General features: G+C 36.9%; 4 protein-coding genes across 6 annotated transcripts; 1 reads left to right on the plus strand and 3 right to left on the minus strand.

Annotated features, from left to right (window-relative positions):
- Positions 1-229: 229 nt before the first annotated feature.
- Positions 230-48336, minus strand: LOC129744985 (ankyrin repeat domain-containing protein 13C). 3 transcript variants are annotated; one of them, XM_055737805.1, is made up of 6 exons: positions 47836-48330; positions 47238-47279; positions 30906-31010; positions 23285-24081; positions 22969-23216; positions 231-2022 (listed from the first exon to the last, which is right to left on the minus strand). In XM_055737805.1, the coding sequence occupies exons 1-6, from the start codon at positions 47948-47950 to the stop codon at positions 1965-1967; spliced, it is 1365 nt and encodes a 454-aa protein (XP_055593780.1). In that variant the 5' UTR covers positions 47951-48330; the 3' UTR covers positions 231-1964. The 3 variants fall into 3 exon arrangements, with proteins under 3 accessions (XP_055593782.1, XP_055593780.1, XP_055593781.1); XM_055737806.1 differs by having other exon boundaries at positions 231-2002; positions 47836-48324; XM_055737807.1 differs by lacking the exon at positions 47238-47279 and having other exon boundaries at positions 230-2022; positions 47836-48336.
- A 17722-nt stretch (positions 48337-66058) lies between these two features.
- Positions 66059-67623, plus strand: LOC129749600 (phenoloxidase-activating factor 1-like). The gene is made up of 3 exons (XM_055744620.1): positions 66059-66547; positions 66867-66945; positions 67012-67623. Exons 1-3 carry the CDS (start codon positions 66115-66117, stop codon positions 67619-67621), a joined length of 1122 nt encoding a protein of 373 aa, XP_055600595.1. The 5' UTR covers positions 66059-66114; the 3' UTR covers positions 67622-67623.
- A 5637-nt stretch (positions 67624-73260) lies between these two features.
- LOC129742201 (uncharacterized protein K02A2.6-like) lies at positions 73261-78587 on the minus strand. Its single transcript, XM_055734063.1, has 4 exons — positions 78092-78587; positions 77855-77997; positions 75711-76484; positions 73261-73875 (listed from the first exon to the last, which is right to left on the minus strand). Exons 1-4 carry the CDS (start codon positions 78585-78587, stop codon positions 73261-73263), a joined length of 2028 nt encoding a protein of 675 aa, XP_055590038.1.
- Positions 78588-79256: 669 nt separating this feature from the next.
- LOC129746899 (phenoloxidase-activating factor 3-like) lies at positions 79257-80641 on the minus strand. The gene is made up of 3 exons (XM_055740827.1): positions 80146-80641; positions 79987-80071; positions 79257-79905 (listed from the first exon to the last, which is right to left on the minus strand). Exons 1-3 carry the CDS (start codon positions 80582-80584, stop codon positions 79296-79298), a joined length of 1134 nt encoding a protein of 377 aa, XP_055596802.1. The 5' UTR covers positions 80585-80641; the 3' UTR covers positions 79257-79295.
- Positions 80642-144179: the final 63538 nt, after the last annotated feature.

Here is a 144179-nt window from a genome sequence, read left to right on the forward strand (position 1 = left end):
AAAGTTTTTGCAGTTTTCAAGCTTGCATGATATTTTGCATTTTCCAAACTTTCATTATAGACGTCTTGAATAAGTTCAGAGGAAATTTGATGACCACCAACAACGAAAAGCATAAGGGAAGCAGTAGGATATTCACTAATTCAGTAGATACAATTTAATGGTTCGTATATCCAAGGCTGTGATACATCAATCTAGAATTCAAAAATCCACTCCGGATACGATACGTAAAACTAGACAAATTTTATTTTCGTTATTCATTTTCACAAATAGAACGGCTTCGGTTTTGTTTGCTTATTTTGTGGTGGTAGGTAGGTATGCTTCGTGTTTCCAATGTGTTTCATTCAATTTCTTAACGCTTACAATACAAGGGGAAAAACAATCGGAAAAGCAAAACTACAGCTAGATCAAATAGCAGCATTATTTGGAGGAATAGAAGAACAAACGGCACGAATTTTTCAATTTCGATATGTTTCAGATGGGACTTAGGGATTTGGATAGGAGAAGCTGTCTCTGAGGGTTTAAAATTATCCGTCAAAGTCTATTTTGTGGGAAAAACTGTCCTAATAGAAGATGAACACATAAAGAATTTTATAACAAAAACATAGTTCGTAGTGAAAAATGTTTCTGAAACTTGGATGATCTATTGAATAAACCAGGTTCGTTGGAATAAAAATAGAGGGAATCGTTGATTGCGCTTGAGCAATATTATGAATCGGTTTCGAAGCCTAGCATCAACCAAACGACTGGGAAAGAACGATTAACCAAATTTAACAAACAGCCACGCATTAAAGCATATTTCTAAATATCACTAACATTTCGCGCGTATGGTTTTGTATCATCATTTTTAGCGGTAATTATTGTTTGCTTTTGTTTTTTCTTATTTATCAAAGTGGGGTGGTGCGTTTTAGCAGCTCTACTTCTATTTCTATTTCCAGCTTTTCGCGTGGAATCCTAGCCTTGCACAAGCAAAAATTTGATTGCCTTTTAGAGTAGGGGTTCTAACTTTGGATAATCTTTGTTTGGAGAATTTAGATGATATTTCCTGTTCACTTTTGGTATCATAAAATTTTATTTCTGCTCACGGCCAATCGAGTACAATATTTTGTGTTGGATCCAAATCGCTTAAGATTTTTTTGAAAAACAATTTTTTGTTTTTCTTTCTTCCTAAAAATTGAATTGATAATGGTTGATTGTTTTTTTTTTAGTTTCTTGTTCAAGCTGCGCCGATTTGGGCGCATGATATTTCTGTATTTAGTTCGTCGTGTTCAAGATAACCTTACAGTGGAATGGAATAATTTACCTGTATAGTGGGATGGTTAGCTTTTACAATAGAATATCGTAAAAAAAAGAATAGAAAGATTGTTGCTTACAATTCGACTTACACTTTCTGCTTTTCTATTTTGACTTAGTTACGTTGTTATGCATGTATGTTGTATGGTTTCTTAAGACCTAGATAGCCTTCGGTATTTTCCATGTTTCACGAGTTCAGTCCTGTAGATCTGGTACCTGGTTGAGAGCCTTCTAAAAACACAAATCTTCTTTTTTTGTTAACTTATGGGAAAACATTGCTCTTAAGACATGTTTATAAGAGTCGCCAAAATATGTTTATGCCAAGATGAAAAATTAAAGTGAAACCTTCAAAGTTAAACCTCTTTTCTCCAACTCCGACCAGTTTCCAAAAGCTGACAACACTGTCCGTAAAAGAGCCGCCCTAAAACGGCTGAAGATGAGGAGTAGAATGAATGTGATGATATGGAGATCGATGGCTATTCTGATTTCGATAATGATGGCGCAGTAATTGAACAAATCCAAACAGTGCGGAGACATGCCAAAGGGTCCGTTTCGATTCCGGGCTGCCAGCGGAACATTTTCAACTGACGATGCTGATGGAGGTGGTGCTACAATAACAACTGCCAGGGAAATTTCCCACAATTTTGCTACGACCGTCGACGGGGCGTAGCCGATCAAGTGTCCGAAATCGAAAGGTCATAAATCAGGAAATCTATAAAATAGATGAGAAATCTGAAGACGTTAGTGATGAAAAGGTTGAGAAAATCAATTAGCATTTGAAAAAAACTGTCCGGGAACAACGAAAACTTAGAAGCTATAACATAAAAGAGGGATATTTCAAATGTATGCGAGGGATATTTGAAATGTATGAAAATGATAATGACACGTATTATTAAACTTATATAAAAATGTCAGCTTACGATGAAACGAAAAGATTGAATAATTTCAGAACGAAAAAAAGTTCAGATTCAGAAAAACATGGATACCAAGCCAGATTACTATTTGTTATTCGAATTATATGACTACGAACATGGATGAGGATACTTGTTCCTTAAGGATACTTAATTCCTCCGCTATTTCTCGATACCGGAATGTCTTACCAATATCAAATGTTCTAGAAAAATGTGTCATATGGAACAAAACAACATTTATGTTGTCTCAATAAAATAAAGAAAAAAAATCGAGATATTGAACTTTGTTTGAAAAATTTAACAAAATTTGACTGAAGATCTTTTTTATCACTTTATAATGTTTCCCACATGAAAACGTTAAAATCAAAATATTTATTTCAAAATGTCAATCGTTAGAGTGTAATATGAATTTCATAATACCATATTTCAAAAGCAAAATAATCTCTCAATTTAAATTTTAAAATAAAACCAAAATGTATGTTATGGGTTTAATCGATCCCTAGAGTCCAAAAAGTATTTTCCTTCTGAATGGATCGTGATCATTAGCTATCACGAAATTTCTGATACTTGTCCAATAGTTAATGTTCATCAAATAATTGTTTGTTAAAAAGAACTCAAAATATTTCATTTATCTAAAAACTCGAAATTGCGCCTGAAAGTATGCAATGACTCTTGGGTTTTAGACAAACTTTTAAAATTATCTTTTACTGTATTTGTTTTCTCCACTCGTGGAGTGTTCCACCGTACCCGTTAAAAACAAACAGAAATCGTCGCCAGTGTATTGCTACCTCGCTCACTCACACGCTCTCTCGCAACACTGACAAAATTTTTGGGGCAACACCGCCCGATGGCAGTGCAACACCAGGTCAAAACCAGTGCAACACCGTCCGAATAAACAAACAGTTTGACAGCACCTAGTGGTGCACCGATGCAACACTAGTGCAACACTCGGCATTAACAAATACGGTATTTGTCTGATACTCACAAACTGTGAAATGAGAACTGAAGCTTGCTTCAGATTGAATTGGAACAAAAACAATTGCCTTTATTTTAGTTGTTTATTATTGAATTCAAGATTATTTTTAAACAAATAAAGCCTTTTTTCATACTTTTAAGAAAAAACACGGAAACAATTATTTGTCAAAGTTTTGTCCATCGTTTAAGCTATCTTTTTCCGCCAGGTCTTCATCTCTTTTACAACCGTTCCCTTTGCCTTAAGTCTCCTCTTCATGATTGGCCAGTATTTTAAATAGGGCGGAACTGGGGGCAGTTGGGTGGGTTAATGTTTTCGGAACAAACTGGACTCATTTCTCTGCGTACCATTCTTGAACGACTTCGCTGTAATGACAGCTTGCCAAATCTGGCCAAAACATTACAGGATGGTCGTGGGATTGAATGAACGGTAAAATTCGTTTTGGGAGACACTCTTTTTAGTATAGTTTCGAAGTCATTGTCTCATTTGTTTCGAAAACTTTCGTTTTTTTGCCACAGCTGCAAATGCCCTAAAAAATCATAAATTTTCGTGCAAATTTGCCGGCAAAAACAAATTTAAATTTGGCTGGAACATCCTCCCGAGCCGTTGCCAGGTAAAAACTTTGACCTGAGATTTGCCCGAAGTCGGCCTAGACATAGGTTTCATCGTCCATCAGAAGACGCTCCTCGAACTTGGTCAGCACCTGGTCGTATAGCTTCCGAAATATTCTGTTATATGGTCCGATTTGGCTGATTGCTAGCTCGATACGACTTGATTCCTTCCCGGAGTCAAATTTTCCCCACGGCACTATGATCAGCACCGGATTTTCTGGTCAAATCACGGACCGACAGATTGGAATTACTCTTGATCGTCTTCAAAATCTTACCACGCAGTTTCCGGTCGACAGTTCCAATCCGACGATTGGCTTGAGGCTTCCGAATCGTCATCAATGTTTTTTCAATATACCGTTTGATAGTGCGCCATACGGTATTTCTGGGCAATTTCAGCTGTTTGCTAGCCTATATGCAGACTACAATAGATTTTCCAAATAACTTTGCACAATTTGTTCCCTTCTTTCGATTTCCATGTTGATTGTTTGCAAAGTACAGTCGATTTGCGGAATGTCAAAAATACATACGTGAAACTGACGAAATTGTCGTCAAGTTGTTGCCAAGAACTTCCAAAAGTGTTCACCATGGATTGATTGGTTTTTTAGACACCTATTGTTTGCAAATTCACGACTCGGTCGAAACAAGTAAATATTACAAATCATGGATTTATAAGTCAACACATAAAGAGAAAAATATCACAAAAACATTGAATGTGTTTTATGGGCGACCCTTTATCAAATTGGAAAACATTTTTCAACATTCTTAATCATGCGTGATAATTTCAGCAAATAATAAAAAAATTAATCCGATGTTGTTTTGATGAAATTTCGTACTTTTCGTCGAGAACCACTCATCTGTAACCAACGGTTCCCCAGACTGCTCAGCCGAGCAAGAACCCCCCTCTAAGCCTCAGGGTCGGCACACTCGATAAGTTTTCGGAACAAGGAAACACCTTAAATGCGCATTAAGAAATCCCACCTTTATTTCCCTATCTTGGGGTACACACAAAAGTCACCGGACCTCTCCCTAGATTAAGCTGGGTTGTCCTACCTTAGGGTGGCGTCTTACAGGTGGCGAGCTGGTACAGCCGAAGCACGTGGGCCAAGGAAGGGCTTCTCCCCGGAACGGATGCCGGAAGGACCCCTGGAACGTGGGTCACCGGTAGGTAAACGGGTCACTGCTGATACTGCATGCACGGCTTGCCCACCTCTGACGTCCTGGCCGTCGGTTGTTGATGGCTGCCTGATTGCACTACACAAATTCCGAACACCTCGGGGGGGAATTCCGGTGCAAATGGTCGACACACGCGGTCAGTGTACGGGCGGTCGAAGAGCCAGGCCAGGTGCGGCACGGGCCTAATGACGTACCGCAACGTTGACTGAGGCCGGTAATCCGACCAATGGGTTCAAGCCCTACAATGGCCAGCACGGGTAAACTGATGCTGCCAAGGTGGCGCGAAGGAATGAACCCTAAACGGCCAGCACTGGTTGACGGACGCTGGCACGGCGAGATGGTTTTCCAAAGCCAAATATCGGGGTCCTGTAGGAACATGATGGGAGAAAGGATTGCACCAGCGTTATATTCTTGCCTTTTCGGGGTTGAATCGGATTGCTACCTGGATGTTCGAACGCTCTTCGCAGCTGGTTGATGGCGTTCACAGGATTGTGTGGCTTCGTCGAGATCTTCCATCCAAATGAAGCGGATCTTGCATGCGGTCTTTGACCCCGATCCAGGTCAAAGGCTTTGTGGTGCATCCATGGATTCCTCCCATCATGCCCTCTTGTCATTTTTAGTAATGGTGCTACCAAGGCGTACAGCACCATCTATCCGCCAAATACGCTCCCGTTGACCTAATCGCGCTGGTTGGTGGTGCGCTAGGGAATGTCAGGTGGTCCTCCTCGTTGCTCACTAAGGCACTTCCTTGCATGGTACGCGCTTTTATCAAAGATCCCTACTGAACTAGGCAGTACAGGTTATGCTGGTTACACTCTCCTCCGGCTCGGGTTGAAAAAATATTAGCACGCTAATATTTTTTCATATTACCACTTTTCTGAGACGCCGATCTAAAGTGTACCTCTGAACCAGACACTTGACAGACCGAAATTGACACCGCACAAGGTTTTTTTTAACGATAAGTTGTTCTCAAAGTTATCCAAGTTTTATAAGAGGTCCCGAGATATTGACGCGAGAAGAAAACCAATTCTTTAGTGTATACATGGGTCGGGGTCATAAGGCATCATCATTGACTAAGTCAACTCCACGCTGTTTAAAGGCCTCGGCCTGTTACTGACCATCAACGTCTTCGACTCCGGTCTCCAGCGACCTATTTCAACTACTTACTGACCAAAGTTCGTGGACTCATAAAAAATACGTTTATAATATCACTCTTACCCAATCTAAATTTACAACATTCATTTTATTTAAGAATAATCATGCACGCAATAAATTAAACAGTGATATAAACCCCTAAACCTAACGCAAGCAAAAAAAAAACAAATTAAAAGAATTAAAAATAAATAAATAAATAATAATTAAAACAAGCCACACTAATAAACGGTGGATTCAAATAACTGATTCAAAACGCTTTGAAATATTTCCTCATTTGCTGAAATGTATCTGTTCTGAGAACTCATTTGATTGCATTTGTGGGAACGGGAAAGAACAGTGATTGAAAACGGAAAAATGAATTGGTTTTTTTTTCTTTGATCGAAAAAGGCTATACCCAGCCAAAAGCACTTTGGTCTTTGATTCGTGCGCACATGGATAGGCATCTAGGAGGAGCAGCCGAAAAAAACCCGGAAAGTGGTCCGATTTCTTATTTCTGAATGGACCTGTCATATCACCACCTATGGCGGCATTCACGAAACCGGACTTTGAAGCGATTATTGATCAGGTGAGTCCTATGGAGAAAGTGAAAAGTGTCGGTTTCATTTTGCTAGTGACGCAGTTTTTCTTTGACGAATTTGGTTAGGTTTCAAGGTCACGGTCGAATTCCTTTCCGTCCACGCACACCAATTCACTAATACCGTATTCGTTTTCACCACCCGAAAGTGTTGCACCATCCACGCTGAAAACGAGCATGAATCGAGTTTTGCACTCACCTTTGTTGGTGTGCGTGAAATCGGTAGTGTCAACAGAAAACATCAAGCTGTCAAAATACAGCTGGTATCTGTTTTCGTTTGACTTCGAAAATTGAAATGAAATTGACTTTAGTTGATCTTTGTCTTTTAAATAATATGAAACTTTTAGCATGAATTTATATATTATGTTGAATTGTGAAGATTTCAGATTTATTTTGCTTGGTAGATTCGCCTCTGGCTCTGATGATAACTGCAATACCGGATGATTCTGGGCGGTCTATGCTTGCTGCTGCTGCTAGACTGCAGTTACCCCAGCTTGAAAGTTCCGGTATTTTGAACGTTTATTCCTCGCAAATCTCATCTTCGTTCGAGTACCTATTTCCGTTTTCAGATTACAAAAAAATTCTTGGAAGTCAAAATGGCGAACTCGGATCGCGGAAGTCTGGGGAGAAAGTTTTGCTAACAGACCGAAACGAACGAAATTCAAGCTCCCAATGCGGGTGTAGTCTCGAACTACCGTTTTTGAAGGGCAACGGGTGGGAATCCGGGACTTGGCGCAACCGAGCATCGTCGCCCAAAGGCACAGCTCGAAGCTGGCTTGTAGCAGAGTAGCTTCGATGCAGCTGAACGCTGTGGAGACCAACTTATAGGACCCTCCCGAACAAGAAAACTTTTCGGTTTGGACGATTCTACCAAATCTTTGGGTTGGCCTTTTTGCACTCGGATTTGCTGCTCTTTTCCGGCATCGCCTGGAACCGATTGCAGCAAGCCTTCTGGGCACATTTCTTTTTGGGAGCGTTGTTTGCTTTGGAACGTGCCATCTAGGTGAAATTCTCCGCCTCTGTTGGAAACGGCACTGGTATTGAATCCGGAACAAGTTTCCGTTCTTCGGGATAATAAAGAGAAAAAAACAACTCGAACGCAATTTTGCGGTATAGAAATAAACCAACCAGCTGATATTTGTTTACATCGGGAAGCACGTGCTGTCGAAATTCATGATAGTATTGGTGAGAGCGCAAGCAACACCGAATATTTTCAGAGTGTTCCACCGTCCACTTTATGGTGCACTACCAGTGGACTACTCTTCGTGAAAACGAGCATGAAAACAGCAAAAAGTGCACTACCGGTAGTGCCCCGGTGCACCACCACTTGAAAACGAATTCTCTATAAGTGTTCTTATAGTCTTCGTGGTTTATTGAACCAATTAGCTCTGTGCGGTAGCGTAGCAGCATAATCCTTGTTTTTTTTTCCAAGAAATATTGAAAAGTAGATACTTAGTTTTTTTTTTTAAATTTTTGCATAACACAGTTCCAAAACGCTTTAATAATATTATTTTGTTTTTTTTTTTTGCGGACCGTTGACAGATGAGATCGAACTGAGTTGGTTCACCTGGCTAAGTTTACTTGTATTATTTTGATTGTTTCCTTTATTTCTTTCTAGGCATCCCGGTTTGTTTCATTTCGAAGAAGTGACTGCTCTTCGGTGCTTCTTCTTAGGTAAGACATTCTCAAAACGACTCGCACTATTTTCTCAACTTTGCCTTTACATTGCAGGCTCCTCACTAACCGTTTTAATTGTGATTTTGTTTGGCCCGCCAAAGTGGAAATTCTCACCCGGAAGATTTTAAAGGAAGTCACGGATTCACCTGCAACCTACTGCAGGCAGCTAACCCCGATGCTGCTCAATTGCTGCCCTCAAGGAAGGACTTTCAATAGGAGGCTTTGGCCCAGAAATGACTGGCATGAATATCCAAGAGGAGTCACTGAAGCCAAAACATAAACCCACCTAGTGTTCCATGTAGACCTTTGGTTGAGCATATCTGGCAGGGATGCCATCCGTCCTGTTTGATCCAATATGTTGCCTATGCGGATGGAATCGGCAAGATTCGCTGCTAAATCATATTCGCAGCCCGAGACGAAAGCACAAGTGGGGCATATGGCCGACAAATGTGGCACTGAGATCCATGCTATCCAGCAGATGTAATCCGACGAACCTGGTGTTCTATAGCAGTTGTTTGCAGGTAAACTTCTTTTTTAATTAACTATAGCTTTTCCTCGAAAAAATCTTATTTTGCTTGTATTGTTAGATAAACCATAAACGACTGGAATGTTTCTGCAAATATTTTAGTAGACCGTTAAGCCTTTAACGATAAAGGGTGACTGTGTGGTTCTCATAGAGCATTGGGCAACCTAGCATAGGCTCCTGCAGAATTTCTGCGGGCTATTTGAAATTATTGTTGAATCAAATAGTTCATTAATTCGTCAATAGCGAGATACATTCTCATAATGGTTTCAGATCGATATATTGTCGATCTGGATTTGATTGATAACGACCTTTTATTGTGATTTCTCGTGGCTAGAAGTGATTATGTTCATGGTTTTAAATCGGCAGCGGAAAAAATACCCAACGATTTTCCCATTAGATCAGACACCCCATATGAACTGGTTCCATGTTTTGACGTAATCACACATGGGACGTATTGTGGTCCTAGCTTAGCATTGAAGTTTTTACTTGCCGCTGATTGTCGAAATGCTCTTTTGAAGACCCTTTGCCCAATAGTAAAAGTCGGCGAAGGCCGTTTATGTCGCAAATCGTACCGGGTTTTCGTACTGTCATAACATTTTCTAAGGTTTTGCGTAACCAATTCGTAGGTACGACTGCATATGGCCTTTAGCTTTTCCATGCGTTCTGTTTCGTCTATCTGATTCTCTGGATCAAATCGATAATCGGAGCCACGAGTGTTTATTTCGTGACCAAAAATCACTTTGTGCGGGGTAAACTTCGTGGAACTATGCACTGTATTATTTAACACGAATGCTATTTCAGATATCCTCGTATCCCACTGGCGCTGATCCAACCTAACGTAGGACCGAATCATAGCGTTTATGGTTCTGTTTAAACGCTCGGCCGGATTAGCTTGGCTTCTATGCCTAGCATTAGCCCAGTGTTGCACTTCATACTTACTAAGCAGATCCTGAAAATCTTTCGATTGGAAAGTAGAAGCATTGTCGGAAATTATAAACTGGGGAACAGCTAATTTACGGAACCACTGCTCTTCCAGAATATTGCATAGACTAGAACTAGAAATCTTCTTCACCGGTACAAGCATGGAATATTTAGAAAATAAGTCCATGACTACTAACAAATGAGCATTTCCATGCTTGCTCCGGGGAAGTGACTGGATATAGTCCATGCATATAATCTGGAAGGGCTTGGTGGCCACGCGCTGCTTCCCCATCTCCGGAGCAGTCGCCACCGTTGAATGTTTAATTTCCTTACAGGTACTGCAGTTATTAATGTATCGTTTAACATCGGCATTCATTTTCGGCCAGTAGAATCTCCGCTTTATTTTTTCTAGGCATTTTTCGTAACCAATATGGAAGTTGTCGTCATGCTCCTCTCGAATAATACGTGGGCGAGAAGACCTTGGTACACATTCTTTCCACTCAAATCGGTAGTCGAGAACATCCGATCGAGCGGAGACAAATTTGTACAATTTTGCAGAGTGGATTTTAAAGTCCATGTACTTTTCGGGATCCGACTCAACGACTTTGTACAGATTTGCATACCATTTGTCTTCCTCCACATCAACAGCTTCTACGGACCTGGATAAAGCATCCGGAACGACATTGTCTTTGCCTTTCCGGTGCTTGATCTCCATGTCGTATTGCTGCAATGTGATGCTCCACCTACTGAGCCTTGACGACGACTTCCACTTGGCTTTCAAGATGAAAGTGAGTGCGGACGAATCCGTCACCAGAGTAAATCGCCTTCCTTCTATGTAGCCGCGGAATTTTTCTATGCAGCGGAGGGCGGCGAGGCCTTCCTTTTCCGCTGCATGGTAATTTAGTTCAGCGCCTTTTAACTTCTCAGAATGGTAGGCTATCACCCTCTCCTCACCATTCTGAACTTGGGTTAGGATCCCAGCTACAGCGACGTCGCTTGCGTCAGTCTGGACGCTAAAAGGGAGAGTAAAATCTGGGTTGGCCATCACAGGAGCTGTGATGAGCATCTCCTTGATGGCCTGAAATGAATTCTCTGCTGCATTGTTCCACTGGACTCTCTTCGGTTTGCCTTTGAGCAAATCTGTCAGAGGTCCCGTTAGCTGGCTGAATTTGTCGATGAACCTACGGTAATAGTTCACCATACCGAGGAATCGACGCAGTGACCTCACCGACTTCGGGACCTCATACCCCAGGATCGCTTGAATGCGATCCGGGTTAGGTCGCAATCCTTCGCGGGAAAGAATATAGCCCAAGTAGGGCAGTTCACTGCAGCAGAAATTCGATTTCCCCAGATTTATGCTTAGGTTGGCGGATCTCAACCTTTGCGCCAGCTCGGTAAGGCGCTGGATATGTTCCTCGAATGTGTTGCTCGCCACCACAATATCATCTAAGTATACAAAGATAAAGGGTTCGAGGGCACCGTATCCGAGAACCATATCCATCACTTTACTGAGTGTACTGGGGCTATTGACTAGGCCGAATGGAAGGGAAGAAAACTGGAATAAGCCTTTTCCAGGAATCGAAAATGCTGTGTATTTCCGACTATCGTGTTGCAAGGGAACTTGTAAAAATGCTTGCGTTAAGTCGATAGTAGACAAGTATTTAAATTGCCCTAGGTGGCTCAAAATGCGATTCTGATGCGGGAGAGGGTAAGCATCACGCTTAGTGCGCTCATTTAATAGTCGAGCGTCGAGGCATAGCCTCACCTCTTCTGTGTTCCTCTTTTTGACTGGTACTACCGGTAGAGCCCAGTCTGAGGTCGATTTCTCTATGACCCCCTCATCGAGCATTTTGTCCACCGCACGGTAAATTTTGGCCTGAATTGCTGGACTCCAAGGATATGGGTTCTTCCGAATAGGACCCGCGTTTAAAAATTCTTCCTTAAGTTCAATCTTATGTTCCAGTAAGTGTGTTTTACCTAAAGGGCCATTACCTGCTACCAGGAACATGCTTTTGACTTTTTCTAGCTCTAATTGTTGTTCGTTACTAAATTTCTCTTCTACTTTTAGGATATCCTGAACTTGGTCCTCAACGGCATCTATTGAACTTTCGATGGTTGGCTTGATATTGAATTTCTGCCAGAAATCAATTCCCAGGATGCACTTTCTGTTCAGATCTGGAGCTATAACTACAGGTAAGATTCTTGTTTTTCCGTTAAATGTAATTGGGATTATGCATTCACCTGCGACCTTCAAATTTTCTCCCGAAGCTGTTTTCAAATTCAGCTTAGAGGGCTCTAATTTTAATTTTAACAAAGATATTATTTTTAACCCTCCTATGCCCAATATGGTTTTAGCAGCGCCACTATCTAGGAGCCCGATTACCGAAATTCCCATAATATCGATTTTCGCGAATGGTCTGGGGTCATCGCTTAATGTGATGAGCACCGTAGCAATCTCCTCACCTTCAGCTATGCTTCCACTCACTCGCGAATAGCCGAGATTATGTAGAATTTCTGGTACATCGGCTTCTTGAGGTCTTGTTGAGTTTTGGATAAGACTGGCTCGCCTCAATGAGCAGCCTTTTTCCCGTTTTTTACTTGGCAATAGGGACATTCGGGAGATGGGAAGCCCGGAAAACCGCACGTTTTGCAAAACAGTATAAGCTGCTCCCGGCAGGTCTCAAAAGAATGCCCTACAACATGGCAGTTGAAACATACATTCCGCTTCAGTGGAATGTATGCATTCACTACACGTTGCAGGGCATTGTTTCCGCTTGGCCCAGCTACAGGTTCTGAACTGTTTTGCGAAACGTAGTGGTCACGATCTTGGTTTCCTTCATCCCTCGGTTTGTAGGCATTTTGATTTTTGTTAGCCCTTTCGTCTTTCCAAAAATCTTTTCTATTCTCATTATAATTTTTTTGTTCTGACCTGAAATTTCTATCTTTTCTTCTATTCATATTCTGGTTTCGATTTATGAACTGGTTCCTATATTCTACTCTATTTCTATTTTCATAATCATTGATGGTTTCTGTGTACTGATCTTGATTTTCGTATTCAATTTCTTCTATGTTTGAATTTCTGTATTCTCGCCTGCCGTCACGATTTTTGTACATTTGCCAGTTTATGGCATCAAACTTTTTTCCAAAGTCCTTCATCTTGGGGATGCTATCCACATTGGCGGCGAGCATCGCAATTCGAAAGTCTTCTCGAGTATTTCGAAAAAGGCAATCAAATTTTCGACGCTCGTCCCACGGGTTAGACATTCCTCGAAAAATTCTGACCATGTCGAGGTAATAATCATGGAACTTTTCTTTAACCCCTTGTCTTCTACTGGTGGCTTGTCTTTCATAGACAAAGTCCGCATCGTACGGAACAAATTCCGATTTCAACTCCGCTACTAGATTGTCCCACGAAACCAATTCTCCTAGACTATTCGCATCCATGAGCCACGACCTTGCCTTATGAGTGAATAAATAATGGGCGTTGTGGAACAGTTCATCCCTGGAACAGTTTTCTGAACGAGCCATGAATTCGACCTCGCTCAGAAACTCATTCAACCTGCGGCCATTATCCATTCCATCATAGGTTATCTTCCACTTATGGATGGGAAGTCGCATGGCATTCCCTATGAACCTCTCAGGAGCTATGTTTTCCTTAAGGTTTGCTTCTGGTATTTTTATCGGTTCTTTTCTAGGGTCATCCCTTATGGAACTAAAGGAATTTTGAACAGAACTGTTCCTCTGCTTCAACCAATCCAAAAAATCTTCCGGTTTATTTTGATTTTTTTCCTTCGTTGAGGCAGGTGGTTCCTCCAAATTGTGGGTGTTTTGAACTGTGTTATACTGTGTTTCATTATCTTGGCTTGTTTGATTAGCTTCTAAAACTTGTATACGCTGTAGCAATTGGTTTACCGTTTGCATTAATTTTTTATTTTCATCTACCAGCCGTTCAACATCTTTATTTGCCACGACACTTTGCGTAGCGTGATTTACGTTTTTCGTTCTAGGTGCAATTTCTTCCTCTACTATCTCTTCATGTGTATCGTTCTGATTCTCCATGTTTGAATCAATTTCCGGGCTTAAATTATTATTATTCGTACGTAATTGACCTAAACTGGCGTTAATAATATCCAATTCGGCCTGTCTTACTTCTGGCAGAGGCGAGGAAAGTGAAAAGTAAACCCCAAGTAACTTCAAGCATTCTGATGCAATATCAGCCAGATTGTTCACATCTTTTTCGGCGTTGGTTTCGTTTCTGAGACGTTCCAAGCGGAAAACTATGTGAATCAATCTGGTTTTGAACAGTTGACTTGGTGCACTTTTCCTTCCTCGCTTCTCCAGGTGGAGTTTCATATGTGCTACCTTGTCTCCACACACCTCTAATTCATCATCTATTGATGTACCGGTAGATATTAATTTTTTTTTAATATTTGGATCTTCTTTTTCTCTTTTCAGGTGTATACGAAGCGCACGTTCACTAAGCTGTCTTTTCTCCAACCTGTCGATGTTGCGAATGGCCAGTTCGTATTCCAATTCATCGATTGTAAGGTGCGAACAGTTCATGCCATAGTACAACACATGTAGATGGGACATATCCATGTTGATAAATTTAAGGTAAACTTAAGATAAAATATTTACGAATATAAAAACCAATATATAGAGAAAAACCAACCAACTTAATACAGCGAAATGAATAAATTTAGAATCTAATACAATTTAAAATAAATACTATTAAATTGCACAATTCAATGAAAAACTATATAATTAATTAAATTCTAAATTAAAATACAAATGCTTGAAACTAATTCTAAATTGGAATAAATAACGGAATGTGTAACGGAAATACAAACACTAATATTTGAACTAATTTAGAATCTAATGCACAAACACAGTATGAATACTTTAGATAAGATAATTTAAACTTTTTTGTTTTTGCTTAATAAATCGTTTTAGTTTCTGGTGTTTTTATTTCTCACACAAACAGTTCCCACAGCAATCAAACGTTTAAACAACTTTTAAATTAATGAGACAAAATAATATTTAGATAAAAATTTTGGTTTCTGTTCGCTGTTAACTTGCTATTTTTTTTTTCAAAGCGTACTATTTCAAATTGGATTGGAAGATCAACATTTATATCACAGATTTAAAGTATTATTCAAACATTATACTGATTTAAAAAACGAATATTGAACGATACAAAATCAATCATATGGCTCAAGACAATTAGCTTGAAGAGTGATATTATACAATCAAATTACATGTGAGTGTAAGTTGATATTTAAAATTTTTGTTGAAACTCACGAAATGGCTGGTTTCAACCTTTGTGAACAACCAAGACCCCTATAAATCTGTTCAAACTTTTGTGTGGGTGGTAACTTCTCCACTCGCTCTCGTTGGCTTTTTTTTTGTGCTAATGCCAACCGATCTGCCAAGGTCTCGGGCGTTTTCCCAGAGACTTCCAAATCAGTAGAAATTGCGCTCAAAGAGTGTTCCCTTGCACTACCGAAAATATACAAGTATATTTTGAGTTGGGCGCCAGAGTGTAACCAACGGTTCCCCAGACTGCTCAGCCGAGCAAGAACCCCCCTCTAAGCCTCAGGGTCGGCACACTCGATAAGTTTTCGGAACAAGGAAACACCTTAAATGCGCATTAAGAAATCCCACCTTTATTTCCCTATCTTGGGGTACACACAAAAGTCACCGGACCTCTCCCTAGATTAAGCTGGGTTGTCCTACCTTAGGGTGGCGTCTTACAGGTGGCGAGCTGGTACAGCCGAAGCACGTGGGCCAAGGAAGGGCTTCTCCCCGGAACGGATGCCGGAAGGACCCCTGGAACGTGGGTCACCGGTAGGTAAACGGGTCACTGCTGATACTGCATGCACGGCTTGCCCACCTCTGACGTCCTGGCCGTCGGTTGTTGATGGCTGCCTGATTGCACTACACAAATTCCGAACACCTCGGGGGGGAATTCCGGTGCAAATGGTCGACACACGCGGTCAGTGTACGGGCGGTCGAAGAGCCAGGCCAGGTGCGGCACGGGCCTAATGACGTACCGCAACGTTGACTGAGGCCGGTAATCCGACCAATGGGTTCAAGCCCTACAATGGCCAGCACGGGTAAACTGATGCTGCCAAGGTGGCGCGAAGGAATGAACCCTAAACGGCCAGCACTGGTTGACGGACGCTGGCACGGCGAGATGGTTTTCCAAAGCCAAATATCGGGGTCCTGTAGGAACATGATGGGAGAAAGGATTGCACCAGCGTTATATTCTTGCCTTTTCGGGGTTGAATCGGATTGCTACCTGGATGTTCGAACGCTCTTCGCAGCTGGTTGATGGCGTTCACAGGATTGTGTGGCTTCGTCGAGATCTTCCATCCAAATGAAGCGGATCTTGCATGCGGTCTTTGACCCCGATCCAGGTCAAAGGCTTTGTGGTGCATCCATGGATTCCTCCCATCATGCCCTCTTGTCATTTTTAGTAATGGTGCTACCAAGGCGTACAGCACCATCTATCCGCCAAATACGCTCCCGTTGACCTAATCGCGCTGGTTGGTGGTGCGCTAGGGAATGTCAGGTGGTCCTCCTCGTTGCTCACTAAGGCACTTCCTTGCATGGTACGCGCTTTTATCAAAGATCCCTACTGAACTAGGCAGTACAGGTTATGCTGGTTATACATCTTAGTTTGGACACCCTATTCACTGCCCTCAGCGGCCATTTTGTTCCAAAATCTCTTCATCTCTGTTGCATCCCGAGTTGTCCTACCATTCTTCTTCATCTTCTGATTAACAATTGCTCAAAATTTTTCGATAGGGCGGAATTGAGGGCAGTTGGGTGGGTTGACGTCCTTTTCGACAAAATCCACTAGTTGGCCCGATACCACTGTAGTACCTCTTCGCTGTAGTGGCAGCTAGCTAAATCTAGCTAAAACTTTACTGGTTCTTTGTGAGATCTAACAAAAGGAAAACAAAACATTTTTCAGGCACTCCTCCTTGTACATTTCGGAGTCCATGGTCTTGTTTTTCACAAAAAACCGGGGTTTTTCGGCCGCAGCTCCAAATATCTTGCCAGATCAAACACTTTTCTGCAAAGTTATTGGCAAAAACGAATTTGAACTTGATGGGGACATCACTCCGACCAGTGGCTTTGTAAAGTTTTTGGTCAGGAAGCCTCCTCAAATCAGATTTCGCGATTTTGGAACCAGACCACATCGGGTTTTTGAACGTGGGTGTCCAAAATTAATTTTCGTCTCGCGGCTTCTATCACGTGTAACTTTTTTGGAACAACTCGAATCGTAATGAAATTTTCAGCACTGATAGAGGAAACATTTCCGAACAAAGAAATGAAAAAAAATTCTAGATCCGACAACTAGGAGCGCTACGGTATAATAAACAGTGCGTCCAGATTTCTGATGATCCATGCTTTAGGTACATTAGCACACATATTCTTGATTTGAATTGTATTGAATTACGATTTGCATGATTTGTCATACGAATCATTTACGACTACCCTGATTCTGTTTGGAATATACTATGACAATTTACATCATCATATAGATGATTGAGGTTGTAATCTTTTTTCGGCGAAGCTTTACTGCATCCCGAACTTCTGGGTTCCACCAGGGGACCGATGGTTTTCCCGCGGTACCGCTTGTTCTAGGGATATGCTTTTTGGCTGTGTCAAACAGTAGTTTGGAGAAGGATTCGATGTTGTGGTTAGGTTCATTGTGTAAATTTCTCTCAATATCAATTTGATACCCAACCCAATCGTCTTCATCGTATTTCCACCTAGGTCTCGTTGTGGCTTGGGGGGTGGATGCCTCTAGAAAGATTGAGATGGGAAAGTGGTCGCTTCCGTAGGTGTCATCCAGCACTTTCCACCTAATTTTTGAGCTTAAATTCCATGAAACAATAGTGAGGTCTAGGGCTGACGTATTTCCGGTTGAGGGACAGACTCGGGTGGGCAGTGAGTCATTATAGATAATGAAGTTTTTGTTATCAACGAGACTTTCAATGAAAGATCCTTTTCTGTCGGTTTGGAATGCGCATTGAAGTCACCCATAATTAAAACCGGTTCTGGGAGTTGGGTTATAATATTCTCTAATTCCTCGCAAAACTCTGCGAATGGCTGTTTTGGGGAAATGTAGACCGAGACTGCGGTGATTTCGACGGGAGATCTTAGACGGATTGCCACTATATTAAGGTTAGAACTAACCGCTAGAGGAGTATAAGGGAATCCAATTTTTACTGCTAGCCCGGTGCCTTGCAGGCCCGGAAGATGATGGAGATGTAGATGGTAGCCTTTAATTAAATCTTTTGGGATAAGATGTGGTTGAGCCAAAGTTTCTTGGAGGGCAATAACAATCGGAGAGTAATGGGTGGAAAGGATTTGTAGTTCGGAGGTACGTGCTCGTAGGCCGAGAAGATTCCATTGGATAGCTAAACATTGTTTGTTTTTTCTGGTGGGGCAGTTAATTGGCCTATTGTTGTTGGAAGAGCTATTGCTGTCAGGCGTGATTATGTTGTGGGTGTGGGAGTTCATATTGTACATGTATGGAGCCATTAGGAGTAATTTATTGGAACGGACTTACCGTTCTGTTGTTGGTTGTAGGGACGAGTATTCTGGGGGTTGGAAGGGCCTGATTTGGGGTCTGGTTCGAAGCACTGTTTCTTGAGGGTTGAGTTGGATTTGGTAGATTGGTCATCATTGGACTTAGGGCTGCGTCGGCCGCGCTTTGATGGTTTTGAGTTGGCTTGGCTGCTGACTGTGATAGTGGTGGTTTCCGATTGATCCGAGTTTTCCGTTTCAGATGAAGATTCTAATTCCGGGCTCGCTAGAAGTAGCTGAAGTTGTGTGGTGAGTTGGGCCACTCGCTGTTCCAGTTCTTGAATCCGACGGTCTTTGGCGTTTTCCTGATTTGATGATGTGGTAAGGCGTTGCTGAATTTGGCTGATGTTTTGAGCTGCTTTTTGGCGGTTTCGGTACTCTCTTACTGCTGCACCCTGGGAAATCCCGGAATCAACTCGGATTTTGACGATTTCTTGTTCCTCCAGCTGGACGGGACAAGAGCGGCTCATGGCCGAATGAGACCCATCACAGTTAAGGCAATGTGGATCCTTGGAGCAATCAGTATGTGCGGGAGATTCTCCACAAATAAGGCATTTTTCTTGTTGTTGACATCTGATCTTCGAGTGCCCGAATTTGCCGCAGTTCCTGCAGAAGAGAGGCCTCGGGTAGTATGGTCGGGTAGGTATACGGATGAAACCGAAGCAAATATAATCCGGAGCAACAGTTCCACTAATCGTCAGGACCATAGAATTCGTTGGCACTGATTTTCCATCCACCTTCTTGATGAAACGGTACACCTTGGTAACGCCTTGATCCGCCAGATTTTCCTGGATCTCCTCGTCAGACAGTCCATGAACTTCTCTGCAGGATACCACTCGCTGGCAGGTGTTAAGTGATGGGTGTGGCGCGATGTTGATTTTTGTTCCATCTATCAGTTCCGAAAGTTGTTGCAGTTGGTTGAATTGGTCGATGCTTCGAATTTTCAATAGATAGGCCTCTCCGTTGTTGATAGGGTTTGCCCCATCAATTCTACCAACGATGGATTTAGCAAGAACAAATGGATTGTTTGGAAGCTTGTTGTTCTCTCCAGCTCGCAGTACAAGAAATTGAATATCGCCATGAAGTCCTTTTGGGTCCATCCATGACGGAAGCGTCCGTCTGTAATTTAGCTTGGGATTCTGGGTCCGGTTGGCCCAAGGTGGATTAGGATCCACCATCCTTTGGGAAAGATATCCTAGAGTTGCCTCTATTTGAAGTCACTTATAATTTTCACTTTGTGGGAACTATCACCAGAAACGAGATGTTATTTGGATGTCCGTGATAGTGACACCAGGCAAGAAAAACACGTGTGCGGAGAGGAGCAAAATTAAAACCGTCCGAACCCGATGACTATCGCCGAGTGAAGGTTGCCATTTGTTGTTGTTGTTTTTCATCGGTAATCGCGTATGAGTTCAAATCTTTTGATTATCAGAAATCGTTCAAGTTTCCGTGGTTATCTCCTGCTAATAGAAAATTTGCTTCGATTCAATGTCTCAACTTTATCGAATCGGTAGGTGTGTGCACCTTTAACCTGTTTCATATGAACTTGGCTAAGCAAAATATGAAACAGAACTTGAGAAATTCTAACTTCCGGGAATCAAAACAATGCGAGTGGAAGAGGCACATATCAATCCGTATCCCATTCAACGATTTAGGTAAGATTGGCTTGACCGATAATTTCCTAAAATAGTTCTCACGTTCTTCTTTTTATTCTTAAAATTACAGTTTCTGCAACCCGTCTAATTTCGATGCAGGTGCAAAATTCCTCCGTCCACTGTTCGGAAGGTTTGTTGTAGAATCTTAATATTTCCTCTAGGTCAAAACTGATGTTTCATACTGAATTACCATGTCAATCGAAGCATACCATACTTGGTTTATTCCATAGTTATTCTGACAAATTATCTATTTTGAATTTAAAAGGATTTCACTCCAAGTTAGCGTATCAAAAATATTGCGAAAAGTTCTAGCTGATTTTAAGATTTGTTTATATTCAGACTTTCCCCTTTCCGACGGTTTTTGTAACTTACCACAGCGATCGACAGCGCAAGCTTTATTTTTGCTTTTAAAACATAAACGGAGAAAATTTAATTTTTTTCGGTAATAATTTTTAGGTACTTAGCTCAGGGAAACTGTATTAACTGGGGATGCTTTTCATCTCAGAATTGTTAAAAAGCTTAGAACCATCCTAGTTAACATATTTTGAAGTTTTTTTTTTCTAAATATACAAATAATTTAGAACTGTTTTTAGCAAAGAAACAAATGCTATTCATTTTTTTTAAACTGGTCGTGAATGTATATTCAACTGAAGAAGTATAAAAGGTCCGAGAAAATATTATTATATCATTAAAACTGCCGCTATTCGCAAGACTGTCCCATATGCATTTTTTGTCATTTTTCAGTTTATCTCAAAAATCGTTCAAATACAGTTAGTTCTTCAATTTAGACTAAAAACTTTCATAACTTTGTTCTCAACGTATATGAAAAAATACCAAGTCATGTCTGTCCCATATGAAATATACCCGCAAAGCTGTCCCATATGTATATTTATACAGAATGCTTCAAAATTGCTCCTCTAATTGACGTTAATTTTACAAATATTCATACAATGTGTGCGACATAATAAATATTCATTGAAATTGCAAAAGTTAGACTAGATAAAACAGTACAGTAAAGTTAAAAATAATAATTTTTACAAGCTAAGTTTAGCCTAATGGGTAAATTCCATCAAACTATTTTTTTTTAAATTTCGCATGAAGCTTATTGGATTGTTCTTTGTAAAACATGGAAAATATTCAGCTACAAAGCCATATTTTTTAGGTTTTTGTCATGCTATTACTTGCTGCTTGGACTTTCATAAACCTAAGAACAAAAATACGCGTACCTGGTAGTACACGCTTAAGTCATATTGAATTGATTTTTCTCATCAAATATTTGCAGCCAAGATACTTTGCTGTTTCTGATTCAGCATTAATTAAATTTGAAGGTATTTATAGTCTTTCAAAAAAGATAATCGACCGAAAAACTTTCCAAAAATCATGGAACGTTGTTATTTATTTTATTTTAGACCCACTCAATTCTTACGCTAAACTTTCTTTATCTTTGACTTTCTAAACATGTCATGAACATCATTTCAAACTTATTACTATCAGTAAACAATCAGTAAAGTGAATAATACAGCGCGGATAGAGAGAATCAAATGGTCAACTGACAAAAGAAAAGCCAAATATGGGACAGCTTTGCGGGTATATTTAATACGCATGCGAAATATAATCGCAAGGCTGTCCCGTCATTATTTTCTCTTCCGCATCAAGAACTTCCAAATCAAAAACACATTGGACGAAATTCTACAAAAACTATCTTAATATCTGTGAAGAAAGAAGTAGAAAAGGCAAAGTTTCAACCGAGAAATCCACGAAAGTTTATAAAAATCTTTAAAGCCGTTTTTCTCGGTTCGTTGTTTTTGCATATGAGACAGACTTGCCGGCAGCGGCAGAAAACATACCTTAAGAATTCGAAGTCAGATTTAAATTTTTTTTGGCCTTCTTCAAATATTTTTTTTTATTTTCTGTCAATCTTACCTTTGCTGATGGACTCATTAAAAAAAAACGAGGACTTAAGCTTAGATTCAACAGAAAATTTTTAGATTTTGCAAGAAAAAAAATTGATTTGCGAAGATGAATTCGTTTTTTAAGCTCGATCAAATTTATAATTCTGATTTTTAAAACTAGCAGGTCAAATTTAGTTCACAATCCCATATAGATTAGTGCAAAGGCAACTTGTATGTTCGATAGGTGCAATGCAGTCCACTTAAACGATTTTGTGAATTTGATCGGTTCAAGCATAGAAGTTTAACCTTGGGCGATTTCATGCTAAAAAGTGTCTGCTACAGAAATACTATTTTTAAATGTACATCGTTCTGCTCATTGAAACATACAATTTTCTATGAAAATAGAAAAAAATCAGACAAAATCAGGCTCGTTAACAAAAACAGGAAAAATGAAGGCTTATCAGGTTATCGGGATAAGCCTCCGGAAATCAGGCAAATCCTGAAAAATCGAGCACATTGGCAACCCTGATTGTAAGCAAAGATACACTTCCAGTGAATCCGTTTGTTTCCCGTACTTCCTCTCTTTGCAAACTTAAAGGAATTGGGATGTATCGATTTTATTATAATATTATTATACATTTTCCGATTTTCTACAGCCAAACTGAATTCGACGGAATTACAACGGAAATGGTCCGAAAACTGACTATTTGGCAGTATAGTGAATATTATATAATTTCATTTAAATTGAGATTATAAAATAAATTAATGATTTTCGTATTCGAACATATTGTTTCAGTTCCAAATTCTTATATTTATTAAAAATTTTAATCTGAATGTGAAATAAATTTGTATTTCTCATAGGTTTGAGTTATTGTACAATATGAATTCTGAATCTGAATTTTAAATCCATGTTTTGAAACAAAAATCTGAATCTGAATTTTTTGTGAAGTAATATAAAAAAATGTTGCGTAAAATGTCAAACCCGATTCGTGAAACCACCACTCACCTCATACTATCCTCCTTGTAGCTGTCCGGGATCACGAACAGATCCGGCGAAATGTCGTCCCGGAACTCGAACTTCTGGAACGTCACCTTGGCCGACACCGTCGGCAGAATCGGGATGTCGATCTTGACCGGGAACCCACTGGGTAGCTTGAGCGTCACGAACTCCCGCAGCTTGCTGAAGTGCTTGAACGGCGCAATCACCTCAAGCACGTTGAGGAGCATGTCCACACTCAGTGGGAAATCTTTACTCTAAAATTAAGTAGTGTTAATAAGATTATAGAGGTTGTTTTTTTCTAGTGATCAAAATAAGGACTCACCATAGCAACAGTGGCTCTGAAATTTTTGCTTGATTCCTTATAAACTAGTTCTCGACCCAAGTTGGGATATTGACCCGGCTCAGCCGCGATGTATTCCTCCCAAGTGATGCTGTTATTTGCGGGTGGTTGAAGTGAAGCCCTCCGAATGATTTCTCCATTCTGATCGATTCCCTGCGCTTGGCCTCCCTTGGTGAATGACTCCATCAGCGCCTTGTTCTTCTGCAGATCATCCCGGGACAGGTGCTCCCGCCGCTTTCGCTGCTCCAACGTAAGCCCGTTGATGGTGTAGAGATCACTATCGTACTGACCGGCCACCGTTTCCTTCTTGTCCTCCCGAAAGATCCAGCCGGATTGTGCTTTCGTAAAACTAATACTTTTGGTTGACATCTGCGCTGCAAGGATGTCGCTGGACATCAGGATGTCCACTTCGTCTTCGATCTCCATCTCGGTTTCCTCGTGCCGCACGTGCTGATAGCAACGGCATTCGTTGTCCAGGGCAGTCAGCGAGTCCTTCGGCGGGTTGTCCCCTTTGAAGATGAACGAGATGTCACCCCGTTCCCAGCGCATGTCCGAGAAGTCCACCAGGGTCGTGTCCAACCGGATGGAGCAACCCGATTTGTGGATTTTGCACACGTCCGACGGGAGGATGCGGGAAATCAGCGGGACCCAGGAGTGGAAGTCCCACTTTAGCTCCATGTAGAAATCACCCATCTGCTTGAGGGCTTTGATCAGATTCGGACGGCGCTGGTCCATCTGCTCCCGGGCCTGCTGTTTCAGCTTTTTCAGTAAGGAACATACTGTGGAAGGAAAATTAGTTTTAATTATTTAAAGATGTGTTTTGTAGGTATTACCTGTTTAAATGGGTTTACTCAAACTTTAAAGTTTAAGAAATATATCAAGATTTTCTTTATACCTATATGACAGAAAATTTTTTATTTCGTTTGGTTATCTGTTTTTTTTTTTCAATTGTAAGAAGTGAAATACAAATGGAATTTTTTAAAGAAGCTTGTGCGCATGTCCTCTTTTGCTTATCCTCTAACGACTCGAAATTCAACATCTGCTCATAATGACTCCTTTTCCGTAGTGTGGAGCCAATTGAACACAATTTCGGGATTTTGTGTAACAACGAAGACATCATCCTGTTTTATCTTGTTAGCTTCAACCGTTGAGTCTTACGGACTCTACTAGGTCCCAGTCGATGGGATCAATCTACTTCGACCCATTTGATAGCCATTGTACGGCGTCGAGAGACTCTCTACTCCTAACTTAAAGGTGGTTTACCCTCTTCCAAAAAGAGCTAATATGCTTATGAAGGGAAGAGGGCTTCGTTTTTGCACGGTTGTCACTCTGGACGTGAAGAACGACTTCAACAGCGTCAGTTGGACAGCGATTGTGTCGGCGCTCATTCAAATGAGGGTTCCAGCATATCTGTACAGGCTTGTGGAAAGTTGTTTCCACAATCGCCAACAACAGTATATGACCGGTGAGGACATACGGACACAAGAGGTTTAGGCGGGTGTGCCACAGGGCTCAATGCTTGGTCCAGTCCTGTGGAACATCACGTACGACGAGCTCCTACGAATGAGCCTCTCACGGGGAGCTGAACTCGTAGGATTTGCAGATCATGTAGTCCTCTTGGCGAGAGGCTCCTCGACAGCCGAGGTACAGCTACTTGCCACAGTAGCTATCCAGGCAGTGGAAAACTGGATGCACTCCAAGTGCCTGCGTCCAGCCCACCACAAAACCAAAATGGTGCTGATCATCATCCTGATCTCACCCTCAACAGGTACCATTGCAGTTGGACCGTGTGATATCGTGTCCAAACGCGCCTAGGGGTGATGATCAACGACGGACTTAGCTTCACGAGTCATGTCGATTACGTGTGTAAGAGAGCGGTAATGGTCACTTCCGCACTCACACAGATGATGTCGAACTCCTCGGCAATCCAAAGTAACAAAGGAGGATACTGTGAAGCGTAACCACGCCAATCTTGCGGTACGGAGCGGCGTACGAGATCTCGCCAATGAAGACTTGATGTCCAACTGGCAGCTGACAGCTCAGCGAGAGGAATGTGGATCCATCATCTGATCACGCACCTCGAGAGCTGGATTGGAAGAAGACACGATGAAGTGGACTGAACGCATTTCCTGACTGGCCATGGGCTTCATGAAGTACCACTATCGGTTCGGACTTTCCGAGGTTTGCGGTGGCACGTACCAACATACTTGCCGTCGGATACGGATTCCAAAACTTGGCAAGCGATCAGCGAAGGATTCACCCGGATCATGACTGTCCTGCAGAGGAGCTGGAGCCAACGGTAGTCCGCAAACGGTGTAAAACTCCATCGCCGGGGAGCATCGAAGTAACGTCTTCGTCGGGAATCATCCGAGCAGTAGCGTTAAGTCAGGCGCGAGTGCTATGACAGGCACGAATCCAGGATAAGCTGTTCTTGATCAGCGCACGACGGTCATAAGGATGACAAACCTCGAATCTTGTGGGTAAGAGGTCGGGCTTCGAGTCGTTAGAGGAGAGTTCAGGCCTCGAGTCATTAGGGGGAGAGATTTGTGTCGTCAACCCCGAGTCTTTACGATAAGAGGTCGGATCTCAAATCGCAAGAGGAGAGATCAGGCCTTTAATCAACAAGAGAAGGGGTATAAGTGTTTACCTCTAGTCATTTCGAGAAGAAGGTAGGATCTTGAGTTGCTAGAGAAGAGATCGGGCCTTGAGTCGTCCAGAGGAGAGGTATATGTACGTCAATTTCGAGTCGATGTGAGGAGGGGTCGAATCTCAAGTTGTTTTTTTTTAATTCGTTGAAGGAATTTTACGAATCGGTCCCAATGCACGTTGAGTGCCGTGTCTCCGTGGAACTTTTTTGTTTTGTACGGAATTTTTATCCTCTGGGATGAGTCTCTATGGAACCAGCGGGTCGACTTGTTATATACTCATCCGTATATACATACGCTCTAAGCCCCACCTGGGGCCTTAGACCGTTTCCCAAATCGGTACCTGCCCTAAGGCAATAGGGGTCTAATTCACGCATACGCGCTACTCATGCAACACTCGCTTAGAAGTTCATATTTAATTTAAATATCATCGATCGGCTGTACTGATTGTTTAGCGTAGTTCATTTGATAGCTTCGGACTCATTAAGCTTAGTAAAGTTAAGTTACGTTATCCACCGCTGACTGTCTGCCATGTGTTGATGTCATCACAAATCTTCTGCAACGTGTTGTCCGCTGTCGTGTCTGGTCCACAGGCGGCAGCAGAACCAGCTTCTGCCGTTTCAAAACATCTGGAAACATCCTTTCCTCAATACAAATTTGCAGCGAAGATCGGAATATTTCGGGAAATTCTATAATCGCGGCCTTAACTGTAATGTTTGGGATACCATCTGGACCCGGAGCTTTTTTCAGCTGAAGACTGAAGGTATTTTGAGATATCAGGCAATTCTTCCAACGAAATTAACTCCTCCTCGCTCGTATCGTACGGAACTTGCGGCCAGCTATTGATATTATGTTGAGAGAACAGCTCTCTCGTTATTTCCCTCAGTTTGTTGGGGCACATTTCAGGTCGTGCGCTACCGCTTTTGTTTTTTGCCATGATCATCCTGTAGGCATCACCCCATGGTCGGTCATTGCCATCAAGACAAAGTTTCCTTAAACATGCATTTTAATCTTTAATTTGCTTGCCGAGGTTTCTTTTAGTATTTTTGAAAAGCGGCCTACGCTCGTCTCTCTTCGTTTGAGTTCGCGTGCTCTCTGCATGTTTCGTCTAGCGCAAAGGCAGCCGGCACGCAAGTTCGCTATTTCCTCAGTCCACCAATAAACTGGTGGGTGTGGGTTTCTACGATTAGCTCTCCTCGTCATTGCTGCGTCACAAGTACGTGTGAGTACTTTCGTCAGGTTTTCCGCCGACAAGTTTGACAGGTTTTGCTCCCACTTCAAAACCTCGACAAAGACATTCCGGTCAAATTGTTTTGTCCTCTAGCGTCGTTCATCTGTCATTACCTCTCCTCTGACTGACTGTGCACTTTTACCCACACGATAACGGATCGCCAAGTGGTCGCTATGAGTGTAGTCCTCGCTCACCCTCCAATTACTTGTCCATCTAGGACTAGCAAATGTGATATCTAAGTCCCTCTCTATGGTAGGTCCTAGTATTACCTACGTTCGCCAGGTCCATATTCAGCCTTGCCGTACAACGGGACTTTGACCTGTGAGCACCTCGACTATCCATCCATTAGTCGGTTCTGCGACGTAGTTCCACCTCCCCGTGGTGCAGAGTGGAAACGTGTCTGCAAGTCCGGCGTATTGCAGATGTACGGCCAAGAGAACTACACCAAACCCACTAGAGGCTGTCGACGGGTCTGCCAAACCCGCGCGGAAGAAGTGGTGCAGCCGGGTACCTAGGTACCAGTACTTGGGTATGTGCGTGATGGTCCAACAAGCTTTCGGGGGGTCATGGCCCCGATATGCGGACGTGACCGGAGGGAGAGCGATCGACAACTCGTTTTGCGCTTCGGTGGGTATAGACCCGATTCGCAAAATGAGTAGATGCGCAAAGTGGTGGCCAATGGTGGGCCGTGCAAATATGTAAGACACATCGCCGGCTTACTGCAGCTAACCGCTACATGACCGGATTCTCCGCACCCCCAGCATAATCCTCGTCTGTTAACTCCCTTGCAGCCAAACGATTTGTGGCCGTACTCCATGCATCGAAGGCATACCTCTGGTTGCTGGGAGATAGTTATCTGCTACCACTGCACTGGAAGCCTCACAATTGCAACCTGTGTTCCGGATTTGGGAGGACCCTGTCTCAATCAGATGGAGATCTGATCTTCGCTGATCTTACACTGGTCGACTAGCGACTTTTTGATACGGATGGTTACTTCGTGACATAGCGCACGCACCGCCGTCTTTTCGCCTAGAACTTTCTCCTTGAACCTTGAACCTTGAAGGATGCACTCTTTGTTGCTGAACTTCGTTTCAACTCGAGGATCACCGAAACGAGTACGACGTCTCACGTTTTCATCTAGTCCAGCAAACTTGTTGTCGGTCCGCATCTGACGAAGCACGTCCGCGTACGTACCCTCTGGCGCCTTAACTACGATAGCTTCACCTTTTTCCCTTACGCGACTTCGCTGCTTCATGGGGTTGGGATTTGTTTTCGTAGCTCTCTCCTTACGGTGTTTACGCGTCACTGTCTGCCATTCCGAGGGCGCTCCCTCGTTGAGTCTGTCGCCCATGCCTTTCAATATGCCAGGGTCTTGTCGAACCAATCGGGTCTCGGGCCCTCTTCTTTAGGGTGCCAGGTAATTGGATCATTTAGTGACCCTCGTTTCCTCTTTACACTTCTCGGAGTAATGTGCTCATTCCCCACTGTTTGAACGAAGGCATCGATCCGTTTCGGGCGACTGACATTCGCCTGAGGGGTTTTCCGCCCGAGAAATTGGAGAACGGTTGCCATGGACCGAGTGAATTAAAGGAATTATGTTCGTCAAGCTATGTCGTGAGACGGTATACTATGTAAATAAAGGGTTTTCCGCCTCTGTTCCTCTACTAGTAGCGCTGAAATTTAGCGCTCTTACCATCTCTAGGACTGCTTTGTTTGTCTCTGTAAATTGAGCCTTAGCCTTTACGAGCTTGTCCTTGACCTCCTTATGAATGTTTTGATTGCTCAAAACCAAGCAAGTCAAAGCCTTCATTTCTGCCATCGCTTCCTTCATTGCCTTTGGCACAGGAACTTTCTCCTTTTCTGGAGAGCTGGCAGGCTCACTTCCTTCTTCCGCTATGGAGCCTTCTGGAGATTCTACCAGTTGGACAGCAAGCTGCCAAGATGGAGATCGCCGTAGACTCCTGCCACCGCACGGATTAGGGCTTGGACCCTTCTCCGCACTCTCCTCCTTCTTCCTCTTATTATTATTGGTTTTAGATTTTTTGATCATTTGTGAATCCTACGAGTAGCTAGGGAAATATTCAGTCGACTGCGCCAGTACCCTGTTTTAGCGCAGCTAGAACTGCAATACTGTGAGGGTTTTCCCGGTGCCCCACAGGCTACCTTTATCGGCAGACACATTTACAACCTGCCAGCCTTCAACCTCATAAGCACGGTCTTATGCATGGGACCGTTTTAGCGCTACCATGACCAGCACGCATGGGTACCTTGGGTTGTTTCTTTCCAATAGGTTCGGTAGAGTATTCCAGTTCCGTTTGCCTCCGTCGTAATCGAGAGGAGGGTTGTTAGATTGAGTCGCCTCTTACGACATGGGCTAGTGACTCAGGGGTAGTATTCTTGACCCGCTACCCCACGAGATCTCTTGTCGTAAGAGGAGGTTTATGTGTGAAACTCGAGTCATTGCGAGGAGATATCGGTTCTTAAGGCGTTAGAGGAGAGTTCAGACTTCGAGTCGTAATGATGAGAGGTGTTGCTGAAAGTCGTCTCATCTATGAGTATTGCCTTGGAGCGCACTAGCGCAAATAGACCTCCCACTATTGAAGGATAATTTATTAAACAGTTCGAGGTGGGAACTAAGGCTGCAGCCCCAGGTGGAGTTTAGGAAATAGGAGGTTTACACAGAGTATACCCCGAGTCATCCCATTGTACCCATGGACTCAGAGTTGATTCCGATCTGCGTAAGAGGGCAACACCCAGCAACCACACTGCACTTACAGAATATGTTTTGGGTGACCAAGTACAGATTCACTCAGTGAAGAAGCTGGCGTCCTCAAATGTCAAATTTCCGGAAAAGGTAACACAGGAGATAGAGCAGTCTTTTGCGGTAGTCTCTTAATGAGTTATCCGCTTTGAGTCGGTTCGCATAATAGCCGAACACAAGTGGCCAAGGGATTGCAGTGGACAGAGAATTCTTTGCATTTGGAATGGTAATGATCAAAATTCCACAACTGCTTTACAAATAGCAACAATTTGCAACAATAAGCACATTTTGACTCTCTCTGAGCACCGGTTTCTCTCATTTTAACTTAAACCTTCTAATTCTCTCTAACAAATTGCCACAAATTACCACAAATTCAATCATTGGCAGCAAAATTTGTTTGATCATTGACAATGATTCTCCGTTTATCTCAGTCCCCTGCAAGTGGCACTTGTACATCTGGCAGTGAGCGCAGTCCATAAAGTGCTTAAAGTTTGGAGACTAAAAGTGGGATGGTCGATGAGCCAATTAACCTCCTACTTACAACTTACTAGGCGCTATCGATGCCTGGGGTTTGACCATAGGGCCTTCGAGTGTCGGTGCCGCTGCACGGAGCCAGCGAAGTGCCTGAGAAACCGATCAAGTAGTCAGGTGTGGCACGTGACGATGATGTGGCATCCAGAGCTTACCTCTGAAGTGAGATCCATTATATGCAGAACAAGCGCTCAAAATTGATTGTAGCAATCGCTAGCTCAACTAGTTCCCACAATATGAGGGCAGTTCAATGGCAGACATGTTCTGTGACCCTTCACAGGAGATTTTTATTTCGAGAAAATGTGATGTAAAATTAACGACGTATGTATTTTATCATTTTCTTTTTTATGAAAACCTTAATTCTAATGAATTTTAACTATGTATTTCTGATTTGGGACAAGTAATTCATAACTTTAAAAAAAAATCAATACTCACTTATTTGGCGGTCTCCGTAGGAGATCGCTTCGGCCAGTGGAGACCATCCCTGTATATTTTTCACCTTCACGGGTGCACCGTGGGCCAACAGCAGGTATGTACATTCTGAAATAAAAAGAAAACAAATCGTTAACATAATCTCAATAAACAACATCGATTAAAATGGTACAAAATAAAATTCGATTCTTTTTCTTCAAAATCTACCGAAGTTTAGGACGACCTCGACATCACTAAGTTTTCTTTCCTAGACGATGCTAACCAATATTTCGGGAAGTCGGAAAAGCATTTCGTTCCGAAACGTGTTAAAAGCGTTATTTGCTCACACACATTCAGACGAGTTTCGGGAGGGTTGGTTGGCTGGCATGGAAAGGATGTATTGAACCATCAAATATCGAGCGCAAATCTTTCAGAGGCTCTAATTTTAACCGTCGTAGGTGGTGATGGTAACCTCCTTCCCCCGAAAAAAAAAACGAGGAATGGTGATTGCTCACGGAAATTGGCTATAAACCAGCGGCAAAGTAGCAAAAGAGCAGCTCCAGGGAAAAATTCCGAACGGAACGGATATGGAAGAACGACGCCAATAATGATGGCGATTTTTTTTTTTGGCGTCCGTATTCAACGACGATTAGGATGGGGAATTGAAGAGACGACTTGATAAAGTGTTTTCATATTGTAAATTTTTCTTTTGCAGATAGGCAAATAGAGTTGGTATCAAAATACAGGGAAGGTTATTGGCGTTCGAAGGATTTAAACTCTGGCAAAATAAATATTGGGAGCTTAACGCAGAGCTTATTTTGTGTTTTTTTTTTCCAACACACATTGGAAAATCTCTTACAACAAAAAATTTAACTAGGCAGTGATTATGCGGCAGAAGAAATCAGAAAAAAAACCAAACCTCAAACGTTGGGCACGAACAGGATGTTAATGAATGTTGGAACGATTTGTTTTACTTTTATGAAGCCCAAAAACGAGGAGGGATGACGATTGAAGAGTGCTTTCAACGAGATCCTTCCCGTCGAGGCTTTCGGCGAAAGTTTATTATTTATTCATAAAAGATCGATACTGGGGGGCGTTAATGCACTCGAATCTGTTGGTGGAGCTTTTAAGGAAAATTTTTGCTTCACATTCAACTTCCGATTCCGATTTTAAAAAAATCCACAGACAAGCGGACGTTACTACATATTTCTTCAACATCAAAATAAGTGGATATTAGACAGTGTTGAGGGTTGTTATGGATTAAGTCGTTGAACTTTTTTAATCAATCATGACAATGCTTTTATGTGTTAATAGACTTCCTTCTATACACATTTGTCGGATGTCCCAGATCGGAGTTATCTGTCTGTCTGAAGAATGGAAATAAACGCTTTTCAAGTTGTTTCTGTTCTATTGATGGTATTCCATTCCCACAGTAAATAACAAAAACAACCACGAAACAAAACAGAAAATTCAAAAGAACCCAAAACATTACGCCTGTACCGGTGCTCTATTTTTAGCATATCCTCATAATAAATCGCCCCCTGTGCGGTTGAAGGAATTTCCTTTCAGCGCTTTTCCGTTCAGTGGCTGGCGTTTGGTGACATATAAATACGTATGTAGTTCTCTGTCCTAAAGATATGAATGTAGTGTAGAGGTTCCTATCAAACGGAAGGAGGACACTGAAAAACTCATCACGACAAAAGGCATTCCCGTGTTTATTTCTGTTGGTTGAGCCGTGTGCAGAGACACATGCTTTTCCTCTGCTGGCTCTGGGTTGAGGTTTTCCCGATCCTTGTCCCTGTAATGTCTGATTGCCTTTTTAAGTGACTTTTCATTGACGATTTCACATGTCCACACACAATAGCACACGCGGTCAAATTAGAGCTTTTAGAGTTATTTTATTTTTAAAAAAAATCTAAAAAAAAATCATGTTCACAACATTCAAATTTCAGCAGGTTAACCAGGTCTCTTAGCTACTCATCGAATTTTTTGGGTGTCTTACATCCCAATCTAGCCATGTATCAGTTAGGTTTCATGTTTTCACTTAATTTCTCTTCCTTAACTACAGGAAAGCTTAAGGTGCTCGTAATGTCCTTATTTTCTCAACTCAACACTCAAACTAAATCGACACTTTTTGCGATAAAATGGACATTTGATCTACACATCTAACCTACTGTTCGGATGGAAGAAGGGTCAAGAATATTACCGGAGGCTAGCGTGTGGCAACCTAAAGCCATAAGAGAAAAGCCGCGAAAGCGACTGTAAGTTCGATTTGTGCATTTTTTACAATTTGTTTTTCTAAAGCCCCAAGCGAAGCGCGTGTTTCTTATACAATAATCGCTAGAGCTTTGTTTGACAAAAAAAATTCAAAAAGAAAAAAAATCGACAGTTTATATAGGATATACTGTACAAAGGTTCCTACTGCAAGAATATGTTAAGATGAATTTCGAAGTATTGAAATCTTAATTGAAACGATTAAAAAAAAAACAAATGATATCACAAAAAGGTGTTCTGTCTTATCGTTAACCTACTCAGCCTTACTCTAGATGTCAGAAAAATAGGAAAAAACGAAACCGTTATTTTGTTATATTGTTTGCACCCCTGTTTTCCTCCCTGTCGGTTCCATTTCAACCGAAAAAACAACATTTGTACATTTGCCAATTTTATCAGATAATGAGAACAGCTAGCAGCACTTGGGGCTTAAATTTCTGCGGCAGCTGAGCAAATCGAAGAAATCAAACAAACGAAGTAAAACTGACTGACTAACGGACTGACTGACTAACTGACTGATAGGGTGTTATCATAATTGTAATGCTGTCTTTTGTTTTTGATTTTTCCTTGAATTGTTTAAGGATTTTGAATCATTTTTATCTGGATCATTTGAGTGCATCCGATGAATCTCAATCGGCCAATTTATAATTAGAGTTCATTTGAATTTCTTACTCCTGGTTCAATTTAGATCGTTGATGTCATTAGAAATACCTAGTTCGGATCTTTGAAAACCGAACACAGGGTTCATAAATAGATTTTCACTTAAACCAATGTGTATAATGAATAACTTGGTGTCAAGTAACAGACATTCCAATTTATCATGTTTTATTCCATGATCAAAAACAATTCCCTTTGGAAACCTACGTTAAGCATAAATTAACCTTCAGAAGCATAGGTTTCAGGAGCATTTGGTTTATTTAAAATTGCAAAAAATGTTATGTAAGCTGTGTGGCCGATTATCGCCAGTGCGATTTTCCTTCCCCCAAGCATCGGCATTTGTCGTTGGATAGGGAGGACCAACATGAAGAGTGGTCTGGACTTTCACTTTGAGGACTATCGTTGGATCGGGAGAACCAATATGAAGAATGTTCTGAAGGTTCGCTCCAAAATTTTTCGTTGGATCGGGAGCCCAATAATCAACATGAAGAGTTCACTTTATCGTTTGATTAGGAGACCATACGTCAAGAATGATTGTTGAAACAGGAGGACCTACTAAAAAGTGTTCAGAAGGTTCACTTTAAGAACAATCGTTGGATCGGGAGGACCTTCAAGAAGAGTGTTCTGAAGATTCACTTTAAGAATTATCTTTGGATCAGGAGGACCAACATGAAGAGTGTTCTGAAGTTTAGGAATCATCGTTGAAACAGGAAGAAGAACATAAAAATTGTTTGAAGGTTCACTTTAAGAATTATCATTGGATCGGGAGGACCAATATGAAAAGTGTTCTAAAGGTCCATTTTAAGAATTGTCGTTGGATCGAGAGGACCAACATGAAGAGTGTTCTGAAGTTTAAGAATTATTGTTGAATCAGGAGAACCAACTTTAAAATTGTTTTGAAGGTTCACTTTAAGAATTATCTTTAGATCGGGAGAACTTTCAAGAAGAATAATTTGAAGGTTCATTTTAAGAGTTATCGTTGGATCAGGAGGATTTTCGTTGGGTTAGGATGACCAACATGAAGAACCAAAAGCAGCTCGAAGGGCAAAGGCAGCAGGAAGACAGCAAAGGCAGCGAGAATTTTTGAATATGGTGTCCCAGAAATTAACTAGGTATAGAGTGTCACTGGTAGTGTTCGTGATATTATGCTGGTTGTTTCACTAACATCTTTTCAGTTTTGAGGAAACTACCGGATCGGCTCGGCGTTCCGTATTTTCACTGAGAGTATTTAAGGTTTATTGTCCTGTCTCATCTGAACGATCTGAACACGCCCAGCACGAATGCGTGAGAAAAGTCGATAATAACTCATCATGTACATACTGCATAACATTTATATTTTTTGTGGCATACTCTTGAACAGTCTTCATCAATTATATTATTGATAAAGGATTGCATTTGGTGGTTGATCTCTTAAAGTAAATAACAGCTTCGGTCCCAAACGTTTTGCTATACGTTCAAAATCAAGATATACGAACGTAAGTCAAGAGAAATCCTCATTTTTCTCTTAAATGCGTAGCTCACAGTGCAATTTACGGTGTTCGAAACTCAATTATTTGTAGAAATTGAAAAGAAAAGAAACGTCGTCAAAAATGCAAGAAATATAAATTTTTATGATTGTTTGTGAAATAAAATTGGTATACCAGTGTCCACCATACAAGGTTCCAAAATTAAATTTTATTTGCTTAATCTTTTTGTCTAGGGGTGAGATGCGTGGCCGATTGTCATTAGTGCGATCCCCGGAACATCGGTATTTGTCGGCTTTCAAAGCCGACGGACATTCCAGAGTTGAGCTCATCTCTCACTCTTGTTCAACACACAAACACACATACCTGTGATGTACGGCGGGCATGGTTGCCACATGTACAGATTTATCTAGAAATGTACAGATTTTCGGTACAGATTCTGTACGGACAGATGATAGATTTTCAAAATTTTGGGAAGATTTATACAGATTTTGGGCATTTGGTGTAATTCAGCCAGTGATATACAAAGCAGAGTTACACAGAAGCAAACATCATTTTGGCTCGGGATCTCTGAACTGCTGTATCTCTATTACGAACTGTTATCATACTTCAACCTGTATATTACAAATCATTTAGTTCGGGAAAATCTTATTGTAAACATGAAATTTTAAATAAAAAAGAAATAAGTTTCGGAAAATCGTAATAAAAAAAATTTGGCTAAGAGAATTTGAATTGACACAAAAATTGGCACCATTAGCAGGCTTGGTTCTACAGATGAAACAAAAATTAGGTTGATTTTCAGTATAAATTATCCAATTTTCCAATACAAACCTCAACGTTCAAATTTACTCATGTTAACGTTAGTTAAAATTTCTGCAAAAAATCATGGATGAGTTTTGAACCAAAACGAAGCTTTTTAGACTCTTAGGGAAAAAAGTGCCCAAAATCATCGCAAACCAGTCTGAACTGAAGCTAATGAGCAGCTTTCGAACGAAAATACGATCACTGGCCTATGATTGATTGGAATCCAATTTTGTATTGAATCACTGTAAAAAAAGACGAGAGAGAACATAAAAGTGAAAAAAATTGGACTTGCTCCTAAATTGTGTAGGTATAATCTGTTAGTTTTGAATCGTGCTTAAAAATAATAAAACCCCCTACAGTCGACAATGACGAAACTTCTTCTGTAAATTTATTTCATTAACCGATTCATACAAAATCTTCTGAATCAAGGACATCTATTTTTAAAGGCCCGTTCCCATCTAAATCGAAACGACCAGGAGAGCGGAGAATTTCATGTTTGATGCCAAATTTGGTTTCATTTGCTTGATTAATTCTCGAGTTATGCAAAAAAAAAAAATGGAAACCTCCCCTTCTTCCTTTATATCTTACCGCTTAAAAGGTACGGCTTCAATTTATAATAGAAACATTTCTCGTATCCTTATACACTCACATGTCAAATATGATTCAATTTGCTTGATCAGCTCTCCAGTTATACTGAAAATTGTAAGGGAGACCTGGGGGAGAGTGAGGGATACCAAATATTCATATAAGTATTTCTTGTACCCTAATATCGTTCCATGCCAAATTTGGTTCCATTTGCTGTTTTAGTTCTTGAGTTATGCAGTAAAAATTGTATGAAACTCCCCTCCCTCTTTCCTTCCTCCCCGCTGTAAGAAGGAAGGGGTCTCAAACAATCATTAGAACATGTCACGTTCCCAAATACCCGCCCATGCCAAGTTTGGTTCTATTTACTTAATTACTTTCTAAGTTATGTTAAAATCTATAAAAGAGGCCCCTCCCCCCTTTATATCTCCCTACTGGAAAGAGGGAGGGGTCTCAAATAATCATAGAAATATTTTTCGTATCCAAATACCCTCCCTTGCCAAATTTGGTTCCATTTGCTGCCTATGATTGATTGGAATCCAATTTTGTATTGAATCACTGTAAAAAAAGACGAGAGAGAACATAAAAGTGAAAAAAATTGGACTTGCTCCTAAATTGTGTAGGTATAATCTGTTAGTTTTGAATCGTGCTTAAAAATAATAAAACCCCCTACAGTCGACAATGACGAAACTTCTTCTGTAAATTTATTTCATTAACCGATTCATACAAAATCTTCTGAATCAAGGACATCTATTTTTAAAGGCCCGTTCCCATCTAAATCGAAACGACCAGGAGAGCGGAGAATTTCATGTTTGATTTTTTTTTTTCTTATTATAGAGACTTTCAGCCTTGGGCTGGTTCGTCTCTTTCTAAGCGCACATCATTCGAAGTAATGATGGCTAGCATCTCACAAATGCTAAAACCACCAGACCACAGAAAGTGTACTATGTATGCCATGACCGGGATTCGATCTCATGAACTTTGGCGTAGATGACTTGAACTCTAACCACTACGCCGAAGCCGCTGGCTTCATGTTTGAGTAAGTTCTATAATGTCGCTATTCGCAGGATTGTCCAAAATGCATTTTAATCATTTTTCAGATTATCATGGAAATCGCTATTATTGTTCATGATCTTGAATATACACTCAAGAAGTTAACATGTTTATTCCCTAGGTATATGAAAAAAATATCAAACCATGTTTGTCACACATGAAATATACCCGCAAAGCTGTCTCATATGCTGTGGTGCATTTTTTTTGTAAATTGTTCTTATCAATTGTGCAAAAATCAATATAAATGAACTATTTTAGTCAGTTCCCAATAACACAATTGGTCCAGGTCATTGGGCTGCCAAAAACTGCGATGGATTTCAACTCGATCATCCTTGCTTATTTGACGATAACACTTTCTGGCACAGCGGCATTAAACCATTGCTTTTGCGAAAGGCGTAGTTTTTCCGCAACAACAGTTTTTTATTCCAAATTTTTTTGTCCGCTTACGTTGTGGAACCGCATGCCCACAGCAACTTCCATCCAAAGTTATCCAAAAAACTGCCAATGTTGTCATCATTTTTCGAAAGCGATGCTGAACGAGAAATTGTCGGAAAAACATCTTCGAGCTCCGAACTGACGTATCTAATAAAGTTGTCCAAATCACTTCCACTTTCATCACTTGGGTACGATTTTCGTATGTAAGTGGGACCGGACATTTCAAAACCTTTTTCTGTTGCAGTTTTGGACGACTTAATTTAATTTTCGGAATGAACTAAGAAGCGCGGATTGACTTTATATAACAGTTTGTATTTGGTCTTCAAAATTGGTCACTTTATTAACTATACACGAAAAATTTGACTTAGGCGTTTTGACTTTAGCTTTTAGTTGCTTGCTAGCTGACCCGGTGTGCTTTGCTACACCTTTCAGAATCGAATGATATTTTCAGAAATCATTCAAATTTTTATTGTTTTTGGTATTATTTTAAATCAAATAATGACGAAATTAATAAGCAACCACTATAAAATGAGAGCTTCAGTTGGAGTTTCAAATTGCAACACAAACCATAACTTATATTCTGAATCTTAATCTATAAATTGGTTTTAAAGATCTGATAATTTTCATCTGTTTCCTTAAGTTTCGCCCTAAAGCCCCTTCCTTTCTTCCCCTCTCTAGACTGTAAATCGTAAGAGTCTATAACAATCGTAGAAACATATCTCGAAACCAAGTACCTTTCCATGCCAAATTTGTTTCCATTTGTTGGCTTCGTAAGCATAAATTGAGAACATATGCTAACAAAATTGTATTGGGCTCACCTCCGTCCTCCCATGTACCTTCTCACTGAAAGGAGGATGATGTGTCAAATAATCATAGAGTCATACCAAAATGATTTTCCATGTTGAGTATTGCCCATTTCTCGGATTTTGTAAAATAAAAGTTCAATGTAAGCTTCAATCTTCCCTTCCTATATTAAGTGCCATGCCAAATTTAGTTTTATTTACATAGTAAATTTTTGAGTTATGTATAAACTTGAAAGGGAATACCATCCCCCTTTCCGTTCTCTTCTTTCAATAGAGGGGTGATATCTTAATATTCATAAAAGTATTTTTCGTACTCAAATACTTTTTGATGCCAAATTTGGTTTCATTTGCTTGATTAATTCTCGAGTTATGCAAAAAAAAAAAATGGAAACCTCCCCTTCTTCCTTTATATCTTACCGCTTAAAAGGTACGGCTTCAATTTATAATAGAAACATTTCTCGTATCCTTATACACTCACATGTCAAATATGATTCAATTTGCTTGATCAGCTCTCCAGTTATACTGAAAATTGTAAGGGAGACCTGGGGGAGAGTGAGGGATACCAAATATTCATATAAGTATTTCTTGTACCCTAATATCGTTCCATGCCAAATTTGGTTCCATTTGCTGTTTTAGTTCTTGAGTTATGCAGTAAAAATTGTATGAAACTCCCCTCCCTCTTTCCTTCCTCCCCGCTGTAAGAAGGAAGGGGTCTCAAACAATCATTAGAACATGTCACGTTCCCAAATACCCGCCCATGCCAAGTTTGGTTCTATTTACTTAATTACTTTCTAAGTTATGTTAAAATCTATAAAAGAGGCCCCTCCCCCCTTTATATCTCCCTACTGGAAAGAGGGAGGGGTCTCAAATAATCATAGAAATATTTTTCGTATCCAAATACCCTCCCTTGCCAAATTTGGTTCCATTTGCTTTATTAGTTTTTGAACTATGTAAAAAAATATGAAAAAAGCCCCTCCCCCTTTCAACTGGAAAGAGGGAGGGGTCTCAAATAATCATTGAAATAATTTTCGTATCCAAATACCTTCCCATACCAAATTTGGATCCAATATCTTGATCAGTTCTCGAGTTATATGAAAAATTGTAAGGTAGCCCCCCTCTCCCCTTCCTATCACGCCACTGAAAGGAGGGAGGGGTACCAAATATTCATAGAAATATTCCTCGTTCCCAAATACCACCCCATGCCAAATATGATACCATTTGCTTTATGGGTTCTCGAGTTATGCAAAAAATTGTCTTTCGTTTGGGAGGCCCCTCCCCCCCTTCGTGAGTGAGGGAGGGGTCTCAAACCATAATAAGAACCTTCCCCTGCCTCCAATACCCCCACCTGCCAAGTTTCACGCAAATCGGTTCAGAAGTTTCCGAGTCTATAGGGAACAGACAGACAGACAGACAGACAGACAGAAATTCATTTTTATATATATAGACTAGCTGACCCGGTGTGCTTTGCTACACCTTTCCAAAACATATGATATTTTCAGAAATTATTCAAACTTTCATTGTTTTTTTTGGCATCATTTTAAAACCGCTTTAAAATGAGAGCTGCAGCTGGAGTTTCGAATTGCAACACAAAGATGACTTAAACTAATTTTCTGAATTTTGATCTATAAATTGGTGTTAAAGATCTGATAATTTTAATCTGCTTCTTTAAGCTCCACCCTGAATCGTACGCAAACAATCTAACTTATAAAATATGGTTGTTTTTGCTTGATATTCTCTGGATTTATGCTAAAAACTGATAAGAGAGCCTCCCCTGTCCTTCCCTTCACCCCCTGCTGAATGGAGGTTGTGGTCTTTAATAATCAGACCCATTTTTATCATCCTACCGGAAGAAAGGAATTGTTTCACATAGAAAAAGTATTTTTCGTACTCAAATACTTTTTGATGCTAAATTTAATTTCATTTGCCTCCCTTTATATCTTTCCGCTGAAAAAAGTTGGGGCTTCAATTTATAATAGAAACATTTTTCGTATCCAAATGCCCTCACATGCCTAACATGGTGCAATTTGCTCGATAAACTCTCCAGTTATACTGACAACTGTAAGGGAGACCTCTCCTCCCCCTTTTCATCCACCTCTTTGAAGGAGTGAGGGATACCAAATATTCAAAGAAGAATTTCTGGTACACAAATATCGTTCCATGCCAAATTTGGTTCCATTTGCTGTTGTTCTTGAATTATGCAGTAAAATTTGTATGAAACTCTTCTCCTTCTTTCCTTTCTCGGCGCTGGAAGAAGGAAGGGGTCTCAAACAATCATTAGCACATGTTACGTTCCCAAATACCTACACATGCCAAATTTGGTTCCATTTGCTTAATTAGTTTTTGAGTAATGTCAAAAATTATAAAAGAGGCCCCCTCCCCCCTTTATATCTCCCTACTGGAAAGAAGGAAGGGTCTCAAATAATCATAGAAATATTTTTCGTATCCATCGACCCTCCCATGCCGAATTTGGTTCCATTTGCTTTATTAGTTTTTGAGTTATGTAAAAAATATGAAAGTGGCCCCCTCCCCCTTTATACTGGAAAGAGGGAGGGGTCTCAAATAATCATTGAAATATTTTTCGTATCCAAATACCTTCCCGTGCCAAATTTGGTTCCAATGTCTTGATTAGTTTTTGAGTTATATGAAAAATCCCCCTCCTCCCTTCCTATCTCCCCACTTAGAGGAGGGAGGGGTACCTTATATTCATATAAATATTCCTCGTTCCCAAATATCACCCCATGCCAAATTTGATATTATTTGCTTGATGGGTTCTCGAGTTATGCAAAAAATTGTTTTTTGTTAGTGAGGCCCCTCCCCCCCTTCATGAGAGAGGGAGGGGTCTCAAACTATAATAGGAACCTTCCCCTACCTCCAATACCTTCACCTGCCAAGTTTCACGCAAATCGGTTCAGTAGTTTCCGAGTCTATAGGGAACAGACAGACAGACAGACAGACAGACAGACAGACAGACAGACAGACAGACAGACAGACAGACAGACAGACAGACAGACAGACAGACAGACAGACAGAAATTCATTTTTATATATATAGATAAGACTATGTCCGATCACTCTGACTGTTGCTTTTTAACTGACTTTTTCGTCATCTGATCGGGTGCCTGAAATTCCATACTGTTGAAAAATATTCACTGTCAATTGAATACATGAAAAAGGAACGGTAGAACAAAAGGACAGAGCATTTTTAAGAAGTTTATGGGGATTCCGTCACTTCCAACAGCATTAGATTGAATATCGAAAAATTTTTTCTAGAAATCGTAGTAACATCCCCAAGTAACACCGATAGTTTTATTAGGCTCCTCAAGCCTTATAAAACCAAAACTTTATCTAGTAGCCTGCTATAAAACTTTGAATGTTACTTGGGATCGTTACACATAATCTTCATGGTATGGGTAAACGGAGACGCATGAAACTGATTTTCGGTGTAGATGGGTCTGTCGTCATGTCTATTTTCCAAGAGGCCTTCAGCAAAGAATACATTAAGCGCTTCTATATCAGTCACTTCGGCAGATTTCGATTTTTCGAGTTGTAAATCCCTTCTCTACGTAAGTTATTCCACAACTGTTTAGCGTTAGGTCAGGGGAAAGAGTACGATTTGCGAATCTACGTTTGGCTTGATGAACCAGCGTGTTAGCTCTGCTCCGAGTTCTTGTGTACTCGATCCACTGTGCGTCTATTGAGGTAATAGCTCGTTTAGCTGCTCGCGTCAACCAAGGTACACGCTTGTCTCTCACAACGATTTGGTGTTCTGGCCTCTGGTGCATGCCGATCGAGTAGAGAGCGCAACAGTTCAGTAGTCAGTTCGGCTTTGGTTTGACTAGATACTAGATTCAGAACCGAGTAAGGCTTGAAGATTGAGCTCTTCGTAATCGGCATGCAAGGAGTGAATGTCGATGTTTCGGAAATTACGGACCATGATACGTTGAGGAACAGGGTTCTGAATGCATACAATGGCTGCAAGATAGATGACTCATGATCGGAAACGTCATTCGCACTGGTGGTTGCTTAGAGTACGAGTTGTGGTTGATCAGTTACTAGTAGATCGATAGTAGTACTGCTGGTGTCAGTAATACGGGTTGAGGGTGTTGGAAGAATGGTCAGCCCGAATGTAGAATGTATACGATTGAGCGCTTCAAGGTTACTGGTTGTCGTAATGGAGCTAACATTAAAGTTGTAATCACCAATTAGAAATATACGGTCGTACACGTAAGCTACTAGGTCAAGCAGTAATTTTTCGTAAGCTTGAGGGAAGTCGGGATTTAAAGATGTGGGATTGTTCACATGGGCAGGCATATTTTGAGACAGTTGAAGTTGATTTGGGCGGCCAGGAACTCAAATCTGTGTTTGTTAGGGGTCGATGGATCGTAAGTTGACTTCAGCAGTGGAGTTACCTTGATACCTTTCGGAACGTACAGTCCGATACCGCCATGAGCTCGCACTCGGCGGCCTACAGGGAGAGGGCTGCTTACAAAATTGAAACCTGGCACATGGATAGGACCGACTGGTGACAAAGGTTTGAGCATGGTTTCGGTTACAGCAAATATATGGTACTGGTTTCGGCTGAAGAGAAACTTTATGCATGTTTTTACCTAGCTGCGTTCATCTATTGAGATGACCAATTCGAAGGCGATTTATTGGTTGTAGATTAGGCATATAAAAAGGAGGAATAGGGATAACGGTCGACGGAACGACTGGTTCGACGAGGAGTGTAGGAGGGTGATGGACGAAGAGAATGCCGCGCGGGCGGCAGTAGTGCAAAGAGGCACCCGTCGAAATGTGGAAAATCACCGACAGCGGAAGAGGCAGCGAGTCCGAATTTTTTCCAGGAGAAGAAGCGCCGCCTGGAGGAGGAGGAGTTCGAGGAGCTGGAGCAGCTGCATCGTTCCCAAGAAACACGAAAGTTCTATCAGAAACTCAACGCATCCCGCAAGTGTTGTCCCGCCGCCTAACGCCACAAGCAAACAGATTCGTGGGAAGTCATCAGGCCGGCTTCATGGAGGGACGGTCTACGACGGACCAGATATTCACATTACGGCAAATTCTCCAAAAATGCCGGGAACACCAAGTCCCTACGCACCATCTATTTATCGACTTCAAAGCCGCATACGACACGATCGACCGTAACGAGCTATGGAAAATCATGGACGGGAACGGCTTTTCCGGGAAGCTGATCAGAATGATCAAGGCGACGATGGATGGAACACAGTGCTGTGTGTGGATTTCGGGTGAATTGTCGAGTTCATTCGAATCGCATATGGGGCTTCGAAAAGGTGATGGTCTATCCTGCATGATGTTCAACGTGGCGCTAGAAGGATTTATTCGACGAGCGGTGGGCGAAATGCGGGGCACGATTTTCAACAGATCCAGTCAACTTATCTGCTTTGCCGATGACATTGATATAGTCGGCAGATCATCTGCGGCGGTGAAAGAGATCTTCCGCAAACTGAAACGCGAAGCAGGAAGGATTGGGTTGATGTTTACTACGTCCAAGACGAAGTACATGCTGGCCTGCGGATCCGAGACCGACCGAACCTGCTTGTCCAGTAGTAACAAGGTCACGATCGACGGCGACGAGCTGGAGATAGTCGAAGACTTTGTCTATCTCGGCTCACTGGTGACCGCAGACAATGACACCAGCCGTGAGATCCGGAGGCGAATTATCAGCGGAAGTCGTGCCTACTATGGACTCCACAAGCAACTGCGGTCGAGGAGACTTAGCCCTCGCACGAAGTGTAACCTGTATACGACGCTCATTAGACCGGTTGTTCTCTACGGGCACGAGACATAGATATTGCTCGAGGAGGACCTGCGTACACTCGGGGTATTCGAGCGACGAGTGTTAAGAACCATCTTTGGCGGCGTACAGGAGAACGGAGTGTGGAAGCGAAGGAGGAACCACGAGCTAGCGCGACTCTACGGCCAGTATCCAGAAGGTGGTGAAGGCTGGCCGGATACGCTGGGCGGGACATGTTGCGAGAATGCCGGATGACTGTCCTGCAAAACAGGTATCCGCTACGAATCCGATAGGAACAAGACGAGCGGGGGCGCAACGAGCGAGGTGGTTAGACTAAGTGGAGCGTGATCTGGCGAACGTGGGGTGGCCGAGAAATGGGAGAACGGTTGCCATGAACCGAGTGAATTATAGGAATTATGTTCGTTAAGTTATGTCGTGAGACGGTATACTATGTAAATAAAAATAAAATAAAGAAACTGGGATGGTACAGTGTGGATGCATAGTGATTTGATGTGATAGAGGAATTCGAGAGATCAGCAGCAGCGTCAAAGAGGACTGTTGAGTCATCACAGTCAGCTTCACGTTTGACCAGTTGTAGAAGTTGCTTTGGGTTGTCGATGCATACTGAGATATTACCATTACGAACAAACACCGAATGGATGAGCTTTTGTTGTTTAAGCCTTAAAGCAAGGTTCCCGAAGTCAGAAAGCACGTTTTGATAGCACCACATTCAGCGTAAATCGATATTCCAAGAAGACACCAATTTCTAGATTACACAGCTTTAGTTCCTTGAACTTCTCGAAGTATTTTTTCATAATGGTGTCTCGGAGGCTGTTGTTTCTAACATTGACGATTATTGTGAGGGGTAATATTCCAGTCTGTTGATTTGGATGGCTTCGAAGGAATACGGAAACACTCAACAACATGGGAAAACGCGTCGAGAATACTCAACAGCTGGAAAATTGTTTTCACGATGGATTTCACGTCTTCTCATTGCCGGTACGGTATTTTGTTGATTGAAATTTCCACACTATTGACACTTCGATAGTCAAGTAGCTTGCACTTCGAGCGGTCTTCTATTCGATCGGTTTCTAGTATCAGATTACGCATTTGTTTACATTCATTCGTGTAATTCATACCGAGGGAATCAAGTTCTTCTTTCAGTTTAGCCACTTGTAGAGATAGTTCATCAACTTTCTTATTTTGATCCACAAGAGAATGATATAGACTGTCCTTGTTTGGGAATCAGGTTGCCACGAACGCAGCAGTTTTCGCACGAGATCTGGAAACTTTCTAGTTCACTGTCCGACTAATCAGTTCACAGACACATAAGCATAACAAAAACTTAACGAAGCACAAAAAGGAAAGTCTAAATTTCCACGATTTAACCGAACCGCAAAATTTAAAAAAAACCACTTATGGCAGAAATACGACTGAAAAACATTTCTATCTCGAGTATCGAAGGTAAACGAATACTTTTTGACCGGAAAAGATATTTAAACTTGTATAAAATGGTTAATAAAGGCGGAATTTTGCGACCACGATAAACAAGCCAGCCAGCTGTGTGGTTCGTTCAGTTATGATTTCCTTAAAACAGCCGATATTTTCAAACAACAGTTATGGAAACAAAAAAAATTTTAAGATTACAAAACAAACACAACGGGACAGTTTTGCGGGAATATTTAGAGACGTGTCAAAATATACCCGCATAACTGTCCCATTGCTTGTTTAGCGTAAGATAAGCTTTTGTTTTTCATAAATTTATCAAGAACCATATTTCATAGCATTCATTTGAACATTTGTGCAGAAAAGAAGAAATTGCCTTCTAGACGCAGAATCAATGAAAGTATTGAAAAAACTTTACAGCCGTTTTTCTCGATTTGATGTTTTTGCATATGGGACAGCCTTGTCAGCGGAGGCAGTATAATCAACTTTAAATTCTAACTCTAAACTCTTACTTATGGAAGTTGTTTTCTCACAGTGCCATTAGAAGAAAGTTGCGTTCTACGAACTGTCTCTCAGCGTTAGCACACACATTCCTCCTATCCTATCACCATAGAGCAAATTCCTTATCAACTTCATCATCATCATCATCAACGTCGCCGTCGTTTGTGTCCTCGGAGATTGCTACGTGCCTGATTAAATACTAAGTAGGTAGCATGGAACGAATGCATCACAAACTAGGCAGCGCTTCCCTAGAATCTCTCCAATCTAATCGATAGCTAATCAAACAAAAGGTTGATAAATCACTTCTGAGCACTAACTAGGGCTAGAACAGGACAGAACGGACAAACGGTGGACAAACAAACACACAGTGAAACATCCAAGTTTGTTGAGGATTATTGGAACTGCTGTCGTACGTTACGTTAGACTTAGATCGTTAGTCATCGTTGTTAGCTATAGCTGACTGAATGACGGTGGAAGCGGAATTGTTTAATTAATTAAGGTCGATTCACCACCCGATGCCCGTGGACTTTTGTTAAACCAAGGACAAGTCCTTTGAGGTGGACCTCTGATTCGGTCCAGGGTTTATTTACCTTTACGGCCGAGCATAACCGCCAGGTGCAGAGGTGTATTGCCTGAAATTCAGAGAATAAGAAAAAAAATCAATTTCTTTCAACTGGTCGTCGAGGGTAAAGAAGGGCGAGGCCACGAAAGGGCTCTGCGAGAGGGTTGTTTGCAAATAAACATAGTTTTTATTTCAGTTTGTCTTCTTTTTTTCTACTTATAACTACTACGAGACACGAAAAGCTAACTTTTTCCTCTTACTATGACTGAATCGCCTATGATAAATGAGTGGCGTGTAGCTGTAGGGTGGTTTTGTTTATCAAAATACAATAAGCCTGTGGAGGTCTTGTTTTATTTTGATGTGTACATTTTCTCGATCCGTGGCGGGTCGGATGAAAGCATTTAAAGATATAGAAAAGTCCCATGCCTAGCTAGCTAGCCAGTCATCGACTAGAGGCAAAAAGCTCTTGATGATTATCGATGCATGAAGAGAGGTTGTCTTACGGTGGTTTTACCAGCGTTTGAACCGAATCTAATTTCAATTTTTAGATGAAAATTTAAGCAATTCAACGGCGTAGAGTCTATCTTAAAATATTAAACCAAGTAAAAAAAACAGATATATCTCACCATGTTTGTCTTTTGTCGAGGGTTCGTGGGTCCGCAAAAGTTGTGACAGCTTCCTAGTGTCCCCCTTGAAAACGCACTCATGCAGCGGGTGCGAATCGTCGGGCGTTTCGGTCATATTAGCTAGTGCAGAAAGCAGAAGTTCCCGGTGGCTAGGCTCCGATCCCGAGTCAACATCTTCCGTTGAGGAGCAAACCCTAAGATCAAATCACAACAATCACTTGGCGCGTCCCCCGAAACACACAAAAACTCAATAGAAAAAATCAGCAAATCAATCTCTCCTCCGTTCGACTTCGGGAGGTTGAAAATTTGCTTCCCCAGACACGACGACGCACGAGAAAATCGAATGTACTACCGACCGAACCACGGGCAAAAACATACTCCACGGTGTGAGCAAAGTGAAAATAAACTTGACAGGCCCCAGCAGAAGACGGGTGAATGTTTGGCCCTGGCTGGGAGAGAGTTTGGCTTTGCACGAGAGAACTGCAGCCTGTTTTCTTTCCATTCGCCATCGTTCCGTTTTGCCCTGCGGTTTTGTTTGACCAGGTGAGTTGTTTTGAGGGGTGTTTGACACTTCTACTCTCTTGTTGACGCAAAACAAAGAGAGGAGAGAGATGTTTTTGACAGTTGCAGACGTCAAAAATTGGTGGTTCCCTTTTTCTTTCATTCTGTTTATTTTCATCTTCAGCTTGGTCGAGGGGCATTGGCGTTTCTTCAGAAAATGAAGAAATTCAGCACAAAAAGGAATTTAAAATCCAAAATCTCCAGTTATTCGAAGCCCGAACCCTAGTGTAACTTCGATCTGCACTTGCTATTTTTACACTTTCTGAGCTCCGGAATACGTCGTATCGGGTACTGTTGAAACTCTGATTACGATAATCTCGAACTAACTCTTTTCCAGAACCAGACGTATGTGGGCCCATAACCTGTTGAAATGAAGCACAACAATCGGAATTCAAAGTTTGAACAAACTGAATCTTAGATCACTTGGTTTGTCACGTCGTAGAACAGTAGCATATTGCACTAGCGATCGCTAATACCACGTGGGCGAATAAATCACAGACAAACAGAAAAGACTTTCAATTTTTTATTTTCGGCCATTGAAAAATAAGATTGTTTCGATTTTGTTATGTTCTGAAAAAAAAAACATTTGAATTTGTATTTAACCTCAGTATATAAGGGTACATTGACAGTTCTCTACGAACACTACGGTACCGAAAGGCCTCAGCCATAACCTCTAAACAAGAATGAAACGATTAATTTTATCAAAAGGACGTGCTCAAAAAGTGACTTTGACTTTCGCCCCTTCGATAAACCGGTTGAGTTTTCAATAATTTGATTTTGAATGCTGCCAAGGGGAGCCAAGTCAAATAATTTTTCAATATGCGTATTTTTTTTTCGAATTTCATCAACCCCCTGGCAACTTGACGTTTCCCATACTAATCGCGTGTGCCAGTTTTTCTGGTTCTCTGGTTCTGTCAAAATCTCATTTTCACTCAACAAACATATTGAAAGGGTGGATAATGAAATGTTCGACAAATTAAGGTTTCAAACATATTTTTTATTGAAAAAAAAAGTTTTTAAAAATAATGATTAAGAATCACCTATTAAGCGGAAAATGAGTTGATATTTAAAGAAAAACACGATAATATGGTCAAAAAAGTCAGCGTGGTAAATGGCTTTTATTTATGAAATACACAAACAAATTTTAATTAAAAAATCTTGTAAATGTTTATTGCATGGTAAATTTTAAAAACAACATTTTATTCATTTCTAAACAATATTACCTTTGTTAGTTTTTTTCGAAGAGATTCTTTAGAATCATTAAGTTGCTTAGCGAAGGACTCCATCCGAAACACAATCAACACATAATTTCAACAACAAGTTTCGATGGTTAACTAAAGCATCTTGATCCAAAATGTTTTCGGCTAATCCTCTAAAAACATCCCGTGCATCATTTGAAACCTGTGTCAGAGTTCGATTCATTATGATATCATAATATAGTATACTAAGTTTATACTTTGATGATTTTGTTCTACAATTTTTACCTCCAACTCGGTTATTCTGCAGACCTTTAACACATCGGCATTAACTTCTAATCTGCCAATAAAACTATTGAAAAGTTCATTTCTGCAATCTTCACATTTGATGCTACTTACTATTTTTTTTTTTGAATTAAACTTTCCGAAATTTTATCTGTACGTCACTTGTGCAAATGCAAAGCCATCACCTCAACTCGTTTCCGCTTTCATTCTCAGTGTTTACTATCTCAACATATTTGTTAAACTAATATTTCATAACATTCAGCTGGATAAAATTTTACCGTAATAAACTTAAGGAAATAGCGGAACTATTTCAAACCACGTTATGTTTAACGAAATAAACTCATAACTCTATCTGGTGACGCCTTGTAACAAAAACACAACGGATTCGCAAGGAATATTGAAAGATATTCCTTAAAATATTCCTTGACGGATTCGGATGAAAGATGGCCATTTTGTAATCTTTGCTATAAACAGAAATGTTATTAAGTTGGAACCGAGAATGGAACACAAATAGATTGAAATAAAATTACTTATTTCATTGACAACTATTATAAAATTTAATTATAAAGTTATTTATTTTTCTTTTTTGCATCACTTTTGATTATGTGCCCTTTTAAAATGGTATTTCGTCAGTTGAATTGCATCCACGGATGCCGAAACAAAATCAAGTGGTTTCAATGGAAAATGAACGTTGCCGCTGCTAGGGACGACCCAGGATGCATGTAAACAAACGCGACTAGTGCGACATCTACCATTTTGAAGACGGCACAGCAAACTCGACTAAACTGTCAAGTTGCCAGGGGGTTGAATTTCATCTGAAAATCGTAACGAAAATAATAAGTTAAAGAAAATTTAACGATGTTTTGAAAGGTCCTCTTCATATCTCAGTTAAAGTAATAAATTTAACATAAATGAAGTAGGGACTTCATTTCTCAAGTTCGTATTCAATTGGTTATGGTTTGTAATTGTTACTTGTTTAAAAAACAACCTGCAGCAATTAATTTGAAATATGCACATAATTCTTATAATTTGTAGTGATTAAACAGTTATATGAAACATTTTCAATTTCTCTATCATTCATTACTGAGTAAACACCCAAAATTTTCAACGACGCTTCGAAATATTACATTTTCTTTATCTACTGAAATGAAGTTTTTTCATACGCAAGGCGCGTATATGTCTCTTGAAAATCTGCTAAGTTGCAATCAAATGTGTAGGAAATGTTTATAGTTGGAAATTGAGTGGAATATTCTAGAAATAACAAGCGAGCAAATATTCGTTTTTGTCAATACAACCTGGCAACTCTGATGGGGCCAAATCCAAATCAAGTTTTGAGGTTATGGCTGAGGCCAACCAGTCATCAATACCATCGACCGAATATACCCTTATTGAAGAGTTTACTTGTAGAACTTAAACATCGAACAATAACAATCCGCCAACTGCAACGATGATAAAGTCGCGAATGTTATAAAGATTGTAAAAAGGCTGTAATCGAAACAAAAAAAAGTTTTCTGAGTTAATGTTGTACTGTTCTTGTAAACCCGTTTTTGTAACATCATGTAGACATTAAAAAAAAACAAAATGAGGTTATTTATTGAAGTTTCGAATTTTATGGTTATTCGTTTTGAAAAAAGTAATGTTTGAAACATTACGATTGGTTTTGAAATAGATAAAAAAGTACCAAAAAACATTTGAAACATTGAAACATCGAAAATTTTGATCCACAACCGAAATTTGAAGAATCTTAGTTCTACAAATTCTAAAATGTTCTACAAAATTAGAGGAAGCCTAACGTACCGAATAGTGGTATTCGGCGAACGGCCTAATTCTGACCTTTTCAACTATTCGGCCGAATATTCGGTCGAATATTCTGTCGAGTTTTTAAGAAGAAACGAAAGCGATTTTTTAGATTTCCTTCGATTGTTTCGATCTAAATGCCCCTCATGTTTTTTGAGTCAATAATTTCCAACTCTAAAACGCATAAGATATTTTTCACTAACCTCTCTCCCATCCCCTTTGAAAAATCGTACGATGTTTATAATATTACCACATACTAAAAGGATACTCGATGACTTGTCACCAGAGTGTCCATTTCCCGGCTATTTTAGCGTTTCCGGGAATCGGGAAATCTGACGACCCTATTCCCTATTCCGGGTAGGATACTTTACTTGTCACTTCTTGAATGAAGGTCGAATTTGAGTAAGATAACTTCAAATAGAACTTAAAAAGAACGATGATCCTTAACCTCAAGCAAGCTATACACAATAAATTCTAGCCTCGATTTCCAGCGAAAAAAAAAATTACTGGAAACGTTCAGCAATCCAAATTTTTGCTGGGAATCAGCAATCGGTTTTCTTGTTGCTGGATTTTTCATCATTCGGTTGTGTTCTTGTCATTATTACTGAAAAATCAGCAGTTGGTTTTCAAATTGCTGAACTTTCCAACAATAAGTCTAGTTGGCTGGAAAATCAGCAATCGAGTTGTCACGTTGGAGTCTGTTGGTTTTCGTACGCTGAAACAAAGTGAGACTCTATTTTACGAATATTGGTAAGAATAATAGGTATTATTTTTGGAAAATCTGCTTAAAAATTTTAGTTTTTGTAACTTAGTAAAAAAATAAAACAACAAAATTTAATTCTTTTTGTTTAATTTGCAAAATAAAGTGAAAAAATCCGGACAAAATCCAGGCATTTTTCAATGAAATTCGGGCATCCGGGCCAGCCCGGACTGTTCTAAAATTTTGTATCAAATATCCGGGCAAACCCGGATAAAACCGGGCAATCTGGCAACCTTAGTTTATGGCATTTTGAATTTTGTTTACCTCACATTAAATTGAAATATGTCAAAGCAGATCAGCTTTAAATAAAATTTAAAATATTAAATTTAATTAAAAGCTCAAGTACTTGCACTGAAATCCGTTTATCTTCCGCTACATAACATATATTTGAAATCTCTTTTTCTTATATTGAAGGTGAATAAATTTTCTTTAAATCATTTGCACATAATTTTTGCTTAAGAATTGAAGTACTGGAAATATTTTGGAATTCCTTATCAACAAAACGAAGAAAAAAAAATTTTTTTTCAAGATAAATTTTAGGTTCAGGTTCAGGTTCAGGTTCAGGTTTTGTTTAAATGGATTTCTATGGTTTGTTCAAACCAATGGTTACAAAAGTTTTTACCATTAGAAGTTCTGATTGTTTTACTGTAATATTAATGCTTCATTAAGGTTCTTTTTTATAATAAAGAAGAACTTCAGCGTACAGTAGAACAACTAAAATAAGTAAGGGATGAACAAAATATAATGAATGTTACGTGCTGCAGTCTAGCTTGCTACCGATCATTGGTAATTCACTTTTGCCAATAATACTGTTGATTTTTGTAAATACAAGATCAACAAAAAGATTAAAAAGCATTTTTTTTGGAAAAAAAATAAAAATTTATCAGAGTTTTAAACTAAATTCTTCCATTAAATAACATTATTTTAAAAAACTGTAACATTCAAATTTAATTTAAACAAAGAATTCAAGAGATTGTTTAAATAATGTAGTGGGTTGGAAACCGCTGAAGCTAGGATTTTTTAACCTTAACAGTAATGCTCTTTGAAAAAAATGGAAGAATCACAGAGTACAGCAGGGTTACAAAAATAGAACTAGAAATCGATAAAAATCAAAAGGGTAAAGGAAATTTTAAGCTTATAATTATCATTGTATCAAAAGACAGTAATATGCAAAATTTTAGCAAAATTGCACTGCTGTAGCGATTTGCATTGAGTATGAAGTGCAAATGGAATTTTTAGACATTTAAATCAGGAGAAATACAAAAAATAATTTCTCATTCAAAATTGTTTTTAACGGATCGTTTACTCTTGAATATTGATTTTATTAATTTTTTTAAAGCTTAAATAAGACAAACGTTTCTACTCCAGATCGCATCACGATAAGCGATAACACAAAATTAAAGCGCTTCCTAGTATTAACTGATTTTCTTAATCATTGAGCTTTTTCAAATAAAATTCCCTTCAGTGTTGCCAGAATCAGAAAATCTTAAGACAATGAATGAAAATGGATTCGTATATGGATTCATAATATTCTAGATAATTCTAATAATTTCAGTTAATTTGACCGTCTCAGACTGCTGACAGGATTTGCCAGCCAAAATTTAAATTTAAGGATTAGAAGACACTTTCTAAGCATTTTTTATGTTTAAACAGCTCTGTTACTAATTTAAAAAAAAAATTGAAATTTTCTCAAAGTTTTCTATGTTATTGTTGAGTTATCAATTTAATTTAAAAGCAGTGAAAGTCAAAACTAAGATAATTAGCATCTCTGAAATTCTATAACACTAAAAATATATTTATTTTTTTAAGGATTAAAATAGAAAATTTTGAAAAAAAAAATTAGTATGGGGGGTCACCCACAGAATATTTTTATTTTTGGTGAAAATGAACCGGAAAAAGCTCTACTTTCAGCCCATGCAAAAATTAGCGTTACTTTTTTTTTTCTTTAAGTCTTTCTACGAAATACACCGTGGAATGTTTGCTGTTTTCCCAGCAATTCAAATTGCTGGAAATTTCGCTTGAAAGTCAGCGGGTTAAAAAACACAGAACAGACGTACAAACTCGAACAAAACTCTTCAGAAAAGTGTATAAAATTACAAATGCTATCACCAAAAAAATACGTTTAAAATTGACTCAAAACATTGCCATCTATTGTGCCGTTCAAAAGTTACAAATCAACTTTAAAGTGTCCATTTTTCGAAAAAGCGTTATCGTATATGAACTCACAAATAATTAATGTAATGTCTCACTAAAATGGACGGCTTCAATTTATTGCTAGATAAATGCAATCAGAGTTACTTTTAACTGGACCAAATTAAACTTTAATTTTTTATTTTTGCACTACTACGATAGTTCATTTAACTTACAGATTTGGTATAATTATATTCATTTTTTCAAAGAGGAATTTGAGTTTTTTTTTATTTTGATTAAGCAAATAATGTGATCCAGAAAGTTCTAAAGAATATTTTGGCATCCAGACCAGATTAGCTTATCTCAAATTCTTTAATGAATTTATAGCCAAGCTCGAATTTATCCTAGAAAATCTGGAATAAACGATAATCAAAGTATCTAGCATGATCTACATTATAATATATATGGATACACCTAAAATGTTTGTCTGAAACCTGGTGTGAAGTTTTTTTTGGTAATTGGTTAGGTTCTCCTACATTACTTTTGGATATTTTATAAATTATGCTACATAACTAAAAAATATGAAAAGGCATTTCAAAAACAAATATTCAGCCGGCTTAGGCTTAACCGTTTTTTGGTGATATTCGGCGTCGAATATTCGGCCGATTTGTAACTATTCGAAACGAAGGGTTAAAATGGCATTTCATTCGTTCCAGATTCAATTAAGGTAAAAATTTTGTTTACCAACTTGAAATTCAAGAGCAAATCAATGAAAGTAGAGTTTCAAATGCTTCATACATCAAAATCACATTTCCTATTTTTATATTGTACTAGCTGACCCGGTGTGCTTTGCAACACCTTTCAAAATCAAATGATATTTTCAGAATTTATTCAATTTTTTATTGTTTTGTTGGCATTATTTTAAATCACATTTTAACATAATTCATAAGCAATTGCTCTAAAATAAGAGCTGCAGCTGGAGTTTCAAATTGTCACACAAAGATAACTTAAACTAATATTCTGAATATTGATTAATAAATTTGTGTTAAAGATCTGATATTTTTAATATGTATCTTTAGCCTCGCCATTGAAAAGGAGTGTCTCAAATTATTTATACGCAAACAATCTAACTTATAAAATATGGTTGTTTTTGCGTGATATGTTCTGGTTTTATGCTAAAAAACTGATAAGAGAGCCCCCCTGTCCTTCCCTTCACCTCCTATTTTGCAGAAGATCGTGATCTTTTATTATCTTACCCATTTTTGTTCGTTCCCAAAAATCCTCTTATATCAAATATAGTTCCATTCGTTAATAAGTTTTTAAGATTTACAACAAAATTTATATGGAGCCCCCTCCTTTCTTCTCCTTTCTACACTGTAAAGCGGGTCTATAACAATCGTAGGAACATATCTCGTAACCATATATCTTTCCATGCCATATTTGTTTCCATTTGTTGGCTTCGTTAGCATAAATTGAGAACATATGCTAACAAAATTATATCGGGCTTACCTCCCTTCTCCTATTTATGTACCTACTCACTGAAAGGAGGATGGTGTGTCAGATAATCCAAGAATCATACCAAAATGATTTTCCATGTTAAGTTTTGTCCATTTCTCGGATTCTGTAAAAAAAAAGTTAAATGTAAGCTTTCCTCTTCCCTTCCTTTATTCCCAATTCATCATCCCACTGCAAAAAAAGAATTGTTTGACATAAAAAAAATTCTCGTATTGAACTACCATCCCATGCCAAATTTAATTTTATTTGCGTTGTAAATTCTTGAGTTATGCATAAACTTGAAAGGAAGTACCATCCCCCTTCCGTTCTCCCCATTGAATGGAGGGGTGAGAACTTAATATTCACAAAAGTATTTTTTGAACTCAAATACTTTTTGATACCAAGTTTAATTTCATTTGCTCTATTAATTCTCGAGTTTGTTGTTGTTGTTGTTGGTAATCCACCATGGGTGCACGGATTCACCGCAGTTTCTGCCAAAGTATGGGTTCACATACATTCCTTAGATTATTAGATTCGACAAATCTCCAATGCAGCGCGCCACCATACCCGGACCCCATGGCTTCGTATGAACTGTTATGTGGTGAATGTATTGCGTGTGTTGATGTAGGTATATTTTGGAAGAACGAATCAATCAGGTGGGTGTGGTAAACACTCTATTTTTTTTCTTTCGCGTTATCGTTTCTTTTTTTCGCGAACAACTACCGAAACTACTACTCTTCCCAAACATCGTTGAGAGAATGACTTCTTCATCTTCACAACATTATGCACGCACATTCGTTTTTACGTAACTGTGAGTTAATATTTACACGGTTAGAAACAACCACTTAAGTTAACACAAATTTTCAATATTTTGATTATTTTTGCGCGAACCAGTTCTTTGTATAAACATAACGAGAGATGGTCGCTTGAATCGATTTAACTTATAAACCATCCATTAACAAATCATTCTAAAGTTTATTTGATTATTTGGTTACATATCAACGGATCACATATTGATCCCAATGATTCAATACTTACAAAGTTTATATATTACAGCGATTCTAACTTTATCCACCACAGTGGGCTAGTTTACTTACAGGTATTCCGGCATCCGTGTATATACCTGGCCAGCTGGCAACTGATTGAACATTCCAATTATATAGTCAGTTATATAATGAAACACATCTTACCTGTCGGCCCACTTATGGGATTCGAACCCAAAAGTTTTTCTTGCCGATACCGGGAATCGAACCCAGTACGCCTGGCGTACCAATACCAGACTCGCGCCAGCCTATCCACTAGACCACATCGGCGCTCTATTTGCTCTATTAATTCTCGAGTTATGCAAAAAAATTGTATGGAAGCCCCCCTTTCCCCCTTTATATCTTTCCGCTGAAATAAAATGGGGCTTCAATTTATAATAGAAACATTTCTCGTATCCAAAAACCATCACATGCCAAATTTGGCTCCATTTGCTCGATCAGCTCTCCAGTTATACTGAAAATTGTGAGAGAGACCTCTTCTCCCACTTTTCATCCACCTTTTTGAAGGAGTGAGGGAACCAAATATTCATAGAAGCATTTCTCGTACCCAAATATCGTTCCATGCCAAATTTGGTTCCATTTGCTGTTGTAGTACTTGAGTTATGCAATAACAATTGTATCAAACTTCCCTCCCTCTTTCCATTCTCCCCGCTCTGGAAGAAGGAAGGGGTCTCAAATAATCATAAGAACATGTCACATTCCCAAATATCCGGCCATGCCAAATTCGATTCCTTTTGCTTGATTCGTTTTTGAGTTATGTAAATAATTAAAAAGAGGGCCCTCCCCCCTTTATATCTCCCTACTGAAAAGAGGGAGGGGTCTCATATAATCATAGAAATATTATTCGTATCCAAATACACTCCCATGCCAAATTTGATTCCATTTGCTTTATTAGTTTTCGAGTTATGTATAAAAAATATGAAAGAGGCCCCTCCCCCTTTCAACTGTAAAGAAGGAAGGTTCTCAAATAATCATTGAAATATTACTCGTATCAAAATACCTACCCATGCCAAATTTGGTTAAAATATCTTGATTAGTTTTCGAGTTATATGAAAAATTGTAAGGTAACCCCCCTCCCTCCTTTCTATCACCTCACTTAGAAGAGGGAGGGGTATCTAATATTTATTGAAATATTCCCTGTTCCCAAATACCACCCCATGGCAAAGTTGATACCATTTGCTTGATTGGTTCTCGAGTTATGCAAAAAATTGTCTTTTTTTTGGGAGGCCCCTCCCCCCCTTCATGTTAGGGGGAGGGGTCTCAAACCATAATAGGAACCTTCCCCGGCCTCCAATATCCTCACCTACCAAGTTTCACGTAAATCGGTTCAGTAGTTTCCGAGTCTATAGGGAACAGACAGAAAGACAGACAGACAGACAGACAGACAGACAGACAGATATTCATTTTTATATATATAGATTGTACATCAAAGTCACATATTGTGATTTGAAAATAGATAATTCGACCACAATTCACGATAGAAAACGAACTTGAAAATTGATAAAAAATAACACGATGTTTCTCAATATCTTTTCAGAAAAAAATATCAGAACAATAACAATATATGAATGTTCTGGAAACAATTTCAAAAACTTTGGTATTTCGAACAAAAAGTCTCAAAACGAGATTCATAAAAATTTTGTTGTTTCAAAGTTACGCTGAAAACTAAAACAAAAATCCGAAAATTTCAAACGAAATTCTTTTTTTCAACAAAAACTGAATAACTTTCATTAATAAACCTACATTTACAATGAGAGATCCCTTAAGCTCATAAGTCGAAAATCTCTTTACTCCTTAATATCTCTACAATTACGAAAATAAACTTTTAATGAACATTCTGATAGCTAAAACCTAAAACACCTCTGGTTTTGTTCAATAAAACCAAATTGAAGGGGAAGGAACAGTGTGCAGCACATCATCTCTCACTGTTTCAAAATTTTCCCTTTTTTGCTAGAAACTTTTTTTACAAGAAATTTTCCAAAAATTGATACGTACCTATTTCTGGAAAATTAGCATTGAATCTGTCAGAAGAACTTGTATTTTTTTTTCATCGCTATGATTTCAGTAAGTGGAAAAGGAATTTTACCCAATAAAAACATAACTTTAAAACAAAACATTCGGTGAGTCCTATTATTATAATATGCTTCAGGTTAATTTATCAATCCTTCATGTTGACTGGAGGCTGACTGAACGCAGCTTGTAGGCCATGGCAACGTTCAATATCAAGGTTTTAGGTCGCTGTAAATTATTCAAATGGTTATTTGTTTTCAATAAAATGAATTATGTTGAATAAAATTATATAGGAGTTTTTATTATGGGTCATAATAATAAAGCATTATAGATTCGAATCAATTTCAAGTGATCATTTGTAGATTTCTCGGATGCCATTTTTCAGGTACTGATTTTCCAGCAATCGAGTTTGCTGAATGTTTGCAGCAATTAATATTGCTGAAATTATTGCTGAAAACCAACGGGACAAAAACCAGCAAAATTTTCTGGATTTTGTCCCGCTGACTTTCCAGCAAAATTTCCAGCAATATGAATTGCTGGAAAATCAGCAAACATCATCAATCCAGATTGCTGGAAAACAGCTATTTTTTTTAAGACATTTGGCTGTATTTGATATCAAATTTATGATTCAATTCGAAATTAGTAACTGAATACTGGCTGTGCCTATGATGACCAATAAATAGGAATTATTTTCTTCCATTTTTTCAATTATGTAAATATTTATTTCCAATTCTATGTATATTTTTTTATAACCAGCACCAGCTCTGCTCTGGGGTGGAAGCTTTGTGCCAAAGTGTTGACCACCTGAAATAGAGTTTTGTAAGTATCTTTCATAAAACTCACCATTGACTTGATGTCTGCAGACCATGGTTCATAGTTCGTAAAATAAATTCTCACCTTTTTCAGCACGAAAACAAACGGACTCCAATTTGGCAACTCAATTGAGATGTTGGAAAGTCCAGCAATTTGAAATCCGATTGCTGGGTTTTCACAAAAAAAAAAAAAACCCGGAACACAACCGAGTGCTGAAAAATCTAGCAATCAGAAAACCGATTGCTGGTTTCCAGCAAAAAATTGGATTGCTGAACGTTTGCAGCAATTTTTTTGCAGGAAATCGAAGCAGAAATTTATGTATTTATTTATTTCGTCAATCAGTTGTAGACTACGTTTACAATTTGCTCATACAAAATTTGTCTTAACCACTATTTTGTAAATGTCTTCTGTTTAACACTTTTCTTATTGCAGCTCTGGACATGGTTATGTCAATGTGTACACAATATTGATTATAAGTTTTCATCATTTGGTTTACAGGTTTGTTGCTGGCGTACATGGTTCGTTGGGGCTCTGCTTGAAATAAGTTTCTAGTTCGTAGAATGCGTGAGGGTGTGTAAAAGTTCTGATTTTACACGTTGGGAGATAATATCGTTAACAAAGGAAATCATAGCCACGTCTCTTCGTTTTTCAAGCGTTTCAATATTGATTAACATGCATCCTGCTTCATATGATGGAAGAATTAAAGTGGAACTCCCCAGCTTTCTTAGTGCAAATAGTATAAATTGTTTTTGAACCGTTTCTATTCTTGTAACATGAGTGGGCTGATGCGGGCACCAAACTACACTACAATATTCGAGTATAGACATACGATACATACGATCTTACATACGATATGAACAGTGTTTTTATTGTATAAGGGTCCTTAAAGTGATAACAGAATCTTTTGATAAACCCTAACATACTGTAAGCTTTATTAATAATCGTGTTAAAATGTTCAATGAAAGTTAGTTTGGTGTCCAGTATTACACCTAGGTCCCTAATTTTGTTACATCTTTCAATTTGCTGCTGCCCTAAAGTAAAATTAAAATCATGATGGCTCTGTTTTCTAGAGTAAGATATAATGTTGCACTTTTTAATATTAATATCTAGCAGACTTTTTGCACACCAAATGTAAAAAATATTAATGTCATCCTGAAAATGTATTAGATCCATTCTGTTACATATCTCCATGTACAGTTTCATATCGTCGGCATAAATGAGTACTTTGACGCTATTTAATACCGTCAACTGGGGCAACATGCAACAATTTTCAACTTCAATGGCTTCTAAAATCTTAATGCTTACAGATTATCATACCTCTTGTACATGTGGTACACAAATGTTGCATCTAACCCTGCTTTTGCATGTTGCCCCGTTTGACGGTACTAAATTGACATCGTCAACAAAAATTATAAATAGCGAGGGGCCCAAGTGAGATCCTTGTGGAACACCCGATGTGACCTGTATTTCTGTCGAGATTTTTCCTTTAAAACGGACTACCTGCATCCGATCCGACAAATATGACTCGATCCATTTTAAAAGTGAAGTTGATAATCCCATACGTTTTAGTTTAAAAAGTAGCAATGAAATGTCAACTCTATCAAACGCCTTACTAAAATCTGTATATAAAGTTTCAACAAAATTACACCTGTCCATTGCTCCAAGCGAGAAGTTTACAAATTCTAATAGGTTGGTAGATGTTGATCTACCTTTGAAAAAGCCATGTTGGTTATTGGAGATACGATTTTTCACTTGATTAAACATCTTTTGATTCACGATCGCCTCAAACATCTTTGGAATACATGAGATAATAGTAATGCCTCGATAATTTTTTATATCTGATTGTTTACCAGGTTTAAATATTGGGATTAAAAATGACTTTTTCCAGGCTATCGGAAAGACTCCTGATTTAAGACATAAATTGAAAAGCCAAAATAGTGGATTAACAAATGAAGAAGCAAATTTATTAAGTAATAGTGGAGGTGTTTGATCAAGACCTGGACCTTTTTTGTCATCGAGGCCATTGAGGGAACATAAATTTTTGCCTCGATTTCCAGCAAAAAAAAATGGCTGGAAAAGTCTAGCAAGCCAAATTTTTGCTGGAAACCAGCAATCAATCTGTTAAACTCGAATTGGTTTTTGTTTTTGCTAGTTATTTTTCGTGGCACGCGAAAAGTGTTAGATTGTTTTTCGTTTCTGTAACGGTCATCAAATTTTATTTTCTTTCATATTCCAGCTATCCACCAAAGGTAAAATGTATTTCGATTGTTTATTTCGTTAAAATTCAGATATTATTTCAGATTATGTCCAAGACTTGGCGAAAAGCGGCCAACCCACTGGCAGATATTTTTTTATCAGATTTAAATAAATGCCGCTCAAGAAAAATGAAGCGAAATTTGAAGAAAAATTCTATTTATAAATATGACCACCATGAGGGTATTATATTGAAATTTTAATCCTAATCTAGAAACCACAAATTTCCGGTTGATTTTTTTGAAAAAAGCTGATTTCGAAATTTTTGCTGGAAACCAGGGGCGGGATTATGAAACTCGAAACAATCGAGTTTCGTTCGATTCGACCAACTTTGGCAATACCGATCTCGATTCGAATGGAACGTTTCGAGATGATCTACTACCCGATTTACTCGAAATCTAATACGTTAAAATTTAGAACTCGAACGAGATTCGTAATACTGATTCTAATCCGATTCGAGTTCAACTCGAAACGGGTAACTCGAATCGAACAGGATTCATAATTTCACCCCAGTTAACATTCTTCGTCTTGCTGATTTTTCCAGCACTTGATCTTCATTGTTGAAAAACCAGCAATCGATCTGTCAAACTCGAATTTGTTTTTGTTTTTGCTCATCTTTCGTTGCGCGTGAAAAGTGTTGACTCCATATTCCAATGACAAAGCATTCATACCAGGGGCATAATTTTTCGAAGGGATAAAGTATTTCGTTAAAGAATCTAACAATTTTTATTTTAATTTCATATGGACTGTGATGTTCAAAATACTTGTCGAGGAGGCCAACCCACTGATAGATATAATTCAATTTTGTTATAAAAAATCCAATAACTATCGTTCAAGAAAAATTAACCAACAAATTTTTTTCTATTATAAACATGAATACCAAAGGGTTTAAATTGAAATTCTTATTTAGAATCCAAAAAATTCCGGATTTTGAAAAAAAATAAATGCTGATTTCCAGTAATTAAGATAGCTGGTTTTAAGTAACTGCTGTTTTCTTGCAAAATAAAATTGGCAACCTTTTGAATCGGAAGAGACAAAATCTTCAAATTTTCAAAATTTCAGTGTTTGAAAGAGCCACATTAAAGATTTATTGTTATTGTTTATAATAAAAAAAAACAAAACCAAATACATGAATGATCAATGAATATCAGTTTTACAGAAACATCTTTAAAATCATTAGAGTTTTATATTGATTTGTGGGTACAGACCCGGTTCGTTTTTTGCTAAATTCGATTTTTGCAACCTGTGCCAAAATCGAACGGTTTTTGAAAACAACATGTGAGTTTACACTATAACAAGACCAATATAATTTAGACAGAAAGAATTTATTTGTGAGGTTCAGGAATGGTGATAAAATACAATAACAAAAGTAAGAGTGTTTCTTTTTTTAATTATGCAGTACTCAAAAATTACAAAAAGATTCCCATACAATAATGTATTCTCTTCTGGATCGTTAACTCTTCTGGCATAATTTTCTTATCAATTTTAATGCGATGGCAAATATGGGGTTAAGAAAATTCAGAATCCATATCAAGTATTACAATAAAATTCTTTGCATGATGTTGAAGTTAGGTTGTCAGATTTTTTTCAGCACGTATCCGGTTAGACAAATTCGGGCTATTTTATCTTAGAATCCCGGCAAAATCCGGGCATTCGATTTCAAAATTGTCGACCAAAATCCGGCAAAGTAGGTCAACCTCGGAATTACTCATAGAAACCAAGAAAAAAAAAACTTTAAAAAATATTGTTCCATCAAAATTTATCAGCAGATGGATAAATAAAATAAAATAACAACACATTTTTTTTTTTAAGTTAGACTTGAGAATGGGAATGAGAATACAACCGGGCAAATTCCGGGCAAATTTTATATTACGAACCCAGAAAATCTAGAAGTATGTGTTCAAATTAAACTGAAAAAGTTTTGACCTTCAAATTTGTTTTCGATTATAGTCGTTTTACCATCTCTATGGCATTCGCGACTTTATCAACGTTGCAATTGGCGGATCGTTCTTGAAAAGCTTATCCGGTACTACTGTGCTCCATGTTTACTCTTGGGCTCGAACTCGCGGACATCGGCTCAGGAGACAACAGAATTGTCAACTGAGCTACATCGCAAGTCCATTTCATTAAACATACCGCCACTAACCTTTTCCGCCACGGAAAATAAAAAAAAGGTAAAATTTACCTTTTTGCGAGGTGAATTTTTTCCACCCCTCTTTCGAGGTAAATTTTACCTGTTTTTCATTCACCTAGCAAAAAGGTAAATTTTACCTTTTTTCAATTCACCTAGCAAAAAGGTAGATTTTACCATTTTCTCATTCACCATAGCAAAATAGTAAATAATACCGTTTTCCCATTCACTGATTTAAAAGGTAAATGCTTGTTTGTTTGATTGGTTTCTTCAATAATAATCAATTTTAAAAAACACAGTTCATGAAAAAATTGGTATTTATTTGAAATAAATAGGGACTGTTACCTAATATTTATTTTTGAAATATATCACCGTGTTCTTTAAAAATTGTTGAGGCAAGTCCTTTGTTCGCCAAGCTTGTCAGATCCGGCTTGTCCGGAATAATATCTGAAGGCTGACGGGAATACAACACGAAGCTCTGTGGGCCGATCTGAAACAAAAGCAAAGTATTATGAAGAGAACCAGCACAACTAAATGAAATCTAAGAAAACACTTACCATTTTGTTCCGATTTTCACATATTGTGCACGAAGCAGAACTTGTTCCTAAACGGCAAAACAGCTTAACCTCAATAAACGGATTCGTCAAATAGTTACTTTTTTTCGAGATGATTTGTACCGTTTTGTTTAGCTCAATCCAGGTCAACTTCACCTCGCTACGAGGTAAGTTTTACCTTATTTGGATTTACCTTTCTTTCTAGGTGGATTATACTTTTTGATTCAGCTCAATTCAGGTGAACTTCACCTCGCTACGAGGTGAAATTTACCTTTTTTGGATTCACATTTTTTCTCGGTGAATTGTACCTTTTTTCATTCTTCGTTTCAGGTATATTTTACCTCGCTGTGAGGTGAGTTTCACCTCGAATAGGTAGAAGTTACCTTTTTGGCTTTTGCGAGCATTCACCTTTGCTGTCTCGGTAAATTTTACCTTTTTATTATTTTCCGTGGCTGGAACTCTCTTGTTTCTCAATCGATTTTTCAAAATTTAAAGTTTTGTAAAGCTTGTAACGTGACTCAAATATAGTTCTCAGGCAATATTTAGCTACAATTCTTGATTTCAAAGTTATTCGATGTCTAAGAAAAAAAAGTTTGAAAAAACATGCTTCGAGAAAATGGCTGGTTTTATTCACTTATTAGGTGCTCGAAGAAAAATTAACTTAAGGCCTGAAAAAACAAAAGTTTGAAGATATATGTTGCGCATATGGAAATATTTATCCAAAACTTTTTAAGATCATGGCTACCAGAAATGTAAAAAAGGCGGTGCAATGCTTGACAAAAATATGATAATTGATTGATGTTACACATTCGAACCCTAGGAACGTAGCTATCCCCGAAATGAAGTGCCCGGATGCTAAATAATCATAGCCTTATATAAGATTTGTCTATCCAGATTTTATTAGATAAGTTTAGTACTTCGAAACGACTTACTTTGAAATATTGTTACTAGAGAAACACGACGTTATAGGAGGCTGTCGAGCCTTAGGCAGGAGTATGAAAAATGTTCAATCTGAATTTCATAAAGTAAAAATCTTTTTTTGAATGCTTTGAATTCAATTTAAACGCTGATGATGTGCCTGCGTCTGTTATCCGCACAGACGCAGGCATATCATCATCGTTGGATAGCTTTAATTAATCTAGTTGAGCAACTCTGACCCTTCAGAAGTCCTCTATTGTTCAGTCGAAAAGAACAGTTCCCGCTCAGACGATTAGTTTTAATCTGTCCTCGCCTTAAACAAGATCTTTGTGCAATGGGTCCCAAAATAAGGATCATTAGTGTTTTGTCTATTGTGTTAATTGTATTTTACAACGGTTTTACGGAATCCTCACCACCAGCATGTGAAACGGAAAACTATGAACATGGAGCTTGCATCGCCTTAGCTAAATGCGAAACATTTTCGACCGCTCTAGAGGCCGGAAGCTTGAGCCCCGGTCAGCGGGAATTGCTCAAACGGGAACAGGAGAAGTGCGGACAAGATTCGAATTTCGTGTGTTGCAAGCGGGAAGCACCTCGAAAAATCCCTCGTTCGTTTGAAGACACCAAACCGCTGACCAGGGAGAGAGGAGAATTGCTACCGGATCACAGCATCTGTGGAATGGATGCCGGCAACCGTATTATTCGTGGCAATGTGACCTATTTGGACCAGTTTCCTTGGGTGGCATACCTGCTGTACTCCGATGAAGGTTAGTTGCTTTAATTGGGACTTTTGGATGAATTAACTATTTATTTATTATTGGATAATTTTCTAACAAAGTTTTTAAAGAGTAGAAGTCAAATACATATTTCATTAGTTTTAAGGTTTCATTTATGTCTCTTGAATATTGAATGTAATCACACTGCCCTCTGTACGTGGTTTCGAAAAGCACAAAGCATTGCGTGCAATCTTCCAAACTCGTATGCAATTATATAATGCACTGGTTCAATTTCGTTTTTTTTAAATTTCGTCTTAATGTTTTAAAAATGTGTGAAAAAGATAATTAATTTTTTCCATTGACATTTTAGGACCGATTTGGACATGTGGAGGGTCTCTGATCAACAACCGCTACGTTATAACGGCTGCCCACTGCATCAAATCCAACATGTAGCGTGACTTGATATTTAAAACTATCTCATACTGAGGTATCATTAAAACGATTTACTTTTTCAGAGCCGGCGTTCGCCTGGGAGAGTGGGACTTGGACACCGATCCCGATTGCGACGAGGAAACCAAGGAATGTGCCGACCCGGCTATTGATTTGGACATTGAGAAAATCTCGATCCATAAGAACTACACCCGGCGAGATTCCAAAGGCGGCAAGATTGATATGGCGTTGATTCGTTTGAATCGGGAGGTTACTTTTGGAAAATTCGTGGCTCCAATCTGTCTCCCAGTTAGCGACGAACAAGCTTTGATAGCGAAAGATCAAAAACTTTATGTAACGGGTTGGGGAATCACCGAAAATGGCACAGGCAGTAGCAAAAAGATGTTTGTCGATGTGAACCATATCGAGCTGGACGAGTGCATTGCCAGAAATAACGCTCCGCTTATCAAACTCGGTAAAACTGAGATCTGTGCCTTGGGACAGGACGAAAAGGATACTTGCCAGGGAGATTCGGGAGGACCTCTGATGGATATTCAGGAAGTTTCCGGAAAGGTTTTCAGGTATTTTCAGAAAGGAGTTGTTAGAACTGGACTGGCATGTGGAACTTCGAAACCTGGGATCTACACAAACGTTCATGAGCAAATTAATTGGATCGTTTCGAATATGGAACCGTAAAACTGCTTTTAAATGATTGATTTTATGAATGATTGAATCACATATTGGTAAGTATATGATTTTAAATAAATTTGACAAACAATTAATTTTTGGGATTTTCTTACTGATTATTTTTACTCACACAAGTTCTATGAAGACCATAAAGCCCCTCCCACATTTATTTTTGTACATCTATTCATCCTACATAAGTTTCATCTCTTTTTTCAAATTTACTCTGTTTAGGGATGTTTTTTTTTATTTGATAATAAAGATTTTAACACCAGGATGTAATTCATTCCTCTCTGTTTAGGGATGAATCACCATAGAGGATGAAAATCCCTGATTGAAAAAAAAATCTCTATTCATTGTTTGTTAGCATTTCCAATTTAGGAGTCAAATTATAGTGCCGAAAACGATAAATTTTATTCATAATTTGAGAAACTAAACAAATAATATACGGTTTCCATAAATTTTAATATAACAAAAATGAGAATCCAAAACTCAACGTTAAAATTCAAAACAAAGTTTTTTCTCATTTAAACTACCTAAATACAAGTTTTCCAATTCTAGAATTTTTTCAAGAATTTTTCTTTCAAATATGGTTACTTCAAATTGAACTCAAAACCAAAGTACCCTACCGACGATTGGGTAAATAGGTATCCATTCTTCTACTCCATCAGGCCGGATTCGAATTCTCCCAAATTTTGTGACAAATCCGGCAAGTCCGGATAAAACCAGGCAATTTGGAAGCTTATTCTAGACAAAACCTCTGACAAATTATTAGTTTTAGTGCAATTTCGAAAACTTTGACATGAGTTAATGTTTGTATTACGACCACCAAATAAATAATACAAATAAACTGAGGGAAACTATAGGATATTTGTATTAGATCTTACGCGTCTATTTACGCTTGTACACAGCAAAAAGATTTTTTATTTCAAAAGAAGATGCCGCAAAAACAGTGGGAAGTATCCTTTGATTTTGGGATAGATAAAAATTACTTTAATTCAAATACATTTTCATTTGTCTAGATGAAATGTCTTTCTTTGATTCAAAAAATCTTTTTTTGGTTCAATTTCAAATGTATTGATTCAAATCTCAAATGCTTCAATTCTATAGCATTTTCGTTTGATTCCATGAAATTTTCCATGTTGTAATTTCTTTATTTGAAATGATGGAATTTTTCTTTAATTCCAAATAATTTTGAATTAAATCTGAAAGCATTTTTTTATCTTTATATTTCCTTTCGTTTCTATAAAATCCATTATTAAAAATTAATTTTCTTTTAAAACTAATAAATTGATTTTCAAACTTTTTTTTAAATTAATTTAACAATATGTACCCCCAATAACACTGATAGTTTTGTAGTCAAGCCCCTTATTAAACCATAACTTGATCTAGAAGAGTGCTATAAAACTCTAACTGTTACTTGGGCCTGCCGGCCAAAAGTTTGGAATCCCACTCAAAAAATTCGGCCTTGCATCCATTCGGCCTGATGAATATTCGGCTTAACCACCTTTCGACCTAACTACTGATCGGCCTAACATGCAAGAAAGCGATAATATGTATTATGGGCTTAGCATAAATTCGGCCCAACGACGATTCAACCTAACAATCATTCGGCCTAATGACTTTTCGGCCTAACGTCCTTCTAGCATCCATTCGGCCTTACGACCATTCGGCCTATCGTCCATTCTGCCTTAACGATCATTCAGTCTTATGACCATTCGGCCCAACAACCATTCGGCCTAGCATCCATTCGGCCTTACGACCATTCGGCCTTACGAGCATTCGGCCTTTTGACCATTCGGCCTAATAACCATTTGGCCTCATAACCTTTCGGACTAGTGACCATTCGACCGAACATCCTTTCGGTCTAACAGCATTCGGCTGGATAGCCGTCGGCCGAATAACCCATTCGGCCTAGTGGCCTGTTCGGCCAGATAGCCCATTCGGCCTAACGTCCATCGGCTGAATGACCTTCGGTCGAATGGCTTTCGGCCTCATAACTTTCGGCCGAATGACTCAGGCTCTCTAAAACATGCATTTTTATTTCACGCGTAGGGGAGATAAAGGCATAATGGCCACCTTAAGGAAAACGTTATAATATGTGAATTACATCAGCGTTTCGTGTTCAGACACTCAAAAAGTCTATTGCCTAATAGAATGAAACTTGAAAAAGTAGATGAAAACGTTTAAAAATGTATTCAAAATTTGTTTGCCGTAAGCTGAAAACCAGCCACTGTAGGGCCATAATAATAACCCCCCCCCCCCCCCCCCCTGGAGCAGTATAAGCACCATTAATCGGGGCACGATGAGCGTTTTCTGACGTGGAATCTAGCAGCGAATTCGAATCGATGAAGTCAACTGAATAATAGAGCTACAGCTTGGCTTGTTTTATCTGACGATTTAAGAAAATACGTACTTTTGTAGAAAAAAGGAGATCTTATTATGCCCTTACCTCCCCTATCTCCGATATCAAACAATGTATAGTTTATCTGGTAAGCTGATTTGAAGACCTATGAACTGAACTTGCTACATGGATATTTGGTTGAAATATTTTTGAGGACTAACTCCATTAAACGTTTAGCTAAAGCTTGATAATTTTGATGATTTTCACCAAATAGTTCGACCAGTAGAAAAAACATGCAAATTCCTTTTGACCATAACTTAGTTGTCTTACAAATTATTACAGATCAGATTGGCTTATTTGCAAACTTATGAATTGCACTAAAATTGGAAGGGTTAACTAAAAAAATATATCACAAATGATTATCACCAGAACGTTAACCAAAATTAGAACATAAGTTTTTAAATAAGTATGAAGTTGTTATAACATTTATCATATGACTTTAAGATGTTGACATTAAATAACTGTGAGCCGTTACAACTTTTTCATAAGTAAGTGCATAACTTGTAAGACAACTCAGCTATGGTCAAAATGAATTTGCATGTTTTATTTTAACGGTCGAACTATTTGGTGAAAACCAAAAAAAAAAAAATTTAAAAATTTAGCTAAAGGTTTCATGAAGTTAGGCTTTAAAAATACTTCTACTAAATATTCTTAAAGCAAGGTCAGTTCATAGGCTTTCAAATCAGCTTACCAGATAAACTAAATATACGTTGTTTGATAACGGAGATACGCATGAAATAAAAATGCATTTTTTAGTAGACTGATCCCAAACTTTTGGCCGTTACACCATACTGCGGGGTGATCCCAAACTTTTGGACGATGACTTATAAGCTTATTAGCTATTTCATATATTTTAGGAACATAGCAAATTTTTTGCACAAAATTAAACAAATGTGTTTTGATAAGTATAAAAAAGGACTCGATTGCAACTCGAATTTTGAAATTTGGTTATGATTTCAAAGTAGTCGATGATGCCTTTGAATTCAGCCACAGTATTTGAAAGACCTAAATACTAATATTTCACTAGCTACTTGCTAGCATCCTCAGTGGGTTATCGACCAGTCAATAACCCACTAAGGATGCTAGCAAGTAGCTAGTGAAATACTAGTATTTAGGTCTTTCAAATACTGTGGCTGAATTCAAAGGCATCATCGACTACTTTGAAATCATAGTTTCATTCAGCTAAGAGGTTCTTCAAACCTTCTTTTCAATAATAATTGAAATTTGGTTCACCCTACCCTGAGATGATTAGGTTTGAATTTTAAGTTCAGTTTTTTGAAAATGTCTTAATATTAACATTTTGTCAAAAACATACTAAGAAGGTTTGGCTCACGGATCTCTTGAATGAAATCAAAAAAATTCCAATATGTCATAAGATGGCTGATCAAAATTTTCATGTTTTTTAAAGGGTTTCTAAACTTTTGGCCGTAAGTGTATATTATGCATACACCATGGTGTAGGTTGCCGCCCCGAAGTACTTGCATCACTCGAAGCTTGACCTGGTCGACGTCCGAACGTATCAGCTTTCGCCTGCCATGATGCTCTTCCAATAGGATGTTGAAGTTGAGACTATCGTGGCCAGCAACTCCCGGATAATTCTAGCTCAGTCGCAGAAGACCCTTTGACTAATCTCAGGATCGGCCTACGGCTGGGTAATCGGAGGGGAACGCGGACAAAAACTAAGGAAACAAACTGTGGGTTTTCTACAATCAAAAACAATTAACAAATTAAAACTTTGAACGGGAAAATTACTTTTATTAAAATAACGAGAAAAACTACTTCTAACTTTGGTTCTTTAATTTAAAGCTTTATTAAACACGCTACTGTGTGGTGTGTTTGTGTAGGGTGTGGGTTGGACGGTGGTCGATGACCGTTGCGGTACGTACCGGATGCTCGATGACTGCGTTGGTGAGCGCTCACTGGTTACCTTTACCGGGGTGTTGGGTTCGACAATGGCGGATTGTTGATGGCGGATCAGGAACGGGAACTTGTGTCCTGATCAATTTACCAAAATGGTGGCAGTTCGTCTGGCGTTGACGAACGGGCAGGATACGGCGTCTTCCTTCGTTGACGGGGATCAGCGGACCACGGCAAGGCCGTATTGGCCGCGCTGAGAAGGGCTCTCCTTGGGAATTAGAGACTCCGAGGATTTCTCGAAGTCCCGAGAGATAGGCCTCCTTTACGATTATGGTTCTTACCTGAACCAGAGGCCGAAGTCTTTTACGGTAAGACGTAGACTACCGTCAGGTAATCTAGGCCGAATCGTACGACGGGATTCCTCAACAATAAACGGGGTGGCACAAGAACAAACACTCTGGTTTCACCAAATTTCTTGGCTGTTGGGGAACACCTCTGACTCGCACGAACGCCGGAAGAAAAAAGCCCAGAGTCAAAGACCCTTTTTGGCGCGATACTTCACTCCTTTCCTCCACCTTCTCCATTCAAATTATTTAGGCGAGTTATTGCACCTTGCATGCAACCTGCATGCATTCGACCTTGCAACCAGTCTTGGTTGCAGACTTGTTGACGAAGATGCCACACGCCCAACTTAAAACTAACAATAATTGTATTTGTTAAAACCTATCTTCTAAACATTTATTTAAAATTTCCCTAATCCTAACTAAATTTATAACAGAAAAACAACAGTTCGAACAAATAATACAAAAATGGAAAAATTACCTAAGGCCTTTGTAACGACGGTTACAAAGTTAACTTTGCCAATCACTTCAAGAATCTTTCCAGGAACCAACTTCCAAGACGAATTCTTGCGGTATAGTTTGGCATACACCGCAGCACCAGTTGTTAGTTTGTGTGGTCGTGGTTCCTGATCTGCTTTCGGATGTCTCGGTTGGTCATGATCCAGAAGATTCAGAATAGTTCTGATGTTTCTGCCAATCATGAGCTCAGCTAGAGTGGATCCATTCAGTACTCGGCTTGGAGTTGATCGGTATACTTGCAGGAACGTTTGAAGTGATTCAAGAATGTTTTGCCAGTCGTTGATTTTCAGCAAAGACCACTTGAGGGAATGCACGAACTTTTCAGCCTGACCGTTTGATTGTGGATGATAAGGCGAAATCCGCAGATGTTGAAAACCGTTCCTTCCGCAGAAATTTTCGAATTGTTTCGAAATAAATTGGGTGCTATTGTCGGAAACAATTGTTGATGGAATCCCAAAACGAGCGAACAATTCATCCAGGAACTCGATGACTGCCGATGATGTTGCTGATTTAATTGCGCAGATCTCGAGTCATCTTGAATGGGCATCCACCACAACCAGAAAGTTGAGACCTTTGAACGGACCGGCAAATTTGATGTGGATGCGTTCCCAAGGAAAATGTGTTGCTGGCCACGGTTGAGGAGGAGTTTTCGGTGGGGATTTGGCATGAACAGCACACATTTCAGATTTCCTCACAAACGTTGAGATATCGTCGTCGATTTTCGGCCACCAAAAGTGACTTCGGGCTAGGACTTTCATCCGCTCCATTCCCGGATGACCTCGATGAAGTTGTTTCAAAATTCGTTGCTGGTAGAATTCTGGGATGACTAACCGGTTCGACATCATGATGCAGTTCTTGATGATTGCGAGAGCATCACGATGGGGGAAAAATGGCTTCACTGCTGGGTTGACAATTTCGGAGATGTTTGATGGCCAACCGTTTTCGATGAATTTACTGACTTGCTGAAGAACGGGGCACTTGAGTGTTGCGTTGGTTACCATTTTGAATGTGATGGGAACCGAACTGATGGCTTCTTGAAGCGGAATCTCCACATCTTCTTCCAGCTGGACCGATGCAATGACAAACTCTTCGTCTGGATTTAAGTGCTTATCGATTAGGCGGGAAAGGACGTCTGCGTAGCCAAACTGAGATGAGTGTCGCATCCGAAAGTATCGGGTAGATTTTTTCCGTCCATATTGTTGGATCTATCACGAGCTTCCGATAAATCACGATACACAACTTACTCGTTAAAGGTCACTTCCAAAACTGAAGACGTTCACCCACACGAAATTCCTCGTCGTTGGGCTACAGCAACTCTCTCGAGTCTTGACAACATACATCCGAAGATTGTGTTGGTGTCGCTACCTGCCGCCAGCGATGCCACATTTAAATCTGTATTTTCAAGGTAAAAAATCTTTTTTATCTGCATCAAATTTCAAAAATCTGTATTGAAATCTGTATCTGAAATATCGTTTCCGGATACTAATGCTGCAATACGATGACGTATATATAACGCTTAATGCACTGAACTGGATTGCGCTTATGATTTTTACGGACTGCGGACTGTTAAATCAGTGTTAATTCTGCCATTTTGCTACACAAAAATTGCTATTTGTACAAATAACTGCGAAATGTGTCCTTGGGCTTAACAATCTATTGGGTAGCAAAATTATGTCAAAAGTCTCTGTAATAAGCCAATTTCTTTACATAATTATGTATATTCACAATATACTGCTACAAAAATGTCCAGAGCCGTAAGTCAATAACATTTAACATAGCATTGTAAGTTACGATTCGTGAAATGTTATGTCCAATTGTAGTAACAGATTCTCAAACATAGGATTCAATCTGTTTTAAAACCCTAGTTTGTCGTTATACACTCTGTATTTTTATTGTTCCGATCCCTGATCTGGAAGATTTTTCAAATTTGTGGCTGTGACAATTTAAGATGGCTTGAACGCTGGATCGTTAAGGAGATTATTGTCGATTTTCTAAAATTTAAATCAAAATATCGTGAAAAAAAATTTAATTTTCTGAAAATCTGTATAAAATCTGCATAAATTTCCAATTATCTGTAATCTGTATATACAGAATCTTGGTTTGAAAATTTCGAAAAAATCTGTATGATTACAGAAAAATCTGTATATGTGGTAACGCTGCCTGCCGCTCTCTCTAATCGTTCGTAAACGATGGGGTCACGTCACAGTGCATGTGAACGGGCTTTTAGATGAATCCTTTTTATCCTCTCTCTCTCTTTTGGCATAAAATACTTTATCGAATCTCTCTTTTCATACACGACAGACAGTTACTCCCACATTGCGCACGCAAAGTAAACCAAGACTGATTTTGGAAAGCTATTACACTGAAACAAGTTCGCATTTATTTTTCTCTACCATTAACACGTTTTATTTATTTGTCTCATACTCTACAATGAGGTCACGTACTGGATCTCGAAGTCGTAGCATAGCAGTGCTAATGCCCATCGCTGCAGTCTGTTCGCCGCGTGAACTGGAATGCCCTTCTTGGAACCAATTATTCAGAGAAGGGGTTGGTGATCCGTTTGCAACAGGAACGTGCAACCAAGGAGCATTCGATGAAATTTGGTCACAGCGAATACCAGAGCGAGTCCTTCTTTTTCGATTTGCCCATACTGTCTCTCGGCTTGAGTGAGGGATCGAGACGCATGAGCAACAGCTTTGAATGCACCGTTTGGGAATTTGTGAAGGATGCAAGCTCCGATTCCAGTTTGGGATGCGTCCGCTGCTACGATGATTTCAAGGTTAGGATCGTAGTGAGTGAGCATCAAGTCGGACTGTAGAACTTCTTTGAACCTTCGGAAAGACCTCTGGCAATCTTGATTCCCCTCAAACTTGACATCTTGTTTTAGCAGAGCATCAAGCGGTCGGCGTAGCGTGTGTATTTTGCGCACAAACTTCGCATAAAAATTCACTGCTCCAAGAAAAGAACGAAGGATACTCACATCGGTTTGTGCTGGCATATTGACAATAGCTTCTACTTTGGATGGATCGGGACGAAGACCTGAGACGTAGACAATGTGCCCAAGGTATCGAATTTGTCGCTGCATGAGATTGCATTTTTCCTCCCTAAGGTCGAACCCGTCGTTCTGCAATCGCATAAACAATCTATCCAGAATTCTTCGATGTTCCTCTTCGGTTAGGCTGTAAAGCAGAATATCGTTCAAGAAAGAATCGACACCTTTCAGACCGGTGATCATGGTGTTCATCAGCTGCTGACAGGCTCCCGGAGCTGACTTGACCCCAGGTGCGAGCCGGTTGAAACGGAACAATCCACGATGCGTGTTGATGGTCAAAAGCTGCTTCGAATCGTCGTCAACCTCAACTTGCAAATATGCGTCGTTGAGATCGATGATACTGAAAAATTTACATCCGTTGAGTTTGCTGAAGATGTCATCGGGAACCGGAAGTGGATAGTTGTTCGGTTCCAATGCAGCGTTCAAAGCGGTGGAGTAGTCGGCACAAATTTGGATTCGTCCTCCTGGTTTCTTGACAGCCACAATTGAAGCCGCCCACTGGGAAAATTCCACAGGCGTGATGATGTTGAGTTTCTGCAAGCGTTCCAGTTCCAAATCGATTTTCTCAACGAAGGTGAATGGCACTGGACGTTTTGGCTTGAAAACAGGTTGAGCGTTGGCCTTGAGGTACAATCGAACCTTCGTCTTCGTACAGTGACCCAGGGTGGATTTGAAAACCTCAGGAAACTTAGCTTTGTATCGCTGGATGTAGTTTGAAGATTCTAGTTGGACTTGATTGCATATCGCTGATAATGGTTTGTCTCAAAGCTCAAACAGGTCATTCCCCGGATTCTGCCATAAATTGTAGAACTAATTATTCACAGCGTAACAACTGTCAAATTTAAGCTCAAATGGATTACTGTGAAAAATGAATGGGCGCCCTATCGGCGCGTCCCACATACTAGCACAAAATGGGTAGTTCATGCCTGTGTTATACAAGACAAGATGAACTCCCTATGTCCATCTTGTTGACTGCAAAAACCTAGTTGCCTTCGGCCATTTTGCCGTTTGCATGCGACTGGACAAGTCGTCCACTACTGTGCTGGCCTGATTTTTTTTCTCGTGACACGGATTGAACAGGTAATTGTTATTGTTTAATTGCAAATTTTGTGCTTAACTCGTTTCTTTTCTAAAAATTTCAGTATCGTGTCAAGCACTCCAAAAAGGTTTCACCTGTACTTGCACTGGATAGATTCAGCGTCCGCATCAACAAGTTTAGGTGTTTCGGTGCGCCCCATCGTCTTTGCTAATTCTTCATACGCGCTGCAGCGATCGTTTCCAGCCCCAGGCCATCGAAGCTCACCGTCGGCCAGAAACTAGTCACAAAGTAGGGCCTCATCAAGTAGACCATCATAAGTGTAATTAAATGTGTGTTTAATTTGTGTTTTAGTGCCAAAAATGAAAATTAAGATAGAATAGCATATGGAAAGATAGTGATTGTAAACCAAAGAAAAAAATTTTAATAAAATTTAAATGAAAACTAATAAAACCAAAACTATTTTTATTGAAAAATTAACATAAATGCCTTTTGAAAATGGACCACCCTATTGCATTACACATACATGCACATTTTTCAATGCTATGCACTCACACAAAAGCACAGATGTCAACCGAGCTGTCATTCTGAAAATTCATTTCTAGTCATTAAAATTCATTTGGTTGGGCCATTTTCCACTAGAAAACAATGGGATGGCTAGTAGGCGGCAAGTAGGATTCCTACTAATCTTTCTAGTGGTCCTACTATGCTTTTTATTAAGCGGGTCCATTCCAGACCGAAAAGTTCCAGACGATTGTCGGTAACGTATGTAATAGATCGCTGTTTTCTTGATGTTTCCTAGTGTCACTTCAGCTTTGGCCTCACCCAAAAGATGAAGGGGCTTAACTGAAGCTGTCGTGGCTGTGCGTGTTGTTGCTGAAAGTGCTGGTGATCCGAGTTTCTTGCTCCATTGATGTTTCGAAATGATGGACCAGCATGGAGTCTTTGGGTTGGTTGAAGTATTGATGGATTTTGAATGTGAACCGGATGGTTTGACTGGAAACTCCTTCTGCTTGACTGTGCAGACAGAAGTCACCTGTTGATGTTGTTCAACTATCACCGTGTCGAGCTTCAAATTTTGCAGTCGTTGAGCATCCTTGATCAGAATTTCGAGACTGCGTTCGTCTTCCGGACCAGTTGCTTCCAATTTAGACAGTAGCCTCGTTCGTATGTCTGCATCTTTCGTTGATTGCAGACCGCAGATGAAAATGAGGCTTTTAAATTGGTCCGCCGTTAATTTAGCCAATTCGAAATCCTCGCAGACCTTGTTTACTATCCCAGGCAGCGTAGCTCACCAAATCGTCAGCATCGTTTTTCCGCAGTTGAAAGCACTTGTAGCGTTTGCTCAAGAGCGAAATCCGAGTACTGAAGAGTTCCGTGAGTTTGGTGACCGTTTCTTCGAAGAAAAACTCACGGGGGTGCTTTGGAAAGACGAAATTGACGTGCTTCTCATGGACGTTCACGCTGAGGCTTCGAAGGAAAAAGCGAACTTTGACTGCATCGTCCAATTTAGCGCCGTCTCGTAAGAATAAATCTTCATACTTCCGGTACCAACGGTTGAGGACAAGACCGTTTTCCGGATCGTAGATGAACTCCCGGATGTTGGAGGCCAGGGATTCAATTATGAATTCCGGGCTGCTGGACTTGGGAGAACTGGAACCTTCTTGAATGCCGATTCGCTCCATTATCTGCATGAGCCTAGCGTTTTGCTCCGCCATCTGCTGATTCTGCCGCATGATAGTCTGGAAAACTTCTTGAGTTGTTGCCATCTTGATTGCGTGGGTGATTTACTCGTCGCCAATAAAGTATTTCTTTATTAAAACAATACTTGAACTTGTTAATTACTAGTTTATTACTTATTTTAAGAGAACGATGGATAGCGTGTTAATAGCACGTGGGCCTGACTAGTAATGACTAATTATCACTTTTTGATTTGGTATCCACGGTAGCATAAGTCGATGCCTACTGTGGTTACAATCTGGATGACCCCTTTGACTGACCTATTAGAAAAAATTTGACACCTGATTTCAATTGCTCGTCTTTCGAAGCACTCATGTGCGTATTTTTAACACAATCCGACGAAAAGTAATGTCAATATCTCAAACACAATATTTGCCTTATATGGACGACCCCATTCAGAAGGGGTCATCCGAAAATCTGAGACCATTTTTCATCATTCCTGGTCCTAATGAACATCCATGCCAAATTTCAGACCTCTAGCTTTTAAGACGGCTGAGTCTATAGAGGACAAATAACTAACAAACAAATAAACATAACATACATGCTTACATAGATAAGATGATACAGTGATCACAAAGCCATGTTTAGTATCCAGATATTTGGCATGCTGGAAATGAAAAATCTGACCATCTTATCTTCGAAGATAAACGTGATATTATTTTCATTAATTTCGAAACACAGAAAAGGCTATTACAGGATATTCAAAATAAACCAGTTTATTTATTTTCAATATCGAACTATGGTTCCATATTTGACACTATCCAATCAATCTGCTCATGAACGTTGGTGTAGAAACCTGGCTTCGACGTTCCGCAGGCAAGACCCTTGGCTACCACTCCCTTGAGAAAGTATCGCAAGTAACTTGACGACCCTTGACGGATTTCCATAAGCGGTCCCCCGGAATCTCCTTGGCAGGAATCCTTTCCTCCAACTCCCAGGGCACAGATTATGGTATGATCTATCTTGACCAACGGTGCTTTGATCTTTTGAATACACTCCTCCTGGCTAACCTTATTAACGTCTACAAACAGCTTCTTAGTACTACGGGTATAGTTCTCAGTTAAACCCCAACCGGCCACATAAAGCGTTTCATTCTCGGTTAATTCAGCTTCTTCGGCCGTTTTCGGTAGACAGATGGGAGCCACGTATTTTCCAAAAGAAACATCGCGGTTCAAACGAATCAACGCCATGTCAATTTTACCACCCTTGGAGACGCGCCTTGTGTAGTTCTTGTGGATCAAGATTTTTTCAATATCAACATCAATCGGTGGATCGGCACATTGCTTGCTGGCCTTATCGCAATCGGGATCTGATTCTAAGTCCCATTCACCCAAACGAACGCCAGCTCTGTAATCAACAATTAATGAAGCTGTGAGTTGTCTTGATATGTGCAAAATAAATACTATGATTTTAACTAGGTCATATTACGTGCGATTGTTGATACAGTGAGCAGCCGTCAGAATGTAGCGCTTGTTGATCAATGATCCTCCACATTCAAAGGATTCGACTTCATCTGATTTATTTGGAAAATAAAATGAAAAATAGAACTTTGAAAGGTGAATCCCCCAATCGCTAATGGATACAAACCAGCATTGATGTACTTGATGATCGCGACCCACGGAAATTGGTCCAGTTTGGTTAAATTTCCGTAGAATATTCGATCGCTACTGTCCAAACCACAAACCGTTTGATCCGGTAGCAAATCGCTCATGCCTCTGGTCATCGGTTTTCTGTCAACGAAGGTACGCGGAATCTCCGCACGCAGCTTTCGCTTACAGCATACCAAACCTGATTCCGAAGGACACTTTTCTTGCTCTTTTTGCAACAAAGCCCGTTGGCCAGAACTCAAACTTCCGGCTGCGAAGGCCGTCGAAAATGTTTCACACTTGGCTAAAGAAACGCAAACACCGGGCTCGTAATTTTCCGTTTCGCATGATGCTGCCCAAACTGTCCAAGGTGCTACGATGAGCAATGCTGTCAACGCAACACACCCTAGGGCTGTTGTCCTTGCACAACTTGCAGCCATGCTTCGCAATCAACTGTTTCAGATGCTAGATGAAATGATACTGATTAGTGAAATACTAGACAGCATCTGTGAAATCTGGGAAATGTAGTTGAATTTTAAACGACGAACGTTTTATTATTGAGTTCATTCAATCGAAGAAGTGGTGAGTCAATGATCATCGTTCTGAACCGAAGTGTTGCGTAATATAACTTGCGTATCGTCAAACGGGGCATCATGCACTAGCGGGGTTAAATGCAACAATTGTATACCACAGCACTGATATAATTTTTATTTTATATATGTACCTTACGAAATCGAGTTATCTTTATGAATATTAAATGATTGTGACATAATTTTTCACATCTTAAGCTAGTATTTAAAAGTTTTTCATTTTCATTTTAGCATTTTTCGATGCCATAAAATACTTTGCCCAGTATGACGGATTGGCTTAATGATATTACTTACTAACTTTTTACTGGTGGAATGATCCTATTGTGGTGGATGCCGGACTTGCCATCGCATGTCACAACATTGTTGCAAGAATTGCCACACGGTGCGATGTGAATGTTTATGCGAGCTAAGCATTCTTGATAAACATCCTACATCGACCCATGGGCAATGAACTGCATATGCTGACGCGACGGATCATGTTCAGTCTGTCACCGCGCGATAGATTTAAGTAAACGAATAATAAAGAGTTCTGTACCAACCACCAACGAGTTAAGGTCTACATTTTATCACGTCCCCCAAAAGTATAGTTCATGGTTGACGAGACCAGTTCATGGCGATCCTGCAGTGTAAAAGTTAACCTGAGTGAAATGCGAATTAGTGTAGTACGAAAATTTTCGGAAAACCAGTGTTAAGGACCACGATGAGAAACAGTGAAGAAAATAAGTCGGTGTGATTTTTCCAGGGTGACTGAAAACAGAAGAAACCCGAACTTTGCACCCAGGGGCACCCAGTGAACAGAGTGCACGAATAACACAGTTTCGCGTTAAAACTCTGCATTAGCTCTAACTCTAAGTGAAACCGAATCAAGCGAAGAGCAGAAAAATTAAATCTCGAGCCATGCTAAATCAATAATTGACGCGTATGGAGAGTGTAGCGTAATTAATTACCAGTGCAATGGGGTGGTTCTCGGCGGACGAGATTGTCGCGCCAGCAAGTAGTGCGATGGGAAACAGTCAGAATCACACAATTCAGACCGTCGCGCTATGTGCACTTGCCATCACGGCGGCAGGGTACATTATCGTAAAAGCAGTGACGAAAATTCAACGCCAACACACAGAAAGAGTAGCAGACCGAGTTGCCCGGCGTGTCGTGGCACAAGTGTAGAAAAAAAAGTGACACAGATAAGCGAATGGAGAAAAGACGGTGATGGACAAAAATGAACAGTTATATCAAAAGTTATATCAAAGACGCTAAGAAAATCGCACAAAATGGCTAGTGACAGAAGCCTTGAAAAAACAATCATTAACGAGTGCATTGAAGCCCTAGAGCGTGAGTCAAAATATTGGTCTCGACTGGGCGCAGAAGAAATATTCAAGCTAGCAGCAGCGGCAGTAACGAAAAATCAGCAGCGATACGGGAACCACGAGGAGACATCGAAAGTCAATTATGGGACTACCGGGAACTGGAAATGGTTCTCTCGGAGTACGAGCGTCTACAATTATAGGGAAGTATCCATAATAAAAGTTATTGTAAAAAAAAAAAAACACATATTTAGGCAGATTACTATTTTTAGGTTCTATCATTCCAATGATGACGCAGTAATTCAAAAATAAACGTGAGTAATTGATTTGGATTTAGTGAATTAGTTTAGTGAGTAATTAATGGAAAAATTTTTTGAGGCTGGAGATCGTTTGAAAAACCTTCAGCTCCAACTCAAGAAAAAATCAACATACACAGAAGAAACAAAAACAGCAAAAGTGAAAGCTGTAAAGCTTATACTTTTAGAATTGAAAGAGGTCATTTCGAAAACGGGAAAAGACGCTACACCTTATGTGGAGCGCTATAAACATTTAAAATCAATAGCCACAGAGTGTCTAAAAATCCTAAAAGCGCAACCGCTGGATGACACTATTATAGAGGAAGTAAAAGAAGACGGAAATTCTAAATTAGAAGAAGCAGAAGAAGTAGAAGAAGAGGAACAAGAAGTAGATGATAAAGAAGGAATAGAAGAGGAAGAAGAAGAGATAGACTCTGAATTGGAAGACAAGTCGACTGATTTTCTATCAGACGATGAGATAACTGAAAATAAAATGGTAGCCATCCTCGATTTATCGTTAGCTATGAAGCTAATTGATAAATACGATGGAGAACCATCGAAACTATCTCTGTTCATAGAGACAGTAGAGCTCTTGGTAGAATACTCCACGAATGTTCCACCAACAGCCATAATCAAATTTTTGAAAACAAGGTTAGTGGGCGCAGCCCATGGTGCAATCGACAATGCACAATCCGTCAAGGAGGCATTCGATGCACTAAAAGCCAAATTCTCGATCAAAGTAACACCGAGGGCGGTGGAAAAAGAAATGTTGTCTAAGAGACAACAATCCAAGACTATTTCTGACTATGGATCAGAATTAGAAAAACTATCCGCTAAACTAGCCGCCGCTCACGTCTCAATGGGAACATTCCCAAATGAGGCAGCAGCAATAAATATAGTAGAACCCGTAGCGGTCCAGGCCTTTGTCGAAGGGCTGAAAGATCCCTCGACAAAATTTTTCTTGAAAGCGAGAAACCCTACCTCACTAAACAAAGTCATATCCGATGCTTTGGAATGCCAAAGTGCTCCGAACGCGGATGTAAGTATTGAGAACTTGATGGCCCTATGGTGCACTGCTGGAAGCAGACACCATAGAGGAAATTTCAGCAATTACGGAAATTACTGGAGAGGCCGGGGAAACCCTAGAGGTCGCGGTTTCTCCAGAGGAAACGGGGGTTACCGAGGAAGAGGCAATTACTCAAATTTTAACAACGGTAACTACTCCAATTTTAACAACAATCGAAATAACTATTACGGAAGCTCCAGAGGTAACGGTCGTGGTCGTGGACGTGGAGGTTCACACACTGCAAACGTTGCCGAAGAATGTCCTCAAAGACAGCCTCAACAACAACAACAACAACAAAATGATAACCAACAGAGAGAGGAAGCTAATCTGATAGATCTTTTTCGCTGATTTGAATGCAAAAAAGGCTCTCAGAGCTAGATTCCTACTATTTAACAAAGAAGTGGAACTGATAGTGGACACTGGAGCATCTTGTTGTCTTTTAGACAAAAGGTGTATCCCTGAAGAAATTTTTATAGATGATTCCTTAACACTATAAGTTAGTGGTGTTAACGGAGTAACCAGTACGTTAGGATTTATTGATACATTTTTGGGTTACAGTTCGAGCGAATATCCAATAAAATTTCATATTATGGAGAAACTACCATCCCAAGTGTCAGGATTAATTGGTTCAAATTTCCTTAAGGAATTCGGAGCAAACATTGATTTCGCAAGAATGAAGATGGAATTCAAAAATCCAAATCACGAGTATTTTACAATACCGGCTAGAACGGAAATTGTTAGATACGTCGAAACTAAATTTTTTGAAACGTGTGTTGTATTGAATGAGGAAATACAACCACAAGTATTTGTTGCAAATGCTATTGTACAACCTTCGAACGGGAAAATACCCATACGAATGATCAATGTTAAAAACAAACCAGTTCGAATTTCAAATCTAAAACCAACAATCTTGCCAGCCAGCGAGTATTTGATACTGGCGATGGATTATAAAAATGATAAGTCAGACAGAATGCAACAGCTTTTCAAAGAATTGGATTTGAGTCTTTTGCCAAAAACAGAGAAACAACATATGGAACAAATTTGCACAAAATATGCTGATATATTTTGTCTTGAAAACGATAATCTGACTGTAACAGATATCTACAGTCCAGTGATTAAAATAAATAAAGAAGCCCAGCCAATTTATAGTAAACCTTATAAATTGCCGCAAATGCAAAAGTCGGAAGTAGAAGAGCAAATTCAAAAGATGGTAAAGAACCAAATTATTGAAAAGGCCACTTCCGCATGGAATAGTCCAATATTGCTAGTGCCCAAAAAATCTGCAAATGACAAGAAAAAGTGGAGACTTGTTATAGATTACAGGAAGCTAAATACGGTAATTGAGGATGATAAATTCCCTTTGCCTAATATTGAAGACATTATAGATACACTTTCAGGTGCTCGATATTTTTCGCATTTAGACTTGTCACAAGGATATTATCAATGCACCCTACGTCCAGAAGATAGACCAGTGACAGCTTTTTCGACACCATCCGGACAGTATCAAATGACGAGACTGCCGATGGGTCTCAAAATAAGCCCCTCATCATTTTCCCGTCTTATGACGATAGCGATGTCAGGGTTGGATATGACAAAATGTCTTGTCTATTTAGATGACATTATTGTCTTTGGTAAGTCAATTGAGGAACACAATAGGAACCTCATTGCAGTTTTTGAAAAACTTCGAAAAGTCAATCTAAAATTGAATCCTAAGAAATGTAATTTCTTTAAAACAGAGTTACTCTACTTAGGACACTTTATATCCGCTGAAGGAATAAAGCCTGATCCTGCTAAAATAGAAGCAGTAAAAAAATGGCCCATTCCGAAAAATGCGGACGAGGTGAAGCGTTTCGTAGCGTTTGCGAATTATTATCGCAAACATGTTAAAAATTTTGCAGCAATATGCGCACCTCTAAATCTCCTAACAAGAAAGAATACACAATTCAATTGGAGCATTGAATGCAATGAAGCCTTCAATACTTTAAGAGAAAAATTTATAAATCCACCTGTACTTGATTTTCCTGATTTTGGTAAAAATAATACCTTTACGTTACATACGGATGCATCTGGGTATGCAATTGGTGCAGTTCTTTCCAATGGAAATGGCAGACCGGTTGCATATGCTAGTAAATCCTTAAACCAGGCTGAGACTAGATATCCAACTATAGAGAAGAAACTGTTGGCTTTGGTGTGGGCAATTAGACATTTCCGACCGTACCTTTACGGAAGAAAGTTTATTGTTCATACTGATCACAGGCCGTTAGTTTACCTGTTTTCTTTAACGGATCCTTCAAGTAGACTAACCAAATTTCGGTTGGCACTTGAGGAGTACGATTTTCAAATTAACTATATTCCCGGAAGGAATAATGTGATAGTGGACGCGTTATCACGCATTTCGATTTCCGATCTAAAAACTATGACAGAAACAACAATGACAATGATAACACGGTCAAAATCAAAACAAATCAAAGAAACCACTGACCCGGAAGGAACTGATCAGCCTCATGAGTCAAATGTGGAATATATGGAAATGGAAGTATGTCCAAGTATAAAAGAAATTGAAATAACCCCACAAAAAATAAGAATACCACAAACTCAAACATTAACTCACCTACGGGGAGTAATGAAAAAGGTAGTGGATTATATAAAAAATTTAAAAATGAAGAATACCGCCAACTCAAACATTAACTCACCTACGGGGAGTAATGAAAAAGGTAGCGAATTATATAAAAATTTAAGAATGAAGAACGTATGCATACTATTAAAAAGAAAAAAGAGCGCTCAACATCTAATGGAAAATATCCATGAAATAAAAATAAAGGATATACCAGATATAATTATTATAGGGGAACACATAAAAGTGATAAAAGAAGACATACAGAAAAAGATAATAATGAACGACTATCATGTACTACCAACGGCAGGCCATGCAGGCATCAATAGAACTCTGCACACTATCCAGCAAAGATTCTATTGGAAGAATATGAAAAAAGATATCAAAGTTTTCATTGATTCGTGCCAGTTATGCCAGAAAAACAGAATCATAAATAAACCCAAAACACCAATGATAATCACAACAACAGCTGAAACTGCGTTTGAAATAATTTACTTAGATCTAGTTGGTCCTTTACTGCCTAGTGCAGAAGGTAACCGATATATATTAACAACGCAATGCGACCTGACAAAGTTTATTACGGCAACAGCCATTAAAAACAAAGAGACAGAAACGGTAGCGAAAGCTTTTGTAGAAACCATTGTTTTAAACTATGGGATTCCAAAAAGAATCGTAACAGATAGAGGCAAAGAATTCATGTCGAATCTATTTTCAGATATATGCAAATTACTCGAAATAGAAAAACTGAATTCAACGGCATATCACCACGAAACAATCGGTGGACTAGAAAATTCTCATAAAAACCTGGGAAATTTCTTACGTATATATATTGAGAAATCACCCTTGTATTGGGACAGTTGGTTGAAATATTACCAGTTTGCGTTCAATACTACAGTCCACACAACGACAAGCAAAACACCATTTGAGCTAGTTTTCGGTAAAATCTGTAATTTGCCATCAAACCTATCTGACGCCGAGACAGTTGACCCAATATATGACATTGAGGATTATTCAAAAATTTTAAAAATTAAATTGAAATCTTCGCAACAAGCAATCAGGGACAGAATAATACAAGAAAAAATAAAACGAGTTGAAAAATTCAACAACTTGGCGAAACAAATGAATTTTAACAAAGGAGACTTAGTGTTATTAAAAAATGAAACTGGGTCCAAGATGGAAAATATATATGTAGGACCATACCAAGTAGTTGAAGATTTAGATTCAAATTTGAAAATATTAATTAAAAATAAGGAAGAAATAGTTCATAAATCTAGGATAAAGATATTTAGAAAATAAAACCAGAGCGTGTGGTGGATAGAATGAAACTATTCCATTAGAGTAAATTGCTACGATAGTTTATTTTAAAGAGAGAATTATTTGAATATTACATATACATACATACAACTACCGATACTACTACATAAAGTATATAAAATAAACATAAATGAAAAACGTTTATTTTAAATCATGGAATACTATAGGATACATAAATACGTCGATAACACAATCTAAGATATATCATTATTACACAGCATTTCTATTAATGTTAAATTGTTTAAGAGAAAGAAAACAAAAATCTAATGTTAGAGGTTATAAAAATTATGGCTTAGGAGACACAATTTTTATAAACAAATAAACAGGGCGTGTGGTGGATGCCGGACTTGCCATCGCATGTCACAACATTGTTGCAAGAATTGCCACACGGTGCGATGTGAATGTTTATGCGAGCTAAGCATTCTTGATAAACATCCTACATCGACCCATGGGCAATGAACTGCATATGCTGACGCGACGGATCATGTTCAGTCTGTCACCGCGCGATAGATTTAAGTAAACGAATAATAAAGAGTTCTGTACCAACCACCAACGAGTTAAGGTCTACATTTTATCACGTCCCCCAAAAGTATAGTTCATGGTTGACGAGACCAGTTCACTATTCCAACACTGTTGGTGTAAAAGTTTTTTTCGAATAATCATTTAGTTACCTGCCTGATATTATTGCATCACGAATATGATATTATTGCATCACGCATTTGTCAACATTGAATTCATTCATCTAAACATTTATTTTTATGATTTGTTTGTATGTATGTATGTATTATATCCACCTTGGGTTAACGGCAGCGCCGCGGTTGTGGCGAAAAAAAAAATAACCCACACGTCCATCTTGGCTACCACACAACACAATCATAACCACTCAATAAGACTTCTAAAGGAATGGAATCGTAAGCAGAGGCACTAACGGTATCCAGGGTGAAAAGGGGAAAAGTCTCGAGAAGCTTTAACCATATTGTTGACTAACCACGATAGCATGCAAATTATAATCCCGCCGCCAAGGCTTCCGAAAAAAGAGTGCGTCCTAATTTTACAAAAAGTAATCAAATACTTTATTTTTCTCAACCATGCCAAATTCCCTTGACATAAATTGAGGAACGTCTAGTATTCAATACGGTACTAGCATACACGGTAACCCGATCTTTTTGTAAAACGAGGATACCCAGATGCCCCTGCCCTTGTTGTTGAAAAATAATCTATATATATAAAAATGAATGTTTGTCTGTCTGTCTGTTCCCTATAGACTCGGAAACTACTGAACCGATCATCGTCAAAATTGACATCTGAGGGTTTTTGAGGCCGGGGATGGTTTCTGTAATAGTCAAAACTCCATCCGACTTACGAGAGGGGAGGCTTTCATACAAAATTTGTAGTTTTTCGAAGCAAATTAAAGTCATGACATCCATTTTCTCGAGATTTTTTCTTCCTTTGGGCGGTTTGTTTTTCGTTTCTATGGTCGAGGCGTCGCAAGCCAACGTCGAAAAGGGGAGTAACCATCGCATAGCATACTGATCAGTGGGAATATTTTGGCGCGTATTTCTCAACCAAGAATTTTTTCAATGCAAGGGGTGGCGATATGAAGCCTCGATGTGATTTTTTTCTACTTGATTCCTAGCTCATTTGTAGAGCACATGGTTATGAATGACGCCTAGATGAGATCCAGATTGACATTCTGAAATTGAAAAGTCATGGCATCCATTTTTCTTTTATTTGAGGGGTTTGTTTTCGTCTCTATGGTCAGGCAAACGTCGGCGTCGCAAGTGGATAGTAACCGAAGCATACTGTTCATTCATTGATCGCTGGAAAAATTAAACAATCAGGCGCCTGTTTCTTAACCAAGTACCTATTTTTCTTATGCACGTGGGAGCGATATGCAACCTAGATGTGTTTTTTTCATGCCTAATTGCACGTGGTAATAAATGACGCCTAGATGTGACACGGATTGGTATTTTATCAATCGAATCGAAACCAATTAAAAGATTTGCAAAAATACTTCCGTATTAAGTTCATGTTAATGTAGGTAAAATTCGACTTTTCATTCAAGGAACATTAGAACATGTTCAAACGTTCAACTTTTTCTGTAAAAAAATTAAAAATTATGTTTTCTTCTAGAAATTGTTACAACTGAAACGAATTTAGAAATGAAAATGAGAGCTTTTTATTTTAAATAATTCTGAAAAAAAAACCATCATACTTTTTGCTTACATACCAATTCAAGTACGTACTTAACATGAAAAGTGTTTTTATGTTACATGGCTGCGTAAAAGAGACTTTTGATCCGCTTCGTTTTTGAAAAGCGAGACTTCAGATCTGATATTCAACTGGACGCTAAATTTGTATGTGAAATTTTTAGTATACCTTTTAAGTGTTTAAAACAATATTCCCTCCTGTCAACTTACACGGTGGGGCAAGGGCAAACGTCGAACTGATATTTTTTTTAAAAATTTATATTTTTTGCCGTAGTAAATTTATTAAAAAAAAGGAAATTTGCACTGTATTTAATACATAACTAATTTAATATATTTTTCATTACCATGATAAGTGCTGTTTGGGAAAAATTCAAGCTATAATGTTTCATGTCCACAAGTTTGGAATATGGCGAAACATTTTTTAACTTAATTTTGGCGCAAGAGGATAGATATTCAAACTGCTTCGTAGGCGAGGATGGTGAAAAAAGCTGTTTGAAAATGGCTATTAAAAATCTTTTTCATCGTTTTTTGCAAATTTCTTTAGCTTATTTTTCAACTCCAAAAAATACCCCATCTGAAGCTTATCAGGAGCTTGAAGTGCTCATAAAACAGAATATAAGAAATCTACTCAAAAAACTGTCTCGATTCACGCTGTTCATCGGTTTTAAAAATTCTATCTTCATAAAGTACAATCTGCAATAAATTCCAATATGCGAATCTATTTCTTTCAATTAGTAATTTTATGTAAACTCGAGTCGGTTAAATTTGCCTACCTTCTTCAAACAGCGGGGGACAAAATTGGAAAAGATGGGGGAGCTCCCATGTAAATTTAAGATGAAGAACTTTTCAAAGAAGGGACCATATTTAAAAAGAGTTTTTTTTTTGTGTACAGAGTACAAATTTTAGATCTTGAAAAACGAGTTTAGAGATCAAGTTTCAGTAAATAATATATACCATCTTTGAATTGCAATTCAGAACTGCAGCTGAAGCTCTCATTTTAAAGTTGTTGGTTCTGAAGTAAGATGAGGTTTGATTTAAAAAAAATGCTCTCTAAAATCTATATTTGAATAAATTTTAACCAATTACAATTATTTTCGGAAGGTGTAGCAAAGCACAACGGGTCAGCTAGTATAATGTAAATAAAATATAAAAGTATATAATATGATATAGTATAATATATATCTATATATATAAAAATGAATTTCTGTCTGTCTGTCTGTCTGTCTGTCTGTCTGTCTGTTCCCTATAGACTCGGAAACTACTGAACCGATTTGCGTGAAACTTGGCAGGTGGAGGTATTGGAGGCAGGGGAAGGTTCCTATTGTGGTTTGAGACCCCTCCCTCTCTCATGAAGGGGGGGGAGGGGCCTCCCAAACAAAAGACAATTTTTTGTATAACTCGAGAACCCATCAAGCAAATGGTATCATATTTGGCATGGGGTGGTATTTGGGAACGAGGAATATTTCTATGAATATTTGGTACCCCTCCCTCCTTTCAGTGGCGTGATAGGAAGGGGGGAGGGGGGCCACCTTACAATTTTTCATATAACTCGAGAACTAATCAAGATATTGGATACAAATTTGGCATGTGAAGGTATTTGAATACGAAAAATATTTCAATGATTATTTGAGACCCCTCCCTCTTTCCAGTTGAAAGGGGGAGGGGCCTCTTTCATATTTTTTTAAATAGTTCAAAAACTAATAAAGCAATTTGAACCAAATTTGGCATGGGAGGGTATTTGGATACGAAAAATATTTCTATGATAATTTGAGACCTCTCCCTCTTTCCAGTAGGGAGATATAAAGGGGGAGGGGCCTCTTTTATAGTTTTCAACATAACTAAGAAAGTAATTAAGCAAATGGAACCAAACTTGGCATGGGCGGGTATTTGGGAACGTGACATGTTCTAATGATTGTTTGAGACCCCTTCCTTCTTACAGCGGGGAGGAAGGAAAGAGGGAGGGGAGTTTCATACAATTTTTACTGCATAACTCAAGTACTAAAACAGCAAATGGAACCAAATTTGGCATGGAACGATATTTGGGTACGAGAAACGCTTCTTTGAATATTTGGTATCCCTCACTCTTTCGAAGAGGTGGATGAAAAGGGGCAGGCGAGGTCTTCCTTACAAATTTCAGTATAACTGGAGAGCTGATCAAGCAAATTGAACCATATTTGACATGTGAGTGTATTTGGATACGAGAAATATTTCTATTATAAATTGAAGCCGTACCTTTTAAGCGGTAAGATATAAAGGAAGAAGGGGGGGTTTCCATTTTTTTCCATAACTCGAGTACTCGAGAATTAATCGAGCAAATGAAACCAAACTTGGCATCATAAAGTATTTGAGTACGAAAAATACTTTTGTGAATATTAAAATATCACCCCTCTATAGAAAGAAGAGAACGGAAAGGGGGATGGTACTCCCTTTCAAGTTTATACAAAACTCAAAAATTTACTACGTAAATAAAACCAAATTTGGCATGGCATGGAATATAGGAAGGGAAGAGGGAAGCTTACATTTAACTTATTTTACAAAATCCGAGAAATGGACAATACTTAACATGGAAAATCATTTTGGTATAACTCTATGATTATTTGACACATCATCCTTTTTCAGTGAGAAGGTACATGGGAGGAGGGAGGGGAGCCCAATACAATTTTGTTAGCATATGTTTTCAATTTATGCTTACGAAGCCAACAAATGGAAACAAATATGGCATGGAAAGGTACTTGGTTACGAGATATGTTTCTACGATTGTTATAGACTCTTATGCTTCACAGTGTAGAGAGGGAAAGAAAGAAAGGGGCTCCATACAATTTTTGTTGTAAAGCTTAAATACTTATCAACCAATGGAACTATATTTGATATAAGAGGATTTTTGGGAACGAAAAAAATATTTATTAAATATTACAATCTCCATTCAGCAGGGGATGAAGGGAAGGAGCCCCCCTCTCTAATCAGTTTTTTAGCATAAATCCAGAACATATCAAGCCAAAACAACCATACTTTATAAGTTAGATTATTTACGAACGATTAATTTGGGACCCTTCTTTCTTGGGGCGAAACTTAAGGAAACAGATGAAAATTATCTAAAACAAATTAATAAATCAAGATTCAGAATAAAAGTTATGGTTTGTGTTGCAATTTGAAACTCCAGCTGAAGCTCTCATTTTATAGTGGTTGCTTATTAATTTCGTCATAATTTGATTTAAAGTAATACCAAAAACAATAAAAATTTGAATGATTTCTAAAAATATCATTTGATTCTGAAAGGTGTAGCAAAGCACACCGGGTCAGCTAGTAAAATATAAAATAATACAATATAACAAAATATAATGCAATACTATCTAATACAGTACAATATAATACGATATAGTATGATATAATATAATATAATATGATTGAACCGATTTTGAATTGCGACTTTCATGATGCTGGAAGTAAACAGGATTATAAATCAAATTAAATAAAACAAAAAGTATTGTTTCTAACATTTATCAGCCGGTCGACCGGTAATCTGCAAGATAATGTAATTATGTATTACCAAAATATTCAGTTCAACATGCGGAAATCCTAAATCCTCACTCGGCCCACTTGAATTTATGCTAGACTGTGAAGACTGAAGAGGGGTTGAAGATCAAGAAATAATCAACCATGCGCATTGGTGTAAAATTTAGTAAATATTGTTCAAAATGCAGGGTCTTTATATGGCGATTTGATATATCTAATAGTTCTTTTAATGTTTGAGAATACTAACAAAAACGTTTTTTAATATTAAACAGTTTAAGAAAAAAGCTGTTACAATAATTTATGGAAGTTGTTGTTTTATATGTAAACTATAGTGTGATATAAGTGCGAAAAAATACAAAAAGGTATAATAGAGTTCAGTGCGTTTACTGTAGAAGGTATAAGATCAGCTGAAACTTTAAATTCAGTTTAGTGGCATGTGATGTTCTCTGAAAACTAAAACGTTATTGATAAGCAGCTTTTTTAAAATATCGGAAATGAATATTTTATAACTCATGACTAAAATGGACACAACACCTCCATATGAGTAAGCTGTTTAAAAAAATTACTATCGTTATGATCATAAATATTTGAAAATTGATTGGACAGTAGATTGATTACGTTATTTTTGACTCCTTGTATCGGCCCCATGGATAAGCTGCAACTCATATCAAATAGAACATGATTTTGACTAAACATTCCTGAAAAAACTTCAAAATTATAGGGTATCTAATATATAAAGATGAGTTGGACTATATATGTTTGTATGCACCTTATACAAATCGACACCGCTGAACCGATAAGCCTGAAATTTGGTACAGAGATGTATTTGGACCAGGGTAAGGTTTTAGTGAAAGTTCTGAGCCCCTCCCGCCTAAGAAAAGGGACCCTCCCATACAACTTTCGTTTTTATTTCCACAAATCAAAAGCCATGGCACCCATTTTCGTTTCCTTTGGCGGGTTGTTTTCACCATCACCATGGGCCGGGGTAAGAAACGACTATCCAGAGTTCACTTGACTGGAAAGCAAATCAAAGCTTGCTGAGCGTTAAAGATTTGAAAGGGGAAATTTTGGCGGGTGTTTTTTGTACCTTCTACTGCTGAAAGCACGTGATACGAGAATTTTGGATGCAATAATGAGCTAACATTTCGGATTGAAAAATACAACTAACCTGTAAAGTATGTATTGACTTGAATTGTAGTGGTTTTCAAAGTTCTCCCTTCCTACTGCTGCAGGGCTTTGGAGTCTATAAGAATATACAGTGTGTGAAGTATGGATGCAGTGATTTTTCTTCATTATGAATTTGGATTGAGTGCTGAAAACATAATAAGTAATTTTTTTAAAATAAAGCTTTTTAGAACCAACCATTTTCGTATTTTTAGAATTCCTCATAGAGAAAGATGAAATAATTAAATTCAGAGTTATAAGTTGAGAGCTGTGATGTCAACGCTTTGAAAGCCGTCTCCAAAAACTTAACGTGCATTATCTGGAAAAACCAAATCCAACGCAAGAAACTTTATTTGAAATTAAGTATGAGGTTTTAAGTTTTATACAATTCAATTTTATCGGTCAATCTTTGACTTTTGTAAAAATGTTGATCATCAATGTGTTCAATTTTACCATCCAATTATGCGAAAACTTAAACCGTTAAGTACTGCGAATTCAATCAAATTATTTACAAGAATTTTTACTTTATCACTTTTCACAATAATTAATGAGATTTTTTTTTCCAAGAATGTTAAAATTTAAAAAAAATCTTTTGTTATAACATCATAAAATGGGCGATTTGAGTTCCGAGATAATTTCTTTAGATCACTTCAAAAAACTATTAGTGGAACTTGGAACATTTAAGAAAAACTAATCTTAAAACAGTGTGGAAAAAACAACTAAAAGTACACATCCGTTTGAAAACATGCAAAATGAGTCTTCAATAAGTTTAAAAAACCAAATACAAACACATACAGGATCTCAATGAAACTTAATGTTTCCTCGAAGAGATTCCTTTTACTTAATTCTAAGCGTACATCTTTCGAGTATTTGATGGCTAGCATCTCACAAATGCTTAAACCACTAAACCACAAAAGTTTATTGTGTATGCCGTGACTGGGATTCGAACTCATGGCCGTTGGCTTGGAAGACTTGAAGGCCACGAGCTGCGGCAAGTTTCGGAAGCCTTCTTAGAATTTTTTGGACAAATTAAACTTGAATATAGCATACGGGGGAGTATTTGGCATATAGCGTCCGAAGAGATCATCTCCAAAAGAGATTTTATTAGATGGGGGTGGGAAAGATAAAAATATAATTTAATCTTTCGAAGAAGAAAAATAAGAAGTCCAAAGCTATTCAAGCTTCCTTCAAGAAAGCGTGGGTATAAAATGTTTTTCGTGATGAAATAAAAAAGCATTCATGATAAATTATTTTTAATTTCTATGAACACGAACCTCATAACCATAAGTATTTCAAAAATATGAAAAAGGGAAACACAGAAAATATTCTCATTCAAAACTTGAAAAACACTAACAAAACTTTCAAAGCTTACATACATGGCACAACATGGGTAAAATTTTCTCATAATAAATTTATAAAACATATTGAATACAAAGCTATCAAAATTTCGTAAAGTCAAACGACTCATTTTGATTTATATTTTATGCAAACCCGAGCAAGGCCGGGTAAATCTGCTAGTAAATAAATAAAAAGAAGAAAAAAAAAGAAAATATTATAGCGAAAGTCGAAGTAAGAACATAAAAACAGCGCTAATGAGGATATGATTCTGGAATAATAACATGTTAGAATGCTTTTTTAATATGATGTGTAGTCATAGTCATGTTATCAATTTAGGCCCCTAGGATCTGACAGGTACAAGTGCCAAAATCAACAATTTTGAGTCTAGTATACCAAACAATTCTTTAAATCTCAATCGACACCTGGTGCACAATATATATTTTTGAGGTTATTTCAATCTCTTTTTTTTTTATTTAAACTGCTTGAATTGAAAAAAAAATAATCGAGCACCTTCATAGCTTTGAAACGTTTTCTATCGGAACTATCATTTTGGTGCTTGTATCCTACAAGCCTTAGCTATAAAATTATGAAACTGAAAATAATTTGGAACTAAAATTTGAATCTTGCGCTGGCAGGCCACCATGCACATTGCACAAGCACCATTCACACATACGCGCCGCCGGACTGTCATCTGCTCCGCGGTACCTGAGAGAGTTTAACCTCTGAATCAATTGAAATTTCAATTAATCGAATTCCGATCCCTCCCACACTCCAACGCTCAGAAAACCATTCGATATCACACACGCCCACGGCACATGTACACGACCACCTTTCCATAAGCAAACTCCGAACCGAACGAAACTTAACGAAAAAATTCACGCCGCCTGATGGTGGCAATTTAAAAAAGTCAGCGATTGCTGCGATATGACCAAAGATTCCAGACGGAAAGGTAATCGATATAATCGGTAGCCACTGTCTTAGCTGAAATTTAATCAATTATTGATTTTGAGTGAAATATACTTAATATTTGTCTGGTGATTATTTAAAGATAGTACAAAATTTATTTTCACTTATCTGTTGCGTTGGAATCTTATCTTGCCATAATGCGATCCTCTTCGGATTGTGTCCTCTCACGTCTTCCCATGTTTTCGCATCAAGCTTCAGTAGAAACTGCGTTTTAAGTTTTCACGTTTCAAACCACCACCATCCCCATAATTTTAAAAATTTCAAGTTCTAAAAAATTTGATACTGGATGTTTTCAAGCTTCCGATCTTTTTCCCACACTTTTCTTATTTGAACATCAAATTTTCTGCCCAATCGTATTGATGAAGAACTCCAATTTGCGCGAATGTTTGAAAATGATGTTTATCGAAATACCATTGAATGCCAAATTTGGTTTTATTTACGTTCTAAATTCTTGAGTTATGCATAAACTTGAAAGGAAGTACCATTACTCCTTCCGTTCTTCCTATTGAATGGAAGGGTGAGAACTTAATATTCATAAAAGTATTTTTTGTACTAAAATACTTTTTGATGCCATATTTTATTTCATTTGCTCTATTCATTCTCGAGTTATGCAAAAAAAATGTATGGAAGCCCCCCTTTATATCTTTCCGCTGAAAAAAGATGGGGCGTCAATTTTATAATAGAAACATTTCTCATATTTAAATACCCTCACATGCCAAATATGGTTCAATTTGTTTGATCAGCACTCCAGTTATACTGAAAATTGTAAGGGAGACCTCTTCTCCCCCTTTTCATCAACCTTTTTGAAGGAGTGAGGGATACCAAATATTCATAGAAGCACCACGAACCCAAATATCGTTCCATGACAAATTTGGTTCCATTTGCTGTTGTAGTTCTTGATTTATGCAATAAAAATTGTATGAAGCTTTCATCCCTCTTTCCTTTCTCCCCGCTGGAAGAAGGATGGGGCCTCAAACTCTATTGCCGGAGCTCCTTAACTCGCATAAACGTTTCGACAAATAGACGGGATGACACCGATTCTTGACCTTATTACGACACTCAAATTATCTGGACCAATTCATAATGACAACAATTGAGATTTCTCATTCAATCATTATAAGGATATAGATTGAACATTGTAGGTTCTCAAGAAATCCGTTCTGACTTTAGACATGCTTTAACCATTATTCAATAAACTTCAATGACTTCCATGGTATCGACTAATGTGCCGACAAATCGACTTATTTATTGACAAGAACTTATTGAAAAGACAAGACTTCAGGTGAATGTTTCGATGTAGCATAACGATATAACATATTGCTTCAATATCTTAAGCATGAACTGCAATCATCATCGTGAGTATCGAATAAGGTACAATAAGACCTCTCGATATGAAAACTGCTAAATTGTAAGTGTTTAAAGCCTAAAACTAATTTTACCTTAGCCTACTCCAGCACTGGTCCGATGAATGCACAGCCAAGCAAATAACAGCTGATTCTCCACTCATTCATGCAACATGCACAACAGCTGATTCGCTTTGCCCGCCTCCGAGTCGATCCTTCTTAAATCCAGCAAAGAAGGAGTGATCACAACAAACTCGGCCAATGGGATTGCAACGATGTCTTGGTGAAACGGGCTGACACATAACATTCACTGCACTAACACCAATTCGCTGTGCATCAACTTACACCCCACATTGAGAGAGAGAACGAGTTGCTCAATTCTCATTCAGGATACATAGGCCTCTATGATGCCCGTAGATATACAGCACAGCACAGCACACATAAGATCACATGCAAGATCTTTTCCTCCTTTTCCCACGATGGTGAATTCACTTTCTTCTCTGCTACGATGTGCGCGATCTGACAGGCGGCAGAGATCGCTGATTTTCGGACGCGACAGAACTTCGTTCACGGCGCAAAACTAACGAATCGTCGTTCACGCCCGATACGCTGAAGTGAATCCCGCAACTAAACACTGCTCCCAGGCTCCCGGCCTTACTTGAGCGACGGCTTGCTTCGTGCCAATCATGGAACGCACACTGCTTCAGATCAACATCCGAGCATACCCAGGTAGAGATCAGACGTGTGGTGCTAGATGGATGTCTCACACACGGTTGTGGTTCCGACCTATACAAAAGCCCTCTGCCGAGGGCTTGGCGTTTCCTTACTCCTGCTGGGTTGATTGCTCCAATTTTCTTATTGGAATCTTTAGGTGAGCTTCGGGCCTTTGATTGGCTTTATGTTGAGCGCAGTCTATCGTCCGATACTTCACGTGCAATTTGGCAACGTGGGAAAATGTGGAATATCCAACAAATCGTCCGTAGTCCTCTGCTGTCTTGAATGATTTTGCTCCTGCCCTACGTTATCGTTATCGACATGCGGAATGTACCGTCACTCGGCGGGTATTCCTAGATGGCATGCGATTAATCTTTGGACTAGCTGATCTATTGTTGTGTGTTTATCCTTTTGATCAAATTCGAATCGTTACGATCGATTGATTCTAGGCCTGGTTGGAGTTTGATGGTTTTTAGCAGGTACACGACTTAAATCACTTTGCTGTCTGCTCACTACCACGAGATGTTGGAAATGATTTAGCGGAAGTGAGATTTTGACAGTAGGTTGATCTGTCACTGTCTGTAAAGCAATCCAGATGACAGAAGTACAGGTATTGCTCGACTTTCGTAATCTTAAATTATGTAGGGAATTTAAATTAGACTGCTTCAAAAAGTTGCAAAATTGATTTTCTTACCATACGGTAATAACTCTCAAACAATCATTAGTATATGTCACGTTGCCAAATATCCACCCAGGCCACATTTGGTTCCATTTGCTTAATTAGTTTTTGAGATATGTAAAAAATTAAAAAGAGGGCCCCTCCCCCCTTTATATCTCCCTATTGAAAAGAGGGAGGTTTCTGGAATAATCATAGAAATATTTTTTGTATCCAAATACCTTTCCATGCCAAATTTGGTTCCATTTGCTTTATAAGTTTTTGAGTTATGTGAAAAACTATGAAAAAGGCCCCTCCCCCTTTCAACTGGAAAGAGGGAAGGGTCTCAAATAATCATAGAAATATTTTTCGTATCAAATTACCTTCCCATGCCAAATTTGGTTCCAATATCTTGATTAGTGTTCGAGTTATATGAAAAATTGTAAGGTAGCCCCCCTCCCCCTTCCTATCATCACACTGAGAGGAGAGAGGGGTACCTTATATTTTTAAAAAATTTCCTCGTTCCCAAATACCATCCCGTGCCAAATTTGATACCATTTGCTTGATTGGTTCTCGAGTCATGCAAAAAATAGTCTTTTGTTTGGGAGGCCCCTCCCTCCCTTCCTGTTAGGGGGAGGGATCCCAAATCATAATAGGAACCTTCCCTGGCCTCCAATACCCCCACTTGCCAAGTTTCACGTAAATCGGTTCAGTAGTTTCTGAGTCTATAGGGAACAGACAGACAGACAGACAGAAAGAAATTCATTTTTATATATGACCCATTCCAGCGTGACGTCACAACGTTTGCAAAACAATTTTTTGGTATATTGTATGTAAGTTTTTCAAGTCATATCGCGCGTTGTTAAAAATAGTACATTATAAGGTCAAAATTTAATTCTCTACAATTTGAAACCAAAAGTATTTGTATAGAATAAATAGTAAACAAAATATAAGCAAAAGGAATCGTGACGTCACTACGCGCCTCTTTTTCCACTTTTCAGCTTTTTTTACAACGCCGCATTTTTCTGCTCTTCTATTTGATCAAATGTTATGAAAATTTCAGGAAAGTATCGATTCATTACAACCAACAAATCACTGTTTTTGATTTTTTCAAATTTTGATTTCAATTCATTTTAGAGCGATTCAGTTTCGTGACGTCACAACGCACCATTTTTTTAAGCAGGGTTTTGCAAAGCGTTGTGACGTCACGAAATTTTATGGTTAGCTACATGAAATAAATCAAGGTATAATCTTAAAATGAATGCTTATTTGCTTAAAATGCTTAAAAACTTTATAAATAATGTGATTTCGTGATGAAATCGATCCATTTATTCCCAAAAATTAAAAGGAATTAAATCTCAAAGGCCCATATAAGCAGATACGGATTGCAACACTGTTAACATCAATTTCATTCGAAGATTTTTGTGCGATCATGTGAATATTATTTAGGACAACAATAAAACTAGAAAATATTTATTCTTAAAAGCAATGAAATATGTTTCTGAATCTTTTTAATCTTCAATTGCAAAGGAAAGGAAAAATAAATGATAATTTCAAAGCCTTCGATCTTTTCAAAGATAGTTAATCGACACTAGAGTGCCTAAACCAGCCATCTAATAAAAATCTTATAAGTTGCAAGCTCAAATAGATCTTAGGCCTAACACAAAATCCAGTGCCAAATTTGGGGATTGGCCCAAGAAAATAGAGGGCACAATGAGCCTAAAATTTGTATGGAATTATGAGAAATTGGGTTTGGAAAGACATGAAAACTAAGTTATGCACCAATTTCTGAAGTCCCTATCGGCTGATTTGTTTTATTAATTATAGTCATTCACAAAACTTTCATTATGACAAATAGTTTATCTCAAGATTCCATTTCAAAAATGGTTTAGTTAGAAAGGTTTTTGAGTTTCAAAAATTAGCTTCTGATGAGTCAAATACAAAAAATACCTGAATGATCGTTAATCGACGCTAATATTGAACGTTATAGCTGTTTTATGATAACTCTAATCGAAACGCGTTCCTCAGATGGAATATTGTCATAATCAAAGCTTTAAAATACTCAAATTAAAAGAAAAATTGGTTGATAAAGATCTAAATTATTGACGAAAAACGTTGTTTTTAATCATGCCGAACAAAATCTACATAATTCCATACACACTTCAGGTGCGTTGCGCAACCCATTTCCTTAGAATAATCTGGCCCAAATTTTGCAGACCTTGTGCTAGTATATATTTGAATTTATTTAATTTTGTAATTCAGTTCAAAGTCTCTTTTGTGAGATTTTATGTGAACACGGATTTGGATTTTCTAGTAACATTCTTTGAGGTGGAAATTTCAATAAGGGCAGTTTTTTATTAAAATAATTTAATTAATTTTATTTATTAATTTTCTATGAAAATCTTATGAATTTTTTAATAAAAAAGTTAATCTATTAAGTTTACCATGTTCAAAGAATTTTTTGAATCTCATAACATTTATTTCATGGAACTTATTTTGTTTGAACATAATTCCAGAAAGAAATAGAAGCTACTAACGGTGTTTTTCATTCTAACATAGATATATGAAGAACTTGATCTTTTGCAAGATTTTTATTCAAATCACAGATAACTAACTGCTTTATGATTCACAAATATTCTTTTACAAAATCGATGAGGATTTCATTTGTTTGATAGTTTGTTTATTCTTGAATCAAGCGTTTTTAAGCGCTGTTTTATATGTTTTATTAGAAATGTTTGAAAACAACTGAGTTAATGCATAAAAAAAATTAGTTTCTTTAAAAACTTGATAATAGAATTCGTTTATTGAAGCACATTGTTGTGTTGAACTTGATTTGAAGAAATACTATCATAGTGTTGAAGTAAAATGTCTTGAACGTTTTCGAAAAAAAGTAAATAAATTTTCGTGACGTCACAACGCATTCTTTACCCGGGTGCAACTCACAACCTGCTAATCCGATTTTCAATCTAAAAATTGCATTAAATTCCACTCCAAAAGTTTGAAGCGACCTCGAATTTTCGACAATATGTGAAATTTCAGTAAATCATAATTTAAAAAACAGTAGAATTTTCGTGACGTCACAACGCTTAAAAATAGATAGCTTTATCAACGATTCCAGAGCGCAAACTTGCAGTGTCTGTCATTTTTCTTATAAAATGCTTAAAAGATGGCTTTTCTATCATCATTTTGCAATAATTGTTTTTGACATAGCTAGATTTTTGACAAAGTTATGTTTTAAATAAAGAATATTTGCAAAAATCAATTTAATTTCATACTAAAATTTTTAAAAATTCAACGTTAACATACTCAATTCTAAAAAAAGGTAGCTGAAAATCTTTTAATGGAAAATGACATTCAAGAAATAACCTTTCTAACGCTATGTAATTTTTTTTTGGATAATGAAAAATAAAAATCGGTTCTCCAGTTGAGGGGTGCTTGGAATGGGTCATATATAGATATATTTCTTTTTGAAAGAATATAAAAGCTGAACTGTGATGATAGTCGAAAGACACTTAAATAAACGAAATGAACTCTTGAAATCATTATAGCCTTAACAGATTAGCTCTTTTCGATGTATTTAATTTTTAAAAACCCCTATGCTTTAGTTAGATTCTTAAAAAAAACAACGGTTTAAATTGGCAGATATGTCCATTAAGATAAAAATGCAAATAAAAATGCTGTAATTCGATTGCATATCAAAAAATCTTAACATATTTTTTGTTCCTTGCAAAACCGATCGTTTTCTTGATTAATTGGGTAAATGTTCAAAGGAATTTAAATAATAAAACGGTGAGTTTTTTTTGACATGGTTTTAACGAAAATATGGATATTATTAATAACCACTGCTTCCAAGGGTGAGGATAGTGAAAAAAAGCTGCTTGAAAATGGTTAGTAAAAAATCTTCCTTAATATTTTATTTTTTTTTCTTCAATTATAAAAAATGTACCATCCAAAGTAACTCGGGAGCTGAAAGTGCTGCTTTAGGCAAAATATTGGGCAAATACTCCTGAAATGGTCCCGATATTCAAAATTCTTTTTCCATAAAGTTTCATATGCAATAAATTCCAATTAATGAGAAACTTTTGATTTCGATTTCAACTTTGAAGTGAACTCGAGCAAAGCGGAGTAAATCAACTAAATGGTTTTCAATATATGAAACATAGATATTATCAACATATAATTATTTATGGAGCATGTTACAAAGAGTGGGTTTTTTTAGCATGCTGCATGAGGTTGGCCAAGTTTGATGGTTACGTTGAGTGCTTAAAAAATCAAATTTGCAACGGGAAGCTGATACCTGGACACCATTCGGCAATATCCAAAGCATCCGAATCAAAGAAAAGTAAATAAAAAGTATTCCTGTAAGATAGATTGAAGGTAATGTTTTGATAATTTATGTAAAGACCCGTAGAATTGAGTTAAAATTTTTATGTTTGATTTCGATAGAATTAAGCAGGACAATTCGAGTAAACGGAAAAGAAGGGTATCTAAAAAAAAACTAAATAGGAACGAGACGCTATGTTTAACATGGTAAGACGAAGTTTACCGGGTCTGCTAGTCTTATTATAAATTTCTTAAAACACGTATTATGAACCGCTTTTTGGCGTCCAAAATAATTTTTCATAAGAGTTTGGAGACAATATTTAAAAAATGCATATATAAAGAATAAAGGGGGATACGGTCAAAATTTGGTCAATATCAACTTGACGTATTTCTTTCAATTTTGCATTTAAAAAACCTGAACACCCCTCATTTTGAAGGTGTGTGTGTGTGTGTAGAATGTTACTTCTATTTTGATTTTGGAATTAACTCTTCAGTTGTCAAAATGCCGTCCAACGAAAAAGAGCAGCCTATCAAATTTGGCTCGCGTATCGCGAAAATCCGAGCTACTCGCACGCAAAGCTGGCAAAATCGCTAAAAGTTGCCAAACAACCATTAGAAATGTAATGAAAGTGTTTGGGGAACGTTTGTCGATAGCCAGGAAGTCTGGGTCGGGAGGAAATCGAAAACCGGAAGCCGCTGAGACGACAAAGAGAGTTGCCGGTAGTTTCAAGCGAAACCCTAACCTCTCTCTCCGAGATGCCGCAAATAAGCTGGGTGTATCGTCTACAACCGTGCATCGAGCCAAAAAACGAGCCGGACTATCGACTTACAAGAAGTAGTGACTCCAAATCGCGATGATAAGCAAAATACGACGGCCAAAGCGCGATCCAGGAGGCTGTAAACGACGATGCTGACGAAGTTTGACTGCGTGGTAATGGACGACGAAACCTACGTCAAAGCCGAGCTTCCGGGACAGGAGTTTCATACGGCAAAAGGAAGGGGAAAGGAAGCAGATATTTTCAAGCACATAAAACTGTCAAAGTTCGCGAAGAAATATCTGGTTTGGCAAGCCATCTGTACCTGTGGCTTGAAAAGTAGCATTTTCATAGCTTCCGGGACTGTCAACCAAGAAATTTACATGAAAAAGTGTTTGAATAAACGTCTGCTGCCTTTCCTGAAGAAACACAGTTGTTCCATACTGTTTTGGCCGGATTTGGCATCTTGCCATTACGGTAAAAAGGCCATGGAGTGGTACGCCGACAACAACGTGCAGGTGGTTCCCAAGGACAAGAACCCTCCAAACACGCCAGAGCTCCTCCCAATTGAGAAATACTGGGCTATTGTCAAGCGGAACCTAAAGAAGACCAAAAAAACTACTAAGGACGAGCAGCAGTTTAAGGCAAACTGGCTTTCTGCGACGAAGAAATTCGGGCAAGGTCCGGGCAATCAGGCAACGTTTGGGAGCCTTATCTTATTAAAAATTCGATCGATGTTCGAGTTTAAAGACTGTACCTAAAATTCATGCATAAATTTCTTTCGTGAATAACTTTTGATAACATTTTTCGAGCACTGTCTTTAAATATCTATTAACAAATGAGAAATTTTTCGAAAGTCTTTTATAGAACTGTGGACCTGGAATAAGATTTTGAGGTTTTGGCCTTAGTTCTCAGTCGAGATGGTTACTCTTGGTTCACTTTAGTTGTTTTATTTAGGACGAGCTGATTCCGTACGAACTTCGTTTCGATTTCAATCAATAATACTTCAAGATTAGTCTAGAATTTTGAATCTGATGCATTTTTTCGACAACCTAGATCAGTTACAAAATCACGACATTATAACAGAAAAATGTACTATTTATATATATGCACGAGTCCAAGGTTGCCGAAATCACAGAAAAAACTGTAATTTCACAGAATTTTGAGCAAATTTTCATCACACAATCTGTGTTACAGATCACAGAATTTAAAAAAAATCACAGTTTTCACAGAATTTTTGAATTTTGAAGGGATTTCCAAAATTAGATTTTTTGGGCCAGTATGAACATTTTTTTATTTGGATTATAAAATTATGATAAAATTGGTAATTTTAATTAATTTTACCCAAGTGAAATGTAAAGAAGACCCAATTTCCCAAGAACTTTAAATGAAATCAAGAGAAATAGCATCACAGAAAACCATCACAGAATGTTTTTGTAAAATCTCAAAAAATCAGAATTTTGTTTCTCTTAACACAGATTTTTTTTCGGTCACCTTGTGCAAGACTCCTTCACACTAAAATTGGATATCAAGTATCAACTGACTGTCTCCCCAATTACTACACGAAACACTAAACTTTAATGTGGACGACCTTTTTTAACGTCTCATGGCCTTAAGTTTTATAATTGAAATCAATTTAACCTCCTTCAAAACTTCTTTGTGCGATATTTTCTATTCAAATCATGTGTATAATAGCGTCAGTAATAATAGAGTCGATACCTGGAATCGATTGCTCGTCCCTCAAAACCTGCATGCACAAATTTCCATCACAATTCGATGAAAAATTAAGACCATATCGCGAAAAAAAAAATTTCTTGTATGGACGACCACCTTCAGAAGGGGCATCGCAAAATCTGAGAACATTTTCATCATTCCTGGTCCTTATAAGCATCGATGCCAAATTTTAGCTTTCTAACTCTAAAGACGGCCGAGCCTATAAAGGACAAACAAACAAACCCACAGAGATTGCTTTTTACATGTATGTGCAGATAAAAAATTTAAAATGTTGTTTTTCGAGAAGAACATTTTGTTTTACAATTTTTGAACCGGAGCGGAGGGGAGGGTTAACCCCCCCCCCTCCGCTTCTGTTAAAGAAACATGAAGTTTCACTGAGATCCTATATGTGTGTGTTCGAACATTGATATAAAAATTTAAAAACGATCATTTTTAATTTTTTATACCACGTGTTTTTCTTTTGATTTTGGAGTGCAGTTTTCTATTAATTCAGACCTATTATCAAAAGTGTATATCGATATTCTTCTTTGGTTTGTCCTAAATTACTATACAATCGAAACTTTTGAACGAGTTTGAGTGAAAACGTGCAATGAAAAAAACTTGGAGTTCCGGGCATTTGATTTCAAAATTTTAAACCCCAAAAATCAAGAAGAAAAACATAAACCATATATTTTTATTCCAGAAAATCGTTTCTGATTATTTTGATAAAACTTGCTCGTCCAAATTTCGATTTTGGACGCAATTAAAAAAATCAAAAACTCAAATCGGGTGTTTCTTCTGACTTTGCAAATAAAGTGAATAAATCTGGGCAAGCTGGGTTGGACTTTTCCCAAATTTTGTGTCAGATATACGGTACGGGCAAGTTTGCATAAAACCGGGCAAGCTGGCACGCTTGGTTTAAGCGTTTCTGATTCGTATAGTTTTATAAATTTTTTGGTGTGTATTTTTCACATGCTCACAGGTGATTTGTTGGTTGGCCTGTCGTGGGAAGACGGAAAACGAACTTATTCTGATAACTTTGAGCGTATTTTAGGAAGAAATCGATTTTCTTCAACAATGAGAGTCGATGCAGCTGGAGGAATGATTACCTGTGCAATCTACAACTTGAAAGCACTGAGAACGTGGGTTATCTGTGCTAAATGAGCCAAAATACATGCATTTATTATTGAATTTTCTTATTAGTGATAAACAACTAGACAGTGATGACCTTGGGTAATATTTTGGAAGGAATTATAAGAAAAAAATCCGAAAGGTTTTATTTTAATTACAAGAAAAGCCTTCTCATTATTTTTCAAATTTTTTTATCTTATGTTTCTTTAAACTAATCGGATTACACTCTGGAGAAAACCCAGCACTACTGATATTATTTGTTTTGTTAAATTTAGTGAAAAAATGAGCAAATTAACCTAAATTAAAGTATTTATATATTAACCTTAATTAAAGTATTTAGTTTCTGAAACACAATTTCCCCAGTCCCCTATTCAAGTTTCAGGCCCTTTGATATATTCAAATGTGGTATTTCTAATCCAGATCAACAATTAAGGATTTTTTTTTCTCATTACAACTATTAAGAAGTGGAAAATGACCATCACTACTACACAGTGTTTTTGTTTTTATTGTTATTTATTTTCATCATTTTACTTTTACATCTGACAATATATCTTTTACAATTGTTTGTTGGGTTTTTTCATCATCATCATCATCATGGTAATAATCGTAATAATCATAATAATAGTTGTTAGTGGTGTGTGTGTAGAGTCTGTGTTTGTTCGTGTGTGTTTTAGTGAGACGATGTTTGTTGTTTTATGTTCTTACGCGTTACCATTCCTTCCTTCCTGGATTGGTGAGGGTTTTTTTATGTCACTCCTCTTACTAAGCTGTCTGCGATTGTGGGTTTGAAAGTATAAGATCTGTTTATTTGAAGACAGAAGGAGAGTTTTGGTCAACAGATTTTTGTTATCTTGCTAAACATTAACTTCTCTTCAACGTTGTAGTAAAAATTGCACGACCGATTCACAAAAGGGGAAAACTTAATGAGGAAACAAACTTTTAGAGAAATAAAAATGGAAGAATTAAAAAAAAAATAAACGAACGCTACTTGCTAGTTTAGGAACTTTTCAAAGTGGATTTGTTTGGATTTTTGTTTGTTTGTTTTTTTTGTTGTAGATTTTTAAAGCAATCGTGTAAGATCGTAGTCACCGGCGACACAACCAAAGCTGTTGCTATGGTTACGATGACGTCGAGATACACAATGCGTCCGAAAAAATTTCATTTTTTTCATATAATTTCTGCAAATAACAATTAAGAAGAGGTGGTCAAAATGACTAAAAAAGCAAACATCTTCTTCGTAGATGACATCTTTTCGAATTAGTTGCGTTAATCCCGAAGAGGAAGTTTACTCTTTTAATCATTTCTCTCTTCGAATTTTTATGTTTTGGAAACAAAAATAAATAAAACATATTGGGTTAAACAAGGTAGGCTCTGCCATCTCAGCAGAGCCCGCAGGAACTTTGTAGTATTCGTAGTAAGTATAGTATTACTAGTAGTAGTAGTAGTAGTTGTTGTTGTTGTTGCAGTAGTAGTAGTGCTAATAGCAGCAGTGTTTGCAGCAGTACTTTTTCCTTAACCGTACGAGTTTCGAGAGAACAACTAGATTAGGAAACAAAACCGTGTGTTTACTGTGTGTTTTTTTTTTGTTTGATTTGCGATAAACAGTCTTCGGAAGCAAACCGAACAGTGACTGTGTTTATCTTTGCCGTATTGTTTTGTTAATGTGTGTTTGTTTTGGAGTGTTTAGTGTAGCAGTGTGTGTGTTTTGTTGTTTGTTTTTCATATTGGACATCTGGCGGACACTAGCAGAAACATCAATTAGTAATATATTGTTTTATGAATATACCACCAGGTTGCTTTGCTGTTCGATTTAAGATTTCTTTTATTATGTTTAGCAGTTTAGTAATAGGATCAAATAGTAATTGTAAGTGATGTTGCCTTTTCTTTAAAATTGTATGTGTGTTGATTCCGTTTGCTTTCAAAAGTCTGCGTGCAATCATTGTTGTTTTTTCTTCTTCACTTCCATTGGTTTGTTTTTAAAATGTGCGAGGACAAAATTAAACATTCATGATATGTCGAGTCTTTTCGTTATGTAAACTCATGTTTTTCTCTCAAATTTTTCACTTCTTTTATTTATTTTTTCAGTGTAGGAACGAAATTTTGCCTTGGATCTGTCAATTTTTCTTTCTCTAAATGCTATTATTGTTGTTCACGCGAGTACTTTGTTCTGTGCTTCAAGTTTTTCTCTTTTTTTTACTTCTGGACAGCCCGAGGGTAAACAAACTCAACAATGATCCAATGTTTTACTTTTGCTTGTGGTTGTTGCGTGATGTAAATGATTGTTCAGTTTTATTTTCGCTCTCTTCTTAGTCAACTTTTTGTGTAGTTGGTGGAGTCAAATCATTCGCTATTTTACCCGATCAAGAGGACGAAACTGAATCCGACACTGAGCCGGTTTATGCGAGTTTTATTTGTCACTTTCATCTACGGGATTCGATTCTACAACACTAAGAATTAGTAGTTTAGTCGCCCTAACCTCTAGAACGTTTCGGGTGCCGACCCTTTAGGAACTTTATTTGTTTTATCATACACTTTGCTGTTTAGATGCTAAATAGGTATATCTTTCTGGATTCTCCACGGTTATTTTCCTTCTAAGTTTTCCGGTTCCAAAACGAGAAACCCTCGCCCTGTCGACTTCAGGACAAGGGTTAGCGTTTTAGCCGATTTTTTTAATTAGGTTTGATACCTCGCAATTTTTTGTTTCAATAATCATTGCACGATGAAATGTAATCTATGCGATCGTATTCGCTCGCTGAAACTAAACTTAACTTCCATTTATGCACTCTCTTTTTTATTTGTTTTTTTTTCAATCTTTTTTATATTTTTTTTTGTTTTTTTTTTCATCAATATTTTTCTTTAAAATAAAGCTTTAAGCCAACTACATTGAGTATCATCAGTTAATACTAAGTGTTACTTGTGTCACTTTCAAATAGTATAATATAATGATTTCTACATCTAACTGTTGGCTCAGCTCGCCTCAGTGGCGCCATCTCGATCGGTAGCCTAAAAACACCCCGTTTAAACTTGTACAAAAACATAAAACAAACTAAATTACACATTGCCCTTTTCCTTTCTCTTCTTTTGTCTATGGTGTGTGCCTTATCGATTAGCAAAAATCCAATCTATATAAAAGATAGTAGGTTTTTTTTCTGTGTGTATGTGTTTTTTTCTCCATTGCCTCCAAAAAGCAATAACGGCCTCAAAATTCATGCGTCGCTACCAAATTTTACAGTTCGATTTTTTTCCTTTGCTTTTTTATCGAATAGTTTTACAAATAGTTGTGTCTTTCATACGAAATTTTCCAGAAATTTCCGTCAACCGGTCAACAGATTTTCGTTTTTTCCGCCAGCGGCGCTGCGATCGCACTTCCATCGGTGGATAACTAGTGAGCGAGGTGCAAAACTGGAACGTGTGGCCAAGAGGAAAACCCTTCCTATTTTCGTCAACAAGTCATTTGTGATGCTTCGGAAGAAATCCAGAAAACTGGCAACACTACCCCAACTGTCAAACAGGCAAATTTCGCTACAAAATGGCGATTCTCCATTGAATGCCACCGCAATCTTAGCCTTGAACGAAAACTGGGACAGTACTGCCATTTTAATTCCTATTCCCTCAAAACCATTCACGTTTGACTCACCTACTAAAGTAGAAACAATTTCCTCATTAATCCATCGCAATTCCGTTTCTTATCTTTACAGTTTCACTAGGTCCAAACCCGAAATGGAATTCGTTCAACACCGCGACGCATCATTTGCGGTTTCATCATTTTTGTTTTACTTTAATCAATTTTACTTTTGTTTTATACATAGCGACCTAGTTTTTTCTTCTCCTTCCTCTTCTTTTTCTTCTGTTGTTTTTGTTTCTGCTTTAAAGATATTACAATTACATTACACTCTCGTTTATAACGTATATTTTTATCTATGTGTTAGAGTAGGAACTTAATTGTTGCATTTTTTTTCTTCTTCTCGTCTCCTCATCTCTCATTTAATTCTCGCATTATCTTATTTTCTTCTGTTTCCACCGTTTCTGCTGTCTCTTTACTTTTTATCTCTCCTTCGTTGGCGATTATTTCTTTCTGCTTTTGATTCTCGTTCGGTGGCTTCGTCTGGTGAAGTCGGTGGTTGTAGTTCTTGTTCTTGCTGCTAGAGCTAGACGCTGTGCCTGCAATCTTCTTGCTGTGTGATCCTGTCGAAGTTGTGGTGGTGAACTGCTGCTGCTGTTGCTGCTTCTTGTTGTTACGTCTTTCCAATTGTCAGCACCTGGTTTGATCATCATTCTGATGGTCGTCGGGCGAATTTTCTGTTTTATGACGCGGCCACTAAAATTGGAGAATAAAATTGAGCGTTAGTTAAAGTTGGAAGAAATTGAGGGATTATAATATCAATTCATTATTCTGAATTATGAACCCTTAAGATGCCCAAAGTTTGAACTTGAAAAACTATAGAATGTTTCCTCTCCTTTTATAGTTTCAGAAAATTTAGTAATTTCAACAAAACTTATTTTTGGCACTGCAATACAAATCAGTTTCAAATCAAGACAACCTGATTTAAAATTATAAAAATATTCGCATATAGAGAAGTCTCCAGTAGTTATAAGAAGCAAATTTCAAAGAGAATTTGTAACAGGACATTGTGTGATCTTGATGACTTAACCATGGAGCGATGCCATAAGTATTATTCTATTTAAATCATTCTAATTTAGGGCAAGAATACATTATGCACCATGCCGAAGGTGACCAGAATTTTTTCAGCACCTATCCGGCCGGCATTTGATTTCAAAATTGTCAACAAAAAATCCGGGCAATATTCTAGCAAATTTGGTCGATACTCAGGAATTATTCAACAAAAATCAAGAAAAAAAATTTAAAAAATTGTTTTTTTAATCAAAACTTATTAGCAGATTTTAAATCGTATTTTCAGCTTTCATAAAACCTTTCAAAATGTTTTTTTTAAAACTTGCTCAGAAAATTTTGTTTTGGACGCATAAATAAAAAAAAATACAACACAATTTTTTTTTGTTCAATTTGGAAAATAAAGTAAATAAATCAGGAAAACCCCGGGCTTTAAATGAAATCCGGGCAACCGGGCCGGACCGGATTTTTCCGAAATTTTAATAAAATATCCGGGCAATCTGGCAGGCTTAACCATGCCCCTCCTATCAAAGAAAAATCAAAATAAATAAAATTGGTGCAGAAGAGCAAATTCATAAGATCATCTTTTAACATCTTTTTTTTTCTAATTAAATCTAGTTTACCAAATTATAAATATTCGATTAATGACCCATATTTCAATTCAAAATTGGCAGCGGAATTTTAAAATGAAATAAAAAAATATCAGTAGAACAGTTTTTGAGTTATTCTCAAGTTATAAAATTTGGAAAACAGAAAAAGCAACCTTTTGAACCAACGGACATTAAATTACATTTTCTTTTTCGGGCCCCACATAAAAAATGCCCTTCAATAATTTTCTGATTTTGAGAACATGTAAAAGTCAATTTTCTATAAGTTCAATTTTTGGTGAATTTTATTTTAAAGAAAACATAAAAAAACATTTAGTATCAAAAAATGCCTGGAGTATAGCGTTCAAGTCTTCTAAGCCAGAGGTCATGAGATCGAGTCCCGGTCACGGCATACTTTCTGTAGGTCGGTGGTTTTAGCATTTGTAAGATGCTAGCCATCCTATTCTCGAAAGATACACGCCTTAGAGTTAAGTAAATTAGATCTCTTCAAAGAAACATGAAGTTTCACTGAGATCCTATATGTGTGTGTTCGTAAAAAAATGGGTCCATCACTAAATCAAAGTCCGTTTTTGTGGTCTGTCTTTTTAACGTAGGACGTTGGATCTTGTTGAAAGTCATTTATCGAAATTCTGTTTTTTTTGCGTATTTATAGGAAGTTTTTCCACAGTTAATGTTTGCTCTCGAAGTCCTGATTTTTTCCTACGAACGGTAATAAAGACAGTTTTGTCATGAATTTCCATACAAGATGTTTAGAAAAGTTACCAAAATTCAATCCAAACTACCAAATTAACCAAATTTATAAAAAAATCTAGGTTAGAAGTTACATTATTGATTGCTAATTTTTTAACAGATTTAAAAAGATTGTCTCCATTAAACTTTGATACCCCTGGGAAAGCCTTAGGGACACTATTATGTGATATTTTGCTTCGGCTGGATATGGAATCATTGGAACTCATATTCGAATTCTTAAAAAATGTTGGCCTTCAATTCTGATATCAGAATGAGATACAGCTGAGGACCAACCGAAACCCATTTGGAACTGAACTACAAAATCCAGAAATAATAAAACCGATTAAATACATAAGTAGATTTTTTTTTAAATTTTACTATTATGTATTGATAGTTTTTATTATGTTCAGAAAGGAATTGGCTCACAATTATTGAGTTTTAAGAGCCTTAGTTTAAATATTTTCATTTGTAAAAGAATTTAAACCAAGTACTAGAATAATTGGTTTTCTAATCCAAATTTTTGAAGAACTTTTGTAGTTTTTAATAAGAATTACTGTTTTCTAAGTTTATAGACTCAATTGGTTGCCATTTCAAGTATTTTTATCCTACGATATTATCTTTGTCGAAGTAAAAAAAATTCAACATCATGTGGTCATTCGGAATGTCAGATGAATCTTTGACATTTTGCAATTAGGACAAAATGTAAACATTTGTAAAAATTTTCGTTGAATTTAAAACTCATTTTACTACGGCTTTTTCCTTCAGAGATCTCTTAAAAAGTGAGTACAATAAATGTTTAGGTCTTCTTATAGTATTTTAAATATTTTTTGAAAAAATATTGATAGCTTCTAAGCGGTGAATTGAGTTTCAAAAACTGGATTTTTTTTCTTGCCACTGAAAACACACCTAAGTATTCTAATAGTTTTTGATTGAAAAAGATATATTTTCACAAAACTTACATAAGAAAAAAGATGAAGAAATTTATAAGCTAAATTTATGAAAGTTCTGTTTTGGAAAGCATTCTATCGAGGAAAAAAACGGGTTGAAAAAACTGCAATTTTATGCTGTTTTGTGTTGAACAAAGTAACAAATTTGATGGTTTTTTCTAGAATCAACGGAGTGTTTGAGTTATTTCTTGTACTGGAAAAAGATTTAAAATGATTTAGATTTTTTAAAGATTTATTCAGTGTTGTATTCCATTTAAGAAAAATGCATTTCCGAAATGTCTGCTCTTATGTGAGAGCTGTTTGAAGATTTTTCGTAAATAAAAAAAAATCAAATGCTTTTACGTCGGCGTGTCCTGCAAGTACCTTCTCATGGCAAAATTTTACCCAATAATTATTATAAAATCACGTGAGGAGCTAATTTCCTTCTAATTATACGCCTGTTCCCAAAAGCTTCCCAAATGCTGTTTGGTTATTATCTCCCATCAGAAGTTCTCCGTTTTTTTATGAGCTTTTGTTCACTTGCAATTTTGAAGTTGGATGCCTTTAAGAAAAATCGAAAAAATTAATGAAAAAATAACTCCTACACTACATTTTTGACAATAGTATTGCTTTAAAAAGAAGACAATGGATGTTAAATTTCTATATAAATGTCACCAATCTGAATGATTGTGGCGATAAATGCAAATCAATACACTTGAAGTCAATTTTCATACAAGTCACCGATTTATTCATTATTTCCACTTCAGTAACAATTTATCGAAGGAAAAATTCTAAAAATTAATTAAAATTAATTTGAGAAAAGCTTCACGGGCCACAAAAATAGTTCTTTAGGGCTCATACCTGATCTAATATGTGTTGTGAGCCAACTTTAGGGTTGTCCCATTAGACTGATGCAAAAAATGACTTTTTGCTCCCATAAATATTTTTTTTTCGATGTCTTTTGGGTTTTTGGGTCACCAAGCATCAGTGTAAAATTTAAGATGATTTAGTTGACTTCTGAATGCAACGCGTTTGATTTTTTTATGGACATTCGTATGCTAAAAGAAATGTGTGAATTTGCATCCAGAAAGTTTTAATAAGCTTGATTTGTCATTAAATATTTGCTTTGCCTATTCTGAAGCTTCTTTTTTGGTAAAATCTGAAAGCTTTTGCAGTCTAGAGCTTTCACAAATTTCAATGTTATTGTAAAGGTTGAAAAAATCAACTCATTGGCTATGAAAGGCAGTTTTCTGTGATTTTTCATTTTCATCCTACGGTTGAGCAGCTTTTACATGAGCAGTCAAAAACGCCAAATTTTGTTTTTTTTTTGCATTACATCGAGTATTTCATTTGGAGTACAAGTTGCAGGTTTAAGGTTTGTTTTCATGAAATGTACTGCTAGAATCAAGGAAAAATTAAATTTTTTTTTAAAGAACTTTCAGTACATCGCTGGTAATTTTTGATTGATAAATTGTGTTATTGCATCTAATTTCCATTAAAAATTTAAACTAAACTTATTCTTCATTATTTATCCAGCTATTCATGAGAAACGTAGGGAAAATAATGTTAAATGAGGCTTTCAGAGTAATTCGATCAAAAACGGTTTATTCCATTCTATTTGTCGCATTTTTTTAACAGAAGAAATTATGGTTTACACAAATTTCTCAAAGGCTCAAAAAGGTTGGCATTAATAAAAAGTTTTTTTTTAACAGATTGTTTGCGGAAAGTTGAATAAAAAAGAAATTGATTTTTTTTTGTTTTGAGCCTCATACTGGAAAATTGAATATTTTTCAGTTATATATGAATACTTTTGTTAAAGTTTAGTTTGGGCTCCAAATTTCCACTAGGTTTGTTCCAGGAATATTAAAACTGATGTTTCAAGGTGATTTTACTTCATATAGAAACAATCAATGCTTGATTTACTCTGTATAAGTACTTTAAAATTTAATTTTTGAACCAAACAGCGTTCCACTCAAAGCTATCGTATTCAAAATATAGCAAAAACTAGCAGCTGATTTTAAGATATGTATTTGTTGAGGCTTTCACCTATCCAACGGTATATTAGTTCATGATATTGAGCATTTTTTTCAACTAAAACTGAAAATATATTATGATTTATCACTTTGATAAGACATTTATTAATTTTTAAAGATATTGATGCCTTTTTTTTATTTGGCGTTAAGAATAAAAATTCCTATTTTTTTGTGTTTAAGTTGCCGATCAAGATTGTTCCATGGAAGGTGTATAAAAAGTCCTAGAAAATAACTAATAACATCAAATGTTTTTGAACATTCCCTGAATAATAAAACTTGTTGTCGCTGACTTGAAAATTGGACTTTTTTTAGCTTTTTAGGGATTCAAGCCACCATTTTTTGATCGAGTGTCCCCAGTGTGCGATATTTTCCGCATTCTGGATCATGCATTTGAAATACAAATTTTTTCAGTTGTCCTTATCGACACTACAAAATTGAATTTTCTGAATGTTCTTTATGCTTTCTTTGTTAAAGTAGTAATAACTTATCAATCTCAAATCATGTTTTGTTAGATGTTTTCAGGTTATGAATAGTAAAGTGATAATGTATATACGGGTAAAATGTCATGATCGGGTTTTATTTGTCACGAAATAAAAATTTGGGCCAAAAATCGAATGTCGAGTTTGAGTCCTTACTAAGGATTGAGTTATCATATCTTTTGAATAATTTAAAAATATTCGATCCACATTTTGAACTTTGATTTTGATGCTTACTTCAAATACTGATTGTTTTTCTTTGGTTTACTTTATGATTCTACTCTATTTTTTTTTATTTGAACTTTTTCGTAATGTGCTTCTGTTTTTAAATGATAATTTGGTTCAAATGTTCTGACATAGAACTCCAGCCCTATTCCCTGATTCAGAAACACGATTGAAATGATTCTCATATTGTGAGTTTGAGAGTTTAATCAGCTATTTTTTAATGAAATCCAAATTTATTATGTTTCCTGCATAATTAGGCCGGAACAAATTTCAAATCCTTTTTTGTTCCTCGGAGATGGAACACCGCGTGGGGAGGGGGGGGGGGGGCAGGGGGCGGATTTATCGAAAAATTCAATAAGAACAAGAATACAAAAGGTCAAATAGATCCCATCTTCCAAAATTTGTGTTTTGGTTTAGTAATCTTTCGGATGTTTTGATTGTTTTCCGAAATTTTCATAAAATACTTCAAAATTTATTTATTCCCCCTTCGGGTATTTTGAAAATTTTGAAGGGGGAGGGGGGGGGGGTTGACAAAAGAAGAAATTGATATTTGTTCCAGTCTTATAACATTATTAAAACTTTAACTCAGTGTAAGTAAATAAATTAGAATGCTTTGATGAATACTATGCAAATACCCATGAATTCCTTTGTGAAGTAGAATTTTTAGCAGTTCATCTTTTATTCCGTTTGTTTTACTACCTTGCATTTGAAAGTATAATCTATATTAGAAGTCAAAAACTGGAGTAAATTATTATTTGATAAAATATAGGATAAAAGCTCAAAATACATCAAACTAAACGCCATTGCCACTTACTACAAAAAAAAAAAACAAAATAAGGTTTGGAATGATTTCAGGAGATGGCTTTTGCTTTTGTACGTGATTTTAATTTTTGACATATTTTATACGAATACTCACCAATTATGAAAAGAATAAATGCCTTTGAATTTCCAAGAGAAAATTAATCCTCCCTTAAGAATATGTCGATCTGAAAGTAAAAAGAAGAAATATTTTTTTAAGTTAATGTTGATTGATGTAAAAGTTGGATTTCAATAAACATGATTGACTTTTAACAGATGTTCGTTTAAAAGCACTGGCGAAAGTCGTGAGTAGTTGCGATCACTGAGGAAGTTCTACAGAAGTCTCAAATATTCGAGCTTCCCATCAAAAAGAGATATAAAAATCTTTACATCGTAGCATTTTATCAACCAGCACCCAAAGACTGACGCTTTATAGGAGCAATCTAGCGCAATAATCGGGAATTGAAAATTATAATCCCTGCTGCTCTGTCAGGCCGGAGCTCTTGCTTATCGAACGAAATGCAGAAGGTCCTTCTGAAATGTTCGATCCTCGTTTGTTGTTGATTTTCAATTCAAGTTTTCCTACCACTTGGAAGGTGTGAAACTCACTTGCAAAAGATAAAATGATAAAATATTCCAATTTTGAAAATGTTAAAAACCCCAAAGTTGTTTAGTTTCAACAAAAGTTATCAAAGGTATGACTTCTTAAAGCCTTGCTTAAAGCTCAACACTTACTACTCAATGTATATACTTGAATGGTTGAGTTTTGTTTACTCATATTTTACTAAATATGAGAACCTCAGGTATACTATTATAAACTACAAATTTCCTTAGATTAAGTGTCTTTAAATCACACATTTTGAACCTAACCAGCAGAGTGGAAAAATCGTATGCAAATTTGTCATTTGACATAATTTGCAATTATAATTTTGGCGTTTTCATTCCTCCTACTCTCGATCGGTTGCCGAATTCTGCCCTGAGTGTGTGTTGGTAGCGCTGCATCTTTCTCGAATCGTTAAGGACGCCATCCCACCGTGTCGATTTTTATTATTTTCAGAGTATTTGTTTATTATTTCAACTAACATTAAAAGTTTTTCACAGTATGTTTCTCACCATTTTGGGATTCAAACCCTTAAAAACAGGTTTTAGTTCAATATGGATTTTTTTTGCAAACTTCCATTAAACAACGACCAGTAGCCAGTTCGAAAAATAAGGTGTTCAAGTCGTTCAACTGAAGCTCTGGCTAAAGGCTTTTGGAAATGAAAGTTTTTGCATATAAAGCGCACTCATTTGCATATCGGTGATGCAGAGATGCAGCAGCAGAACCAACCCTGACGATTGCATCCCACCCAAAAATCGACTGCTTGCCTCGCTCGTTGATGATGAAGGCAAATGGAATCGGTAATGTTGTGCAAGAGGGCCGAACTTATTCATTTCCAAATGAATATTTCAAAATGAGAGGAGGTCCTTCTTCCCTGCAGCATCCTGAGGGCATCATCACCAATCCCGGGACCTTCGTCGAAACGATAGAAGGTTGGCTGGACACAAAATTCCATCGAATGCCCATTAGCAAAACGGGAAGCAAAAAGGCGCTTGATAGCATTATGGTTCAATGGTTCCTTTCAGAACGCATCAATGATGATGGTGGGATATGGCGTTCCTCTGTATCGGAGGACCCTTCTTCCCAGTGTTCCCTCTCCCCACTCAAATTGTTAGGGGGGAACTTTCGGGATGCTTCATTTTATGGGGCTCTTTTTTGTCTGCCGCATGCATAATATCATTTATGAAAAATCATCTCGGGAAATCAACGGAAAATATTCGAAACGCTCTGGCCGGGAAATACATTTGCCTAATGCATTCGGTTCGATGGGTGTAGCGCGTAAAGCAGTTGTTCGAAAATTATAACAACTGTATGGACGAACTTTACGGAAAAATGCATAACAACCAAATTAGGATGTTGGTCAATACAATTTAATTAACGAGCAAAATAATGCATGATCAGATCACTACATTCAAGTGAAACAAGAAAAAGATTTTATTGGATCTTCATCCTTTTGGATAATTCATTCAAAAAAATTTATAGTGAGAATCGAACTCACTGCAACATCTTATCTCGGCTTGCCAGTGCACCATCTGAGTCAGTTAGCCAACGAATGTATATTGTCATAGCCTTTCTGCCGATTATCGAAAAAAAACGCACTGCATTTTCCGTCTACGTTTGGGCTGGTGTTTTTTTTTCAGCATCCTTTGTCTTTGATGGGAACGGGACGAGAATGGAAGTTGGGTGGGAATGGAAACTAAAAACTGTTTTCTATTGCCGGTCGGTTTACATACACACCCACAGCTCATCTTGGTTGGTGGTTTTTTGCCGTCGCTTGGAAACAAAGAATGCTTTTTTTCTAACTTTTATTTGTATACACACACAGAGCTCGATACATCATTCGACAATATCCTAGGTGACTGACTGTTTCCATTCTGCCTTGTCTTGTGATAGGATGTAGGATGTGATGTGATGGATCCTGGAATATTATATTTATTCAATAAATGAGAGAAAGTGATTTGTTATTTATTGAAGGGTATGCATTCCAGATTCCTCAGATTAATTCGGACATCCCAGTATCTCAGAACAAAGTGGTCAAATAAAGCAAACTAAGGTCTAAATTAGGCTGATTTTTTTTGTGCTTGTTTTATCCAAAAAGTTTTTTTAGGGTAGTTTGAAAAGAGATCTGAACGCAAAATTTCTCTGGTTTTAGTCACTTTGTTAAAGACTATTTTATTTCAAATTATCACTGAGTTCTGCTTAGATTTGTCTGGATTTTATGTTGAAAATTCGAGATTAAATTCCCAGGTATTGTTAAAGTTTAAACTAGTTTGTTCAGCCAAAAAATGTGGGAAAAACTTTGTAATGCTTACTCTGGGCTCCCTGGGACGACCCCCTTACCTGGTATATTAAACATTTTAATTCCGATTTTCATTCTATTTCCTATTTTTCAAGGACATAAAGCAGTATGATTGGAGTAATGTTTGAATCCATTTTTTTTAAGTTAGATTCTTATAGACCTACTGAAAATGATCATTAGTCTCAAATCGAACAGGTAGAAAAAACAACCTTCGTATGGCCAGCTTACGTAAATGAGGTTCGACTGGAGATTTTTTTTACATAAAAATAAAAAAAGAACATGGACCAGACAGCTTCCCTATTAATGTCCTAAAAAATACCCATGAAACATTGTCGTATATACTTACAATATACATTTTAATCCAATTTTGGAGTCAGGAGTATTCCAAAACTGTTGAAAAGTTGCGAAAGCTATCCCTGTTTTTAAGGCTGGCTATTCACTTCGCTTGGCGTCAATAACTATCGTCCAATCTCGACCTTAAACGTTTTTAGTGAAGTGTTCGAGAAGCTTCTTGTAAATAGAACTGAAGACTTTCTAAATCAGAACAGTATCTAAATATATAAAAATAATGTTAGTCTCTCTGTCTGTTCCCTATAGACTCGGAAACTACTGAACCGATCATACTGAAACTTGGCATTTAGGGTTTTTGAAGCCGGATGGTTTCTATAATAGTTACAAATCGCTCTAACTTTGAAGCCGGATGGTTTCTATAATAGTTACAAATCGCTCTGACTTAAGGGAGGGGCGACTCCCATACAAAAATAACATGACACAATTTGATTATTTACAAGTGATTTTCATCAAATGTTCTACACAAACATATTTTAACACAACTCGTTATGTTGGTTAGACTGTTTCAATATATTTGGATGAGAAATTGTATTAAAATATAACTTTGTTAGAAAAAGGGGGGGGGGGGGAGGAGGGTCCGTTACAAAGTCATTGTATAATGTAACAGAACTCGAATGATTTTCAAACGATTATGATCAAATTTTTCACAAAAGGTAGTTTTTGGTTTTATGAAATTATTTAAGGTATTATCTGAACGTTTTAATTTAGGGGGGCTCCTTTACAATATAAATTGAAATATGATAAATTTGAACAATTATTGAAAAAAAAAATGAGAAAATGATAAACATAAGCATTTTGTTCCCATGAGATGATCCATCATTGATGGACCATCAATAAACTAAACAACTTTCTATTGATATGGCAAAACTAGTTTTAAAACGAACAGAAACTCATACAGTTTCCTTGATGATATTCCTTTTTCTTAGCTCTAAGCGTACAACTTTCGAGAATATGATGGCTAGCTTCTGCTAAAACCACCAACTCACAGAAAATGTACTATGTATGCCGTGAACGGGATTCGATCTCATACGCCCTGGCTTAGGAGACTTGAAGGCTCTCCTCTACGCCACGATGGGCTGCGACAGATTCCTCCCATTTTTTTTTGTGAGAGTGGCCTTCATATACTACAACATTAAGAATAACACTGTTTCATCTGAGTGACATTCATCAAAACTGATATAATACAATTTTTGGTATAGTTAGATGATTTGTTGTTTTGAAAAACCTTTCCAATTATTGTAAAAGGGGCTCGCATCTCAAACAATTAACTTGCACTCGACATAGGAGGGTTTTTGAGTACGATAAATATTTCTTTGTTGCTCATTTGCTCATTCTAGAAGAAGATGAGTAGAGGGGACAGAGGCTCTCATATATTGTTTAACCTGACTTGAGAACTTGTTGAGCATATAAACCAAATTTCGAATGGGACGGTAAGCAGGTACTTGAAAATGAGAAATGATTCAATGCACGTTTTTTAACCTTCCTCCCCCTTTTCATTCTTTCATAGGGGTTAATGGAAAGAGGAAGGGGGGCTCTCATACATTTTTTTACGTAACTCGAGAGCTGATCTAGCAAATGGATCCAAAATTGGCATGGGAGGGCATTTGAGTAGGAGAAATATTTGTATGATGATTTGGATAACTTATTTGCAATAAATTTGGCATGGGAGGGTTATTATTTGAAACCCTTCATTCCTTATAGTGGGAAGATGAGAAAGGAGGAGAGAGGGTCAAATCCTTTTTTTTGTATTAAGAAAGCTATACCTTATCAACAAGATAAATTAATTTTTCATGGGAGGGTACGAGAAATATTTCTATGATGATTTGAGACCCCTCCATCCATACAGAAGGAAGATAGAAAGGAGAAAAAAGCCTCTCATAAACTTTCTCTTATATTCATACCAGAAATCTATCCCATCTTCCAGAGAGGAGACGAGAGAAATAGAGTGGCTTTTTAACATATTTCTTCGCAAAACTTGAAAACTAATGAAGCAAATATATAATCCAAAATCATGCATGTGATGCTATGTATTTACATAAAATGTTACTATTTTAATTTGAAACCTGCGCTATATTTGGTGGGGAGAGGAGGGGAATTCCATACACGTGAAACATCATTTAGCTCTATTGTGTTGTGAGCAAGGTTGCCGAAATCACAGAAAAATCTATAATTTCACAGAATATTGAGCCAATTTTCATCACAGAATCTGTGTTACAGAACACAGAGTTTTAGAAATATTCACAGATTTCACAAAATTTTAAAACTTTGGACATTTTTTCCAAAAAAAATTTTTTTTCGTCAACAAAAATTTTGGATAATAATCTTTAAATTTGTAAAACATAATAAAATTGGTAATCGTAATTGATTTTTCTTAAGTAAAATGTTAAAAGGACGCTATTTGACATGACTTGTGGCTGAAATTAGAGAAAAAAATATCACAGAAAACCGTCACAGAATTTTTGGGTAAAATCACAGAAAGTCAGAATTTTTTTTCGTCAAAACACAGATTTTTTTTCGGCAACCTTGGTTGTGAGCCTGAATGATTCAACTGGAACAAAGCAATCGAAAAATTCCTTTTAATTCAACCACGGTAAATGAAAAGTTCAGATACCGGTATTTCGATAGCAATTTACCATCTTCTTCAGTGAGCATTTTTGATTGACGTTCACTAAAGAAGATAGCTTGATAGAAGATGCTATCGAAATACTGGTAGGGTAAATGATCTTGAGCGGAACTAATTGGCTCAATTCGACGCAACTCGCTACAGTTGATCAAGCGGTATGGCTATGGGTTATATCCGAACAAAAAAATGTTCAGATCAGCGGATAGATCTTGGTTTCTGCTTTCTAATGATGATTTTTAGAATATTTTAGAGTAAAACCTTATAACTCTAGAGCTGTTTTACTGAAGTAAGAATTCTGATCTTGAGCGGAACCACGCTGATCTTGAGCGGAACTAAAATATGATCTTGAGCGGAACCATTTTCTTCTGTCAACATCTTTAATAGCTCTTATTCCTAATACTTGTGTAACTGTGAAAACTTCAATTAAATTTCATCTTTGAAGATTTTAAAGTTCAAAAATTAATGTTTTTACGTTAAAAAAATGAAACTCAGCGTTCCAAAGCTGTTCTAAAAATATCCGTTCAAATGTATTTCTTGCTTAAAAAAGTCCAATTTTCACTTCGATTCACTGTATCCTATTTTGAAATAATCGATTCTCTAAACTCAAGTTTTAGTTTTTTTTTAATCAAAACAAATTAAATTCGTTAGTATGTTTGATTGATTTTTTGAATGTGTGTTTTTAGGATCATACTGCCCGAACAACTAATAATAATAATAATAACTAAGTAAGTAATACAAAAGAAGATGCCTTAAATAACAGATTTCGCAAAAAAACTGTACATTGCTCTAAATCAACGTTTTTGAGAAAAAATCTGATTTTTTTTATTCCCTAATCCCTTAATTCCTTTAATTTTATTGGAAATTCATGATAAATTGGGTCATTTTTATATTTTAGTTGGGAAGTTTACGTTGAAAATCTTTTCATACTTTTTCATTTATAATTTAGTTGGGAAAAATCAGTTAACGTTGAAAATTTTTGCATACTTTTCTAATTCAAAGTCAGAAACCTTAATTTTATATTGACCAAAAAAAAATATAATTATGGAAATCCATTAGAAATTATAAAAAATCTGTGAAACCTGTAAATATTTCAAAATATCGTGTTCTGTGAAACAGATGCTGTGATAAAAGATTCCTCAAAATTCTGTGAAATAACAGATTCTACTTTGATTTTGGCAACCTCGCTCTAAGCAACTTTATATATTTATTTATATTCAAAATTTATGGAAACATTAATTATTTAGCACAAGGGAATCGGATAGGTTTCCAATACCAGGCCACCAATTGAATCGTGGAGTATTATAAAATAGCTAACCCGGTGTGCTTTGCTACACTTTGTAAAACTGAAGGAATGTGTGTAAAAAACAATTTGAATTTATGTTTATTTGATAGTTTATCGTTTTCAATTGGAATGTCAACTACTAAAACAATCTCTTTAAATGAAAAATACTTCATGAAGTACGAATTGTAATGGCAATGAAGATTGTTCTTATTCTGAAATAATGACTTATCTTTATTGGCTCCATTAGTTCTCGAATTATGCCAAAAATATGTATGAAAGCCTTTCTCCTCCTTCTCGTCGTCTCTCTGAAAGAAAGATTCAAAAACACATTTCTTGTACCCCAAAAATTAAACTTTTTGTGTGCCTAGTTTAGTACGCTGCAGCTGTGACACCAATTAATTAGTTTTTGTTCTATTCGAACTTAATTTTACATCTTTTTTCCCTAAAGCTGATATAATAAGAATCATACAAAGTTGCTACATACATTCAGGGGTAAAAAACTGCGTGTGAGACATTAGGCATAAGGCAGCGCACCTAGCGGTTTATTTCGGAAGCTAGTAGTTCCGCTCAAGATCAAAGATGGTTCCACTCAAGATCATATTTTACTTTTAAAAACTATGCTATTAATTGATATTCTGATGGAAAACTTGTAACAAAAACCCGAATAATGCTTTTTTATGAATTTTTCTACCATTTTATTCATTGAGAATCAGTTAACAACGGTCAACGGTCCGTTCGGCACATGTGCACACTCACATGGCGGTCGAACCATCCATAATTAACTGTATCGAAAAATGTAGTGCCTTCTCTATTGGGTACTACTTCTTCAATACAGTTAATTGATGCGGGACAAAGAATTTAGCATGTGGTCAAGCTTCTATTTCAAATGCTCTTCGCTCTTTTCACCACCTTAGAATTTTCTTCTGTTCTTCTATCCGTCTTTCATTTCAACTCTTTAACCCTCACCGATAAAGCCGCAAATTCATTTCATAAAATTATTTCAGTTAATAAATTTTAGCAAAAATGTCAATACTTGTACGAAAAGATCTTGAAAAAGTGTTTTCTCAACAAATTGGTAAGATTAATAAACAATCATTGCCTAGATGTTAGGAAAAATAAATGGTTCCGCTCAAGATCAGATTTTGACTAGTTCCGCTCAAGATCATTTACCCTATCTGAACTTTTCATTTACCGTGTGTTGGCGAGCCCCATGGTGATAAGGGGTGAGTTCCACATCTGTCATTGTCAGTTTGTTTTCATAACAGATATGATCCTGATCGAAGATAAGTTGAAAACGTGTTTCTAAGCGAATAGCAGTTCGAGTCTAGATGCTAAATCAATCATTTAAAATACCAGTTTAACAGCTCATCTCAGTTGCATATTGTAAGTTTTTCTTGTTGAACCTTTGGTACAAATCATATTAATTATTTCTATGAGGCAAAGGCAGAGTTGGAAGTGTTGAGTGCCAGAAATACGTCGCATCCTATAGAAGTTTTTCCAGTTTAACGGTAACCTAAATAATTAAAGATAAATAGAAAGATTAACCGATGTCATTAAAATATTATACAGCAGGAGATTGAATTGAATCCGTTGAGTAGCTCAGCTATATTTGAACTATATTGAGTTGGAGAAGGGCGAAATATCGGATTGTCGGAACACTTTAAATGTACGTTGAATTTGGGACTTCTAAATGACAAATAATTAACTAACTGCAATTATATATCAGGTTCGAGCACTCAAATTGTCATCTCAGAATTAGTTGACTCCATCGTATGTAAAATTGAGTCGAAAAATATTGTTGGTGCATTATATTTGGATCTCAAAAAAGCCTTCGACATCCTAAATCATGACATATTTTTATGCAAATTGTATAAATACGGAATAAGAGGAACAGCAAAAAATATCCCTCGTAGCTACTTAAAAGGTCGATGCAGTTTGTGGCTGTTGAGAATACAAGAAGCGAATTAAGAAACTTTGATATCGGTGTACCACAAGGAAGTAATATCGAACCATTACTTTTCCTCTTATATGTCAATGATTTATGTAACCTTCAACTTAAAGGCACAGCACGTTTTTTTGCCGATGATACAGCAATTTTTTATTCAGAAACTTCATCTGATGGTATAATTCAGCACATTGAAGATGACCCAAAACTGCTGTCAAAATATTTCAATTCAAACCTACTTTCACTAAATTATACAAAAACCCACAAATGTTGTTTTATCTTCGCAAAAAAAGCTATTTCGTACTAATGACCCAACGTTGGATGGAAATATTATTGAGATAGTTGTTTGTTACAAATATTAGGAATAAACTTAGATGAAAATCCCTCATGGAATCGTCACATCGAACACTTGGAAAAAAAATTACCCCTCTTTGCGGTGTTTCCATTAAGATTTATATTGTAGTCAATTTAGTTAAATAATACATTTCCTAGAACGACATTATAAATATTGAGTTCTCAGCATGAATAAAATTTGCTATCGTTTACTGTAATTATTATTTTGCTGTCAGACATGTTAAGAACAGTAGCGTCCATCACCATGGGGCCTTTTGATGTGGGGAAGTGTGGTGGGACGCTAAAAAATCATCTGGATCGTAAATTTAATTCGTGAATGCAATTAAAAAAAATGGTAAAACATCAACGTCAAACGTCAACGTTTTAAACCAAAATATGTCTCGAAGAATTCTAATTAATCTATTTTAAACACCGAAATTTCTGTAGGATACAAAGATTTTTTTTAATGTTTTAATTTGTAATGCTAATGCAATCAATTTTCATAATCATTATCCATCCCTCTGTTTGTGGTAAAAAACAAAATGGTGCCCTGTTTTGTAATGAAAGCAATCTTTTTACCGAGCGTGCGCCATTTTCACCCTGAAAAAAATCTTACACTAAGTTCACATGTGGAATAACTGCGCTATATAACCCCCCAACCCCATCAGCTGCTGCAGTACCTAATGCAACTTAGATAATCACAAATGAGGAAAATGAAGAAGCAGTAAAACTAAAACGTCGTCATTTTCCCCCCACACGTACGCAGTTATGTGCTCCATTCGAAAGCACATAACATGGTACGTGTTATCTCCATCGTTTCCGTCTCTTTCGATTAAGGGGGGGGTAGGGTCTAACGGGTACAAAAAAAACACCATTTTCACGATTTTTTTCTAGAGCTATCGTTCAAACAAATGTATTCAAATTTTTTGCATTATACAAAGCATTGTTAAAAGAACATTTAGTAATTTTTTCGTAAAAAAATATTGAAAAATGAGCCGGTGACGGAGCATTTTCGAGAATGCCTTTTAGAAAACAGGATTTGCGGTGGACACTGTATCTCAGCACAGAATCATCTGAAGTCAAAAAATCAGAGCAAAATATTTTTAATAGATGTTTTTCTGGACCCCAACGTTTTTATTTAACTTAAAAATATTTTTATGAAATTTTTGTGGCTATTTGAAGTAAAAACTACGATTTTTCACTTAAAAATCCGCCATTTTTCACCTCTAAAATCTCCCCAAAGTAAAAAAATCAAAAAAGAAAAACGTTGGGGTCTGGTATTTGATATGTAGAATATATGTTCCAAATTTGAAAAGAATCGGATAAGTAGTTTTCAAATGACGATGTCCACGGACTTTAAAAATGTGCTTTCGAGAAAAACGCGTTTGAAGTTTCTGCTCTTGCTTTCTTGCAGTATTAGATAGGAGGGGATAAAGGCCTATAACTTCTACAGTTTTGCTTCAATTGACTTGAAAATTTGACACAACATTCTTGAAATGTTTTACAATAAGAAAATAAAAAAATTAAAAAATCGATTTTTTGAAAGTGTTAGACCCTACCCCCCCCTTAAGACAACTCCTCATTCCTCCCCACATGAAATATAATTAAAGAAAGCACAAATTAATTTTCTTTCTCATCTCGCTCGGAAGCTTTTCTCTACGTTCGGAAAAATCCAACATCGCCTACCTTTTTCTCTCCAAGTCAGACTTTTCCACCTCACCTTTCATTTACTGGAATATAAGGAACTCATTTCGCTTAGCTGTGTTATGTTTCTCTCCCGAACGCGAAATTCTTTATTTCCGTCTCCCCCATCCTTCCGGTGTTAAAAAAAAGTCCTAACGACGACGACGCCATCTGCAGCTTCCGGTGAGATTTTACTCTTTTCTCGGGCTGCTAGAAACGCGCTAATTGGTTGGGGGCTCTTGGCTGCGAGAACACAAGAGAATCGGACGGGACAAATACATTGAAACCGAAGACCGACCGAAGGACAATGATGTGGGTGGGTGGGTGGCTTTAGTTAGCCAACTTGCTACCTACTTGTGTGTGGTAAGGTGGAAGGATGCTGGCTAGTGAAATTTGTTGCCCCAGACCAGCACCAGCTTTCATTACGAGTAAGGTACGGGAGATGAATTTTATTTCTCTTTCGTTGAGTGGGCAAACAACCCCATCTATGCAGCTGTGTTGGTGATTTTCATTCATTAGCGTAGGTGTTGGTAACTATGTAGTAATTAACTGCTGGTTTGATGGAAAACAGTGGGCGTGACCAATTAGCTAGATGGGTCGATAAAAGGGTTTGTTAACAAAATTTATTTGCTGACAATTCGAACGATAGTCACGAAAATCACAATAAAAAAAAAAGGTAGAACATGTACTTATACTTAATGTTTCGTAAATTTGATTTAAAATGAAAAACAAGACCATCGATCTATGTACGTTTAAGCAACATTCATTAAAGGTCCGAGGGTTGTGCAATCGTAAATTTAGTTGTGATATTTCGGGAATTAAAATTTCATAGCCAAACTCCTTCAAATAAAATTACAGTAGCCATGATGTGGATCAAAATATTGTCCGAAAAGCCGGAAAACTAGCACTTGCACGCTAGCTGAGTCGATTTGCGAAATTTTTGAATTTCTCGAACCCACGGGTCTTAAGAGCTTTGTTTTGGTTCAAAACTCATCCATGATTGTTTGCAGAATTTTCAAGAAACGTTTACATGAGTAAATTTGAACTTTTATGTTTGTATGAAAAAATTTAATATTTTGTTCTAAAAATTAACAGCTTTTCGTCTCTTTTGTGGAGCCCAGCCTGCTAATGGGTTCTGTGCTGATTTATAAATTCTTCAAAGGAAATTTTTCGCTGAACAACTTTGTTGAAGATCGTAACTTCGTCAAAAAATATATGGTTATATCTTTTGGCATTGAGAATTAATAAATTCAACTGACATCATGCAATACCTCGCCAGCCACAAGCACTGATATCAGTTGAACTTATTGATTTTCAATGCCAAAAGACATACCATTATTTAACGGCAAAAAACTTTCTGTCTTAAAAGCTACGAAGTTACGGTTTTCGACTTAGTTGTTCAATGGAAAATTTCCGTTTGAGAATTTTCAAATTGGCACAAACTCGGTCGGTTTCACAGAGGCAACAAAAATTATGCTTGTTTTTCTAAACAAAATTTTCAATTTTCCTATACAAACATAAAAGTTTAAATTAACTCATGAAAACGTTTCTAAAAAATCTGCAAATAGTCATGGATGAGTTTTGAACCAAAAAGAAGCATTTAACCAAAGGTTGCTAGAATCAGTGCTGCAAATTTTCAGTTTCAGTGAGAATTTATCAGCTGACTTTATTGCAGTGTATCGGTCAGTTCAACGCCTACTAGATTCATACGAGAATGAACAGAAAGCACAATCCCGAAAGCACTCTGAACACTCATTCACTAAACGGCAACATCGGTGCTCAGTATACATTCAGGCTCTTTGCAGGTTCATGAGGTTACCCTATTTTCATTTTCTGTTTCAAGCGAACAATACTGAAAGTGAAAAAAGCTCCATTCTATTATCATCAAGTTTAGTTGAATGGTGACAAAGATTGTTCGACTCGCTAGACATGCGGAAATTTCATAATTACTGCTGAGATCGCAATTTTTGAAGGATTGTGTTAAAATACGTCTTTAACAAATGGTGTAAAGAGGTGGGAAGGTTAAGAAATGAGTGTTTGGGTTGGCGAGACGAACGCTGGCGAGAGAGCGTTTAGACGAATATGGGGGACAAAACTATGACAAATATATGACAAAAAAATGGTAATAAAATGACAAAACATGACAAATGTGGTGAAAGTATGACAAAATTAGGACAAAAAAAAAATCTGACAAATATGACTGAAATTTACAATTCAATGAAAAATATTTACTAACACAACTCTGTCGAAAATATAACAAATGTAATAAAAATATGACAATATTTTAACAAAAAAATGACAAAATCATGGCAAAAATTTGACAAATGTCGTAAACAATTGACAAATATATAACAAAACTATGACAAGCGTGATAAAAATATGACATTAAATTGACAAAATCATGACATGAAATTGTGATAAAAATCAGACAAATTTATTTATTTGAAAATTTGAAATCAAAAGAACGAAAATCCGGCTATGTCGTCAAACTGTGTAAAAATATGACAAAGTGATTAAATATTACAAATGTGGTATCTTGCAGATTGTGGACAATTTTTACAACATTTTTCATTTTTCATTTTTTGGGATAATTTTGTCATAATAATAGGATTTATGTCACAATGTTGTCTTATTTTCATCACTTAAGATATATTTTTGACAAAGGTTTCTCGAAGTTTAGTCATCTTATTGTTAAATTTATGACATATTTTTCAGATTTTGTCATAATTTTGTTGTCATGTTTTTGTCATTGTATTGTAAAAATTTTGCTTCATTTTTGTGTAATTTTTCATATTTTCATCATATTTGTCCAATTTTTGTCCCATTTGTCGGATATTTGTCATATTTGTGTTATGTTTTGTCATTTTATTGTCAATTTTTTGTCATATTTATGACATAATTGTTAGATTGTTGTCATTTTATTGTCAAATTTTAGTCATATTCGTCAGATTTTGCTCATACTATTGTCATAATTTGTTTATTCCAGGCAAGGCCGTGCGAACGGGGGGGTGGAGGGGGGGGGGTTTAGGGGTTAAACCCCCCCCCATGAAGATTTTTTCCAAGTAAAATTTTCGCGGAGTTTCGGAATATTACTTGACCTTCAAAGGTGTTTAAAAATAAGTGCTAACAAGCAAGTCAGAAATTTGGCTCGCCTCCGGCGGAATTTTCTCTTAAATCACTCAAGTCTAGAGACATTTCATTTTACGACAATATATTACGTTCACGAATTGAAACTAATTAAATTAATTAAACATCGACAAGTTGGAAACCATGTAACAGGCGTTTACCTCTCACGATGCTCTACAGAATTAGCAAATCAAATCTAAAAATTAATATTTTATCCCCCTTTCACTCAAAACTTTGATTAAAAAAAATCATATATGCAATTACAAATGTTCTGCTAATATGAAATATTCCAAGAAACCAATTTCAGACTTAATTCTATTTTGTGATTCTTGCTTTTCTTAATGCTCAACATCATATTTGAAAAGACTTTGATAAATTACACAAGGCCACAAAATTTACATTTACCGAGGTGCAATGAATTTAAACGTAATTTTAATTTATTCATGTGCCCTGAATCTAAATATGCAATTTTTCTATCAGCTTTAAATATTGAAATATCTTTTCTAAATAGGTTAAAATTATTTAAGGAAGTTCTGCGCTATTTTAACAAAACTTGAAAAAAAAAACATAACATTTTAACATAAAAGTTTTGAATCAATTATCAAACTTTCTTTAACACTTCAAATAATTTTGAGTTCTGCGAATAAAGTTGTAGTAGTTTTCTATTTGTTTACTTTTCCTCATTAAACGAATTTTGAAACAATTTTTAAAACAAATTGAACTTAAGATACTTTTTTGAGCATGAATCTAATCGTTTTGCAGGTTGCAAATATTTGATCAAAGATTTCTTCTTAAATGTAGGTTCAAAAGTCAAACAGTTATCACTTTTCACTTAAAACTGACACATTTTGACAAAACTACATATAATCAAAACTAAATGTGATAGTCCAAATTTGAAAAAAAAACTCGAGTTCAGGTCGCTTAAATCTACCAAATCAACCATTAAAACATAAGCACCAAAATGCTGTTCCTTTGAGTTTACAATTCAAATATGTAAATAAATTTTTATAATGGTAAGACGTGTTTAATGAAAGAAAACTTAAAAATCAAAAACTTATCTTTTTCAACTTAATATTTCGTTTAAATTTTCAAATGAATATATCGAATATTGTAGTACTTTTTTTTAAATTTTTTTAATAAACTTACCGAATTTTAAAGTCAAGCTATTTTAATTTTAAGAAGTGTTTTTGATAAGTTTTTCTATGCTTAAATCCTGAGTTTCTGTGTTCTATAAACATAAATCAATTTAAATTTCTAATAAAAAAATCACTTTTCAAATCGCGATTTTTTTTAATGCTAAACAATACAGCGGAATTGTTCAATCTACCCTTCAGTTGAAAATGGAGAAAAGAAATATAAATTAAGATGAATAACAAATAACAATGAATATCCTTTTACTAACAAATTGTTCATGATTATTTTTTACCTGATCTGACGTTTATTTAAGAATTCAGACAGTTTTGAAATCCTTGGTTTAGAAATATTTATTTAAAATTTGATAACTAGTCTGCTTAGAAATTTTTTGAAGCTAATTTCTAGTTCAGGATAAGGTACATGATTTTGAAAAATTTATCATTGACTTACCATAAATATTATTAGTTTGAAACTTTCATTAACATTTTTTTTTTTTGAAATTTTGATATAGTTTATTAGTAAAATTCATTTTTTTTGTTTGTGCGATAATCATGAGTAAGAAAATTTTGTTAGAAATTCATTTCCCTGTTGTATTTTTGGTATTCTTATTATTTTTAGCTAAATTTAAATTTCGAAAACCCCTCCCCCCCCCCATGAACGGGTCCTTCGCACGGGCCTGATTCCAGGGATAATTTCTTACGCCATGTCGGCGGATCGAATGTTTTCTAGGCTCAATCGAATAAATGCAAAATTATGGCACACACATAAAAAGTAACGTTAACATTTCATTGTTTCTACAATTGGCTAAAACATCTACACTAATTGAGAGTTAAGAGAATAAGGGCGGAACATTATACCATTACACCTTTTCCCTCCTAAACATATCAACGCCCAAAAACTTGGTAGACTGGCAACATTAACAAAACTTCAAAATAGAACCGGTTGAAAGATGTGACGTTAAATTTAAGGTGACCAACCGTGTTGAGAATCAACATAATTTTATCATGTTTTCAACACATTTATCACATTGTCATAATTTTGTCATTTTTTGAGATTTTCGTCATATGTTTACTTCATTTGTCATATTTTTGTCATTACTTATTACATAAATTCAATTCTTAAGAAATTTATATCATTTATATTTATATACACTGATAGAAAATCACAGTCAGTATCATTTGTGCTTTAAGAAAATTTGCAGCACTGGCCAGAATTTTTCCAGCACGTAGACGTACCGGATAAATTAAGGCTCTTTTATCTCAAATCCTGGCAAAATTCGGGTATTCGATTCTAGTTTTTTGCAGTCTCCATAAAAGCAAAATATATCTTCCTTAATCCTAATACGTTATAGAAATTTTTACCCGTTAGAGTTCCTGGAGTTTCAATTTGGCATTCCTGACTAAAACCGCTATACCTTTCTTGTTCCTCAACAGATTTGTTACTAAACTTATAGTTTTGGAAACCTCGTAATGTAACTTAAAATTGTTTTTAATATTAATCATTAAATCATCATTACATTGTTTCTCTGGTTAATATAAATGTATTGTGAAAATCTAGCGTTAATGTACTCAAAATCTAGAGTGGAATTGAAGTGTAAGCAAATCTGAGAAATAGCAAATTGACAAAAAGTTTCCTTCGAAAATTAATCAAAAATGTTGTGCTTCGTATTTTTTTTTAAATCTAAAGATGCCAAAATGTGCATATTACGTTAACTTTACAATCCTTTTTTTCAAAATTTATCTCGCGTGACTTAAACAATTTTGAAAGCTCTTGGGGGGTAGGATTGGGGTCACAAAATTATGTTTTTAAAATAAAATAATAATAAAAAATGTACAAGTTCTATATAATTATTTAGGTTTGAGTTTTTTCACATTAAAAGTGAATATTTATTTTCAAAAATTTGTCTTTGATGTTGCCAATTTTAAGTAAAGTTTTGAAAATAAATAAGTGGTTTTGAAGGTTTCGTTTGAAGGTTTTTTTTTTAAATTTTTACTTAACTTAGCAAGTAATAAGCTTATTCTTTTTAACCACACCCCAAGCATTACCATTTTGTGGTTTAATTCAAATTTATTTTCTACTCTTAAAAACTCGATTAAATTCCAAGACTTCATTACGAAACTTTATTTTTTCTACGAAACCAAAAAAATATATTCAAATTTTCACTTGAAGATAAAGTACAAGTTCTTTCACCAACAAAAATTTATAATTCATAATTTATGTCATTTATGTTCATTTTTTGAAATGGAAATGAAGATTTTTCAAAGAACTCAATCTTCCAAATGAATCCTAACTTTATTTTATTTCAATTGTCATTTCTTTTGGTTTGTGGTTCAAAATTGACTCTAATTGAATATATTGATTTTGAATGTCGTATCAAAATCATGAAACATACGAACTCCCGCCTTTTGAATCCTCACATTTATATTTTAACCCGTGATGATAAAACTTAACTTCAAGGTTAATCTGAATCTGAACTTTTAATTATTATTTCGGGGCCGAATTTGAAAACGATTTTGTAACCCTAGTTCCAGAAACTAATTCCTTTTATTTATCAACTAACCCAAAAGCGTAACTTGTATCAGAACGGAACCCTTAACTCGAAATCTCTAATTTGTATACTGAATTTCTAGATTCCAATCTAAATTCTTTATTCAATGATTTATTCGAAATTTAACTTGTGAATTTCGATGAAAATTGCAAATAATGACACTGTTTCAATTCTGGATCAACATTATGAAACTTACTTAAGTTCTGAATCTGTATAAGAGTTAAAAATAAAAATATCAAATCCTAATCTTAAAAGTTGTGAATATCAATTTTTTTTTCTTCATATTCCGAAATGATAAGTTTCGAATATGGAGATGTAACTAGTTTATGTTTGAAATGCAAAATCAAGATTTGAACTAGGATTTTGTGTCAATTATGAAAAACTGGCTATGTTCCTAATTATCCACCAATATCAAAATTATTTAATTAAAATTATGAAAAAAATAATTGAAGTATTGTTTTTCATGTAAAAAACTTCAATCAATTTTAAATCAAATTTTAAGCTTTAAAAAATCCTTAATGTAAATTTCGATAAAATTTGCACAAAATTTTGGAAACAAAATTCGAATGACTTACTCAAAAATTTTTGTTTTCTTTTGCAAAATTTGGATAATCGAGCAAGCCAAGTCCAATCTAATTGAAATTCGATATTTGGTACTAAATTTCTATCAACAAAAAAAGAAATTTTCTAAAAAATGTAGCAGAGTTGTTGACCTGGAATAAGATTTTGAAGTTTTTTCTTGAGTTCTGAGTCGAGATTGTAACTCTTGATATTGTTGTTGTTGTATATTTATTTTTAGAGTGTTTTTAGTCTTCAACTTTTACCCTCTCTTTAGAACTAATGTCCGTGTAACTCTTGATCCTTTTTGGTCTTACATCAAAGTTTGATTTGGAATTTTAGTTTAGAAAAGAGCATTTCGCTTTGCATTTTTGGACCCCAATGGTGGTTTCTACAGCCATGACATTACATATAGCTTTCTTGGAAACACTGTGAAATTTTTTTTAACATTCCGTAGCTGATCTACAGTCCTTTTTCGGAAGCATGTATTTTGGGATTTTTTTATAATATAACGGAAAACTGAAGAGTTGTAGCTGAATATTGTCTGAGAAACAAATTTGAGTTGCATTAAAAAATTTTTTAAACTACAAACAATGTAAAAATCGGTTGAGAAACAAGAGAGATGGTTCGATTTTAGGCGAGGAGTTTCAAATTGACACTCAAGGTCTGATCTGTTTTGTTTGTCTGGGCTTTCAAGGTGCGTTCATAAAAATGATGCAAAATTAAAGATTTTAAAAATTTGTTCAGGGGCTCAAAAGTTTTTTTTTATTTGGATGCACCCGAATAAAGTTATTTACAAGGCTCCAAGCCACCAATAGTGTTACATATATTGACACACAAGAGCAGATTAGAGTTAAGTGGAATAATTCCGTCTGTTGAATTTTCTAAAATCTGTGGAAATGTTTTAAAATCAGTTTCAGTTTTGTATGTTTGCTTATTTTCAAACGCATATCACCAAAACTAGAGGGAAAAACAAGATCCGACTAGAAATTCGAATTCAGTACGTTGTTATTACGTTCATCATCAGTTCTTAAAATAAAGGCACTAATCATACTGTTCTAAATAAATGAATAATACTGTTTTTATGTGTTTCTTTAATGTTAAGTGTATTTTTAATCAAATTATAGAGAATATTTTATAAGATTTGAGATATTACCATGATTTGTTTCTTTTTAAGAAAATAAAATTCAAAGTTTGTGAGTTCTTGTTGTTGGATTCACCGAGATCGTGAATCAAGCCCACACTCACTTCGTTGTATCAAATTCAAGTTTACATTCACGCCTGTAGGGGTACCTATTTTTATTCTCATCAACCAACAGGAGTAGGAAAAAAACCTCGAGTGGGTGACACACATCTACATAAGCACACAAGTTAGTACTCCACTCTTTATCTGTGCTGTATTCAAATGTTTGAACTTTCAGGAACCAAAAAAAACGGAAGAGGAAGGAGCTTTTCTACTTTCATCTCCATCCATGCTGCTATAAGAGATAGTAGATAGGTACGTGTGGCGTGCGTTTGTGTCACTGTTCTATTCTGCAAACAAAATTGGTCCAACAATGGCGTTGAAGCTTTGAAAAAGGGGAAGAACTGAGAAGATGGGTGAAAAAGGGGGTAGGAAACAGTACCCGGAGTGTTGGAAATAATGTATGCTAAGGAATTTCATTACATTGCCATCACCATCACCTAACAGCAGCCAGCACTGAGTAGAGAAGAGACTTTTAAGAAAGGAAGGAAGTACACACATCACACGCCGCCGCCGTCTAGAGAATGGGGGGATGATTCAAAATGGAGATCTTCTGAAGATGGATCACTGTTGTGTTTGTTCAACTACCGTCGTTGTGCACATATATGGGGTTAGTTGATGGAAATTCCTTGAAAAAGAAGCTCCTCCGTTAAGTGGATGTGTCGCAACTGATGTCGTTCCGTAAACGAACAAATTTTTCTATCTTGAAGGTTAGAAATTAAAGGTAAATTAATAAAAATCGCACATTTTTTCAAAAAAAAAAAAAAGAAACATTCCATCCCAATCACTAACAATTCTAAAATTTCCACCATCCTTCACTTCAAACTCCCTCCAAACACTTCAGATCACTATCAGCACTTGAAAAAACATATGTTTTTACGCCCCTAAACTACCTCGGCAGTTTTGAAGAACAACGCTTGGGTTTACTTTCTCTTCCGGTTTGTTTTTTTTTCGTTGAAAATGTTCAGGTTTTCACGCAATTCGTGCAGGAGAAAGTTCAGAAGAACAAAAAAAAAGTTAGTAAGAGCCAGTTACCTTCCGCAAAAAGGTTTGACTGGAATCGGAGTCCTTTTGGCAGTTCTCAAATGAAGGCAGTCAGGGGAGGTGATAATATCTCTCGAATACCTACTACTCGAATTGGAATCACACGCCATCCATGCCGGTTTGCGTGAGAAAAGGTGTTTGCTGGGCTTTTCCGGTTTTCTCATTGATCTGTCGTTGGAATATTATTTATTAATGGTGAATCTTGGTTCGGGGAATGACCTATAGGCTAACATCGCTTTACTTTTTTTCTAATTGTTTACGTTTTTTAGGGACACAAATGGGATGAATTAGGAAATGTTAAAGTTTTCGATAATTTGATATTTTTCGATTATCTAGGGGAACTGGGAGTATAATGTCCAGTGTGGGCAAAACGTCCCAATGCGATATCTAGCTAGATATACACTTATTTTAGGAATTATTTACGTTATTCCCTTCTTATAAACAGTAGATACCATTTGTACAAAAAAATAGCATCAAATATGCGACAAATCACTGAAAAAATCCAAAAATATTTTTCAAGCCATATTACTTGCAATTTGTGCCTTGACTTTAGTAAGAAATTACGGCATCTATCAGCAAAAAAATTATCTGACATCTGTCACAATGAGAAACATTGGTCTTGAAAATCATCAGAAAACGAAAAATTTCTTAATTAAATTATGTTTTCTGTTATTTTGAATGATCTATATACAGTACCGTCCAAAATTCTATAGAAATCGCATTTCTAGGTTCATGCCTGAAATATTGCACTTCTTGTAACTTTTGATGTCATCAATAGAACTTTTCGAAAACTTCAGACATGCTAGCTTTGTATTTCAACAATCGCTCTGCAAAATTTCAATAAAAAATGTAGCGTAGTTTCTGAGATATTTCAGTATGGATGAGAAAATTCCAAAAAGTCCGATTTTCGTAGAATCACTGTTTCTCAGGCCACACAAACTCCAGGAAGCTCAAATTCTGTGATATAATAGTGCGATAGTTGATCTATTCAACGCAAAAAATTTGATCAAAAAATATCATCAGAGTAAAAAGTTATGGAAGTTCAAAGTCGAAGTGACAGTGCGCGTGCTTCCAATTTCTATACAATTATGAACGGTACTGTATATAAAAATGAATTTCTGTCTGTCTGTCTGTCTGTCTGTCTTTCTGTCTGTTCCCTATAGACTCGGAAACTACTGGACCGATTTGATTGAAACTTGGCAAGTGGGGGTATTGGAAGCCGGGAAAGGTTCCTATTATGGTTTGAGACCCCTCCCTCTCTCAATAAGGGAGGGAGGGGCCTCCCAAACGAAAGACAATTTTTTGCATAACTCGAGCACCCATCAAGCATATGGTATAAAAATTGGCATGGGGGTGTATTTGTGTACGAAGAATATTCCTATGAATATCAGGTACCCCTCCCTCCTCTCAGTGGGCTGATAGGAAGGGGGGAGGGGGGCTACCTTACATTTTTTCATATAACTCGAAAACTAATCAAGATATTGGAACCAAATTTGGCACGGGATGGTATTGGGATACGATAAATATTTCAATGATTATTTGAGACCCATCCCCCTTTTTGTAGAAAGGGGGAGGGGGCTTCTTCCATATTTTTTTACATAACTCAAAAACTAATAAAGCAAATGGAACCAAATTTGGTATGGGAGGGTATTTGGATACGAAAAATATTTTTATGATTATTTGAGACCCATGCCTCTTTCCAGTAGGGAGAATTAAAGGGGGGGGGGCCTCTTTTATAATTGTTTACACTACTCAAAAACTAATTAAGCAAATGGAACCAAATTTGGCATGGGCGGGTATTTGGGAACGTGACATGTTTTAATGATTGTTTGAGAACACTTCCTTCTTCCAGTGGGAAAAAGGAAAGAGGGAGGGGAGTTTCATACAATTTTTACATCATAACTCAAAAACTGCAACAGCAAATGGAACCAAATTTGGCATGGAAATTTAGGTACGAGAAATGCTTGTATGAATATTTGGTATCCCTCACTTCTCAAAGAGGTGGATGAAAAGGGGGAGGAAAGGTCTCCCTTACAATTTTCAGTATAACTGGAGAGTTGATCGAGCAAATTGAACCATATTTGGTATATGAGGGTATTTGGATTCGAGAAATGTTTCTATCATAAATTGAAGCCTCACCTTTTTTCAGCGGAAAGATATTAAGAGGGAAAGGGGATCTTCCATATAATTTTGTTTGCATAACTCGAGAATGTATCGAGCAAATGAAACCAAATTTGACATCAAAAAGTATTTGAGTACGAAAAATACTTTTTCTATGTGAAACAATTCCTTTCTGGCAGTAAGAGAATAGAATAGAGGAAAGCTTATATTAAACTTTTTTTTTTACAAAATCCGAGAAATGGACCAAACTTAACATGGAAAATCATTTTGATATGATGTTATGATTATCTGACACACCATCCTCCTTTCAGTGAATAGGTACATAGGACGAGAGAGGTGAGCCCAATACAATTTTGTTAGCATAAGTTCTCAATTAATGCTAACGAAGCCATCAAATGGAAAGAAATAGGAAGGTATTTGGCTAAAAGATATTTTTCTACGATTTTTATAGACCCTCACGCTTTACAGTGTAGAGAGGGAAAGAAAGGATTAAAATCATATTTGTATTTCAATTCGAAACTCCAGCTGTAGCTCTCATTGTATAACTGTTGCTTTTGAATTATGTAATAATTTGGTTTAAAATAATACTAACAAAACAATAAAAATGTGAATTATTTCTGAAAATATCATTTATTGTTGAAGGGTTTAGCAAAGCACACTGGGCCAGCTAGTTTCAAATAAACATGTCTAGGTAGGGCAAAACGCGCCATGTCCGTTTATCTTTAAGCATGTTTCATATTTGTTTAAATGTATATGCAGTTTCATCACAACAATTTTAAAGATATTAATTTATAAGTTGTATTGGAAAACATAACTTGAATATAAACGTATATATTTAAAATTACTTAATTTAATATAGATTTAATTAACTTTTCACAAGAATTTCAGTATATCTGGCAGCACTGCGCGTAGCAATACATTTTTCCATCTGTGAAGTAGAATAGAAATGTTATTACCTGGCAAGTACTTTCGGAGGCACACTTGGATCAATAAACACTTATTTTACGTTAAACGGCGCGATTGGGTACACACATATGCGCATTATGCCCCTACTGAATCTGAAATCCAATTTTCAACCTACTCTTCAAACGTCATTAAATTTGTGGCGTTTTTTGACCCTGCAGTTATTCTAACTATCAGATTCAGACAAAAAATAAAGCAAACTTTGAAACAAAATCGAAAACTAAAGTTAACCTTTTCAAATGTACTCTAAAACAAGGCTTTCTTCTTAACGTGGGCATTATGCCCTCTCTTCCCCCTTAAAGAATTCCTTCAATTACGAATAAAGAATGTCGATTTTTCCTCTCATTACTTACTCATCTGTTTTGCCAGTAAAATTATCAACTCCTTTATTTGAGAATAAAATAAAACAAGATAAATCATTTAATTTATAAAAACATAAAAACCACTGAAAACTCATTGAATTTTATTTTTTTGTGATATTTTAATCACATCAAAAACCACGAAAAACATTCAACGAGAGATTTTAGAAAATCGATGAGCCGTATTTCATCATAAAATGGATTAAATGTGCAGACATCAAATTCTTTAGTTCATCGAAGTGTTGTACTCAATTTTTTATAATATTATAAAAAGTTAAATTTATCATTTCAGAGTACCGTAAACTGGGGGAACTTTGATCACTTTTTTTATGAAATTTTGAATACTTCGGAAGGGGTTGCTTTTTCGTAATACCTAAAAGCTTTAAATCACTTACTGAGGTGAGGAGTATTAAATATGATCATTGATTGCAGTTAATTCAAACGACATTGGTGGTAATAATTAAATGTTTGTTACAAAACCAGACTTCGAGTTTCGGGGTAACTTTGATCACTATGGTTTTTACGTGTTTCAACATCTTCAAATTTATTGTTTTGATGCCATTTAGCAAAGAAGGCTCAAAATATCGATAAAAGTGATTTTTTGTTTGGACTCGATTGAAATTTTCAACGTTTTCTTGCAAAAACAAATATACTCATAAGATGGACTATGTTGCTGCATACATTTAGGGGCAAAAAATATAAACATTTTTCATTATTTATTGTCCTCAAAAACAAATGAAATTTTATCTTTATGCAATTCCCTAAGTCCTCGCACTATTCCCATGATCTTTTTTCTTCAAACTTAACCATTTGATAGGGTTTTTAGCCATTTTTTCTTTACGGGCTTTTTCATGGAAAATGACCGTTTTTTTCAACTTCCAAAAATTATCATCAAATGACCATAAAAATAACACTTAAACTAAACCTAAACAAAGAAAAAAGTTTAACTTTCACATTAAACAAGCCATTTGCTCCTAAATGCTTGAATTTGATCAGGAGAAATGTTCGTTTGTGAGCCTTCAACAAACCAGATATTTTAATATTTTAAAATTACATTTTAAGTAGGAACATTAAAAATCTCCTAAAAAAACAAAATTTAGCTTATTTGTAACTCAACTTGTAGGCTTTCGAACGAAGTAAACGGTTTCCAGATATTTTTACTTTATACTTAGTTAATGATGATTATATGCAAAAATTTCATGTTGATCAAAGTTCCCCCAGTTTACGGTAGTTGTGTTCAGGGTAGCAAAAGCGTAAGGTCAAAGACGATATACCTAAGATTCGGTCCTCAATATGTTGAAATTCTTTGACTAAATACTAGAATTGGTCACCCTATCAGTCTTTCCATTATTAATTCATCACTATTGGTAAAAACTGAATGTAATTGAACAGAAAATTTATTTTTTTAATCAAAATTCCATGATTGTCGTTGAATTATTGTCATAATATCATTGATTTTTTTATGAACTTTTCAAATTACCAGCTGTGGTCTGTAAAACCAAGCACTTCTTTTATTTCAATATAAGTTCTCAATCTATCTGAATTCATATCAATCAAAAGGTTTTCAACACGACTTCAACAAAATAAGTTATATTTGATGCAAAACACTCATTTTAACAGGTCTTTTTGGCTTTAAGGTCGTTTTCTGAAGACAATAAAAATCAAAACACATTTAAAAAAACAACTGATAGCAGACATTTAGACGATTTCAAAATGGTTTATAAAAATCGGTTCAGTTTTAGCTAGTTTTTAAATTGTCCCATGAAATTTGAATTGTCATCAAATAATATGTCAATGATAACTAAACTTTATTTGAAAATCTTGTAATTCAAAGTTTTGGTAAAAACTTAAAGCTGAATGGAATCTTTTTAAAGGTTCAACAGAGATTTGAAAAAAAGAAAACTTAGTGTTGAATTCAAGGCCGTGCGAACGGGGAGGTGGTTATGGTTTTATAACCCCGATATAACTGCGATAATAATAAAAAACTTTTATACCGTAACAAATTCAACGCTGATATGAAATATTCTTAAAGAAATCAATCAATTTTACCATCAACTTTAATTTGTGTTTATTGTTCTTCTAATTACTCTACTCGACATTCAAAGGATTTTGATAAATTACACAAGGCTACAAAATTCACTTTTATTTTAACTTCAAGGAATTTAAGAGCAAATTGTGATAATTTTTTTTGTCTTGCAACTTTTGAAAATAGGTATACATTATTTCAGAAAGTTCTGCACTTTTCTGATAAAAAAAAAAACAGTTTTATCCCAACATTGTAAGTTATTGGACTTCTTAAAAAAACTTATTAAAGTTTTCTATTTGTTCACTATCCCAATTTTGTGAAATAATAGATTTTGAACAAACTTTTAAAGATGTATTAACTAAATT

This window comes from Uranotaenia lowii, chromosome 2 (genome assembly GCF_029784155.1).
Source record: "Uranotaenia lowii strain MFRU-FL chromosome 2, ASM2978415v1, whole genome shotgun sequence".
Classification (NCBI taxonomy): domain Eukaryota; kingdom Metazoa; phylum Arthropoda; class Insecta; order Diptera; family Culicidae; genus Uranotaenia; species Uranotaenia lowii.

Excerpts from the sequence above, each read along its gene's own strand:
- LOC129744985 (XM_055737805.1), bottom strand. The coding sequence starts at position 47,950 with ATGACCGAAACGCCCGACGATTCGCACCCGCTGCATGAGTGCGTTTTC. Across the intron at positions 31,011-47,237 it reads GGTTATGCTCGGCCGTAAAG|AATGTACATACCTGCTGTTG; the intron begins GTAAATAAACCC and ends TTTTTATTTCAG. Across the intron at positions 24,082-30,905 it reads CTACGGAGACCGCCAAATAA|TATGTTCCTTACTGAAAAAG; the intron begins GTGAGTATTGAT and ends TTCCTTCCACAG.
- LOC129749600 (XM_055744620.1), top strand. The coding sequence starts at position 66,115 with ATGGGTCCCAAAATAAGGATCATTAGTGTTTTGTCTATTGTGTTAATT. Across the intron at positions 66,548-66,866 it reads CCTGCTGTACTCCGATGAAG|GACCGATTTGGACATGTGGA; the intron begins GTTAGTTGCTTT and ends TTGACATTTTAG. Across the intron at positions 66,946-67,011 it reads CACTGCATCAAATCCAACAT|AGCCGGCGTTCGCCTGGGAG; the intron begins GTAGCGTGACTT and ends TTACTTTTTCAG.
- LOC129742201 (XM_055734063.1), bottom strand. The coding sequence starts at position 78,587 with ATGGCAACAACTCAAGAAGTTTTCCAGACTATCATGCGGCAGAATCAG. Across the intron at positions 77,998-78,091 it reads GAGCTACGCTGCCTGGGATA|ATGCAGACATACGAACGAGG; the intron begins GTAAACAAGGTC and ends AATCAACGAAAG. Across the intron at positions 73,876-75,710 it reads ATATGCCAGCACAAACCGAT|TTTGGCTACGCAGACGTCCT; the intron begins GTGAGTATCCTT and ends CACTCATCTCAG.
- LOC129746899 (XM_055740827.1), bottom strand. The coding sequence starts at position 80,584 with ATGGCTGCAAGTTGTGCAAGGACAACAGCCCTAGGGTGTGTTGCGTTG. Across the intron at positions 80,072-80,145 it reads CATCAAGTACATCAATGCTG|ATGAAGTCGAATCCTTTGAA; the intron begins GTTTGTATCCAT and ends CAAATAAATCAG. Across the intron at positions 79,906-79,986 it reads CACTGTATCAACAATCGCAC|AGCTGGCGTTCGTTTGGGTG; the intron begins GTAATATGACCT and ends TGTTGATTACAG.